Genomic DNA, 114,808 nt, shown 5'->3' with positions numbered 1-114,808 from the left:
AACTGCTTTTTCGATTTTTAATTTCATTAGACTGATGTGGCTGCCAGACGACGACACGTAGTAGCCCTAATAGCTATAACCATCAATGGGTGATTTCATTGACAATTATGCAAACTTAATGTCATCAGGTATAAATTTGAACTGGCTAACTATTGAATTGAAAAGTCTGACGGTGGTTAATGCTAGCTTAATTTGGAGTGCGACGTACAGAACAATTTCTATGACTGAACATTAGAGGTCGCAAGTGAATTATGATCATTATAATTTAGCACAGGTATCCAGGTATGTGGACTTGCCTCCGCTTTAAGGAGCCTGAAATGTGTACACATTTCTATTGCACTTTTCCTAAATTGACGAATCTGCTATCACCACACATCTGTAAGGATACGTAAACACTAAACCATATAACGTAAACCATATAACACTGGGATCGCCGGATGCAAGTCAATATGGGCGTAAATCGAAATAAGGGAGAGGTAATACATTATAAGTACAGTACTCCACAGAAAAGACATGTAAATCACAGCATTTTATAACACAAAACGCGCAAATAAAAATAAGTTATAAAAAAAATAAAGAAAAACGGTTCATAAAAAGCACTTGAATTTCAATATATTTTACTTTGACTATAATTTGCACTCAACTTAAACCAACCACCACCCCCTGCCACACACCAATTTCCTCATTCCTTCAGCCATCAGGGCTATTTTTTTAAACCTTGGCTACGCCCCTGAGTGCAGGTACTGTATCATATACTGTGTCATACACTGTATCAAATCTGCTTACTGTATCTGTCCATTGCGATATCCATATTACTGTATACATATTGTATTACACATGGATAGTTGGTTATTATTCGGCTGGCAGGGCTGCCCATTCGCCTCTACCTGTTTATACAACCTCCGCATTCTGGCGTCTCTCTGTCACTCTGTATTATTTACGATGGACCTCAGATGTAAATGCAATCGAACGTTACTCGAATGAACGTAAGTCAACGGATACCTGTACAGGCAGTCCTCAGTTTAAGAACGTCTGACTTACGGACAACTCATACTTACAAACGGACTGCCATAAAACCTGTTATATTAGACATTCGGGTTAAATATAATGCTTCGTAATAACGAATACACCCATTACTTTGTGACGCTCCTGAAAACATTGCGTCGCTTCACCGGTTTCTCAGCTCGAGGTAAATAAATAAATAAGACCAGAATCCCAGGAATAAATAGAGACTGTGGCAGAAGTATGTGTGTGTGTGTAGCAGTGGAGGTGACACAAGGTTACTGATTATTCATGAGTCTGATTGCAGTTGGGTAGAAACTGTTCCTGAACCTGGAGGTGCGCATCCGAATGGACTTTAGTCGCTTCCCAGATGGTTGGGGTCCCACCTGATACAGTTCACTTTCCTGAGACAGCGTGTAGTGTGGATGTCGCGGATCGCAGGGAGCTGTGTGCCCGTGATCTTCTGTGCTGAGTTCACCACGCGCTGCAGGGCTCTGTTGTCCTGAACTGAGCAGTTGCTGTATCAGGATGTGATGCATCCTGTCAGGATGGATTCCACAGTACACCTGTAGAATCTGCATATGGTTGTGGGGGACATCTGGGCTTTCCTCAGTCTCCTGAGGAAGTAGAGGCGTTGTTGTGCTCTCTTGACTATTGCCACAGTGTTTCTTGACCATTTCAGGTCATCAGTGAGGGTGACTCCAAGGAACCTAAAGCTGCTGACCTGCTCCACAGCCTCACCCCCGATGTAAATGGGGCTGTGCTCTGTTGCCTGTTTGCGGAAATCCACAATCATCTCCTTAGTTTTGTTAATGTTGAGGGGTGAGGCTGTTGTGCTGACACCATTCTGCCAGGAGTCTGACCTCCTCCCTGTAGGCCATCTCATCGTCCTCGCTGATCAGACCTATTACGGTGGTATCGTCAGTAAACTTGAGGATGGTGTTAGAGCTGTACTTAGCTACGCAGTCATGGGTGTATAGAGAGTAAAACAGGGGGCTCAGCACACTGCCCTGTGGGGTGCCAGTGTTGATGGTGATGATGGAGGAGGTTTTTCCACCAATATGCACTTGCTGAGGTCTGTCGGTGAGGAAATCCAGTACCCAGTTGCACAGTGAAGAGCTAAGTCCCAGATCCAGGAGTTTAGTGATGAACTGGGATGGAATGACGGTGTTAAATGCAGAGCTGTAGTCCACAAACAGCAGCCTGGCATAACAGTTCTTGTTTTCCAGATGATAGATGATATAATTAATAGTCTATTATTATTTAATCATTATTATTATTTACTGCATTTATTTTTCCGACATACGTACAAATTCAATTTAAGGATAGTCTTCGGGGATGGATCTCGTTCATAACTTGGGCACTGCTTGTATTTTACTACCTATTGCTGAATTTGTGCTCTTTCTGTAGCTGAGCAGATAATGTGCTTTTTGAAAAATCTCACTTTGCTACATATTAAAGAAGTTACTGTTGAAAGTGCAATGCTTGGAACTTGGAACATATCCCCAAATCGGTTTTTGCAAGTGGTTATTTATCTGGTGGAATGAAGAAAGAATCAAGCAAAAGATTTGAATCAGACAACAAGCCTTGATTAATAGTCTTAATAGTTGAGTCACTGCTGGACAAAGTACAGAATCAACTTGCATTCATTAGGAAAGCCAAGCATGGTATCTAGAAATAAGCACCCAATTTAGCCACTTGTATTCATCTGAAAGCTAAATCAAGAGATTAGGGCTAGGTCTATCTTTACATGGGTCCCAGACAAAGCTTTACAGTATGTAGAAGCCCCCCCCCCCCCACCGAAAAACTAAGCGATGCAGGTAATTCACGGCCCAACTGCCTATTCTGCCTTTAGCTGGAGGAGTTACAATGGAAACTTGCTTACAAGATTTCAAAAACCCAAGGGTTCCAGAGGTCATTTTTAATATATACATGGGGAAGTTAGTTTTTTGACCGTGACAGCACATTCACAAACCACAGTGATAAAATGCATGAGAAACGCCGTAAAAAATAAAATTTAAAGAACCTACTATACAAGTAAGAAATGGAGATATTTCTGGTTTTTCTGTGGAGACTACAGCATAAAACTGAGGTGATGGATTCATACTTTATGGGTCAAAACCTCTCACATAACACTGAAACACTTTTCAACTAAAATTCTTGATTAAATGTTTGGTTTGTTACTTGGAAAAAATACTCTGTGCCTCCGGTTACGACCCGGGCTGAAGCAGTTGTTTTTCAGGGAGTCTAAGAGGAATCTGATCAAACTTTTCCTTCATTGATATGTTCATTCATTCATTATTTCATTGTAGTCAAAAATACCCAACACAGGATGACAAGAAAAGCAGACTTCTTTGCAATGTTTTACATTCATGCGTTTAACAGCATGAGTTGTTTACCTTTCTGACAATGAAATGTTTAATCAATTATTGATTGTTGGCTCAGCACAACAAATCTCACACAGAAAACATTAATAATCATCTTTAAAACAAACTATGCAGAGAGTTTCTGCACAGAGATGTTTATTTTATGATTTCTTGTCAAAACTTAGGCTAAAAATAACTGGCCTATTTTAGGCCTATTTGTTCAAATGCACATGTTCAGTTAAACCAAGGAAGTCATTTAGATCAGTTGATGCTGATCTGAATGCTCATTTGAAATGGTGCTTCAGTGTTTACAAATTAGATAGAGTCAGAAAGTACCATTTACTGATTTATTTGTTGCATTTGCATGTTTAGACTTTTGTGCAGGAATTTTCTGGCTATTTCTATCCTTCTTGCAGTTCAAAAACATGAGGTTAGAGGCTAGAAAGTTTGTGAACCATTTCCAGTTCTCACTATTTCTGCATAAATGATCAGATTTTCTTGTAAGTCCTAAAACTAAAGAGAGCCCAATTAAACAAATATCACAAAACATAATACTTCTTCCTTTATTTATTGAGAAAAATGATCCAGTCTTATATATTTGTGTTTGAAAAAAGTATAGGCTGTATTTGGGCTTGCTTTGCTACCCCTGGACCAGGATGGCTTGACGTAATTGATGTAACTATGAATTCTGATTAGTACCAGCAAACTCTACAGGAAAGTGTCTAGGTAGCCATCGGTGAGCTGAAGAGAACGTGAGTCATGCAATAAGACAATGACGCAAAACCCACAAAATGTTCTATCAATAAATCAATAAAGCAGATGAAACCTTTATGTACTCCATTGTAAGTCAGACTGTTCTACTGGTCTGTTTTTTTCAATTCCCTTGTATAAAGCTTAAAATCAACAAACCAAAACCAGTAGCTGTATAGTCACGGTGGGCTGTTCGTATTGAGACAGTGAATGAATGACTTAAATGCACCAACTAGGACATTCTTAAATCAACATCTGACAACATACAGTATTGTGCAAAAGTTTTATGCAGCCAAAGAAAAAATCTTTATGTTGGTGTAAAACTATGCCATTATGCCTGTCAAAGTGTGTCAGCTTAGTCATTTCAAACCCCATTATTCAAATTACCCCATTATTTCCAGTAACTATACAATACACCCATGAACTTTTTAACTCGACCACTACCACACCTCGTATAGCTAACCAATATCTCATTGACTTTTTCAATTAAGTGAGCTGGTGGTGAAAATTTTATAAATACATGGAATGATAAGGTGACCCTGAGGAGAGGTTTGGGAACTGCCATCCATCTAGATATCAGTAACTTTTTGGAGAACATAAGAAATTGTTACTAGTTTTTATTGTTACTCTTAACTTTAAACTTTATTAAACATAATGAAACAAATTAAGCACTAGGGGTCATACACACACGGCACACACACAGGATCAATGACAGGACTAGGGATCACAGGCTTGGGAAGCACTCTTTTATGAAGGACTGACAAGGGAACTAACAAGAAGCAGCAGGAATTATCCACACAAGCACTGAAACAAGAGGTAAGACAAAACAAGCAACAGGCATGGGTTGTTAAGGCCTTGCTAGTAGGGGGAGAACGAGAGGGGCAGGAAGGCAGGACATGGATTGCATCATCATTTAGAAACTTCTGCGAAAAAATGTGAATTTCCACAAAAATGGTAACTCTCTACAACACAACAAACCCTGGCTTTCAGGAGCAACACTTATAAAGCATGAAAAACACTCCTTTTATCATTGGGGATAAGGATGAATACGAAGCAGTAGAATATAAAATATGCATGGCCAGAAAGGAGGCAAAATCAAACTATGTCCATGAATTGGAACAGCAATGCAAGGAAAAAAACTCCAGAATACAAAAAAACTGCAGCTTCACTTCACAAAGATGACCCAGACCTCCCAAACAAATGTAATGCCTTTCATGCACATTTCAACACCATAAGTTCCTCACTAATGCCTGGGCATTTTAATGTATTGTTTTATCTCACCTCAAGTCCTCTACTTCCACACTACTAGACCCACTGCAATTTCCCTACCATCCCAACGGGTCTATGGAAGACACCATCAGTCAGGCACTCCGCTACATTGTGCAACACCTGGAGATGCCCTGTACGTCTACACATGAGCAGTTCAGTATTGTTAGTCCCCTCACACTCCTCACCAAACTAATGCAGATGGATATAGATGCTGCTCTCTGCTGCTGGCTTCTGGATTTTTTATCCTGGTGGTATCAGTCTGTCAAGGTAAACAGTTTACTGTCCATCCCCCGGACATGAGCACTGGAGTACCACAAGGCTGCAAGCTCTCCCTTCTCTTCTTTCAAGGGATAAAATCATTCAATGTTGCATTCACACTAAGTGATTCCCCTCTTTGCCACCAGAGGTCCTCATCAGTCAAATACTTATACTCATGGTAGCTGTTCACGTTTTCACCTATTCCTTTTTTTCTTTGTGATCCATGTAAATGAGTCACTTCTCTCACCTGTTCTTGTTATTTACCCCAGTGTATACACACCGATTGGTCCCTCATTTCCCTGTGATATCTTGCCCCTGTCGCACAACATTTCGGAGCGGTTGCTGAATTTGACTCTTACTGTGTTTTGACCCTCACCGGTGCACTTTGTGCCTTTTGGTTTTTGTTACTAGTATTAGTAACAAAAGTTTCTAGTAACCTTGTCTTTGCTGTTGCTTTTTTTTTTGGTTTGTTGCTGTTTTGGTTTGTGATCTGCTTATTGTTCATTCGTAGATGAAATTACTCACCTGTTTTCCACCTACTGCCTGAGTCTCCTGCTGTACCAATCAAATATCACTGTCAGACAAATACAGAAGTTCTTTATTTTAGAGTATTATTGCAAACGATGCAGTTTGATTTCAGCTCATTACACAGTGGTAAGATAACAAGCAAACACTAACAAATATACTATTTACATTTCATCTGGAATGGATTTCAGAATGTTTCATTTTATATTTTCTTTATCTTTTTATTAGTAATTTTTGTTAAATAGAGTTTCAAATATTTGCTTTATCTGGAGCTACATTCTCCGACTGCAAGTCATGCAGCCCCGGGCTGATGCAACTCCTCACAGACAACAAAAAAGCCAATTACTGAAATCCACAACACATCTTCTCGGAAGTCAAATTAAACCACGCATGAAAATAACGGAATAATGCTAACTGTTAGAGCCTATCAAAACTTTAATTGCTTTTATTAAATGACCTTATTTCTCGAATGATGGTACTTCAGAGAGGAATAATATAAGCTCTTGCGCAGTGTTCTCCTGCACAGCGTAGAAGGACAGCTGCATCTGAGCTAGTCGAGGGCTGTAAGCCCCAGGTGCCTGGCATGGCTTTGGTCTGTGACACAGCGTGGGTAGACATTCTTTGACAGCATCCGCACGCAATGGGAACTGAAAGATGGCATGGCGTTTCACTGCGGCTTCCGACATTAAAAATGTCAGCCTGTCCATCTGCAGGTCCCGTCAAATGCACTTAAAACTTAGTCCCGGCAGAAAGTGTAGGGGACTGAAAAAAAGCTTTGTGGATCAACGACAAAACAAGTAAATCTTACCTAGGATGCTGCTTGCAGTGCAAAAAAAACTTACAAGAAAATGCGTAGGGACTGAGCATGGAAAATGAATCCATATGTAGCATTAGCATTGTGTACAGCTGACAGGTCACAATATTCCTCAGCGGTCCTAGTGCGGTTGAGGGGTCCTGGGACAGATGTGCTGCCCCACCTCCCTAAAGGTGCCTCATACTTGCGAAGGAGTAAAGGATTACCACTGGGGAGAGGGGGTGTGTTTTTCTTAATGCCAGGCAAGGCTAGGGCCCCTCCACACTGACGGCAGGGACTGTGGCCAAGAAGCAACGCTGAAAGATGCGATCCGACGCGGGGACCTGATTGTCGCAGTCCAGCTTTCGGCTCAGGAAGTGCTTGCGGAATCCCTGTGGTCCACCGGGGGCGCTGCAAAGGCCAGGCTCTTCTGAAGCGCTGGAACCTGGACCAAGTAAAGGCAACATAAATAGCTGCTCCTTCTGGGAGGTGAACAGAGCCACAGCACACAGAGTGTGACAGATCTTATAGTCGTGAGAGTTGGCCGATTGCTCCCAGTTCCTCCTCTTACACGCACCTCTCACACGGCGAATCAGCTGTACTCACTAAATAAAACGAGAAGTGTGGGGGGGAAGGCTGTCCCAAAAGCTCGGCCCTTTCCTGAGACATTCACATACTACTGCTGGGCAGTTTGAAATTAAATATCAAACCTAAATAAATCAATAAACAAGTAAATCACCCAACACCAAAGTGGGAATAGCAGACAAGCTATGAAAGGAAAAAATATAATCTGAATATCCATGTCATGTATGGCTGGCCAATATCCCCATCTCCAGGCCAGTCCACTTCGACAGGGATGCTTAGATCTATGCTTCTACCTTTCACACTAATTGAAGAGGAAATCTCCAAAACTCAATCAGGCCACGGGTTACGTGGAGATAAGATCATAAATAAGTACCATTTCTGTGGACTCAAGTGAGTTTTGGAAATTTAAAGAATGCCAAATGAGTTTGGGTTTCTAAAACTGTAACGTATGTACGAGGAAGCATGATTTTAAGTCCTTGGCGGTCTCATCAGGACAGGGTTCTGGTTAGCCTGGAGTCCAGGGCATTTATTTAGCAGAAACATGGGTCCAAAGCAATGTACAAGTAAGCAGATGACACATCAAGCATTAAGTGTGTACTCACACTAGGCTCGGCTGCCTTTTACTGTGCCCCAGCACATTTGTGCCCTCTCCTCACTCCCTCACTGGTCTGCGTTCACATTGCACTTTATAATCCTTTCCCAAGCACACCTTCATCATCACCGTGCAACTTTTTGTGTTAAAGAAAACATAGGATGAAAAAGCTTTATCACACAGCACAAAGAGTTCATGATTAATGTCCTTATTTTGTGGCTTATTTGGAGTCATTTTGGACATGATGACACACATCTCTCTAACAGATTTTTCACACTCCAGTCTTGTTCTTGTGATTCCTGCGCATGCAGTTCTGTCTTATCCTCAGTTAACCTGATTAGTCCCTGACACCCCTCCTCTTCTCGGTCAACATTTACAAGCCCCAATGCAGTATGCAATGCAGCAATTTAAATTTAATCGTGCTGCACAAATAAGAATGTAGTCTTGTATTTTACCAAATATTTCAGGGTTTTTGTGTGTTGCATCTAGTTCCTGGATACTCTCATCAGCCCAAATTTTCAGCAAAAACTGCACCTCTGCCATAGACCACAGTGATCCCTTTGCTGCAATGTTTGTTAAATATTTGTCACTACCCGATCTGTACAGTCTAACAGATCAGATCCTTCTGTGTCTGATTTATGTATAACACAATCACATTCGTGTGTCAGTTGCATCATGGACATCATGTCTGTGTTCTGTGTTTGGGCATGGTTAACAGTCACATTGGTTGTATACTGGCTGTAGTCCAACTATCCATGCCTAGCCATACTAGTCTCAATAACTGGACTTTGGAGATCAAACATGCTTGGTCATGGTACAGATCGTCAAGTGTGTCAATGAGCCAGCTTAGGTACAAGTGCATAGCTTCCATTGAGCAACGTACAAGTACAGGGGTCAACCTGGACAGTCCTCTAAATCGAACATACTCACACAGTGTGGGCAACCTAGGTAAGTCTAACTGCACGTTTTTGGACAGTGGGAAGGAAATTATGATGAGAACATGCAAATTCCACACAAGGGTGAGGTTTGAATCATGGACAATACTGATCACCCACTGTGCAGTGCAGGACATAAAAACCACGCGCGCGTATGCGCTCGCGAGCAGAAAACCCATGCTCTCTACGCGCTCGCGTTCGCTGGACCCTATCTACGCGCTCGCGTCTGCACAGCACTCGCTCGCTCGACAAGATGAATTTTGACACTTTGGAGGCGGGAACAGTGGCTAATATTTCCGCTCATTTGATTGGTTTTTAATTTTTTTTACTACGATTGGCAATTTGCTTTGGTAGAAGATGAAGATAAATTGTCACTGACCGCGGTTAAGTTAGCCTCATATGGATTTTCATCTTATTTTTGTCTGTAATAGTTATTAATTATTATATTGCATCCACTTAAAGTGCAATGAAGGAACAACTAAGGGGTTAATAGCTCTAAAACAAAATGGGACAGCCATGTCCTATGGAGTATGCTTTCATCAGTGGACTCTGAGTGATAATGCACACCCCTTGGATTTTCAAGATCACTTTAAATGTGACGAAACACGTAATCAAACAACTCAACTGCGGTGCATTTGCTTTGTCCCACGGTGCACTGCCTAAATTACACTTTTACAAATTATTTATGTATTAATTTGTGTTACCAATTAACTGTCAATATGGATGAAATGGAGCAATGGCATGTAACATGCATACAATGTGTTAATAACTGTTAGAGAGAAAGTTATTCTGAAAATTCAAGGGGTGTGCATTGTTTCCTGTAGTCCACTGATCAAAGCACACTCCACTAGATGTGCCTGTCTTGTCTAGTTTTAAAGTTACTAACCCATTCATGTATTGTCCCATTGCACATTATACGGATACATTCGAACATTAAGAAATGAACTAAAATTCGTATGTAAAGTAATATGGGAAACATAGGGGTGTGCAACAGTCGCCATGAGCCCAAAATGCTAAACCAATCGTTGCCTATGTACTGGACATCACGATTCTGTCATTAAAAACGCCCAACCTTCCGTTAAAAGTTATTAAAGCCATAAAACTGAATATCGAATATGAGGCTAACTTAACCGCGGTCAGTGACAAGTTATCTTCATCTTCTACCAAAGCAAATGGCCAATCGTAGTCAAAATTTTAAAAAACCAATCAAAGGAGCGGAGATATTAGCCACTGTTCCCGCCTCCAAAGTGTCAAAATTCATCCTGTCAAGCGAGCGAGTGCTGTGCAGACGCGAGCGCGTAGATAGGGTCCAGCGAACGCGTAGAGCGGATTGGTTTTCAGCTCGCGAGCGCACACGCGCGCGTGGTTTGACTTTTGGCACTAATGTAACGCCGATCGAGCGAGCGAGCGAGTGCTGTGCAAACGCGAGCGCGTAGAGAGGATGGGTTTTCTGCTCGCGAGCGCATACGCGCGCGTGGTTTTTATGCGCGCGAGTTTTGGCACTAATTTAACGCCATAGTAAAGCACCTTCAGTCACAGACTCACCAGCGTAAAGTGCTCCACTGAACACCACAGAAAATCCTTCCTCCCCACTGCAATCGGACTCTATAACTCCTCCATCCGTCACTCATCTTCACAATAATGTGTACAATAGCCTACTGCTATTACAATAATTGTGTAATAACTGATGCTACCCCTACTTGGTTATTAGTTTTAACATAGGCAATATATTTACCTATGACTCTGTGCAGTATTGTTATGATCTGTGATTCTGTGATATCTGGGCAATACAATTAAGATGTGCAATATTATTATCCATGATTCGGTGCGATATACCTCTACTTTTCCCCACAGTTTAGAGTCTAACTTGGTATAACCAACAAGTGCAATATAATTACTTATGATAATGGTGCAATATACTTTTACTTTACTGTGCAATATACTTCTATACCCTTCTACTTTTCCTGTAACTTTAGGACAAAGGTACTTTTAGATTTCTGTACAGCAATTTTTTATTTTATTTTATTAGAATGTTTAACAGAGTGCTCAAATTTGTTAGCTTATACTTCATTCCTATTTTATACTTATACTGTATTGTTCTTGTCTTGGTGTCTATGTGTGATTGTGCAGTCGTAATGTCAGCAATTTCCTCCGGGATTAATAGTCTTCTGATTCAGATTTTGAAAACCCAAACCTGGAGAGTGAGGCGATAGTGCTTCCCAGCCAGTCACCACACACAGCTGATATTTCAATTATGTACACTATTCAAATCTGTCTCATTCAAATGAATAAAACAGAAGACAAGAAACAATCTGTCATGATACTGATCTTGGGACCCTCTGACAGCTATAGACAAATAACTGAAAATGACCATCATTGTCTTCCTGGAGGGATAACATAATGTGTTGTGAACGCTACTGTGGTTAGTATATTTTTATCTGCTACATACAGGGTGGTAAGAACAGAACCAGTTGAATCACAAATGTTTTTCTTTTCTGAACAACTTCATGTGATATCACAGAAAAAAAACTTTTAGATATTTTATATTTCTCTCACTGCTCTATTAATCCATGGTATAAGACGGTTGAAATTATGTCCTAGTTTATCTGGCATTAAGATATTCCATTCAACAGCCTTATAATGTTGACTCAATATGAATTATTTGTCTTTAATACTATAGAGACATAATTGTACCATTTGCTTTTCACATTTATCTGATGGAGGGGTGACTGACTGAGGTCACATCGTTGCTCCACTGAAGACAGAATGATCTGCTGATGGGAAGACAATTACTGCTGAGCTCTTAAACTCAAGATCATTATACAGTGTTACTGGATTGTCCTGCACCTCAGAGCACTGACAATGTCCCTATGCTGCTTAGTTGATTACTCTGAAGTTACATGACGGCCATGAGGGGCCAGAGAGGCGTGGCCATCTCAGGTCATGTGACCGGGATTGTATGTTCTGTCCATGTCTTGCTCTTGTAACTCATGTGCATGCTGTTATTTCTTATCCTAATTCTCGCTTTTGGCTCAGCTCCATGTTACACATCAAGTCACGGCTTGCACTGAAAAATATATTACAAAACCTACACATATTAAACTGAGGGACATGATTTATCAAATTAAACTGTCTGTGAGTTCCAGGACAATGCCCATTGACCAATTGTTCTTGACATATTTTGTCACCAGAACTTTCATTGTCTGATGATTGCTGTAACATCTTTTCATTTCATTTCTACCATCAAAAAACTGACCAGTGATAACAGGTTAGAAGGATGGATGTATGGATGGAAAAGAAATGCCCCCCTCAGAACAAACCAGAATGTTCCAAGAAAGGTATCTGGAGGGAGAAGGCTACAGCGCTAGCCACTTAGCCTCCATGCTATGGACAGTTAATAATTTCCTCCTATGAAAAGTGCTGCTTTGTGTACTTGGTGACTTTTGCGAGTGTAAGAGCTTAATGTCACCTTGCTTGTGCTCCTTACAGCTCTGCTCACTTTTAAAAAAGTTAATATCATTGTGATATTAACTTACGTAACATAGATAAAATTATAAGGCGAAGACTTTTATTTATTATATGCACAATATGACAGACGTATCTGAAGATGGCAAAGCTTGTGGCAAAGCTCAGGTAATGCCTACACAGACATAAACTCCTACTCAAAATACAAATGAAGGGTAAGGGGTAGTGAATAAAATAAATGCAAAATAAGTATGCTTATAATGTGCTATTTGCCTCACTTTGGATAAAAGTATCTGCCAAATATGTAAAATATAAATATGGCAGAAGATAAGGAACAACAAATTTTCCTAATGAGCTTAAAATAATGAAAGAACCATTACTGTCTGTAAATGACTTAGTGCCGTTTTGTCTAGATACTGCAGACTGAAAGTGATTTATGGGAATTATTTATTTAAAGTGCCTTTGTGGCAGTTAGTGCATCCGTATCCTAAACCAAGAGATTTTCTCACTTTCAGTTTTTTGCAATGGGAAACTTGTATTCCATCTTGACTTTCAACTCTATTGTATCATTCTGTCATCGTCTCTGTTAGATCGCTGCCCTATGGTTCGAGGAAGGTAAAATCACACCCTGCTTCTCCATTCAAGGCTTTCATTTTCTATCAATCCTTGATGCACCCTAGTAAAATGTGAGTCCTTTCAAACATTGTTCAATTCGAGCTTGAACCAGGTTCTTGGCCAAAACCTTTCACAAGCACAATGATAAAATGTTTTCATTGAATTACACGCCATCATGTAAGCCCGAGAGACTGACTTTGAAGCTTCCTTTCATAACTGAACTCTCAGGAAAGGTTGCTGCCCCTTATTTCGCTTGCTGGAATCCTTATGAGCTTTTTATAATTAGGTTCTCACACTCCACAGAGTACTGAGGCTGCTTTTCTCAGCTGGGTGGTTAATGATCTTCTGCTTGTTGCTGATTCCGGGGCCCTCAGCATCCAACTCCTTTTTGAGACTGGGGGTGTTGACTGGCTCAGTAGGCTAGTCAAGAGTTGCATGTCTGAGAGCCCGTGAGTAAGGCTTTTAATCCACTGCTCCTATGGTGCTACATGCCGGCTGACCCTGTGCTGTGACCCCCCCCCCTGCCCCCAGAAGCTAATGGGAGAAAGATGGGGTAGGCAAAGTGAAGAATTCCAATGTACCTGTACTCATAACTGTGTAAATAGCAAATAGCAGATGTATCATTATCATGTAACCTCTGTGTTACATCCAGATATCCTCCTTTTAGCTGGTATTACCAGCATGGCTCTCCCCTGGTTTGCCTCTTACCCCACCAACAGGCCATGCCTTGTGTCACTTCAGAAACACAATGTTGCCACCATCTCTCTCTCACAAGGTGTCCCTCAGGGCTCAATTTTAGAGACTCTCTATTTTATAATTTACATGCTCGCTCACAAATCATTCACCATCATGGTCCTAATTTTTAAGGTGTGTTAAGCTGTAGACACACAGGTTTGTGTCAGCACTAGCCCATTACATTCCTGTCCCTCCCCCCATTAACAATCTGTATCCAAGGCATAAAGCAGCTCCAATTTTTACCACTTAACGCTGATAAAATAGAAACTCTTCTTATTGGCTCCAAGACTTATGTTACCAGTCTATCTGACTTAAGGACTGACAATCATGGAGTTTTTGTTAAACCTTCACAATTCGCAGCCTTGTTTTTTTGATCACTCACCTTTCAAACATATATATTACCTCCCTTGTCCAAGCTCAATTTCTTCTGTCCAGACTACAGTGTGTTTAATACTCTGCAGCTCAGGTCCTCACAGACATTAAATGCTCTGTTGGTATCACTGCCATCCTTTATAATCTGTACTGACTGCCAGTTTCATTCTGCACTCCATACAAACTGCTTCTCAGCACCTTCAGTGGTCCAGCCCTCCCTCCCCCCTTTTTTTATGTTTGAGTTAGCTTAATTAGATCTCACTGGTTCGTTGTCTCCAGGTTTAGGCTATCCTCCATAGGTGGCAGGACATCTCTACTAAGATCTCTCTGGCTGCTTCCTTTCCCACTGTTTATTTTGCAGTATATTGCTGTGTTGTGTCCTACATTTTTTATGGTTGATGTCTGTTGCCTTGTGCATTTATTGTTTAGCACAGCTTAGTATAATTTAGTTACAGTGTGCATGAGCCGTATGTTGTGTGAGATTGTCTATTTTTCTCCTGTTCTGACTTTCGTAATGCATCCTTGATTATTCAGAAATTGCTGTATAAATAAAACCGTGGGTGTAACGCCAAGGAAAGTTACATGGCTTAGCTTCATGTAAGCAATACCAATCCTACCATGAATCACACAGTAGCATCATAAATTATATAGAAAACACAATCATGACAAGACATTCACTGTGGCTGTCAAGCTGACCACAGGAGCTCAGATACAAGGTCTCAGAAATTATCTGTTCTCTCAAACAAAACAGCTGCTGAATATAGTCGGCCCTCAAATCTAAGAAATATTAGAAATGCTTCTTTACATACTAATCAAGTTTAAAGCCAAACTCCACATAAAAAGAGTGGTAAAGGCTGGATAAAGTAATATGGTAACAGGCGAGAAAAAATAGTTCGAAAATGATAACTGTATTACCAAGAATTAATTTTCCTTCAGGGTGACTCAGTAGGTGTGTGCCCTGCAATTGACTAGCATCCACACTGCCTGTGATGAACCCTAGGAGCAATCCGATAAGAGGAATAGACAGATAATGTGATTCATTAATAAAACAGTTATTTATAAAATTAGAGTCCTATAAAGTTATAATTTTGCTAAGATAATATTGCTATGAATATGACTAACACTGCATGCCAGTTTTTCAAGTTTTACATTTTGTTTGTCACATACACAAACATACATGGAACATGTGTGTGATAACATGCTATTGCCACCTGGTCCCTAAGCTGTGCTTTAGGTAAAAGCCCAGTCCGGTGAGAGCAGGTAGGACGGCATCTGGGCCTCGCAGCACCATCTCGGTGGATGGTCTCTTTGCACAGACTTGGTTTTACTCTAAATCTGAGCCACTGGGATCTGATCTCTATCTCTGAAACAGAAGCAAGAGGATTCGTACCCGGAGCCTGCAGTTGGAGTCCATTGTCTAGCCGACTGGGTTTGGCAGCAATGAAGAGGTAGCAAAAAACGCAGACTGTGACGATGAAGGCCAGGAGAACGATGGTGGCGATGGACAGGCCTATCAGTGCCCCCACACTGTCGAGGAGAGATAGAGAGAAGACAAGTGCTGATGATAAAGCCATGACCAGATCTGAGTTTACAGTTTCCCTCTAGAGCAGTGCTTCCCAATCCGGTCCTCAGGGACCCTCAGACAGTCGCTGGAGCAAAAATATGGCAGGGAGCTGGGAGGGAGCAAAAACACAGCAGGGAGCTGGGAGGGAGCAAAAAAATGGCAGGGAGCTGGGAGGGAGCAAAAAGATGGCAGGGAGCTGGGAGGGAGCAAAAACATGGACCGTCTGTGGGTCCCCGAGGGCTGGGTTGAGAAACACTGCTCCAGAGTTTCTCTCACATTTACCAACATCCAAAAGACCCTCAAAACTCTCCTAGAGTCTGTGTCTTTCATAATCATTTTTTATCAATTTTATCATAACGAACAGAACCAGAGATTTTCTTTCAGCTAAATAAAGAACCTTAAAGGGAAATTATAAGCTGATTTGGAAGTTTGACTCCTTCTGGCTGAGATCAGATCTTCTCAAAGCAGGAGATGGACCAGAAGGGGCCTTTTTTATTTTTGCTTATAGAAGAACACCTGCAATTTTATTATCATTTTTGCTGTCAGTTTATATGTGGTTACAGGTGAGGTTCACAAAAGAAATGCAATTTTCTAGGCCTTCCATTGCCATATATTCCTATCTGTGTTCTTCCCAAGCCAAGAAATGACAGGCCTCTTTCCCTGGGGGGTTGTCACATCAGAGAGGGACAGTCATGAAATAAACATCAGTGTGCAATGAATACAGCATCTTAAAGATACACAATTCAAAGTGGTACATTTCACGTATGCATTAACTTACGTTTTAGGCTCACAAATGCAGTTCACCAAGGCAACGCTCACAGGGGGTGACAGAAATTATGCAAGAGTTAGGAGCAAGTGCACCACCCCCAAATGCCACTGTAGAGTTTTTATTTCCGAAGCCATTGAAAGCACTGTAGAAAGCTGTGGTTCATCCTAATTATTCTTGTTGTATTTTAAATACAGAGGTAAGGTAAGGAGCATGCACTGATTACAGTGTGTTGCCACACCCACCACACAACAAACTACCTCAGGGATGAGAACCTACCTCAGCACCACATTAGTCCAAATGGACTAGTATGATTTTTTCCCCCCCAGTGGCTAGAGTGCCAATCCTGCCACCAACCCCGAAGTTATTCCCTGTAAGTTGGAAGACCTTCTTATAGGGCTGGATGTAGATTAACGTCATACCTAGGATGAAGCAATTGCAGGTTAGGGGCCATGCTCAAGGGCCCAATGGAGTAGAATCACTCTGGGCATTCACAGGATTTGAACCAGCAACCTTCCACTCGCTGGTATAGATCCCTAGCCTCAGAGCCACCACTCCATTTTAAATGCAATTAAATCTTGGTGTTTGTGTCACCGCCTGAAAAGCACTGTCCACACCTTGGACACCGCACTGAAAAATGTCTGCTAGTGCCCCAGGTCAGGAGCAAGGCCCGTGTATTTTTCACACACATACACTAAAACAAGCCACCCAAAGGGTCTTTTTGAACTGCCTGCCAAATTGCTTTGGACTGTAACCCCTTGGGTGACTTACAGATGTGTTAAGTTAAATGAAAAACCTAATAAAGCAGGAGACTTAAAGCAAACATAAGACACGTAACATCATAAGGTATCACAGTGATACAGCACTCATGCTAGTAATACTTTTTGATGGACAGTGTTCGGATTAGCACTGCCACCCCTCCGCCCCGCTGCCTGCCAGACAGTCCAACCTAAAATCAAATGAGACAACCATGTCCTGCTTTGATCAGTGGGCTCTGGGGGTCAATGCAGACCTTTTTGTATGTAATGGTTATTAATTATTATATTGTATCTGAATAATATGCACTGGAGCAATACTTGAATGGGTTAGCTTTAAAACTAAATAAGCCAGACACATCTAGTAAAATGTGCTTTGAACAGTGGACTGTGGGGGACAATGCACACTTCTTCAGTTTTCAGATTATGAATTTACATAAATAATTATTTATTACTAATTACTCTCTGTCCATTTATTGTGCATTGGAGGACAGTAAATGGATAATGACTCAAACTAAATACGACAGACACATCTAGTAAAGTGTGCTTTAATCAGTGGACAGTGGGGGGACAGGCATACCCCTCGGATTTTCAGGAACTCCTATACAGCAATATTAATATTTTCCCAAAGAGTTCATTCATTGATAATCTTGTTTAGTTTTAAGCTATTAACCTATTTATATATTGCCACTTTGCATATCATATGGATGCAGTATAAGAATTAATAAATACATATAAACATATATAAGCCAAATACCCAGGGAGTATGCATGGTCCCCCGCCATCCACTTATCAAAGCATACATTGCAAGACATGGCTGTCTCATTTGGTGTTAGACTTATTAATTCATTTATGTATGTAGTCCACTGTAAATTTTATGGAACCATTATAATAATTAATAAATATTATACTGTAGACATAGATAACCTGAAAACCCAAGGGGTGTGCATGTCCCCCAAAGTCCACTGATCAAAGCACACTATGCAGGACATGTCTGTCTCATCTGGGTTTAGAGCTATTAACCCTTTTTGTGTATTGCCTCATTGCATATTATATGTATACAATATAATAATGAATAACTGTTACAGGCAAAAATAAGCTGAAAACCCAAGGGGTGTGCATTGTCCTCGAGAGTCCACTGATAAATGCAGAACATATCTGTCTCATTTGGTTTTAGAGCTATTAATCCATTTGTGTACTTCCGTATTGTATATTATATGAATACAATATAATCATTTACAACTATTACAAACATAGATACACCAAAAATCCAAGGAGTGTTGTCTCCCAGAGTCCTCTGATCAAAGCATACTTCACTAAATGTGATATCTTGGTTAGTTTTAAAGTTATTAACCTATTTATGTATTGTCCGGTTGCACATTATATGGATACATGTGAGTATTCAAAAATTAATTAAAATTCACCTGCAAAGAAATCTGGAAAACCAAGGGGCGTGGAACAGTTGCCATGAACTCAAGATGCTAAAGTAATATATCGTTACAGCTGAAAATACCAATTTCCTTATCTATTAACAAGATTTTGCACAAACTGTGAAATAGCTCGTACCGCAAAAAAAAAATTTTTAAAAAATTGGTGTACATCGTTGTCTGTGTACTGGATATCAAAATTCTGTCTTTAAGAACTGCATCTTACATCTGATAGAAATATTCTGAAAAACTGAATATCGAACACGAGGTTAACTTTACCGCCGTAGAAAACCATTCACTTATCTTTAGCGAAATCAAAACCATTTTATGTCCACGGAAAAAGTACTTTACTCAGCTTCTCTAACAGATCAGCGACTGGCATGCACGTAAGCCTTACCTGAGCCACCACATGTAACCATATTCATAGGGAAAAAAACTATTAGGATCGTCACAGCAGTACTTTATGTCGTTGAATCCGCAGCAGAAAATGGCATTGGCGTCGCCCTCCTTTTTGGGACAGGTGAAGCCACTGACGAACAGTTTTTCCGTGCTGTAATAACTCGTACACTCTGCACTCATACTGATCGCAAAATGATTTCAACGAGAGTGAGCAGAAAGCAGAAAATCGGGACAAAAAGACTTTCACTAAGTTCTAAAACCTGCCATTGCAACTATATATTAGTACAGCCGGAATAATAAACATTATATCGCTTCTCTTGAAATAGTCCTAAAACTGGATGTTTCTTTAGCACTAGAGCACCACCAAGGTCTTTGTTTCTAAGGTGCTTTAGAGCTTCGCTCCAGCCCTGCCTCCCTCCTTGCGCTACGTATTTTAGGTGGTGGATGCAGGGAGAGCGATTTTACTTGCTGAATGCTGCCGTGAAACGCAGCAATGTGCAAGCTAACGTGCCGTGCAACTTAGGGGCTCCCTATTCAATAATTTGTCTGCCACAACGGCATTTTAAAATTCTGATCATTTTTCATACGGACGCACTATGCGGGGTCCTACATAACCGGTGGAGATTCAGTAAACAGAAAAGGGGTGCCTATTCGTTACAACCCATTTGATCTTCAGAAAGACTGAACAACGAAATTGTATTTTAAAATATTACATATGTTTAAGTAAACGTGGAGCAAGTCTCACTTGTCATTTTGCAACTCATAAATTACTTTGGTGATCTCGGGTGTCATTCCAAATGACTCATAAGAATTGACTGCATATGGCATATTTCATTCAATTTATATGACAAACTGCCATTATCCCCAGAAGCTGCCACCTAATATGATTTTTATTCATATTATCATCTCTTTGTGAAGATGATCATTTTTATTCTCTCCTGACATGTGCAAAAAGTTCAGCTCTGAAATACTTTGCTCCTCGGAAAGTCATTGAGAAATAACAAGAATACTGGAAGCAACAAAACAGAGCTATAATGAGCTATAATCAGAAAGCGACAGAAAATGGATGCAATTAAATACTGAAAGTGAGGCATATTGTTGATATGTGGTTTGTCCATAGCTCTGATTTGCCACCACCCACTTCTATTCAAATTACTTAGACAATTCTTAATTCTTTATGTATCTCAATCACATAGCAGTCGAGATGCTTATTATAATTATTATATGCTTATTTATGTTGGTTCCTACTGGTGCTCCAGTTCCCTGCCACAGTCCAAATATATGAGGCTAAGTGAAAGGTGTGATTGTGTGTGTCTGGGATAGGCTGCAGGCTCACCACAACTCTGTATTGCAGTGTTTCCCAATCCGGTCCTTGGGGACCCACAGACAGTCCACATTTTTGTTCCCTCCCAGCTCCCTATCTACCTGGAACTGAGAGGGAGCAAAAACATGGACCATCCTACAGGGAGCTCAGAGGTGACAAAAACGTGGACCGGCTGTGGGGCCCTGTGGACCGGATTGGGAAAAATCAAGTTGCTTGTTATCTAAGGCCACAGTGGTTGAAGTAGATTTTTCTCCGTTGGTAGCCACGTAGCTGAGTACCCTCCACCATAGCCTGATGCCTGTAGTTACATTTCTGGGGAGGTGCGTGCTAGGCTATGGTGTAGATTCTACGCATAAGTATAAATCAGCCTTTATCCTGGTAAAGTTCGTTGCAGGGGGGGAGGGGGGCACATCTTGGGGGAAATAGGGCATTACGGTTAATAGGCATTACGGTTAGATGCATTGCGACCTCTCATCCGGCTGCACAAACTGGAACTGCCTCCGTGACGACACACCTTTGCCCTTATTGGCTGAAGAGTTTAGTTACAGGCATGATGTTTGTATCCCAGGCAGTTCCGATGCGTAATCTGCTATTTCTCCCGAATATCACGTAAAGCAGTGAGAACTGGTTTTCGGTTAATTTACCTGGTAAAATAAAGTTTAAATAAATGACATAAATGCTCTAATAGTACACGTAAGTTAGTGGTTTATTTATTAGGTCAGCGTTCACGGTTCGACTTCTGATATTCAGATCGAGTTCTAGGTCAAACTGGTTTGTTCGACTTTCAAGAAATTCGAGTTCTAGTGAGTTCGAGAACCGAGGTACCACTGTACCAGGTTCAAGTATGGTAGGATATTTTTGACAAGACAAGACAAAGACGTGCCAGTTAAGTGCAAATTTGGCAGTGTTGAAAGTCCAGTTTGTAATGTTTGTGTTGTGGGTTTCAACATTCCTTTGGTGGCAGTGCGTTGAGAGCTCTGACTGCTTGAGGAAAGAAGCTCTTGCAGTGTCTGGCAGTTACAGTTCTGATGCTGCTGAACCATCTACCAGACGGAAGGAGAGAGAACTGCATGTGAGGGGTGGGAAGTGTCCTTCACTATGCTGTTCGCATGATGGATGATGTGCTTTTCGTAAAGGTGGGAGACAGCAGGGAGAGGAACCACGATGATACTCTCTGCTGTCCTCACTATCCGCTGCAGGGACGTCTTTTCAGCGGTGGTGCAGTTTCCATACCAGGCAGTGATGTAGCAGCAGAGGACACTCTCGATGGTCCCCTGGTAGAATGATGTGAGGATGGGAGGAGGGAGGCTGGCCTTCTTCAGCTTCCGAAGGAAGTGAAGACGTTGTTGGGCTTTCTTTGTGATGATGGTGGTGTTCAGGTTCCAGGAAAGGTCGTCTGCCATGTGCACACCCAGGAACTTCACACTGCTGACTATTTCGACAGCGGAATCGTTGATGTGCAGTGGGATGTGGGCTGCCGGGCTCTTCCTGAAGTTAACAACCATCTCTTTAGTCTTCTGAATATTAAGAGACAGGTTGTTATTTTCACACCAGTCCACCAGGTGTTTTTCCTCCTCTCTGTACTCAGACTCATCGTTATTTGTGATGAGACCTACTACTGTTGTGTCATCTGCAAACTTTATGATGTGATTTGAACTGTACTGAGCAGCACAGCACAGCACACTGTCATTCCTAGATCTAAGGTGTACCAAGCTAGCAAGCCTCAAAAAAGGTCCAGAAAGGTCAGGAAAAAAGGTGTCTTGAAATACCCCCTTCCATGATTTCAGCTCCATGGTGGATGCAGTAAGAGAAACCTTGTCAGACTTTAACAAAAAAGTTTGTACTGATGAGCAGAGAGAGCGGGGCATTCTGTTTAAATTCTACATGTCATGGTACTGAAACTCGCCCTCTGTGTTTATAAGATCTGCAGTATACGATGGCATGAGGACACCAAGAACTTGGCAATTTGGCTTCTGATGGAGAGAAAATGGGGCCACAGGGCCTAGGTTTGCACTCTCAGAAAAAACGGTATGGCCTTGGTGCAGTTTTGGTCCCTAAAGTACAAACAAGATTACTGTACCCCCAATGGTACCGAAGTGTTCCTCAGCATCCATTTCTGTGCCCTAAATTCGTCTAAAAGGTACATTTACCTACAGGTAAGGGTACAATTGGCAGACTCTTGAGGGTAAGGCCCCAGTGACAAGTAACTGTACTCTCAAAGGTAGGAATTGGTACTGTTTCTCTGATAGTGTGTCTTCTCCTGAGAATCAGAGCAGAAGCTACATTATCAGTGAAAAACCCATGTCAATATACACTCACCTAAAGGATTATTAGGAACACCATACTAATACGGTGTTTGACCCCCTTTCGCCTTCAGAACTGCCTCAATTCTACGTGGCATTGATTCAACAAGGTGCTGAAAGCATTCTTTAGAAATGCTGGCCCATATTGATAGGATAGCATCTTGCAGTTGATGGAGATTTGTGGGATGCACATCCAGGGCACGAAGCTCCCGTTCCACCACATCCCAAAGATGCTCTATTGGGTTGAGATCTGGTGACTGTGGGGGCCATTGTAGTACAGTGAACTCATTGTCATGTTCAAGAAACCAATTTGAAATGATTCAAGCTTTGTGACATGGTGCACTATCCTGCTGGAAGTAGCCATCAGAGGATGGGTACATGGTGGTCATAAAGGGATGGACATGGTCAGAAACAATGCTCAGGTAGGCCGTGGCATTTAAACGATGCCCAATTGGCACTAAGGGGCCTAAAGTGTGCCAAGAAAACATCCCACACACCATTACACCACCACCACCAGCCTGCACAGTGGTAACAAGGCATGATGGATCCATGTTCTCATTCTGTTTACGCCAAATTCTGACTCTACCATTTGAATGTCTCAACAGAAATCGAGACTCATCAGACGAGGCAACACTTTTCCAGTCTTCAACTGTCCAATTTTGGTGAGCTCGTGCAAATTGTAGCCTCTTTTTCCTATTTGTAGTGGAAATGAGTTGTACCTGGTGGGGTCTTCTGCTGTTGTAGCCCATCCGCCTCAAGGTTGTGCATGTTATGGCTTCACAAATGCTTTGCTGCATACCTCGGTTGTAACGAGTGGTTATTTCAGTCAAAGTTGCTCTTCTATCAGCTTGAATCAGTTGGCCCATTCTCCTCTGACCTCTAGCATCAACAAGGCATTTTCGCCCACAGGACTGCCGCATACTGGATGTTTTTCCCTTTGCACACCATTCTTTGTAAACCCTAGAAATGGCTGTGCGTGAAAATCCCAGTAACTGAGCAGATTGTGAAATACTCAGACCGGCCCGTCTGGCACCAACAACCATGCCACGCTCAAAATTGCTTAAATCACCTTTCTTTCCCATTCTGACATTCAGTTTGGAGTTCAGGAGATTGTCTTGACCAGGACCACACCCCTAAATGCATTGAAGCAACTGCCATGTGATTGGTTGATTAGATAATTGCATTAATGAGAAATTGAACAGGTGTTCCTAATAATCCTTTAGGTGAGTGTATATTAATGTTATATCAGGGACCAGCACAGACAATTTTTTATGGGTTTTAAGTTTTATTGTAGCATTGATGTACAACTCCTCTGACAGCCAAAAATGCAGAACAAACTAACCCTCTATGAAATACAAACTGTTTACATTATGTGTGGATAATTTAAAAGGCTTTTATTCATAGTTCGATGCATATGGCTTGAAGGTTTTGTTTGATTCATCCAGGGCACCAGTGTGGTCAAAGGACTCTAGTTTGATGAGAGGTGCAATATTATTTCTTGACAGAAATTTGAAACTGTGGGATTGTTGGGGGGGGGACACTGTAGAAGTGAGAGGAACAAGGGGTCAGGGTCAGCCCTAGAGCAATAGGGGTTAAGGGCATTGCTCATGGGCCTAGCAGTGATACGATTATTCTGCCCACCATGGGTTTTGAACTCATGACCTTCCGAATACAGGCAGAGGTCCCTAACTACACCCTATCCTATGCACCTGCATTTGCATTTTATATGTTTATATTTATATGATTACACAGTATATTTCTTGGTTATGGTAGAAATCTAGTTCATGTCATGAGAGAGTTTGAATTATATAAAAAGGAATAGTTGATGCCAGGTATATGGTCTAAGTGGTAAATTAAGAGACTGTGGTAACTGATTGTGGAAACGGTTTGGCCTGGTTGTTTATGGAGGGCAGGTTATGTCATTCTGAGGCCGGCTGCCTTAGGCTGTGGACTGAACCCTCATGCCGTAACTGAAGTGTGCCAGCCTTGGGTGTTGGTTTGTTTGTAATTCTGCCTGCTCCCTTTTTTCCATCCCACTACTTATCTTTTCATTGAGTTCATTCTGCTTCTTGACAGAAAAATTCCCTTCGGAATTACAGTACTTTTTAACCAGGACGCTAAGGTTTAGGATAGTATTAGGGCTTTCTTATCAGTAGAATTTCTTATTGAAATTTGTATCAATGGAATTACATATGTGGTCCATACACAGTGGGATGTAACCGACTGTTATTGTTTTCTTCCTTCTGCCCAATGATGTGCAGTTTAGCATACTGATGTCTCTAAAACGCACTTGGAGTGTGTGATAGAGTGTGTTAGTGTGCCTTCTCTCTAGGGTGCATGCTTGCCTTGGGCCCTGTGCTGCCCGGAATGAGCTCACCGCTACCCTCTACTGCATAAGCGCTTATGAAATATGGATGGCCTCACGATGTACTACAGCAAATAATATAAATATGAGATCATTTTGTTTCGAACTGTAGGGGCATGTCCTTTAGCTGCGCCATCAAATTAAAACCAGAACCCCCCTGATAATCTTCAATCTTTGCCAAGCATCCTAGTGTACGTGACAATTTACTGGCACTCTGAGTAAATTAACACTCAAAAAAACAAATGCTTCTACCACTGTACTGTTGTGAGATTGGAAAATAAGCTCTGTGTTTGATACTACATGGTTTAGCAGATCAAAAAAGTCCTTTGTATGGTATTTGGCTGTATAATTTCCTCATTTATGTTCTCTGGATCCTCATGACAATTTTTTTCAGTAATTATTTCTACTTTCACACAGTGACTAACAGCATCTGCCTCAAATTTAGGAAACGGCTCCCCATCATTCTATATTTTCTGTAATTGCTTAAATCAGATTCTATTGTTAAATCAGTATCTCTTGTGAAGCTTCTCTTTTTCATTGTTAATTGTGAATCAGTAATTGTTTAATATTCTTTGTATAAAATTGAAGTGTCTTTGAAAATACATCCTGTATCTCACCAAAGATCCAAGAGTAGAGTCAGCCAACATCACTGAAGCAAGTGGGATTAAGGATTAAGGGCCTCATTCTAAGGTCCAACAGTGATATGGCTCCTTTCAGACATACAGAGTGGAGCAGACATCTAGGCTTAATAATTAAATAGCCAGCGTAGCATGTATTTCTTGACTTCCTCCATAATATCTCTCCATTTGTTTGTCTTCTGAGCTGATTAATAATGTTGGCTCTGGTCTTTATGACTTTCTGTTCATCAGCCTTTCACTCCCCAGAGCATGTGTGGACGTCAGTGGCTGGTCTGCACTCTTTGATGTGCAGAGGTACTGCAATTAAAGGAGCAATGGCGGGGGTGACTGTGGCGAACAGCGAGTGAGAAACGGGGGAAACAAAGACGTCGATATGGTGAAATGGTCCAGTTGAGAGAAAAGCACTACAGCTCTGTAGGAGCAGAGACACTGAACACATCCTTGACCAGCAATGGTATGAAAAGACCAGAATCTACCATGTCACAGCCTGACAATTTGTGACACACTATCTGAGCAGAATATTAGGGAGAGGAGGAAATCATTCAGCCTTTCTAGGCTGAATCACCAAGCTTGTCAAGCCAGGAGAAATGAGTGAGACAGGAACTTGTCCCCTTGTCCCCTTGTGAAAAATACTTCAGTTTGACTGCCCCAGTAAAAACGCCCAGCTGAATATATGGGTGCTGGTCTCTGTCCTTCAGCAGAGCGTCTCATAGCGCCTTCTGCTGCCTATGTTTGATATAAGCAATCCTCAGCAGCTCCTAGGTGTTGGTAGAGGTAAAGCAAGAGAAACATCTTGTTCACTGTGATGAAATCTTCGTCTCTGGTGGTCAGCAGGATGCCAACTTATGGGAGTTGGAATAAAAGATCTCATCAAACAGCTTCTGCTTCACCCGCTGTGAGACGTGGAGGAACTTCTTGTTGGGGCTGAGCTCATGTTATTCTATCCCTTCTGCCTGAAATAAGTGAAACATGTTTTAAAAAACAAATATGCAGTGTAGCACTGAGGGAAAAGCCCAGATTTAAAAATGTTATTCATATCTGCAATATAAAACAATTTTATGTTGAAAAAATATATTAGTAAATTTGTGTTGAAAATATCATAGAGAGTAAAAGTTTGCCATTACTGCTGATTCAAATAATATTTAAAAATGATGGCAATGACCAGTACAGTGGTGCCTGCGGTTCATGAACGCTGTGGTCTACGAACAATTTGTTTCACGACCAAAAATTTCCTGAAAAAAATGCATTGGTTCACGTACAAAATTTGGTTGACAAACAGATTCCTCGACCAGATTCCTTTTTTTATACTAGTGTAGCACCGGTGGGGCGCATGTCCCAGCATGCCCCAGCATATCCCAGCATGCCCCGCGTGCGATTGTAAATAGAAGGACCACAACAGGCACCCAACAAGCACAGAACCCAAATACACAGACGGGAAACACAAGGTTGTAAGACGCAAGATGCACACAAGGTGGAAGATTTACACATGCGAAATACATGCGTGGATCGGACTGGGTACACACAAGACACAGGCAAACACACGCGCGACAATAGGGAAATGCAACCATTAACATTAACAACAATACAAGGGTTAAGGACTGTTAAAAAGAGCGTGATTTCTTAGTCAAGCAAGTCTCCATGTTTCTCTCTGCTCCCGCGATGCCTCAGTCAGCTTCAGTCCGCCAGTTTTTATTATGAAAACCAGAAAATTAATTAACAAAAATAATTATTTGGTAGACTTGTGAACAAATTAATCGAATTTCAATGCTTTCTTATGGGAAAAATTGCCCTGCTTCGTGTACAAATTGGTTCATGACCACTTTCCTGGATTGTGTTTGTGAACCGCAGGATATTGTTTGCAGAAGACATCACAGTTGCTCACTAAGTGATTCTGAAGCTTTTGCTACGTTCTTGCTCGGAATTATATCACAGTCTGTTCACTGGTTCCAGTGGAGAGCAGGAAAGTAAGAGTGTGATGAGAAGGGACAGGTGCTTTATTTTGGCTATTGCTAAGGATTCAGTCACAGCATTATCAAGTAACAGACTGAATGAAAGACTGAAGGGAACACTCTTTGTCTTTAAACCACTGGAGTCACTGATTATTCAGAAAGTGGCCTGGTATTAAAACACCTTAATTGCCATTGGATGGATTTATGTATGCCACATGATTCACCCTTTTCTTTTTTCTGTGTGTTTTTCATGCCACTTTTACCTGTCTTAATGGACGATGTGAAACTGACGGCGGAGTTTCAGTGCGAAGGCTGATTTTGAGGATGTGATGTTTCCATGGCGATTGGGCAGGTTTGAGTCTTTCAGGTGAACCGGGGCCAATGAAAATCAATAATGGCGCCGCCAAGCTCAACTTAAGAGCTTTCAGTGTCAATTCAAAGTCTTAACTGACCTGTGGACGTTGCATATTTCCCCATTTCGCACCTTGCTCTGTCATGAGTGCAATGCCTGTTTTGGAGTATGGGGGCCTGACTTTCCTGTTTCTGAGTATGGGGGCCTGGCTTCCCTGTTTCTGAGTATCCTTAGAATTTCAGCATTCCAAGCAACGCTGCACCTTCTGCGCAAGCTTCACCCTGCATGCCCTCCACTGCCCCCTTCGTCTGACTGTGTGGGGAAGCCATTGTGTCACGCTTCACTTGATTATATCTGATATTGATCATTCTACTGTCACAGGCAGTGTGTCTTCAACAGGAACACTGTGAGACTGAAGTTAGCAAATTAGCATATTGATATATGATAAGCATAGTAAAATTATATCTTGAGGAAATAACTGTTGTGCCGCTTAAGTATGTTACAGCAATTATTTGATTTTATTGCAAAATCAATTAAATGGAGCTACAAAACAACAGAACAAAACATAGCCAATTTGCAGATTTTAAAACTGTTGCCCCACATAATTTTACAGCATATTACTGAGCATGTATGAGCCAGCTCCTTGCTCATTTACTGCAAAATAAATTATAATTATAATAAATACAAGGCCTATCTTGACAGCTTATCACCATACACCATGTTCAGGTATGAACATTACTATTTTGAAATCAACATCATTGCTCTTTTAATCAATGTTCACCATGGAAGAACTAGAGACAAAACAAAAAGCCGGTCACATGAGCAGGGCTGATTTTCTTCAGTTCTTGTAAACTTAGCTAAAGAAAAGGTGTATGTGCTGGGAAATATCACACTGTCTTTAAGATAAACAAGCATCTTGTTTAATCTCATTAGTCAGCACAGTCTCTTGCACAGTTATCTTGTGATGGATATACATGTAAACAGAATACGTGCACAGCTTATTGTGTTGGCCCTGAAAGCAGCTTTAGGTGTACACTGTCACGCCATGCCTGTCTGCCCCTCCTGTCTCCTCCCAAGCGTGGTTCTAACGTGCTGCGCCTATAAAGCATTTGCCTTACCTCTCATTCCTGCCCTTGTGTTACCTACTCCAGCTGCCTCTCATTTTCTCCCTCATTAGTGCTTCCCACTGCTGTGTTCCCTAGTCCTGTCATTAATGTCAGTCCATGTGTCTGCCTGAGTCCTTCCCTACAGTAGCCTTCTGGTTTTGATGCCCTGTGATCTGTTTTAGGCTTTCCCTGCACCTGCTTTGATTTAAATAAAACCTCTTTTGTTCTTCTGATGCCTGCTTTCGACTCATTTGGTTGCTGGTCATTACATACACATAGAGAAGTGAGAGTCACTCTGAATCTACTTTACCAGTGCTGAGAGTCACCCTCTAGTCTATCTAGTGCACAATAACACTTTACTTGACGGGATACAAATTATGAAATTATGAAATCATGAACAAACATAGTTGTTACTTGATATAAAATATGTCAGAATTCATTAATGATGAACAAACATGAGGTGTGTTATTCATTACTTGTTCCTTCAGTAGCTCACAAAGGTTTACAGAATTAACAGATATTGTAACAAGTATAGGAAATGCTTGGGATAAAAGTTGCATCATGATTCATTAACGATGAACAAACTTGAATTCAGGATATCATTTGTGTTATTTGTGACTTGGGAACTTTCACAGCTGAAGTTGCTTCAGTAGTTCACAAAGGTTTACAGAATTAACAGACATAGTAACAAATATAGTAACTGCTTGAGATAAAACATGCATCATGATTCACTAATAATAAATTAACATGAGAACAGTATGTAACTAAGACTTAGTTTGTGGCTAATTAATACATAATAATAGCGTAATACTAAATTATTTGTACCCTGTCATGCAAAGTGTTACTGAATCTACTGTACTGATTATATGTATGACGTGTCCTTTCCATAACCGGACATCCCTTCCAGTCTCCTGTGCTATTTTCCCCCAGCTATTCTGTGTTTGTATCCCCTCCACTGCTCTGGTTAAACCATAAGCCTTCCCCTCATGCCCATATCATGTGACCCTGTTTCCACACACCACACCATTATCTCATAGTCTCTGTATAGATAACACTGGTATACAGTGATTTTGGTGCCAACGATGTCTGAGCGGTTTTATATTAAGTTTATGGTGCTGATTAAGAATATGATTTTGGTTTTACCAGATTGGCTCTAGTTTCTGAGATATGTAATAGTTACTTAATTAATTAACGCAACATGTTTGAAAAGCATTCAGAATTGCAAGAATATTTTTATTTCAGTTACAACTAGTAAGTAAACAGACTAACATCATGCAAAAAAGAAATGTAAAATATCTAACAGTGACAGGAAAAAGTTATGTATGATTTGATTAAATAATGCAATATTAATTAGTTATTAATTGTTAGTAATGTCAATGCTTCAAAAAAAAAATACTGTGGTTGGTTGAAAAAGATGACTAATGTCTACGAAGCGTGATGCGACCTTTGTAAAAACAGTCATCAAACTGGTAAGCATTTTGTCAAAAGTCGGACAACAACTGTCCCCATTCAGTTGTTTGCCAGTCCTGCAAGTACAACCTCTACAGATAGGCCTACACCCGCTTTGGCAGTGTCTCCGGATCCCACGGCAAGCAATGACAGTACATTACATTCTCCTCAACCGACACACTGAAAGCAGAAGTACTATGGGCTTTGCAAACGGTTAGCTGACATCACTCCTATACGTCCAATGATGACATTCACACTGAGGTGAGCAATTTTCTGGGACACAGTTAGTAATTGTAGAAAGTTGTGGCCTATATACCCTTCACAACTCATTCAAGACTGGTTTTGAAGTGTGGATGGTGGAGAAAGTGCTCAAAGCACTACATTTTATTTTCCACTCTGCACCAGAGAGAGACGACTTCACAGCTGCAACATCATCCTCAAGATTCCCTCTACCTTTCTGTGGCCATCGGTAGCTCAAAAATTTGCCAGCTGTCGAATGAGCATTGGAAGTCTGGCCCTCTATCGTGAAATATGTGGACTTGGTGAAGTCAGAAAAGGTGACAAACCCTTCTTTTGACTGCATTTGTGAAGCCCACATGGATCCCCTTCTTCTGGCCAAACTACATTTTTTCATGGCCCTATCACAAGCATTTCAACCATTTCTGGCTAAATACCAGACAGGTGTTCCCATGATGCCCTTCCTTTGGAAGAACTTGGCAGATTTGATCTGGGTAAATATTCACCACCACAGTAACACCAGCAATAAATGAACATGCAAACACACACATGTGAACTTCACTCTAATTTTCAGACTCTCCTTCAACGCTTCATCATTCATTTCATTACCTAAGACACTGTTAAAGAGCCAAAGACAGACCATACTGTTTGATTGTGTGTCTGCCCTTCATCCCATTCAGGGTGTTCCCCAGCCTTGTGCCCTGTGATGCCTAAGACCCCCCCTAACCCTGATACAGTTATAGAGGTATAAGATGGACAGACGATCACATAGCTGTGTCTGTCTCTGGGACGTGTGTACAGCAGGAGCTCAGAGCAGGGTGCCTGAATGAGCTGAACATGAGTCCAGGCTGCTTCCCCTGTCACCTGGAGCACCACAAGCTGCATGTCCTGTGATTAGTGGGTATTTATAGTCGAAAGATGAGGGTGTACTGTGGATTATCTTTTAAAAAATGGTCTAAATTGATGCAAAATGCACTGCGTCATGATCATGAGCTGTTCTGAATAATAACACTAGCAAAATTGAGCAAAAAAAAAAAAAAAGTTCCTATAATAATAATGTATAACAATTTCTTGTTTTTCTCTTTTCTACGTCAAAGATATAAACTGCAAAAATAAGACTCTGAGACATGAGGCTTCATTATTCTTTGCAGGTTTGCAGGGACAAAAATGTGTGTTGCCATCAGTCTACAAGAGGCGGTCCCTCACCATGCCACACAGCACTCCTTGTGGAATTCTGTGGGGGTAGGAACAGCACAGGATTCCAGATAACACTGCTTACTGTCATGTGGGATGATGTTGCTTTTCACAATTCAGGGGTCTTCCAAGAATGGTTTCATTCCCACCCACAAATTCAAATGATCTTCCTTCCACCATATTCTCTCTCTTAATCCAAATGAGGAATTTTTCTTCCAGCTGGCGATGAAAGGTGTATGAGCAGAACCCATATAAGATTATGAGTCTCCATGGAGCAGGGCCTGCAGCCTGTAACGATATCATCCCGAGTCTTGTCAAGAATGGATCTGTCATTGTAGACGTTACTTCCCACGCTGTTTAGCCAGGGAGAGCATTCATTGTGATGTAGATGAAAACATGTAGCATAATCCAAATGATAGGCAGGATGATGGCTGAGGTTTCTGTTTACCTCTGTGCTGTTTTCCAGTACACGGTCTACCTTGTATGCTATGCTAGACCACATATGCAAAATGCACTTTTTGTTTGTGGTGTTGATCTTTGCATCGTACTGTGAACACTATTTGCTCTCACAATTCAACTTTATGTCTCATTATTATGTATAAATGAAATATATTTGGATTTATGTTACATAATAAATTGTAACCATTCTTTTTTGGCATTGAATGTAGAATCCTTTATTTCCTGCAGCATATTCAAAGTTGTGGCAATACTATGGCTTTAGTTTTTGTAACACAGTGTCTAATTAGTGCTCGCTGTAACCTACACTTTTGTGGTGTGTGTGATTGTGGACTGTATGGTGTGATTCCTATTTGTCGTCTTGCATCAGGGATAATTATACACATACAGACAGCTGTGTGTTCAATTTATTAATGCAGTGTGAAGAACAAGGATTATCCATGCAATATATTATATGGGGTATGCTCATAATGAGCATGTCAGTGATTCTGATAGGAGTAAACAATCCTCAGGTCAGATTTTGTGAGTTTTCATGCCTGTGGTGCATTTTGCTTTATGATGATTTTCATTACGTGTGTGTATAGTTTTCAGAAACACTATATGTTGAAGCATTTGCTAAGTGGAGTCACCGTTTCCAGATATGTGTGTAAGCACTTGGGAAAAAAGAAATCTTAACGGCATCGTAAAGGACAATAACATCAAGGGGATTCCATATCCATTATGCTGCGGTTGTTGAAAAGGCCCATGAAGCAATTTTTTTTTACAGTTTTTCTTGATTGCTTTGCACATTTCATGAAAGATACTTAACATTCTCAAGACTTCGCAGTTTTTTCTCAACTGCTTTGGAGCATTTCTCCAATGAAAGGAACTCTGATCGTGTGAAAGAAAGGCGATATCAATACGACCAAGTCAGGATATCCCAGTGTGCTTACAGTACTCACTAGGGGTGTAATGATATACTCAGCCCATGAGACAAGACGAGACACGATATCGGATTCACGAGCAATGTGAAGACGTGGAACTGTGCAGCTACAAGACACAAATTGAGTGGCAATTCTTATTGACATTAAGAAGTAAAAAGGAAACATTTTTTTCTTATATATCACAATAAACTAAAGACTAATAATTATGGCTAAATATGATATTTTTTGGCAGAGATTTTCATGACCTTTGTTAATATAATAGGTTTTACTGTAAAAAAGGATTGTATCAGTGCAAGGAACAGGTCCAAAGGTATAAAGTGGAACTGAAAGTGTGGCAGAGGCCTGGCGGACACTCAGCAGAGAGGGTTAGGGAGCCTGTGAGGTACAGGGCTGCGTACAGATTGCGCTGAAGAGACAAAAAGTTTATATATTACATATTTTATTAATTAGCCGTTGTAGCGACTTCACATAACAGTTTAAGGTTCGGTTTATTGAGCATAATTCACCATACTATCAAGTCTATGTTGTTCACGAATGCTTGATACCTAATCTGTAATTGGCTATCTATACCTTAACCCGGGTTGTGATTGACTTATTGGAATTGGTGCTCATCTTCATGTGAGGGGATTGTTCTGGTATGGTAATTCCGTTCTTTGCTTTATGCGCTGTTGGTTGTAAATTAATAAAGGAAAGTGACGTGCGTCACTGCTAGTGAGAAATTGTCCGAGTTTTAATTATATTTAATTATATTTTTATATATAGCTTGGTAAAGGATTTGACACTGTAACAGGGCTGGAAGTCACTGTTAGAATTGTGTTAAGATTCATCCATTTGACACCAGAGAGAGAATATATGGCACTTTGGGCGGAGCTTAGTAAAGGTCCGCTTATTACATCATAGGTGGGAGGGGGTGTGCCCTTCAATCTGATTGGTCCAGGGGTCATGTCCATGTTTGGTATCAGATGTGCTTGCCCGTTAGGGGTCACGTGGTTTGTATATGTTGTTGTGTTGAAAAGGGGAACATGTGGTAGACAGGGGGCTGTTAAATGTTGTTAGAACAAAAAATCATTACATGTATTTATTACTGTGTTATTTTTAATTACGTTTTAAGGAATAAGAAAAAACGTATAGCAGGATGAATGTAAACTAGCGCATACGCATCCAGCGGGTGTCAGGCCGTAGCCACGTGCTGTTAGGAGCAGGCACATGCGTCCCGACTTTATGCATTTTAAAAGAGAAAAGCAATTAAACTCATTAAATTTAACCAACATGTTCAAAATACACAGGACAGGCTGAACATAACAGGCAACAGGTGATTACAATTGGGAATTAACACAAGGTAACGAGGGGGGTGTGGCACACAGGAGGATCGGACGAGCAGGTCATGACAGAACCCCCCCCCCCCCAAAGGCACACACTCCGGACAGAACAGACACACAGAACAAGCACAGGGGCAGAAACCAAGACAGAATCTGACAAAGGACGGGGCACGCGGACAGACACACAAGAAAGGGCGAGACAGAGGGCAGGCGCCCCCCGAGCCCCAGCCAAGGCAAGCGAGGGCGAGCCAGGGGGCAGGTCGGGCGGGAGGAGGGAGCAGGAGGGGACCACAAAGAGGGCAAGGAGACAGGCTGAGGGACAAACGAAGGAGTTGAGGAGGAAGATGGAGGGGGCACCAGGGGAGACGAGGAGGGAGACGGAGGGGGAGCCCAACGCAGGGAAGGAGGGAGGTGGAGCTGTGGCAGGCAATGGCGTAGCCACAGCCGGCGAAGTCGCAGCTGGCTGACACTTTGGAGGAGGGGGAGTCGCAGGCGACCGACGAGGCGTCGGAGGTGGGACTCGCAGGTGACTGCCGAGCTGGAGCCAAAGGACCCGCAGGTGCCCCCTAAGCCCCAGCCAAGGCAAGAGAGGGTGAGCCAGGGGGCAGGGCGGGCGGGACCCTGGCCTTGCGCCTGTGTCCTCTCCCCTTTCGGGACACTGAAAGGCGGGGTTCTGGCCGAGATCGACCTCGGCAGGGCGAGGACAGAGGAGTCAGTAGGGAGGTCCCCTGGGGGTCCCACTCGAGCTCCTCCTCCAAGGAGAAAGGAGCAGTGGTCAAGAGGTCCGGGACCTCCTCGTGAACATGGACTGGGGTCACGGGCACTGGGACAGGAGCCACAGGGACAGGAGTCACAGGCGCGGGCAGAGCCGCATGCGGTGCTGGGATCTCGGACACTGCAATGGGTGGAGCAGCAGCCGGAGGCAGGGCCTTAGCAGGTGCCTCGGGCGCAGCCGGCACAGGAGCCCCGGGTGTAGCTGCAGGTGGAGGCGGGGCTGCAGGTGGCACCGGGACCTCCGGCGGAGTCGCAGCAGGGAGCTCGGGCGGTATGGCAGTAACTGCCGACTCAGGTCCAGCAGGGGCCTCGTCCGGCGTAGCAGCAACTGTAGCAGGCACCTTGGGCGGCGCCGGCTCAGGACCAGCAGGGGGTACTGCAGTCGGAGCCTCGCTGGGCGGCACAGTAGCCACTGGGAAAAGCAGGTTGGGATCCGGCGAGACATGGGCGAATCAGGCGGGACATCACTGGCTTGAACACCGCCGGGTCCAGGATAGGTAGGGGTTCCGGGAGAAGAGAGAGAGAGAGAAACCGCTCCCAGAAAGATCACTGGCGCCTCGTTGGGTTTCTCACCACGTTTTCTGTGGGAGCTGGGAATCATGCGGGTGATCTGTCGGCGGATTGGGAAACCGCTTGCTGCTGAGTGCAACCTGCTGGGTCCTCCGCTCGGTCAGCCCCTCATGCAGCTGCCGGAGATTGCAGCGCACATCCTCCGCACTATGTGCTTCCTCGGCGAGGGACATCTCTTTCAAGATGTCCCGGCTTTGTTTGGCTAAGTTCTGGGCTACCGGGTCATCTTGGACCTCCGAGGTACTTGTCATTGGCTAGGGGGGGATCCTTTCTTGTGATGATCTGTCATTCTGTCAAGATTGCGGTGCATGGGCAGGCAGGAAGCGGGGAAGGACAAGGCAGGCAGACGAGAATGCAGGATATGGGGTTTTCTTATCACAAACAGGGCAGACGGCGACGAACATCAATGACGGATCTCGGGAAAACTAACTCAGACGTGGACTAAATACACAGGTCAGGCCAAAAATAACAGGCAACAGGTGATCACAATCGGGAAGTAACGCAATGTAACAAGGAGGCGTGGCACACAGGAGGATCAGACGAGCCGGGTGTGACAGGTGTAATGCTAGTTAATACCGTAATTGCAAGTATTGTGTACTAAAACACACTTTTCCCAGGTTGTGTTATCATAGCCGGTGCAAGACTTGTCAGACATGATTAACATGTTGCTCATAAGAATCAGAATAAATTAAAATATCATCTATATAGACAATGACAAAGTTGTTTAACATGTCCCTGAACACCTCATACATGAAAGATTGAAAGATAGAAAGGCTGTTAGCCAGCCCATAAGGCATGACCTGGTATTCGTATTGACCAGTGCTGGTTACAAATGACGTCTTCCATTTGTCCCCTTTCCGAATCCTTATGAGGTTATAGGCACTCCCGAGATCCAGTTTGGTGAATATGGAGAAGGATCAAAGGTCTTCTAGGGCAGATGGGATTAGAGGCAAAGGTTTACAGTGCTTGATCGTTATAGCATTCAAAGCTTGATAGTCAATACATGGCCACGGGTGAGGTGGAAGGTCTAATAATCTCCCTCTATAACCCCTCACTTACACATGTGTTCATGGCATCCTCCTCTTCCTGACTAGGGCGAAAGAAGAAACAAGCTAAAGACTGGGGGTTTCTTGTCTCCTGAGAGCAGCTGGCCCGTTTCTGTATTTTGCCACTCTTTGTCCATGTCCTGAGGGTTGTGGGTTCAAATCTCATGCTTGACAGCATAAGCATGTCACTATTGGCCCATTACTAGAATGTGAGGAGATGTGGTTCAAAAGTATATCCACATTAAGTTATACAGACAGCATGGGGGGAGGCTGTCTACACAGTCGGCACCCCAGGCATGGCCCCCCCACCCTGCCCTGCCAGTGCCCCCCATTTCCACTGGCTTTGACTGATGTAAGTTATGGAATGCAGAACATTGTTTTCCAAACCTCCATAACTGTACTACTCTCCTGAACTGCATGAATATGCACAAGTCGCAGCCATAATTATTGTATAATTTGAGAAAATATGATGTTCATTTTGTGCACTTAGAAAAAAGTGGTTGACAAGCTTCATTTTTCCTGTTTTGATGGCTCCCCGGTGCGCCATAACCCACACCCCCCCCCCCCCCAAAAAAGCACATCTTTTTAATATAATCCTCTGTGTTTTGTTTGAAAGCATCTGAATAAGGAATAGAAAGTGTAATTTAATAATCAACACAGCAGTCCAGAAGTTGTCTGGCCCTCCAGGACTGGAATTGGGCTCCCCTGCTCTACAGCAATGCAGAGAATGTACAAATATTTATGAGAATTTAAGTGACTGAGAAAAACTGTATTAGTTTCCTAATATTTTTAATGCACCCCCATATGAATAGTTAACAATTAATATGAGTATTATCCTGAAATAAGAAAGTGCTAGCCTTTCCTCTCCCCGCTGAAACTGAAGTCTGCAAGACAAGATCAGGGCTTCCTGACAGTAAGATTAACCTTGTGTCTTACATCTGTGGGATCTTATTAAATTTTACGCGTAAACAATGGAAATATGCTAAGGGGCGGCACTGTGGTGCAGTGGTTACACACACACACACACACACACACACACACACACACACACACACACACACACACACACAAGCATGTAGAAACTGACAGCAGGTGTGAGTCCACTCTGAAATGCATCTCCACCCCCCCGTTACCTGGGATTAGGATTAGCAGCACCCATCACTGGAGATGATGCACTGGGGCCTGCTGCTCATGGCTCAGCTTTTATTCACCAGTTAAGGTTCTTCTTTGATTGGTCCTTCCAGGTTAACATTGATTTATTTCTATTATAAAAGGCTATAAATGCCTTTTCATTTACATTTTATTGGTGAACCCTTGCCAGGTTATATCTTCTGCTTTGGTGATCATCACACAGTTTTAAGATTTAAATGCTATTCGGTATTTAGTTAGAGAACAATCAGTGTTTAATAATGCAGGCAGAACTTGCCAGAAACCAGAACTTGCATCCCCATAGATAGATAGATAGATAGAAAGAGAGAGAGAGAGAGAGAGAGAGAGTGAGCCAGGGTTAGGGGTAGTCTTGCTTCCCAACATCATGTTAGCTTGTGTTACCGTCTCTTTAAGAATGGCTCACAATCAGGTCTATACCTCTGTTGAACTAATGTCACATAAAGCTGTTTTCCTCTCATCAGATTGCCTGTTTGTTTCTCCCCACTACCTTCTAACAATCCACTAGCCAGTTCAGACATGGTTAATCCAGTTCTGGATTCACTTAATGCAGGGTGTCCTAATATGATTAGCCGCTTTAACCCTGAAGACAGCAGGGCCAGCAGGTGCAAGGGAGAGTGAGGCCGATAGGTGCCTCTGAAAAAACCCTGGATCGAATTCTGAAGAGTGAGACCCCCTGGCTTCTGAGAGGAAAGGGTCTTCCCATGGGCCCCTGACACTGACATTCAGGCTGTCCCATCTGCGAATAGGCTGCTAGCTGCACTCAGCCAGAGGGAACCCCGATGGCTTTGGCTCTAGAGGTAGCATGGGCTCGGCTGAAGAGCGTCTGCAAGCAGAACGGACTGCTCATCCTGTCCGTGCTGGCCGTTGTTGTCGGATGCCTGCTGGGCTTTTTCCTGCGCGCAAAGCACCTCTCTGAGCAGGTCAGTCCGCCCCCTTTTTGCCTCTGAGCCTCCCTGTATCCTGCACCCCCCACCACCAGCCTTTCCGCATTACAGTTTCTTTCGAATGCTTTGGCGCATTTCTCAAATGACTAACAAAGTAACATTTGCAAACCAACAAGTGTAATCCATACACCATAATGTCGCTTCTGCACAGCAGAAAATAGACTATGTAGTTTCCCACTGTAATAATTAGGGGTGTAAATCACAGCTTTCCTCACGATACGATACAGTATCGATTCCTTAAGCCAATGGTTCGATTTTTTTTGATACCCCAGAAATTCCCACGATACGATGCGATACGATACGATTCGATTCAGTTCGATACTGGGGATAGTAGTCGAAATGATGAAATTTCACACAATCTTTTACATTTCAATGGATTAAAAAAGGCAAATATAATTAGCATTTTATCATATTTTATTGGGAACTGTAAACAAAAACTAGTGTAGTCAAGTATGTCCCATAAATCAAGCAAAATAAAGTGCAATAAGGTAAAAATAAAAACTTTGGATGGATGTAGACTAACATGGTGAATAATTTTTATTTTGAATCAAGTCTTCTCCAGATAAATACAAAAGTGTAACAAAAAGTATGTGCATAACTGTCATGAGCTGCTCGTATGAGCCTCTCGTGTGCTAGAGGCTTCTTACTTGGTCCAGCTCCCCCATTCATTTTTATACCCTTTCTTAAGTTTAGTAGAAATAAATTGGAGGCTAACTAGGTGACTCGGTAGCTTGCAGCAGCTGGTGCGGTTGAACGCATCATCCATCCTCTATTTTTTATGCCATACGATCTAAACACACTACCTTTGCGATCGACCAGTAGATCGCGATCGACGTATTGGGCACCCCTGGTGCAGACCATGTATACGTCGGAGTGGATCGTGAAAACAATACTGGAATAGGCCAGAAAATAAAAAAGCATGTATCGATATTTATGCGGTCACATCGATGCATCGGATCATTTGACATTGAATCGATATATTGATACAAATCCATGTATTGTTACACCCCTAGTAATAATTGTACACCCAAAACTATATACGTTTCTGATCTCTGTGTTAGTTACCCCATGCAAAACAGTTAACCAAGCTTTGAAAATGATTTAGAAATATATTCCATAAATTGCAGTGATACGGCATTGTTGTGTTTTGGTTGCCACGTTACATTTTGTTGTTCTCGTATTGTCATTTTGCTGTTTTTGCATTATACAGAGCCATGTGACTTTTTTGTTAGCTATTGTAGTGCGTCTTGAGATCTGAAGAAGTTACACGTGCATGTGAGTGCTTTCTGTTGTCAGTGAACTTTACATACTGAAATGCAGAGCCTTGCAATGTTGAAACCGGTGTCTTTGGCATGAATAAGTATCAGTTTGTTAAAGAAAAATGATCAGTCTGTCACAATGAGAAAGTGGGAAGCGACTATCATTAAGAGCTGTGGAGCTAAGCAGCATACTTACACTGACATTCTGACAAAATAAGAATTTTGACTGTCATAATTAAAAGGATGCTGATTGCACTTTTCATTTTGGTGGCACTGAATAATTCATTGGTGTAATTATTTGCTGTAGAGACATGAGTTAATTGAGGAAAGTTACAGGTTTTTGCAGCTAAAAATAACATGAAAATATTATTGGTTCAGAGAGATAACTAATCAGATTGTAGAGGAGGTGGGTCCAAGCAATTAGAGGAGGCAGGATTAAAACATCTGATTGGTTGTCCCACCTCCTCTAATTCACTCACCTTTCATTCAGATTGGTTATCTCCCTGAACCAATAATTTTTCTTTCTGCTCTCAGAACATTTTTGTGTAAGTGAAACTCCCATTTCTGTAAAACACAGTATGGTTTAGCAGTAAAAGCCTGCAACTTACACAAAACAATTAACTCATGCATCAAAAGCAAATAATTACACCAATGAATTAGTCAATGACACCAAAATGAAAAGTATAGTCAGCATCGTTTTAACCATGAGAGTCAAAATGCTTAGATATCTTGTTTCTGTGAAGCAATGATAAATAAGAACATAAGAAATTTACAAACGAGAGGAGGCCATTCGGCCCATCAAGCTCGTTTGGGGAGAACATAACTAATGGTGTACTGCAGTGCAGAAGTGGCATTATAATGTGGATATTACACTTCTTGTTTTGCAAATGTTAATTGCCATTTAAGACATGTCCCAAAGCAATCAAGAAAAACTGTAATACAATGACAATTTCCTCAGAGTGATTTATAGGAAAATCCTTTAGTAGCATCCATTTATTTCTGAAGTGGTAATCGAGTACAGGCTCATGAGGGGGAGCTTGGAGCCCATCCCAGGAAGCATAAGGAATGAGGGAGGGAACTCCCTGGATGGGATGCCAGTCCCTCGCAGGCCACATCCACATATGCTGCAGGTAATGTTTTGATTACGGGTGGGAACAGCAGTACCAAGAATAAACCCACATGACCTAGGCCAAACATATGATCTTCACACACCTTTGGGGTGTGAATCTACCCAATCAATCCGTATATTACAGTTTTTCTCAGTCGCTTTGGTGCATTTCTCGAATCATCTTTAACATCAGCAAAACAGTGAGTGCATTTCTCAAAACAATTCGTACAAACAGCACCAAATGATGGATTACCTGCAAAAGCCTGTAACTTTCTAAAAATCCTTAGTTTATCCCTTAGCTACACATACTGTACATATACTGTAACACACAAACACAAACATATGTATACATATGTGCACACTATAAATATGCACACATATGTGTGTGTGCTACATCATATGTTCAGTATGTAACTGTATAAAGTAAATTTACTGTATACTATAAAATGCAAGTGGAATACTGTAATATGAAGCATTGGTACGTATACAATATTACAGTACAGTACACATTGTCAGATTACACACCTGTTGTCACTGCAAAACATTTTAATGATTTAGGACACGGTTGTTCTCTCATTCAGCTGTATCCTTTGACCGGCCTCGGCCATTGTAAGGCCATGACTGAGGACGTGGTCTACAATTGTGGCTCTTATTTCATCAGGACTGTGCCTCTGTTCTTGGCCTCTTCTACCTCTTCCTCTGTTTTGCCTCCCTACCCTTCCACCATGCAGCCTTACTCCTCTCCTTCTTATTGCCGATTGACTGGTTGATCACTGGTCAATCTATCACTTGAAACATTCCTCTCTATTAGTGAAAGTCAAGATTCAACTGAGAGCAATTCATCAGTTCAGGACACATTATTATATATATTAAAAAAAACTGTAATAGAGATAGATAGAGAATTTGCTTGACTTATTATGATAACTAGTTCAACCATTTTGCATGTAATGACTTATACAATGAACTACAGTAATGCCTAGATGTTTTGGGGGTAAGACAGAGTACCAGTACCAGTATAACACATTTTGACCAACATGTTATAAACAATCGAAAAAGTAGGAATCAGCAGGTGATTGTACATAATAATTTGCATAACTGTGCCAGAACATTTGCAATTTCACCAAAAGAATGAGACTTTGCATGTATGATGTGCACAAGTGACTCGATGTTGTGGAGGTTGTACAAGTAGTTAGGAAAATTTAATTTCTGATCCGAGAAAAGTACCAAAGAGCTTGAGAAAAAACTGTGAGAAACATTTGTCCTCCCACACACTTTTTGTAAACAACTTTGAGATTATTATACATGAAGGAACTATTTTGAGCTTGACATTTTACCAAAGAGACTCTCACACTCTACACCAGGGGACGCCCGTCTCTCGCATCCGTGCAGGTCTAAGTGGATTTTGTTCCATTTGACCTCTTAATTACACACCTAGATCGCAAATTGGATAACATCACTGTGACTATTGATCACAAATTGGATAACTTCACGGAGAAGCTCATGGCTTTGCAAAGGATTTTGGATGGCGGAGACCAGCGTGGACATTAGAGAAGCTGCGAAATTACAGCTTCTTGCCAGAAAACCCAAACAACCCTATCCTATCTGCTTTTGGCCTCGGACAAGGCCGCTGCTGAATTAACAGCTCCCCGGAAGAACAAGGCAGTGAGACTCTCTTGCATTCCTCTCCCCCAATCGAAAGAACACCTGGATACACACACACATATACGTACATACGTACAGATACGCACTCACCGCACCCTCCCCACATCCCACGCCTTCGCCGCTTCATACCCCCAGCGTGAACGGGCAGGTGAACTTGGCTGCAGGACCGGATGGCTGTTTGTCTATGCTGGGCTACCTCCACCTCCTCATTTCCCTCCCCTGTTGCAAGTTACGACTTTTTATGTTGTAAGGTGTAGTGACTATGTGCTTATGTGCTTATGTTGCTGAGGTGTTTTTTTCTGTTCGTACATTGTACTCCCTACTGGAGTACAGTCTGGGGGCTGTTTTTTTAATTCTCCTCCTCTCTCCTCATGTAATTCTGTTTTCTCTGTTCTTCCTATATCCCCCATCTTCCTGACCTGTCTACCCCCTATAATGTGATGTCTGTATATGTATGGTCGAGTTGATGGCCAGTTTTTCACTGGTACTTGTGACTAGTGACATGGTGTATTGCAACAGCAATAAAGGGTTTCATCATCATCATCATCATCATCATCCTTTTTGTTACTGATCTGGAATAACATGTAATTTGCAGTAGAAAGGAAGTTCTGGGAATCCTGGAGGTCCCATGCAATTGTATGTGTAGAGTTTGTTCTCTAGGGATTTCTTAAATAGACCCTTAAGCTAGTAGGTGTCTCTAAATCAGCCACAGTGTCTAAATGTGTTTGTGTGTCAAAGCCCTCTGATGGACTGGGATCCCATTCAGGTCTTTACCCACCCCAAACTGCCTGGAAACTCCTGACCAGGATAAGTGATGGGAACATCGATCTATTGGCATTTTTCTCTGGCAAAGAGGAACCATGCCATAGCTGAGCCGTACTGCAAAGTGACATTAAAGTGCAGTACCAATTTTCAATTTTCCACTGTAGAAGGGTCGGCTCGTTGCCAGGTTTGGAGAGCGATAATGACATAAAACTGAAGAGATGCTTGTTTACTCTGTGCATCATGATTTACTATTCGCCAATTCCCGCCATATTCTGTTAGAATCATAAGCTAGCAGAATTAGCATTCGCGTGCATGAATTTACATTACAAATCCATTCTGTTCAGCGATGAGTGACACTACAAAAAAATGAATAATACATAGGATATGCCGATTTTTCCTTCAGATAATCCATGCGTATTGACACAGATCACTGGTATCTTCGTGCATTTCAACAAATCAGATGGTGGTGATACAACCTTGGTTTGGTCATGGTTTCAGCTCTGCTAGTAGGCAGGGACATGTCAGCACGGGTACAGCTCAGGCGTGGCTCCCATAATTTACAATGGCAAACCTTCTCTTTGCGGTTTGGTTTGGCTTATCAGGGTGTTCATTTCTTTTGCTCCCACAGGAGGTGAAATATTTTCAGTTCCCAGGAGAGCTACTTATGAGGATGCTGAAGATGCTCATTCTGCCCCTCATCGTGTCCAGGTAATGATAAAACCAGTGGCCACCCACATCCGGAAAGGCTCACAGTTGCATCCATGCATTCTTCTGTTTAGACCAGGGGTCTCCAACTCCGGTCCTGGAGAGCTACTACCAAAGTCGGTTTTCAATACTAACCTGGCTTCTGATGAGCCGCACCTGTTGTCATGTAAATACCAGGGCCAGGTGCGGCTCATCAGAAGCCAAGTAGGATAGAAAACCTACTGGATAGTAGCTCTCCGGGACTGGAGTTGGAGACCCCTGGTTTAGACATTTCCACTTTGGAAGTACGACAGCTGTGTAACTGGTAAAATTGGCCAGTGCCAAAAATACCAGTGTACACTCCTTGCTAAATAAGCTATACAGGCTTAGGAAGAACTCTGGAATGGTGGGGAAGCACACAAAGGCGAAGGTAATGTAAGGGTAATGCTTTACATTAATTGCACCCTCATATTGCTTTCATTATGCATTCATAAAACATTCAGTGCACATTCATAATGCATCTATAATGCAATCATAGAACATTCATAGGCAACATGTAAGTATACCTTAGTCCAACATCTCAACTTCAATATACATTAATGACAAACATTAAACGATTATAAAGTTTGTTATTATATAATGTTCATTATTAATGTATATTAAAACTGTTAAGATGTTGTGGTATATTTACATCCTGCTTATGAGTGTTCCATGAATGCATTATGAAGGTGCAATGAATGTTCTACGAATGCATTATAAAGGCATTTTGAGGGTGCAGTTAATGTAAAGCATTACTGTCATGGTTGCGGGCATCTCGGGCACGGGAACGGGAACGGGGCATGGTGCACAAATAAGGGGCGGACGACCCACTTGCGGCTCCAGGAACAATTGAGGGGTTTATTAAACAAAGACAACAAAAACACAAGAAAACCAAAAAGACCACAAGGGGTCAAAACTAAAACAGGGAGGAATTTACTAGACTAAAACACACAAGGAAAACTAACTAACACGACACTAAGGTAAACTACAATTAAGGGAAAACCAGCGACAAGACTAGACAAGGGCATAGATGACTTGGACAAACCATAGACGAGTGTAGACCTCAGAGACAATAGTCCAGACACGACGCGATGAACCAGCAGGGAACAGAACAAAGGCAGGAACTAATATACTACAGGGGTAATGACTAACACAGGGCAGGTGAGGCTGATTAACAAAGACTAGGGAAACAGGACACAGGTGAAACCAATTAACTCAAAGACACTAACAATCAGGGAAACTAAGAATTAATCAAGGAAACAGAAACCAACACTAGGGAATAAAACAGGTAAAGACACAAGCAGGGGCACAAGGGACAAAACCAAAACCAACTACAAAATCAGACACAAGAACTAAAGAAACTCAAATGAAACACTAGGGAGCAAAATACAAAAACAGAGGAGGCGGGATTCGAACTCACAACAAGAGTGAACTCAGGACCGAGGGGCAAACAGACAGCACATGCTTAATGCATTGAGCCACGAGACCAGACAAGAGACATGGGAGAAACAAGGACTGACGTATGGACGGGATGACCAGCACCACCTGCTGGTCAAACGGGGAAGAGGCACGGAAGGACCACAGCGGGAGGCAGACCCTGACACATTACCAAAATATGTTTATTTTAAACAATTAGCCACGACAACACTCTTGGGCGTATCCACACAACATAACAGAGGCAACCATTTACTAAATAACAAACAAAACTACAACTACAAAACTACAAGAAAACACGCAATTCTGTTACAGTTTTTCTCAATTGCATTTCTAAAACATGATTTATGGCTGCACAACAGTATGTGCATTTCTCAGAACAATATGTACAAACTGCAAAACACAGTGTATTACCTGTAAAAGCAAGTAACTTGCTCAAAATGCTTAGTTTATGCCCCAAAAGCAAGTATTTGTGTCAGTGAAACTGTCAGTGCCATCAGAATGACAAATCCTTGCACCATTGCCTATGAACAAGATGGTCAAAGTGTGTGAACATGTTTGTAGTATAATTGTTTTACCTGTCTTGAAATTTTGATAAGGATATTGTTAATACTGTCTGAAAATCCATAAAGCAACATATTTTCTGTGTGGTATAACAATTTCTATACCACAAAGTTTCAAATTACTGAAATTACTGTTCAGTCACAGCTCTCTGTATCTCCTGTAGTCAAATGGCATTATTTGCAATCACCATGGCACAAATGCCCTCCATTAGTTGAATAGTAAAAAAGTGCCTTTGACCACCCAAGTGAGGTAGTCTTGCAGTCCTATTTGGACAGTATTGTAAATGGAGAAAATACATGCAGTAAATATAGCAGCGTACAATACAGCATCAACAACTATCATCAACTATGGACTCCGGATCGAATCCTAAAAAGTTCGAGTTCTGATCGAATTTTCCCCATAAGAAATAATGGAAAACCAATTAATTGGTTCCCGGCCCCCCAAAATTACACCTGAATATGTTTCTTTTAAGCATTTAAACACAAAATGAACAGTATAAAACAAGAAGAGCATTTTTTTCTTAATGGCTTCCAAAACGATAAAGATCTTATCCCAACATTACCCCTGTCCTGCCCCGATCGTCCGCTCCTTCTGTGTGCCACGCTCCCTCGTTAACCTCGTGGGGGATCCCCATGTGATCAGCTGTTTCTGGTTGCTGTCATTAGTCCTCTGTATTAAGTCCGCGTTTCAGTTTGTTTCCCCAGTCTAGAAGGGTCCTGTAGAGTGGAGCTCCACCGGAAATACGTCACCTCCACAGGAAACACGTGGCCTCAACTCTGTGTCACAGCGAATAAACCCTACCCTTAACCTTAACCCTAACCGGAGCTCCACTTTATGTCCTTAAAGATCACGTGTTTCCTTAGCCGCCCTTGTGCAGTTCATTTCTCTGATCTGACAGCCTCTTGACTTCACACAGCTGCTGGGAAGCATCATCTATTTGCCAACAAGCCAACATGTTTTTGTTTTGCCGTTTGTGCTAAGATCAGAGTGCGTTTCCTGTTTTTGGAAAGGAAAAATAAAAGTATCGAAACTGAACTTGGAGTAAAATATCCAACCATCTAACTGCTGGTGCCGGTTGGAGTTATGAGCCAACAAAGGGCACAAGGCTGGGATATATCCTGGATAGGATGCCAGTCCATCACAGGGCACATACACATACTGTGGGATGAACTCCAGCCCATATGGGGAGAACAAGCACTGGCAGATGTGGGATTTGAACCTCAACCCCTGTGGCATGAGGCAACAGTGTCACCTGCTCATCCACTAAATAAAAACATGTGAGGTATATTTCCTGGCCAGAGGTAGAACACAGAGATGATGTTCAGTTTTCGTTTGCGCAGTCCATGGTTGGGTTCTTGCGGGACCATGAGAACACACTGAAGACCACATCAGACTCAGGGTGACCAACAGAACAGGAATTTCCTGTTGAGCTGTTATGATGATTGATCATCCCTCAAATTAGAAGCACAAAGCGACTGATGCTGGCAATTACCTTGCACCCTCCATCTTCTTTGCCTCTTCAATACAACAATAACTCAAGGATGTCCATGACTGCAGCAGCAAATCTTCTAAAAAGCCCAATTTCACTTCCATATTTAGACATGTGACATTCGGCGATGTTCATTAAATCTGACATTTCCAATGTTACTGAAGAGTTTGTACATCTAAAAAAACCTGAATATCACTAACGTGAAACGTGAAAATAACTGTGACAAAGTTTAGATTGAAGAGAGGAAGTTTTTCCTCTCAGTCATAAAATTCATAAGAGGACATAAAATGCCCTTGGTAGAAATGCAGAAATCTGCTGTATTTTAAAAATATACTGTGTTTCTTTTTTGCACTGTTAATTTGTTCTCTGAGTGTTATTTTGTTTTGCCACTCAGGGTCACTGTAATTTAATGGTGCATAACTCAGACAATGCAGCTTAAGCACTAAACCTCATAGAGGCTTAAACCCAGAGCCTCTGTATCACAAACCCAAGTCTCAGCTCATCTGCTTTTTTAACAGTGTGTGGGGAAAAAAACTATATGTGTGGCCCAGCCAGTAAAATTCATAATCAGAATCAGAAAACTGATCCGATGAGCACAGAGGTCAGTGAATGGCTAGATGAATGCGTGACCATGGGTTATAAGCAGTAAACAGGCTTCATGTTGTGTCATGGCTGGATTAGTATAAGGCTGTTGTTTGCCCTCAGTACACTAATCTGCATGTGTGGCTGGGGGAGGTTAGTGGACATTACAGGCCCTTACGTTCTGCCTCCCCCGTTTCCCCAGCCACAGAGAATGTCCTGCATGTTTGCCTAACAAGCCTCTAACCAATAGTAGCACAAGAATTCATCAAGTAACACTTAGCCCTGAATGTTTTTAGCAAAGCCCTGAATCTTTTTTTAGTTCATTATATGTGTAATGTATAATGTTGTTTTGTTGTCATTAAACACCAAATTCAAAGCCGCAATGGATACAGAACCAGTGCATATTGAACGTAATAGACGGACAGAATTTTGTACTTTTAAATCTTGAACTCCAGCTCAGCAATAGGGTTGTAGGCTAAGCCGCAGATCTCCCCTTACCCCAGAGCCGCCACTCAAAAATGGTGAGTGTCAGATCAGAGGGCATAGAGACACGGCAACAGAGCCACTTTAATCTCACAGTCAAGTTAATCGACTTCAGTGATTCTCTAACATTTCAGCATTTTGTGTGTGATTTAAAGCTTTGGAATTAGACATTGGACATGTATTTCTGCATTGTGTGGTAATACGTCACCCAGATCTTCTAAGGCAGAGATTCTCAACCATTCACCCACTGGGGGGGAGGCAGGTCTCCTTTGTAAATTTTGACAACCAGGGGGGTATCGCACTACATTTTTTTCCAGCTGAACGATCGAGTCCCTGTGGCAGTCTAAATCACGTTTACCAACAGATCCACGGCCCACTACCCTGATTGAGTAAAAATGCACCTGTGCTGCAGCAATTTCAAACTAAGCTCCAGGATATTGCTGCATAATTCCCCTGGGTCCTAAAAACCCTACACAAATTGCCCTTCAAATTTCTCCCATGTGTCAGATTAGATTCTCATTTTGTGTTGTTATTCAGCACTGGTTAAATTTGCTTTCAGGTGACCTATTTTGAGTCAAGAGCATCTGGCTGCAGACTTCTGCCAGGAGGATCTCCACTGTGGGGCCGGAAACTCCACTCCTGGACATGATGCTTCTAAAGAGAACTCAGTAGGCTGGATTATTGAAGTTAGTTCCCAATGTAGGACTAAAGTCATATCCAGCGCTATTATGGAGGGCACGTGATTCCACGCCCCCTAGTGGTGGTATATTCTCTGGTATACTGAAAAATACAATATAATCTAATATAAACTGGAGATAATAATAATGTGCTATCCTATATTATTATAATACATAATGATTTATTATTAGTAATAACAGTACTTATAATGCTATAATTCTGTATATAATTTTTGTAATATTTAATATACACATTATACATATATAAAATTATACTAATTTATAATAATGCTATGACAATTATTAACAATTGTAATATCTCCATTCTATACTTTATGCTTCCATTCCCGAAGTTTGCATAACGTCATGTCTGGCCCAGGAGTGGAGATCATGTGATTTCTGGCCTCACAGTGGATTCCTCCTAGTGGAGCACGCCCAGTGTTCTGCAGCCAAACCCTTCCCTTTTGAGTTGCTGCTAATGAATTATTTGAATTGCAAAGTCACAGACATGTTGTGGGATGTGTGAAGCTAGCCATTATTACAAAAGACGCGTGTTTTAAAAAAGAAAGTGTCTGGTGGTGGAAATAATGCATTATAATGGTCGGTATAAGCATTAAGGATGCTTTGTACTGCATTATAAAAGTATAGTGAATTATAGATGAGAGTAAAGCATTCATAAATTCATAAAGGATTCATTATGCATAATAAACATGGCTATAATGCGCTATGCCTTTTTATAAACATGTATAGCCATGTTTATAATGCTTTAGGAATGCATTATGAATGAGTTTATAGATGACTAAAACATGGCCTTAAGTAAAGTGTCTGAGGCTGCCCTGTTTTTTGATGCCACTATGTGATGCTGCTTAAATTTTGGGGCGATCTGTCTCAGAATTTTATCAGTTGCAGGTTGTTATCCATACAACCCCTCTACGAAGTTTTAAAAACATCCATTAAATACTTTTTCAGACTTTAGAGTTTTAGGCTCTCTCTTCCTCTCTTTCTCTCCTCCAATTTCTTCTTCCACTATTGATTTCACCAGCCCCCTAATCTCTCCACTTCCAAAGATTCCAGTTTGCTCCGCTGCGTCCCCTCCATTTTGCCCTGTGCCTCCAAAAGTGGTGGCCCTACGGCCCACCAGGCATGGGTCCCTGAGCTGGTCTGGGGTGGTGGCCCTCCGGGGCACTGGGGATGGGCCCATGAGATGGTCTGGTGTGGTGGCCCTCTGGCACACTGGGGATGGGTCCCTGAGCTGGTCTGGGATGGTGGCTCCCAGTGCACCGGGGATAGGTCCCTGAGCTGGTGTGGTGGCCCCCGTTGCACCGCAGATTGGTCCCTGAGCTGGTCTGGTGTGGTGGCCCTCCGGGGCACTGGGGATAGGTCCCTGAGCTGGTGTGGTGGCCCCTGGTGCACCAAGGATGGGTCCCTGAGCGGATGTGGTGGCCCCCGTTGCACTGCAGATTGGTCACTGAGATGGTCTGGTGTGGTGGCACACTGGGGATGGGTCCCTGAGCTGGTCTGGTTTGGTGGCCCCCCCAGTGCACTGGGAATGGGTCCCTGAGCTGGTCTGGTGTGGTGGCCCCCCGGTGCACTGGGGATGGGTCCCTGAGCTGGTCTGGTTTGATGGCCCCCCGGTGCACTGGGGATGGGTCCCTGAGCTGGTCTGGTTTGGTGGCCCCTTGGTGCACTGGGGATGGGTCCCTGAGCTGGTCTGGTTTGATGGCCCCCCGGTGCACTGGGGATGGGTCCCTGAGCTGGTCTGGGGTGGTGTGGTGGCCTCCTGGCAGCTGTTTTCCCGCTTACTGATCTCTGCTGCCCCAGACTGGACCAACCTGCATGACCTGCTTCTTTTAATGCACCACAATAGATCAGCGCCTGCTCTCCTACTCATCCAGAAAAAACCCAAAACAAAACAGAACAAGAAGAGTCCCGAACAGTGGTTCATGTTGGGTATGGTTTGCCTGCGGCAGGGTTGTCATTGGTGGGGCATGGCCTTGGGGCTGCACGCCTCTCCCTCTGGCCTGCCCACGGTGCACAGGGAACCCCGTCTATCTTGGTTGGCCTTACGACAACCCTCCTCCCATTCGGTCTCCCTTTTTGTTCCTATCTCTCCTCTCTTCCATCTGTACCTTCTAATGTATTGCTTCTATCTTCCCCAACACAGACAACGCATGCTCATCATCAAGGGGGATGACATCACTTAATGGTTATGTCATTGTATTATTATTATTATTATTATTATTTTGCATGCATTTGAGTTGGTTTTATTATTGTTATTTTTTCCATTTCCTTCTATCCAGTCTCTCCTTTCCACAGTTTGATGACACCTTGTTGTATGCCTTTGACCCTCCAATAAAAAAAAATAAAAAAGACTTCAAACTGAGTAGGAGGCTAACCGCAGTGTTCTGTGGTCTCTCCTGCAGTCTGATGTCTGGCCTTGCAGCCCTGGATGCCAAGTGCTCGAGCAAGCTGGGCATCATGACCGTTTCCTACTACTTGTCGACCACCTTTTTAGCGGTGGTGGTGGGCATTGTCATGGTGTCTGTGATCCACCCGGGGGGCGTGGCTCAGAAGGAAGATGCGGAAAGCAGCAGGAAGCCCATTATGACCTCTGCTGATGCGCTGCTTGACCTCATCCGGTAACAGCAGGGCTCTGTGCTCAGCAGACAGGAAGCTGAAGCTGAATCTTTCTTCATGAGTCATAGATCCATGTATGCCCTGAAATGTGGGCGGCTGCTTTGTTTGCTATGAGGAAGACTAGACTTGTGTGTGTTTATCCTTAGTTTAAAACTGACAGGCGCACTTGTGAACTTTTATAAAAGCAAAACAGCAGCATTCTCAATGACAGAGCAGAAGCAAAAACAACCACACAAAAAATATAATATGAATGACAATTAGGCCCGATCCCAAATCTACCCCTTACCCCTACACTTACCCCTACCCCTCCGTTTGGCGCGTTCACGTGTAGGGGTAGGGGTGTCTCAATTCTCTTTTGATTGGAGGGGTAGGGGTAAGGGGAAGGGCTAGATAGCCCTCGAAACGAAGATTTTTCGGGACCTCACTTCAAACGAAGGGCTAAGAGAAATTTACAACATGGCTGCCCACTCGAGCAAGCAGACCCATAAATGTTAAGTAATTTTTGCCATTAATAAGGATTTTTATGACATTTTTTCATTACATGTATATTACCATCAATCTTGTGTTTGTGTTTACGGTGATGTTCTGTAAAGAAACGTTTGAAAAAAATCGCTAAAGTTTGCTTGCGGATAGCACTGATTGCACAATATTAGGAAATATATTTTTATGTCATATAACGTTACCCGGTAACTGACTGCATGTTGTAACGCGTTGTTTTGTTTTGCTTACGGCCATATGTGTACATGTAAATGAACGGTGCTTACACTATTCGTACTTATTGCAAGATGACAACATTTTTGTAAATTATATTCTGTATAGGGACAGCTGAGGAAACCCGAAGGCTCATACGTTTTCGAGGTGAAAACGAACATCTGTTTTTAAAGTCCAAATACGGCGCAAAAAAACTTCGGGAGTGAGTAATCTTTACATGCTACGATGCTGACGGCAACATCTTGGAGTTTGTGATAAACATCGGAGCATGTCCTCTGACGTAACGTTAGGAGGTAGTGACAATGGATGATGACGTATAACAGTGTAGTAGTGGTGTCCCATTTCTTAGGGGAAATTTTTTAACCCTACCCCTTTCCACTTCATTTCAAGAGGCAAGGGGAAGGGGTGAGGGGTAGGCAAAGGGGTAGAAAATAGAATTGGGATTGGGCCTTAAAGTCACATATAACAGCTCAGGGAACTGAATTATTTTTACTTTTCAGCTGCAAGTAAAGTAAAAAAACATGTTTCCATATGCATCTTTCAAAAGGGGCCACTGAATCCACTGATCACATGTTCATGTGCTTATAGTGATTCTCAGTTCCCTCTAAAAATGCCTATTAAATTCATTTTACCAGCAGCCTAAAAACATACTTGCCCAACAGATTAATATCATTAGGATTTAAGAATTTTTAAACATTTTTACCGAAGGCAAAATAGTATCTTATGAAATGAGCGTACCAGACGTGAGCTCTCCTTTCACTCCCCAGCTTGCGTGTTTAACCATAGGGATATCACACGCCACTGAAAAGTTCAGACTTTTCTCTTTTGTCTCTTTTGTTATAGTAACATGTTTCCAGAAAACTTGGTACAAGCAGCTTTTCAGCAGGTAGGTGACTTCAGGGTAGTTTGCAACAATGACATTTACAAAATGAAATTGAGGAAGTTACATGATTTACATTTATTAGATGCTTTGCTCCAAAGCATTTCAAAAAACATGTTCAGCCAGGCCGTAGAGCAATTGGGGTTAAGGGCCTTGGTCAGAGCCCAACAGTGAAAACATTCTGTTGACCCTGGGATTTTAACCAATGACTTTCAGCTTACAGACACAACATCCTAACCAACAGAGCCTGGCATGATAACCCCACACCCTGATGGTTAAGGGTTAAAACCCCAGCTTGCCTTCAGTCCCGATATATATGCAATTTTGTGAACTAGTGTTGGAAAATTGCCTGAACTGCAATTTCCATGTCCATGTTCAAAGTGATGACAGGACAGCAAGATCAGTCAACATAAAACATTAGGTTAAGGGCCTCACTTCTGGATGTGGGATTTGAACCCACAACCATCCACACAAAGGCAGGCATGGCTGACTTACTCAGCTACACATTGCTCCAATGATGGATTGATATGAGTGTTACAGCCTTATACACATACATTATTCATACAACCCACTGTGTGCCCAACTACATGTTCTGTGTTCTGTGTGCAGAATACCCAGTAAGCCAGTCAGAGTAATGATAATCTGCTTTACAGTATCGCACCCGGATCGTACCCACGCTAAAGACGCCCAGGCCCACTGCCAGCCACAGTCCTGCAGAGCCTGACCCTCAACGGATCTTCGTCTATAACATCCAGGCTGCCAACAGCACCGACGTACAGAGCTTTTCCCTGGACCTAACGCCGGCACCCGACATCATCTTCCGCACATTCCCGGGCACCAGTGAGGGCACCAATGTGCTGGGGCTCGTCATCTTCTCGTCCATTATGGGTACGGACACGGTGCAGCTGGGCAGGCTGTGCAACAGGGTGGCGGGGGAAACCACCGCCCCCTAGTGATGCCTAAAAAACAGGGTCTTTGGAAGATTGACCTCTCCTATAAACAAACTAGTGATTCAAAAATGTGAATGTGGAGTATTGATAAATAATATCAACCTACCCACCGCAGTGGAACAACCAGAGAGGGGCGAAAATACATCAGAATGTATTTTGATACAAAACACGGTAAAATACACTACATAACACAGCCAGCAAGAAAAGTATCAAAATAAACTACAGTATTTTGTATCTGGAAAAAACTAAAACAGATTTTGCATACCTATGTCAGCCTGTTCCTTCACATGCACACTGACTCAAATGGCAAAGCATTACAGCAACATTTTTTCACTGCTTGATAAGACGCAATGCAAATGTGGAAATGTGAACACTCAAGGATTCCACTGAGAAAGCAATAATAACAGATTCATGAAGACTCGTTTTTTTGTAATTAATTTGACAAAACTGCGTCTTTTTTTCGCAGTACAGATGCTAATAAACCAAAAAACGAAATTTAAAATGGAAAATGGCAAACACAATTTAAGAGCTTCGCTCACCAATTTTAAACTCATCTTAAAAAATGAATAGGCCTGAAATGAGCTTGTGAGTCTTTAGCTTCAACAAAGGAGATTAACTTCTACAGCTTCCTTCCTGTTCATGCACACATATTTATCATCGCACACATATATTATGGGGAAAGTATTTCTTCTATTTTCAAAATATAAAAATAATGACAATGGTGAAGATGAAAATGATGAGACAGTTTGGCTTCTCCTAGGCATAATGCTCAGCAGAATGGGCGCCAACGGCAGTGCTTTGGTGAACTTCTGCCAGAGCTTGAATGAAGCTGTCCTGAAGATTGTCGCCATAGTTATCTGGTTCGTATTGCTTCTCAGTCACTAGCTTTCAGATCACCGTGACAATCACTGTAGTGACATGAGGTCAACGAAACACTTATAAATGCTGTCACAGCCAGACAAAGCAGCCGGAAATTAAGGCGGTCATGTTCCTGGTTAGGTACTTCCCCTTTGGCATCGTGTTCCTGGTGGCAGGAAAGATCCTGGAAATGGACGACCCCTCTGCCGTGGGTAAGAAGCTGGGCTTCTATGCCATCACGGTGGTCATGGGACTGGTGCTGCACGGCCTCATCATCCTGCCCTCCCTCTACTTCCTCATCACCAAGAAGAGCCCTGTCGTCTACATCCGTGGCATCCTGCAGGCCTTGCTCATCTCTCTGGCCACATCATCCAGGTAGGTTCACAGACACGCCCTGATCTTCGCGAGGTCAACACACCCCTGGGTCAACAAGGGTGGGGATTGCATTTCACTTCCCTAACCAATCACAGTCCTCATCATATGACATCGTCACATTAATTAAAACCGTTTTTTTCTGTCAAGCAGCAGGGTGCACTCATTTGTAAAGTTCTATGTTTTATTTTGTAGGCTTTTTGTTAAGGGACATGTCATATATACAAAACATAAGAACATGCTTACCTGCAAAGGCTGTACAGAGCGATGTAAGGGTGTGCCTTTATTTCATGATGATCATAATAATAGCATCAACAAGCAGGAGGTTAAATACCTTGCTTCAAGGCCCAGGGATATGTGGTTATTCTACCGAGGATGGACTGAAAACGACAGCTTCTGATCACAGACTCAGAGGCTGAGCCATGCTCAAGTTCAACAGCTGGAAGCCTTGAGTTTGAAAATGAGGAATAAAATGGCCCTGGATGCTGGAGAACGTGGACGTTACAGTGGGGCTCATCCTTCCCCAACAGCTCTGCCACGCTGCCGATCACCTTTAAGTGCCTCCTGGAGAACAACCACATCGACCGGCGGATCATCCGCTTCGTGCTGCCTGTGGGTGCCACCATCAACATGGACGGCACGGCGCTGTACGAGGCCGTGGCTGCCATCTTCATCGCCCAAGTCAACAGCTATGAGCTGGACTTTGGGCAGATCATCACCATAAGGTACATGTGACGCTGTGTGGGAATGTTCAGCAATGTCAAGAACCAGGGGGCTTCTGGAATCTGTCGTTACCTCAAACTAACGTTTATATATGAAAAGTACCTCCCCAAAGCTGTCTGTAGATTTTCCACAAAATTTGTCAGGCTCAGCAAACTTGCTATTTAAAGAATTTATCACAGTTAATCTTTAAATTTGCTTTCAAGCTCAGCATTTCCAAAAGTGTATTTTGATGTTAAAAATGCAAACTTCGTTTAATGCTTTCTCTTAACTGATAGTCATGCATGGTTAAGAAAAGCTTTTCTTTCATAACTGGGAAAGAAAAATCCCAATAATCATCTTCCATTCTTCCTGAAAATTTGATTTAAGCTCCCCGTATGCCCTGCTGTGACCAACCTGCTATTTCCACCACCAGCTATATTGCGTATTGATTTTTTTTGTTGTAAGTAAGGTTGCAAACCAGTACTAGAGAAACATGACCTCGTAATCCGAACTAGAAACAGGACATTTTAAGCAGGTACCATCTAAAAAAACGGCACATGTCAAAAGGGTAATTTTTAAATTGATTTCCCATCTTGAATGCACAGCTAACTGAATTGATGTACTGTAGGTCTGCTTTTCAGAAGTATTGAAATAACCAATTCCTATTGTATACAACTCTATCTGAAGTAGGAGCAACAATCCTAGTGGGATTAAAAAACTTCTGTGGGTTTAAGGTCAAATTTTAGCAAGCCAGTGGTAAAAAAAAAAACCTCATTGTTCACATTCACAAAGGAAGGGTAACATTAAAAATAACAATAAAGAGTTCCCTTCAGTGGTTCACTTTCCTATTGTTTTGATTATAGTCTTCTTATGCTTCACAGCATCACAGCCACCGCAGCTAGCATTGGTGCTGCAGGGATTCCACAAGCTGGACTTGTGACCATGGTGATTGTCCTAACATCTGTAGGACTCCCAACTGATGATATCACTCTCATTGTTGCAGTAGACTGGGCTCTGTAAGTATATAGTCCCATTGGTCATCCTTAGCTATGGTTCTAACGCATTGAATTCCTGGCTTCATCTTTAGAGGCTTCATCTTTGGAGAAGAAGATTAATCATGCTGAGGTAGTGGTACAGTGTGGCCTCACGTTCTGCTCTTCTGGGATTGGCCCGCAGTGGTAGGGAGGTGGGCATAAACTGACATTTGACAGCACAAGTTCCCAATGGCTAAGTGGAGGAGGAGCTCAGCAACCTGGGTTGTGCTGTTAGCAGCGTTGGTGCTAATTTACACTGACGTCCAATGCCTTTGTGCTGCAGGGACAGGTTTCGCACCATGGTTAACGTCATGGGCGACGCTCTGGCCACTGGAATAATGGCGCACGTGTGCAGAAAAGACTTCATCAAAGAAGAAGAAGAGGTATGCTCTTTGATATTGTTTCACCTTATGTGAGACAAGATAGCGTTCCTTTCCATAAGCCATAAGTGAAGGATAGCCAGTAATTAAGCCAGCAGTGTCATCTTGGATGGCACGTTGTCTTACACAGCTCATATACATAATGTTACTCTGTCTGCTTGTTTCCATCTTCGAAATATAAATCGTCTTCGTCCGCCTCTTTCACCAAACTCAACTGCCATACTTGTTCATACTTTGGTCACAACACGTATTGATTATCGTAATTCTCTTCTGTCCGTTTTGCCTTAAAAATCTTTACACAAACTTCAATTGGTTCTGAATTCAGCTGCTCGTATCATTACTAGAACTACTTCTACTAATCATATTACTCCTGTTTTTCAGGAACTTCACTGGCTTCCCATTACGTATCGCATTCATTTTAAAATTCTGCTTTTGACTTTTAAGGCTATTCATAACCTCGCTCCATCATATTTGTCGGAACTTATTCATATCAATATACCATCTTGTAGTTCCATACACTCGTCTGACTACAATGGGAGTTAGAGCTTTTAGTTATTCTTCAGCCTATCTGTGGAACTCTCTCCCATCGGACATCCGCAAGATTGATTCCATTAGCACATTTAAAAACTCATTTGTTTAGGTTGGCATATGCAGTTTAATTTTTTTTTACTTAATACTTTTGTGCATTTTAATTGTGTAATTTTTTTTTAGTTTTGTGTATGTTAAATCTTATTATGTTTCATTATGTATTTTGTATACTGCGGTGTAAAGTGACCTTGGGTGTTTTGAAAGGCGCTGGAAATATGTATTATTATTATTATTATTATTAGAATTATCTGGGTGTCTTAATGACAAAAAGCATTTGACTATGGGAATCCAAAACAAAGACTTTAAAACACTTAACAGAAAACATTTTGGACAGAAAATTGCCAGCTGGCAGCTGGCAATCTCAGCCCCAGAGGGGCAAAGCTACAGTGCCACACCCTGAGCTGCCATGCAAACTGAGGTTTATTTCCATTGCTGGTTATGTAATTGTACAGGACTGAAATGTAAGAAATGTTTAAGCACCTGAGAATAATCAGTACTGAATCACAACAAAAAATTCTTTAAAATATTGGGTAATGTAACTTCATAATGCATTTATCATGCATTCATAGAACATTCATAAGCAGCATGTAAGGATACCTTATAACCCTAAAATACTTTGACAGCTGTAATATACTTTAATAACAAACATTATATGATTATACTATTCTAATGATATTGATGTATATTAAAGCTGGTAAGACGTTGAGGTATACTTACAAGCCACTTATGAATGCTCTATGAGTGCGTGATGAATGCATTATGAAGGTGCACTGAATGTAATATGAGTGCATTATAAAGGCATTATGAAGGTTTAGTTAATGTAAAGCATTACCAAATAATGACCATCTTCACACAGTAATGGAATGCAATAATGCAATGACAACGCAATCCATAAACTGTGCTCAATTATGGACCATCTCTAGTTATGCTGCATGGTCACAGTCACGGCAAGGCAAGATATACAAAGGATATACAGCTAAAGGCAATCAGTCTGAACCAATATTATTATCATTTAGATTTCTTTTAATTTAGTTAAATTAACGGTCTTCTAAAGGCAATATACTGGACTAAGTTTCCTTGAATGATCTTCATCAAGGAGGAAAGGTGTATGAAGTATCACTTTAGTTAAAGAGAATTAAATAAACTGTAACAGGAAGTATTTGTTGTTTGTTTGTATTTTATTTCCGTTTCAGAAGCAATGTTTTCTTACAGTTTTAGTTTTCATTAATAAAAGTAACCCAGGCCTGACAGAGTCCAACCTCTGGCATCAAAACTCTAAGCCAATCATTATCTAACACTCTTCCAGACTCCACTGATCAGTGAGACCAAGCCCATCAACAGCATCCAGAAGAACGGGCACTTACAGACCCCCCTGCTGGGCATATCGAGTCACATCTCCCCAGAGGTGGCACGCCTCATCCAGCTGGAGGAGGGGGTGCGGCCCATGGAAAAGAACAAATCCCCATTGGATGGGAGGGACAACAGGGACTACTGCTGTATCGACATGGATGACTTGGAGACCAATGTGTGAAGCTGTACAACAGGGTGGGGCTGTAGGGTACACAATGCTGCTTAGGAGGATCCCAGCTGGAAAGAAAATCCCAGCAATCGATCCAGGAGAAACAGACAGGCTTTAAGGAGAAAAGCTCCATGAAGGTTTAAGGACCATTCCAGGCAATCCATATGGGACACTGGTCCCATCAAGGTGGGACGTGAAACAGTTGCATGGGGAGCAGAAGCTAACCGATCTGGTCCAATCCCACAGGAGAACTACTGTAGCTGACTATGATAGAACACACACACAGCTCGCTGCATAAGGGGCTGCAGACTGATTACAGTGCCCAGGCAGACCCTTGTCCATTGCTGAAAGTGCCTACAATGAGCGCATGAACGTCAAAACTATACCACTGACCAGTTGAAGAAGGTGACCTGGTCTGATGAGCCACGTTTTCTGTTACATCATGTGAATGGCCAGATGCGTGTGCATTGTTTACCTGGGGATGAGACTATCATCAGTGGAATGCTCTAGACAATGTTCTGCTAGGAAGCCTTGATATATACCACATATACCACCTACCTAAACATTGTTGCAGGCTGTGTACACCCCTTCATGGCAACGGTATTTCCTGATGGCAATGGCCTCTTTCAATAGCCAAACACATGGAAAAATTCTTCTGGAATGGTTTGAAGAACATGAAAAGGCTGTGATGACTTGGTCTCCAAATTCCCTATATCTCAATCCAATTGAGAGCCTCCATAGAGGCCCCACCTTGCAGCTTACAGGACGTACAGGATCTACTGCTAACATCTTGGTTGAAGATGCCTCAGGACACCTTCAGAGGTTTTGTGGAGTCCATGTCTGAACTTGGTACAGCTGTTTTTGTGGCATGAGGGCAACCTACGCAAGCAAGTGGTTTAAATGTCATAGCTGATCAGTGTGTACATATTATATTATATTATATTATATAGAATAGTATGACAGACACATGTTGCCTCTGTTTCTTTTTAGTATACAAATGAACATACAAAATTTTAAGTCTCTAGTTTAACATTCACAGTTCGCTATAGTTTTCATATTTTGTTACTATTGCATTTTTTCTGTGCTGTGGATGATATAAGCAATGAACAGCAGCAGAATATTCTTGTCAATAACATTACAGTTTTTCTTGGTTGATTTGGACAACTTCTCTAAACAGTCCTGAGGTTCTCTCGACTGCTTGTGCATTTCTCAAAACAGTATGTATACTGCAGCACAATAATTTTGATAGCCAGCAAAAATTAATTCATTCAAAACCTGTCATTCATGTTTCAAAATGCACCTTTTTGTCAGCCATTTAGTCAATACCACCAAATTGTGAAATCTCTGTATCATTGCCTAAAGCAGAGGTGATCAATCCTATCCAGAAAGGGCTGCTGTGTATGTGGGTTTTCGCTGCAACTCCCTAATTAGATTACTAATTAGAGGACTGATTGGCTAAAGAGTCCCCACAACTGGGTTTGAACAGCTGACCTAAAGGTTATCTCAACATGAAAATATACTATGAAAGTATTTTAAAAATTAAAATTTAAAATGTACAGCATATTTTGTTAGGTTTTTTTTTGGAAAGGAGGCAGCCAATTCTACATCATGGTTTGTCTTGTCGCTCCTGCAGGTCTGGCCACATTTTCATTTACATCACATCTGATATTCTCTCTTGTAGTACATCAAGAATGTGCTGGGATGTCATCACAGGCAGCATTCATTGCATCGAGTAAAGACATGTGGTTGTATGGCTGATGATAGCTAATTTTGAATTTTATCAATTTTTGTTTTTATTAGTTCCCTTATACCTCACTATTGAAGGAACATTTCTGACAACTGAATTAACATTTTTGCATGTGATGACTTACACCATGCACACGTCTAAATGTTTTGCAGAGTAGACCTAAACAATTGAGAAGCATATATTTCATTTTGGCAGCATGAACAATACAACATATTTTTTTGGCTAATTCAGTGTTAATACGACTAATCCTATAAGAACCAAAACTATAATTTCTGAATAAATGAAAACAATGAGAAATGAATTCTGCGGCAAATAACTGACTTAAGGTGTTCAGGTTTACCTGGTTATGAGAAGTACCATTTTCATTATAGAATTTGTTTAAAGCAGCCGAGAAAACCTATAATATAAACAGCAAAAACACCCACCCAGTAAACTCTGTTATTATTCAATGAAATTGTTATTCATTGAAAGCCTCTTTTGAACAGCATGACATGTTATGGTGATGCTGCCTCTCGACAGTGAAGGTGTACTGTTTCTGTTGCTTGTCCTTCATGAAGGTCGACTTGAACTTCGTCACAAGAGAAATTGCTCTTTCAGCACAGTGACAACCGTCACAGGCCATTTTGAACTGTTTGAAAATGGGATCTTCATCCCATTCCTGAGACATCTTCTGCGAAAGTCGGTTAGCTTGTTCAGCACCATCTGGAAGAAGTGCTCTGAAAATGCTCAAAGTCTTCCCTGTCACAAAGTCTCGCGGCAGCTGCAGTGGAGAGAAGTTCTTGCCTTCAAGTCGTTCCAGAACCTTTTTCTTTGGGGGCTTCTCTAGATTCTGAATCACAGCATTCTTCTCTGTGGAGTCATTCCCTTCATCGAGCAAGGTCAAGCTGATCAACTCCACCGAGACGTACAGAGATCCAACTTCCGAGCTGTAAGAGCTGTCTCAGCGAGGCGCTACTTATTCATAAAGTGCTAATGCCTATGAACTTCTCCGTTCAGAGCGACCTATAAATGTTCTTAGATCCCCCTCAATTTTTTACATCTTACCAAGGAAGTGACTGACAAAAAAGCCACCTTGTGTCTGAATCAATCCAAGCAATCTGAAACTTCAGTATACATTAGGCCACCCTTTTATTTATATGTGTGCATATATGCATAAACACACACACACGAGCCAAAGCATTATGACTTCCTGTTTTTTATATCTCAAAGCTCAAAATCTATCTCATAAAAATGGTGCATGTCAAGATGAGCTGGGCAAAGACCCCACAGACTGCTGACAGGGGGTTGGTAGCGAATACTCAACCGATTATCAAGGGAGCGATGTGTCACAACAACAGTGCATGGACCCCTGCTGTGTACGCAACTACGTAGCTGTGGATCAGACTTATCGATTCAGTGCATCCCACCGATGCTCGACACTTACCCGGCTGTCCACATGATGCAACAAAAATCAAGATTCACAGACCAGGTGACAGTTGTGGTCCATTGTAGGCGCTTTCAATGGTGGACAGGGGTCAGCATGGGCACTCTGACTGGCCTGCACTACACTGCCCCACACGCAACAAGGCTCGATGCGCTCTGTGTTGTGACACATTACTCCCATCTTCATCATCAAAATCACCAGCCATTTGTGCCACATTAGCCCTTCTGTTGGTTTGTACCAGACAGCATTGACTTGGTTCCCATCTAGCATTTAAATAGTCCTGGCTGCCCAACACCCTGTCGGCAGATTGTGGTTTTTACCTCCTCTGACCACTCTCAGTAGGTACTCCCCACAGCAGACTGTGACCACCAAACAAGCCTTGCTAGTATTTTGGCCATAATGATTTGGCTCTTGTAACAGTCACTCAGGTCTTTCCCCCTCCCCATTTTTTCTACATTCAACATGCTGATGATGAGTACAGAATATTAGCTTACCATCTAATATTTCCCAGACCTTAACATGCACCATTTTCACTACAGTCGACAATATTCGCTTCACGTAGGCATGGTCATAATGTTTTGGCTCATCGGTGTATATAAATATTATGTAAATATATTTGTCTGTCCCTTGTTATGGAATGTGGAGGTCATATTCATATTAGGCCAGGCAAATGTGAAATGCAAAGTACACAGCAGGCACGCCACTGCAAGGACACACTGAAATGGGCATGGCCCTTAATAGGCTCCATACCTGGAAACATGGCAGTCTGGGCCAAGCCAATTTCATGTTATTTTGTAATTTCAAAAATGTCTTAACAATGAACTATGCAGCACATGCTGCCCAAACAGTCCTCTCTAGTGCGAATAAGAAGCTAACTTAAGCCACGAAATAAGACGCAATGAGTAAGAAGCTGAATGGATTGGAAATTGCAAATAAGTTGCTAGCTTAAGCCACATGTGACTTTGCCATTAGTTTGGATGACAAGGGCAACCATGTGCAAGGGACAGAATGACAACGAAATCAGCCACTGCACTGTGAGTGAGGCCCTGATCCATAGCTCCGCCCCCTGTCCACTCCAGTTAATTATATTTTCTTTTTCATTTTGGCAGGATCATCGCACATAGAGCTTGAAAACATTTTGCGAAGTGGAGATTGTATTTTTATTGTATTATTATAAATTAAATTAATTATATCTTAAAATATCTCTGCGAGCATGGATAATTAAAATGCAAATGGTGTTATTTCTTGTTATATTTCATTTTGGCAGGATCTTTGTGTATAGACTTTGATAACTAAATAACAAAGTGGAGACTGTATTTTTATTTTATCATTTTTTGGCAGGAAATACCTCCCACATGTATTTTAGATATATGGATGAACCTCTTACAGGAAGTTAGATGATTTAGCTCTAATTTCATTACTTTTACTAAATGCCTTCAAAGACCAGCACAACAGACCAACTGTGCAATTGAAATACTTAGATAATAAAAGATTCATTTGCCTTAAGAATCAGCAACTATTTTTGGGCAAAGAGTTATCCAATGAAGCACTTACAGGTATTCTAGCCTCTATGAAAATGAGATTGTCATTCTAAATTCCCCTGTCACGTCACACACAATCTTATTTGACCCCTTAGTGCAGTCTGAATAATATAAAGTAAACATTTGACAGGATGTCTAATAGGAAATAAGAATCAGATTCATTAAGATTGAATTAAGCCACTGCAGGTTTCTCTGTCCTTTTTTATCCCATGATAAAGTTGCTGTGACTATTCAATGAATGTCAATGAATGTAACAGAATGGTTACCCTGCATCCCACAATCCGCTAAACATTTTGATCAAGCTGAAATTGTAAATTGACCTTTGAGGCATTTCCGGGATGAAAAATAAAATATACACACCAACATAAATTCAATACATAATTTAAATATCACTGCTCATTCAAACGGAGTTAAATTTTGGTTATTGTATTTACCTTTCAATATTAGTACCACATTTTTATGGAAATAATAATAGTGCACTACAATAATAAAATAAAGAGTTTCCAGACATCTGTCACTGAGGTACAACTAAAGGCAATCACTCAAAGGAAGGTGCCATGACAACAAGCAAACCACATTTTGCAGTACAACTGTATCCAACATACCATTATTTCACTTGGAGAACAGTCACAGTCACCTTTTCTGTGTAATATAAGAAATACCAAAATGAAAAATAATAACTGGATTTAAATGGATTGGCTGAATCACCTATCAAATTAAACAATACTCTTAAATAGAAATACAGCTGACAATTGGTACATGATGAGAGGTCCAGCTGTCGGATCAGAGTTCTGCCGGAGAATTTTCTAAGCAGGAACTGAATGAAACAAAGTCAGCGGTAGTTAGTAAACCAGACAGACATCATCCTCCGTGAGAATGTTGGCGTCCGGCTCAGGAGCCCAGAAGAACGTGTGATGTTCCTTAATCTCAGTCATCGGCTGTCATCGGTTTAGCTCACAGGGAGCACACGCGTTTCCTCATCACCACCACACTGCTGGGATGATACTGACCCATTGTATCCACCATTCTCAACCCATAATGCAGTTCACCATGTCCTCCAGCCATCGGGGCGAACGACATTATGACTCGAGGTACCAAGGCTCAGCTATGACCCAGACACCGATGAGATTTAAATCAGCTTGCAGGGAGACTGCAGAAGAAAAGGCACTTCTGACAAGCTAAGATAATGAGGCTTTTCCCAGCAGGGCAGAAACACATTCATACACCCCACTCAGAACTGAGGCCGCTCACTGCTGAACACTTCACACAATTGGCAGAATTACAGAAGAAATGATGTACAGAGAGTTAACATCACAACATTCCAGAAAGTCAACTGGTCGTGCATTTCCTTCAAACTCAAGTGGAATAAAAGTCATTCAAGGCAAGAATTTGTTAATCCTTTTTTATTCTTTATTAAAATCTGAAGACGTTCAGTCAAGTGATTAATATTTTTCTCCCCCCAAAAGAATATGCGACAGAAACAGAGGGTCAAGCAGTAGAAAATATTTCCTGTCTAAAGGACAGCAGCTTCTCTATATGAAAAAACAGCAGAGGCACATTATGCGGTCCTACGAAAGGCAGTGTGAACACCCTCACAAGAGTTATGGTGTTCAGGACTGGGCCTTCGGTGAAAATGGTTGCTTGTGTGAGTGTGAGTGTGTGTGTGTGTGTGTGTTGGGGGGGGGGGGGGGGGGTTCAGTTTACTTAAGATACCACCACGTGGCAGGTTACAAATTATTCAATTAAATCACATGATCAAAACTTAGTAGTACAATGATCAGATGCACTATGATACGTGCAAACCTACACTGCTCTAGTTACTCAGAAAACTGGGGAGGGGGGTATTCTGAAAAGATGCAATTACTGGCAAACATAACTCAATTTCTATTTACCACCCTGCTCCCTCGCCCCACTTAACAGAAAAACAAAAGCAGATGGATGGTCACCTCCTCCACACCCCCATCCACAGCTGTAGTGACAGCACACTTCCCCGGGGAGTTTGGAGGGGCGGCCCAGGGGACGGGGCCTCTCACAGCTTGGCTTTGCCGGGCTGAAGCTGCAGATTCTGAAGCTTCATGGCCATGCCCATGTTTCCGGTGATCTTCAGCTTCCCCTGGAAAAAGGCCTAGAGGGGAAAGGCACAGCACAAACAGGTGAACCATCCCGCATTGAAATTTGCTGTTGTCAAAATAAAATTAACTTAAACGGTTAATTTGATTTTATGGAGAAAAATTTATAGTTTAGATTAATCGAGAAAAATAGTCATTAGTGGCACCTCCAATTTCAGCCACTGCTGGTGTGAGGCAAGAACACCCATTACACCCATTTTGTCGACTGGCCTTTAAACTGCAGACTTTCTCGTTTGGGTCAGCAAACAGAGCATTGATTTAATTCAGCAGTGCTCAATTATGGGAAAAATCATAATCAGGATTATTTTGGGTAATACTAACATCACAACTGTGGATAAGATTTTGAAAATATCATGCATTTATTGAACTTTTAAAAACTTTTAACAGTGGATTTCCTTGAACTCTAAATATATTTTAACTGAGAAATTAAACAGGGCTGGAAAGGGATGTGCTCTATTTATAACACAATTCAAAACGGGAGCATCATTGCGAAACGAAATGCAGAACAATTATTTTCTCTCGATTAATTCATTTTGATGACTGGTGGAAGTAATCGAAATCATGATCGAAATTAAAATTCAATTAATTGCCCAGTTCTAGCTGTCAGAGATTCAATCCAGACACAGAGTGTGTGTGTGTGTGTGTGTGTGTGTGTGTGTGTGTGTGTGTGTGTGTGTGTGTGTGTGTGTGTGTGTGTGGGGGGTCCCCTGAAAGTAATGAATTCCCACACTCTCAGCATACTGGAATTAAACTGTTTTGATTACTGTACCAGGTAATTAATATGAGACTGTTCTCCGGAGAGCCACAGAATCCCCGCCTTCTCCAACAGTGAGTTCTCAGACTCGGTTCTAACAAGGCAACTGACGATTCGGTTCCAGTCCCAAATAGCAGTAGGTGAGGTGAGCATGCAAGGATTTCTGTACAACAAGCCATGCATTATACTTTTAGAAACACACAAATGCACAGCTTGGGGTGAATCAGCCCGCTTATTTGGATTATGTTTGTAACTAAAGACAATATTTCCACATTTAGAAGCCAAAAACATTTATTAGTAGACCTACTTTCTTCCACTACAACATTTCCATTTAGTTTCTGTTCATTGATAAATTGTGTTCTACTTTTGGAATTATTTAGTTAGAAAGATTATAATCGTGCATAGATTTACTATTGTGATTTGCCTGGCTGGCACTGCATGTGCAGTTAAATTAATGAAGACCCTTCTGACCAATGAGATTCAATAATTCAACAGTGCTGTGGTCTAAAACAGAATGAACCACCCCCACTCCCCACAGACAATGTGTATGTGTATGCATGCGTGTGTGTGAGTGAGATCGGAACTCGGCCCGATTGCAGTTCCATGGAGGCACTACTGTGGAGGTGCTCGCAGCGATTAGTAGCTGATTGCTTAACCACAAGCACCATCACTAAGATGGAAGTTACATGGAAATACAGAAAAAGATGCAGATGAAACTATTTTTGTGCCTCAATAAGACTAAATATCTTATATTGCCGGTGCAGGCGGTGAAACGTGCCAGTGCTTAACAGTAGAATAAGAGTACATCGTTTCGTATTCCGTGGAAAGATCGATATGTCGGGCCAGGTGTAATAGTGAAATATAAACATGTCGCGGGTCGTATAGGTCAAATATAAATGTCTCTTTATCATTGCCAAAATTAACCCAGTAACTAACCAAAAACTACCAAAATAACTTGTTCAAGTAAAAGATTTGTGCTGTAATGTTTAATGTATTTTTGTTGTTGTTGAAACTGATTTAAATACGAACTGGTTTTGAAAAATTTGTTGTTTAGGAACTGTTATCAAAATCAATTTATTGTTCTGGTACTGGTATCGAAAAATTCTGAATGATTCCCAGCTCTACACAGGACAGAATCCTGAGAAACATGGGAACTCGTCATGACAAGCCTGGAAGTGGCTGATGGCTCTCCTTTGTTCAAATCCCCTGGAAAAACAACCTGTCCTTCTTACAGATAAAGCTTAAGCACTTCAATAATAAGAATAAGGTGGATATTATTGTCTCAGGCTGGGTGTGGGGGATGCCCCATTTTCGCCCTTAAGGTCACACACACACATCCACATGGGAACGGAGACCAAGATTCCAACTGGAAAATTAAGCTTGGAATTGTATTTTCTGCTGCACAGCCAAATTGTGTGTAATGGCACTGATGCTGTGTAAATGGACTATTGAAATTAAAATCTAAAACACAAACATGATTTTTTTGACTGTCTCTTAAGCTGTCATGCAAATAGGTTACATTACATTGCCAATGTCAAGGATAATTGCTGTTTTTTGACGGTCAGAAATCTAACCGGCAAAAAGGTGTTAAATGAGGTCATGTGTACTGCACTTGACTCTAATAGAGCTCTTTCAGAGGCTGTGGGGGAAAAGTGCTCCTCTGTACAGTCACTGCAGGCTACATAACAGGTGTGGGCACCTGAAACTTGTTTGTCTGGTTTCTGGTCGAGCGTGTAACCGTTTTTTTTAAGTAAATCTGCATTTAGTTTTACTTAGGTATTTGATTCAAGGGCCGGTGTCCAGCTCCCTCTATCGCATACGTTTTCAGGCTCTTCCAGCTTACCGTCTGCGGGTTCATTTTTCCCGTCATCAAGGAAAGCAGGTCAGTGTCGGACATGGCGATCGTGCAATCGGGTTTCTTCGCTGCATGACAAAGGAGGAGATGAGCACAAGGTCACCCACTGTGTACATTTAAAAAGAAACGAACTAATCATAATACATGGTCAGCCTAACATGCTGACCAATCAGAACCATATTACCAAACTACAAACAGGCCACCACAAGTTACAATCCATTTTAACTTGCTTCTTGTTAGCTGCAAGGGACAGGAACCAGGAGAGCAGACAGACAGTTGATGCAAGGGTAGGAGGATGGACTGAGGACTTTATCAGGGTCTGTTACACTCCCGAAAATAGGGTAGAGAAACTATTACAAAGGTCAGCCATTTTGGATTTTACAACAGAAGGGCAACAGGCAGGGAGATAAAACAGGACATAAGGACTGAACATGTGGTCTGGTAGATTTGGGTCTGAAGAAATAGAGATGACTAGCTTTAGGTCGAGGGGCTCATCACCTGACTTTGCCCCACCCTGGGACATCCAGGCCCCTGCCTGTTCTGTCATAATGAGGCTCCCCTACACCGCACCCACCTGTGTCGTTGTCAACGGAGCCCTTTCCGTTCTTCACATCGACCACCCACATGGCCTCCTTGCCACCAGGTCCGTCTTTCACCTTGAAGGCAAACACTCCTCCAATCTTCTTCACATACTGCTCCCCTTCCTGTAAAGTGAGGTTGGGAGGGGGGAGATTAGACAGCAAATCCGGGACAAAGCACACACTCCCAACACCTGGGTACCTCATGCTGCATTATACTGATAACTGATTAACTGACAGAGTAGTTCCCGTTACTCTGAGGCAAAGCCCTGAGCAGTTTGATAATTTGTGCATTACCAAAAAAAATTGCAAAGTCTTCCATATTCCTTGAGTAACCTCTAATTCAGACTACAATAATCTGATCAAATTTCTCTGAAATAAGGTATGTAGTCATGCATGTTAAATCGCCAATCTTCAAGTCTTAGAGAACTTCCATTCCTGCATATTTAAATGTGTCTGCTGTATGAAGCAGATGTCCATCGTTACCTTCTGCAACATCTTCTCTATCTCCTGGAACACAGCATACGCCTTGAAGCCCTCCAGGCCGCTGGCTGCGCTGGTCGGTACTGCCTGGACCCGCTCTGACCTCCTTTAAAATTTTGGTTCAATCAGTGAAATACGTCATTACTTTGTAAGGACTTGTGAATTAAAAAATTTGTCACCTAAAAGTCAATAGTAGTGTAATTAGTAGCGGAATATACTAAGAAACTTCCAACAATTTCCCCAGATTTCAGTTAATTGGATTGGTTAAGAAATTACATGGGAACTTACATGGGAACTAATTAACAGTGTTAATTAGTTCCCAAAACACATTAAGCAATGTCTAATGCCAGTGTCTGCCCCGTTCCTGAACTAGTGAAAATTAAAGCTGGGTTTAAAATCAGGGTTAATCTGCATTTGAGAAGAAAAGATGCTTATTAATCTCTCTCAGAGCCACCTCTATTTTTAAAGCCGATTTGAACAAAATGCTGCAGAAACGTAACGTTAAAAAATGGACGTGTAACCTGAACAAAAATCTTGGAAATAACGACGTCCTGATACGTAATATGTAACACAATCCATAAACGGGGTCAAGCACACACTGCCATTCTCGCAAATACACACTTTGGGTTTTATGGATATGCATTTGGAAAACTCTCTACAGTCCTCCAACCTGCACTGAGAGAAACTTCAGCGCCTAAAGGGGTAAACTTGAGTTTGCTGCAATGGAAATAAATCGTCGGAATGGACGGGGAAGGCCACGGAAAACAAAGTTTAAGGTGCAGCTCTTACACACACAATTATGTGCGATCAGAAGCCAACGACCTACAGACACCAGCATAAATATTAACTTAACCGAAGGAAAATTAACAAGAAATGACAACCGACTTAGCTCGTCGTGTACTCACTAAGAATTGAATTAACATTCAATCAGTATGAGATGAAGGAATTGACGTTTGGTACAGCTTCATCTGGGTATATATATATATATGAACAGTGCATCCCAAGTCATGATACATTTCAGAACGCTATTCATCATATTTCGAGTATGGATGGAAATAGTTCAAAAGCAGCTATGCGTTTAATAGCATAACACCCGGAAAATGGTTCTTATCATTGGAGGTCAATAAGAACATGTTTATTCGAGTCAGTTTTTCCACCATGCGATCCTTTTTATGTGAACAAAAGGCATTACCTTGCATGCTGAGGAAAGCCCATTCTGTAGAGAGTTACGACCACCGCTCCTCCGAGGCCGATGTTGTGCTGCAGGGCCACCTTTGCACCCTGAACCTGCCTGTTCGCAGCTTCCCCTCGGAGTTGCCAGCACAGCTCGGCGCACTGGGCCAGGCCTGGCGAGCCGAACGCAGAGCGATCGAGTGAATGCGCAGACATGCGTATAAAATAGTCAATTAAAATAAACTTATTTCATGTAAAAAAAAAATCTCTTCGAAGCAATTTCTGAAAACAAACTGTATGCTTTCATGTATTCGTGGTAATCTGATGCCTAAACCCAGTATATGGCTAATTACAGATCTTCGTTTAAGCGTAACCTCTGTGCATAATTCAGGGTCCGCTGTAACGTTGACTTTAGTAACTTTATCTTATCGTTTTATCGTTTACATTAAAATAGTGTTACAAGGTGCATTACATTGTTCCGGTTGTTGAACTGCACGCGAATTTGACAAGCGATTTCACAACTCTTCAGTCTCGCCTGCAACTTTAAAAATAACTTAGAGAAATGATCATATGTTGTCCGACATTAGATACATGACGATTAAAACACATCCACCAGCAAAAACAGAATTCTCAGTTCATAGAGTACAGAACTCATACAGCTGTCAGCTGATAAAAGCATAACTTATTGGGATCTTCAGGCAGACAAGAAACAAATGCATGACGTCTCATTATATGTCTGTGGTACACAGGTTAACTGTCTAATTTAGCCTTTCCTGCAACTCATGTTGTTCACTTTGTGCTATGAAACCCTGAGAAAAGGTTGGGGTGCCGAGTATGACTTCCTCCTTGTGAACTAGACATCTACCTGACCCACAGAGACAATCACCACTATTATATCAATCTATGTAACTTCTGACCCCAAATTACTATACATTTTCTGAGGCACACTACCAGTCTGATCCAATCAGACCAAGCTAGATATTTTATTGCATTTCAATAATGGTCAACTACTTTTTAGTTATCCCAATGAGATAAGGGACGTGGAGACAAATGTTTTCTCAGTGATAAGGGCCTGAATATACAGAGCCTGCCTCAGGATTCAAATAAACATCCCAGAACAACACCCACCTGCCTACAAATTCAAAGGACAGCCATAAATGGAATTGTGTATCATTTTGACTGTGGTAATTATGTTTCAACATTAATTTCTTTAATGGTAAATCTAGAAAGCTGTGCTTAATCCGAGGAACTGGTGGGATTTCTCAGCTCCTGTGTTTGATGGTGTTTCCATGTGCCAGTACAGATAAACAGAATGAAGACAATCTGTTTCATGTGATAGCAATAAAGCTGTTAGTTCTATAATTCCATTTTAATATTTAAGTTGTTTTTTGTAATATGTACTCTTTAAAATTAATAATATAGCTATCTTTTGCAAGTTAGTCATTGACTTATCAAATAAATGAAGATATTAGCTGCTGGGAATAACAAAGAAACTGCATGGCTTAAAGTAGCTAATATCTGAAGAGAACAAACAAGTTTAATAAAGTTAGAGCAACATCCATCCATCTTGTAATCATTTATTCCAATGAGGGTTGGGGAGGGAGGGGGGTGTAGCCTGTCCCAGGCAGCATAGGGCACAAGGCTGGGGGAAACCATGGATGAGATGGCAATCACAACACAGACAGTAAATGTACAGATGTATAGATGCTAATTAGCCTAACTGCATTTTTTTTGCACTGTGAGATGAAACCCATGACACAGGAAGATAATTGGTGGAATAGGTAATTTTTAATAAATGCATGTAAATATTAAAATGTGAATGTACCTTAATGCTGTAGACTAGTATTTTCTGACAGTCTAAGTAAAGTTACATATTTAGGAGCTTTAGCCCGATTAAAAAGCCACACACACAGGAAGCAGGAACAAGAGTCACTGCTCTGGTCTGAGTTTGTACAGGACTTCAGAGAGGAGGATGATCAGCAGTGTAGTTTATAGCCCATCTCTACAGCCTGGACAGGTACATTACTTTCCATAATTGGAGTCACCTGTCCCCAGAGAGCCTGCACTCCGTTTCCTCTCCTGCTGTGAGCAATGAGAAAATGTGTCTACAGTATATGATCCACAATCTCTTTGCTTTGTGCTGCTGCCCCCTGCTGGCCCTAATGATCCACGCAGGAACATGGCACACACTAGACATGCCTGCCAGTTTCTTAACACCACAATTTACACTTAGGCCTGTGACAGACTGGGAGGGTCCATCCGTCTGTCTGGCCATCCATCCATCTATCCATCCATTCATCTGCTAATCCTGATCAGAATCACAGGGGGCTTGGAGTCTTGTTGTGTTTTATTTTAATTTGTTAAGAGAGAGTATTACCAACCTCAAACTCAGACCAGTCTCTCATCCCACGACATTAATACTATCACTTATTCACTAATTTCCCACTAATTTGTGTTATATTTTTAAATATTTTGGAATATCTGTATTATGTTGAGCAGTACATTTGAATAGAAAGCAGTTGATTCCACCAGTCAGTGCTTTTCCTGTGTTCTCATTGACATTGATTGTTGTCACATACAGTTCATTAGCCAGTATTAGTGTTTAAGGGCTTTTGTTTTGTACTGTAGACACAGTACACATTTTGTTAAAGTTATAGAAACTGAAAATGCATTCTATTATTGTACTCAGTCTATAAATTATAAGTATCTTCTTTATGGAATTTTAAATATGGCTATCACAGCTGTGTAGCTGTGATGAGGTTAATGTTATCTATATAATAATATTTTTAATAATAATAATGATAATAATAATAAGAAGAAGAAGAAGAAGAAGAAGAGCAGAAGCCAATAAAACAAATGTGAAGTTGTGCCTGAGGGAAAGTTGCCATGGGGTCATATTTACCTGTTGCACCCAGTGGGTGTCCCTTAGAAATGAGTCCTCCGCTCGGGTTGATAACCCATTTTCCCCCATAAGTGTTGTCTCCTCGGTCTATGAGCTCACCTGCTTTACCTGGGGATACCATTGAGTCCAGTTAACAAAAATCAGCAAATCAAAACGACACTCATCACCTAACTTTTAACTTTCAACTACTTACAGATGACATGTTACATAGCCTGATATAGGTAAGATATTGATAACTGGCCTTCTCACATACCAGGTTCACATTAGATCATGGTTCGAGTCTCAGTGACCTCGTCAGCTGTTAGACTGGGTTCTCCTACAACTTGCTCTTAAGGAATTCAAACATAACGGCAACCAGAAAGAAAACTGGTGATGAGAAGCTGCTGTTGGCAAAATGAAGGCAGGAGGCCTGTACTGGGAGGGCCTCACCTTCAGAGCACAGTCCCAGGGCCTCATACGTGATCAGCTCATTTGCTGAGAAGCAGTCGTGAAGTTCGATGACGTCCACGTCCACTGGCTTCAAGCCGGTTGCTTCGAAGCACTTCTTGGCAGCCATCTTAGTCATGTCATAGCCAACCTGTAGGTAACAGTTTGCTGGTTTTCAGCTTACCTTGAGTATCAGAAATCTATCATTTTTAAAGTATGTCTACCAACTCTACCAGTGCTTCCATAATGGAAGATCAACTAAGTTTCTAAACCACGATGGCAATGACTTTCCAGTCAAGAGGCTTCCATGGGCCAGATATCTAGCTAAGCTAGTTTACCATCTTAATGCAGCTGTTTTCTTGGAAGGTGCTGGCTAGGTCTGTCACCATCTCTTGGGACAAGATCTCGACCGCCTTGTGCTGCAGGCCGTGGCGGATGACGAAATCCTCGCTGGCTAACACGGCCGCCCCTGCACCGTCTGATGTTGGGCTGTATTGGGCAGCAGAATTGTCACATAAAACACACTCAGAGTTTTCAGCTACAGATTCTGCCACTTATGAGTTTGCAGGGATGTTTTTTATAGATTCCACCAGTAGGAAATGGCTCCTTTACCAGCACTGCAGCAAGGTAAGGTATTCATAGACCTTTCTTGACTTCAGCACCTGATTCAGAGTGTATTCCTCTTGAAACTGAGAGTACCTGACGCACAAGCACAGAAGACAAATTTTGATGTTGACCTTCAGATGCTGTAGAAAGTTTGCTGAACTGCAGTTAGCATGACAACAAGACCTGCGCAAGAGGATCTATCCAAGTGAAGAAATATGAAATATTAGCACAAAGGTTTACATGGCGTCTATACAGATGCTTACGGGTTGTTGGTGGAATGTTTGTGGTTCTTCCAGGCAATCTTGGCAAAATGCTCAGGTTTGGTACCTGCAAAAAAAAAAAAAGAAAAATCTAAATGCTCATCTGTTCGTTGACAGCACCGGTGATTAAGGAAACCAGCTACAACCAGGTTAAGATTCTCATGTTCTGTTTTCAAGGTCATAATGGGTATAGGAATGACACAGGCTCACCACCAAGGCAAATTCCTTGTATGGAAATATACGTGGGATAATAAAAATGATTCTGATTCTGAATAAATAACCAAAAACATTCTCAGAAAATTACATCCACAACAGAGACAGAAAAGTGTGCTAGGAAAATATTATCGAGTGCATTCATTTCACCATATTTCTCCATGTGCTCTCTGCCTGCATTGCCGAACATCTGGGGAGCAGCTGGAGCCGGTGCCATCCCATAACGGTTCAGCATCACTTCCATGTGCTTGTCCATGGGATTAGTTCTGTCCATGTACTGCAAGGGACAGCCGAAGAAACACCATGCAAGGGCATCCCATGATGCACAACAATGCCCAAACCCTACAAGGGAGGCCTTAATACCTTTGAAGACAGAGAGCCCCTCTCCATCTTCTCAAAACCCAGGGCAAGCACACAGTTGGCCAGACCTAGGCAAATGGGGAACAGGTGGATTAACGCTAGCAGGAATTTTGCTTTGTCACCTAGCGGAAAGGAGAATGTGGGAAGTTAGCTTCTCTGCGCTCGCGCCTCCATACCTCCCTGCACCAGCTGGCGAGCCATGAAGAGGGCGGTGGAGCCCGTGGAGCAGTTGTTGTTGACATTGATGATGGGGATGCCTGACAGGCCCAGACTGTGGTAGATGGCCCTTTGCCCACAGGTCGAATCACCTGGCAAAAGTAAGGTGAGATTAGGCCTCAAAAACCCAACTCCTGTTTACTGCCATAGAATGGTGCGGACCCAGCAAGATTGCTAAATCTTTCTTTCATGGCATGAGGAAGTGATCGACCCAAAATGCACACAGAAAGAACAGGTCAGTCCAGTCAATCTTCAATAAGCCCAGTTTAAAATCACGAAAAACCAGCCAAGAAATTGTGTTTACTCTCCATGACTGGGAGCGATTTTCAACCAGCTGGCCCCCAGCCAATACTGAGGAAGGATAATACACAAAAACATTATTGAGAATTGATTTATGAAAGCCCCAGCTAAACTGACCCAAGTCATTTTCCATAGTTTACTCTACCTTCTAAAACAAATTCTTATACATAAAACAACCATATGCTAACCAATTATGTGATAGGTGACTGAATTATGGGAGTTAGGGTGAATGAGGAAGTCTTGATCTACTGAATTAACTTATGATACAATAGAAAGAATTGTATTTCCCTCATTAGACATAATGCTCTATGACATCACTGGGATGATGTCATGCGTTAACCATGGGCCTCAATATGCTACAGACAACCATAACTTTCATGTATCCCACAGACAAAGGGGACATATTAGCAGTTAGCAGCCTGCGTACAGATTGGCTTGTTAGCTTAGCAAGTAGCTAAGCGGACAGTCTGGCATCATATTTTGCTGTGTATAGGTGACAGTGCAGCGCTATAACAGCGACAGTCTGAGAGACGTGTACTGGAAGCTCACCGTACACATAGCCGACACAGGCCTGCTCTATAGCAGAGTATGGGATGGCAGCATCTGCCAAAGCCTTCTGGCCTGGAACAAAGAAGAAAAAGGACACTGTGAGTAGATAGATTAACTTCAGCTGTTTATTTAATATCTATATTTAATATAGAGAAGGCTGGGCTATATGGCAAAATATTTTATAATGTGAATTTTTTTTCATGTCAAACGATATTGATACTTATCACAAAATAATTCAAGTCATTACATCTTTACTTTGATGCTACATTTTTTCTAAAAATTCCCTTCTGAATTGCCCTTAAATAGATTTAGAAGATGAAAAAGGCGAAAAAAAAATTTGAACGGACTGCAAACTAAATTTTAATTTGAATAAATAAATCATACAAAAATAAACTTTTCGGTTAACAGCCTAATGGTAGAAAAGTACATTTTGTTGCTGGGTATTTACTCTGAATGCCCTTGCTGCTCGTTCCAGGGAACAGATTTGACTATGGCTGGGCAACATTCCCTAAACATGGTATTACAATGATTTCAACAAGATTTTAATAATATTGATATTTTTCACAATATTTTAAAATTCATATGTAGAAAACAATAAAATATTTTTCTGATTAGGATCAAATTGTCTGACTAATAGTTATGGAGTATGTGACAGGCATAATGATAAGATATGGGAACAACAGACTCCTACCTTGACTCCTAACTGTGAATTATGCAAAGAAAACAAGTGTTTTGGCTATATCACTATACTCAAATTGATGACAATATGAATGTTCATAATCACAGTACGAAATTTTATCGATATTTTGCCCGGCCCTAAATTTATACTGGAAAAGCTGGAATATCTATTGGTGTGTCTACCATAACTGCACAGTGCATGATATATAATGGCAGTGACCCTAGGGTCTATCCCAGGAAGCACAGGGACTGAGGCAGGGGACTCCCCAGATGAGGGCCCCATCCATCTCAGGGTCTCGCTCACACAGAATCATGCACCAGGCAATTCAGAGACATCAGTCCGGCTAGATGTCCGTGGGAGGAAAACAGAAAGCAAGGCGGAAACGCGTGCAAACTCCACACACTCGGAGTCAAACTCACAACCCAAGTGGTGTGCGAGCACTGTGGTACCTGCTGAACCACCACGCCGCCCGAAACGTCACAAAATAACTGGGGCATTATTACACACCAATGTTTTATGAATGTTCCGTGACACGCTGACTGAAAAGCACTGATGGATGTTGGATTGCATTAATCATCAGCTACTAAGTTCACATAATTCAGTCTGGGTGGTTGTCTGGTTAATGTTTACCTGCTTCTTTGGCCATGTCTGGGTAGTCAAACTCATCTCTTACTCCTGGCTTTTCAAACTGAGAAGGCAAACAACACAAACTTTCTCTAAAAATGGGTAGCGGTTAATTGTTTACACCATCACAACAATAAATTTAAAAGAACCCTAATCAACAAATTATTAGCAATGTTGACCCATATTAGTGTAAATGACTTAATTAATTTACTTAAGAATTACATCAGAATTCAACACGGTTTTACATAATATTGCAATGACCCTGAAACCTTGAACTTTGCGTTACGATAAAGAACTTCAACTGTACAATAAAACAGAACAAGGTTACGGTCATGGGTCCAATTAATGTGTCCAGGTGAGTCTCAAATTAAGGACCATTAACCAGTATTGCAGAAAATCTACGATGAGCGAAGATGACTGTTCTCAGATAAAATATAAAAAGGTGCATAGCTTTCACCAGTCATGATTGCGTAAACTAGAAAAGAATAATCCTGATTTCTGTAAATTACATTGAAACAGATTAATCTTACCAGGCCAAAATAACTGATATTTAAGTGAGGTTTCAAAGGCGTTCATATCTCCTTTGGCAATCAGTATCAGATCGATTAAATCCCGAAATAGCGCAGCATCGATGTAACATTAAAGCAAATATAGAGAGCTGAGAATAAATGTTTATTCACTGTGCAATATTTTATTTCGATTACACTTCCAACATACAATGAGTGATAGTACAAGATTTTATACGAAAACAATGTGTTGCCACACTGGCAAATTAACTTCTGTGAGATACGCTGGTAACGTTACTAGCTGATTCTCTGATCTATCCAGCTAGTTAACTAGTTAGACTTCTGTTAGTTAAATGTGTCGACTAGAGCTGTCGGATGTACCTTCGTCATCCCTACGCCGATCACAAACACCCTGTTATTTGCGGGAGCCATGGCTGCGTGTTGCAGGACTGCGGAGCACCTTTGATCGAAGGTTCAGTGACAGCGGAGCCGGTCCCTGACACCACTAGTGACACGTGATATCCCATAATGCATTGCGCCCCTTAAGAATGGCCCTTTACAACACTGCCGCATACGTAGATGACAAAGAGTTATCCAATCGTCTCCGTTTAGCAGTAAGGGAAATATCTCTGCGGTAACAAAAACGCGATTTTAATAGCATAAAAGAAAAAACGTACAATTTCGATTTTATACTTTCAAATTAGGTTTATTTGGTTCCCGTCCCTGGAACACGTCGGTCATAGAATGACTCTGATTGGCCACAGAGTCACGTGGAAAAATATAGCCCAATAAGACCGAAGCGCGAATATAACAAGAAATGAAAAAGTATACTTGACAGTTAAAATAGTATTAGTGTCTGTTATCGAATTAACCGCAAAACTTGTCGTCATGGTGTTTTTAATAGTTAGTTGTTTTGAGATAAATATAGGCTGCTGTTCTCTACAAGATAAAGCCATGACCTTATATTGTACTGCACTGACCATATAAAGAGAGGACAGGAGAGATGGGATGTTATATTAGTTCGACCCCCCTGTCTGCTGGTACGTAATGCGCATGCTCTTGGCAGGCCAAAGTGACCCAGAACTGCTGTCGGGCCGAGGGGATATGGAAAGGTGCCCCAGTAACCTGTCCCAGGCTGGCAGACTAATATTTACAGGGTAGACGGAGGGAATGATACTCGGGTTTTCGTGATTTATTTTTCGGAAGTGTACTTTCACAATGGCATATTTGTATTCTGGGCACCTGAGTTGCACTTTTAGAAAAAGTCCCAGATTCTTCCATCATGGTGCCGCTTTGCTGCCGAAGGGGAGGGCTTACAGTAAGGATGTCGACTTATCTGAGTACCTGCACAAAAGCATCGTGCCTACCATGCATTATCAGAAGAGTTTACCCAGGTGAGTGCAAAACATTCAAAATAGAATGAAAAGATGGGGAAAAAAAACCTTCCACGACGTTAACGTATTGCCTATATTTAAAGCCTATGTTGTTAAATGTCAGCAGGGGCAGCTGGTCAATATAGGGCGATAGGGCGCCGCCCTCTCTGGTTTAAAGGGATTTTTGATTTTTAATTGTAAAATATGTATTTATAAATAAACAAGACTTATTAAGTCCGTATGTGTTTAATTGTGTATTTGTTTGTATAATTATGCATAATAACTTGTAATCGTATTGTTTGGGGTAAAATCAGCTTCATATTAGTCCCTCTCTCACTCATTCAAAACATCCCATCTTTGGCGCTAGTACAGCGTAGTCAACTGATACAAGAAATGCACATACCAAGATAAAATTAACCATTCGACGCCCTCAAACCTGATGTCTAAACGGCGTTTAATTTACAGCCCCAAACAGAGTCGTTAGTGGTGGAGTACAGACATCAAACATTTATGATGATGATGATCCGAACCTTGTATTTCATCTGCCCCCAAATTCAATAAGATCTCTTATTCAAAATACTTTTGAGAGAAGAACTATGGTGGATAAACATTAAAGAGCTTGACCCAGATCAGCCTGACATCAAAATTACACAATTTTGGATGCTGTCGTGTAAATGCCGTTTTTTTGCTTCCTGTGCATACTTTTTAAAACAGCGGGGACAGATAAAACATAGTTTGTTACGGGAAAATCCTAATACCTTGTCTTAATTGGGTGCGTGCTAATATTTTAAATCCATGAACCAGACTTCTTTATTCTTGTTCCATACTTTAAATTATGTATGAGCACATTCGGACTGTAACAAATGATACATTTAATTTTCTGTTAATCCATTGTTTGTTATGTCAATCACTTTTACATTGTACTGATATCCCACAGTTTTGTTAAACTGTATTGGGCTGAATAGTGTCATGGTTACCACAGCAGACAGCCCCACCTAGAATATTTCTCACCAGCCGTCAGTGAATGTCAGTACTATTACTGCTACATACTATACTGTACAAAAGAAATCAATTATCAAAGAGTAAATAAACACGAGGGGAAAACCTCTGGAATTTCTGTTTTATTAGGTCCTTGGTTTGTGGCTAAAATACCTCACTGTACTGCTGGCTCAAGCTTCATTCATTCTGGTCCTGATTGAAGATGCAGCCTAGATATCTTATGACTCATCCTATATATTTTGTCTCTGTTATACAGATTGCCTATTCCTAAACTGGAAGACACAATAAGAAGATATTTAGCTGCTCAGAAGCCTCTCTTAAATGATGAACAATACAGGTAAACAATGCTCTTAGGACAATGCATAGAGGAGGTGACTCATCTGTGAGATGTAGCTGATCATTGTGTCACTGCAGTAAAACAGAGAAGCTGGCTCGTGACTTCCAGAGTGGTGTGGGGAAGGAGCTGCACGAGGAGCTGCTGGATCAGGATAAGAGGAACAGGCACACCAGCTATATCTCAGGTGGGTCTCCTGCAGCTACGCAGTTTTACCTCATTTGCCTCAACGGCTGTAGACTCTGAGAATCTCCTGCTTTACGTAGGGCCGTGGTTTGACATGTACCTCTCTGCGAGGGAGCCTGTCGTCCTCAACTTCAACCCATTCATCTCCTTCAACCCCGACCCCAAGCCAGAACAGAATGAGCAGCTTCTGCGCGCCTCCAACTTGGTGTGCTCGGCCATTCGCTTTATGAAGACCTTGCGGGCTGGCTACCTAGAACCGGAGGTTTTCCACCTCAATCCTGCCAAGAGTGACACCGAGGGCTTCAAGAAGCTCATCCGCTGGCTGCCCCCGTCTCTGTCCTGGTACGGTGCGTATGCGGTCAATGCCTACCCCCTCGACATGTCTCAGTACTTCCGGCTCTTCAATTCCACTCGCGTTCCCCGGCGTGGCCGCGATGAGCTCTTCACTGATGAGAACGGGCGCCACCTGCTGGTGATGAGGAAGGGCAACATGTATGTTTTCGACGTGCTGGACCGCAACGGCAACATGGTGAAGCCAGCAGAAGTGCAGGCGCACCTGCGGCATATCCTGTCCAACAGCACACCGGCTCCAGCCTTCCCGCTGGGCTTCCTGACCAGTGAGAACCGTGATGTCTGGGCAGGCCTGAGGGAGAGGCTGCTGAAGGCCGGTAATGGAGAGGTCCTCCACCTGGTGGATAGTGCCCTCTTCTGCCTATGCCTGGATGACGAGTCCATGAGGGACCACGTGCACACGTCCCACAACATGCTGCATGGTGACGGCTGCAACCGCTGGTTTGACAAGTCATTCAGTATCATCGTGGCAAAGCACGGTCTGGCCGGCATCAACTTCGAGCACTCTTGGGGAGACGGTGTGGCCGTGCTCCGTTTCTTCAATGAGGTCTTCAAAGACACAACTCAGAGTCCCCTACTGTTGCCCAGAGATGGCCCCGCCCCCGTGGACTCAGTCTCCGCCGTGCGTCGGATTGAGTTCAAATTGGACGGGCCACTCCAGAACGCCATCCAGGAAGCCCGGGAGAAATTTGAAGCCACCATCTCTCAGCTGGCCATCGGCGCCATGGAGTTCAGAGGGGGCGGCAAGGAGGCACTGAAGAGGAGCAAGCTGAGCCCCGACGCGGTGGCCCAGCTCGCCTTCCAGATGGCCTACCTGCGGCAGTACGGGCAGACAGTGGCCACCTATGAGTCATGTAGCACCGCAGCCTTCCGGCACGGCCGCACCGAAACAGTGCGGCCTGCCAGCATGCACACCCAGAAGTGTGCTCGCGCCTTCGTGCAAGAGCCAGGCCGGCATTCGGCTGAGGCGCTCCGGGCCATGCTCAGCGAATGCTCGCGGTACCACGGTCAGCTGACCCGGGAGGCAGCCATGGGTGCGTAGGTAATTTCGAAACAATAACAGGCACCATCCGAGAGCGTGAGATTAAATGTTAGTTTGTATTTAGTAGTCACTCATTTTTAGGAGAGGTGATGCCTAGACAGGGGAGGAGTTACGTGGTGGCCTGGGGGGGCCCTTGGACTGCACATGACTGCAGACAATTGAGAAAAAATAAACACACTGAGAGTTTTGCCACACAGTGATTGGCCTGTGTGTGATAGTGCATGGCTCTGATAGGCTACTGTTCCGATGCGGATGGAGCACACAGGGCAGTGGGAGACTTTGAAGTTGATGATAATTTAAGCATTGATGCTATTTTAGGTGATTTCCAAATGTAATTTAAGGTAGAATTTGTCATGGCAAGTGAACTAAGTTGGGCTGTTTTCAGCTAGCAGCATAAAGTAATGCTAACTAGCATAAAGGATAACATATTTAGATAACTATCCAAGCTTACATTTACGGTGTTTAGCAAATGTTCATATTGGGAGGGACTTTTATTGCCCAAATTCAGGGACAGTCTGTATCACTAGCTAATTTTTTTTCGAACTGGTTGGTTCGAAATTTGAGTTCTAATGAGTTTGAGAACTGAGCTACCACTGTAATTATAATAATAATAATGACGATGATGATGGTGATGATGATGATGAATTTTCCCCTGGGAACAATGAAGTATATCTTTATCTTACCTTACTTACTTTTAAAAACCCACAAGGAATAAACAGCATATAGGCTATTATAAAACAATAATCTAATAATAATATCATTATAATCATCTTAACTATTGATTTCTGATTATTGAGTATTGCTGGTGATGTTAGTATACTGTATGACCATACAATTACTACAGTCAACAGTACAGATGCTGAGCTGCTGGATGTGTGTGTTCTTGTTGCCAGGTCAGGGCTTTGACCGGCATCTCTTTGCACTGCGGTACCTGGCCAGCACTAAAGGGCTGCCCCTGCCCACCCTGTACCTGGACCCAGCCTATGCCACCATTAACCACAACATCCTGTCCACCAGCACCCTCACCAGTCCCGCCGTGAACCTGGGGGGCTTCGCCCCCGTAGTGCCGGATGGGTTCGGTGTCGGCTACGGAGTCCATGATGAGTGGATCGGTTGCAACGTCTCCAGCTACCCGGCGCGTGATGTGCACGAGTTCCTGCAGTGTATCCACAAGTCCCTGGAGGACATCTTCAGCACCCTGGAGGGTTAGGGTTAGGGTCAGTTAGGGCCCTTCATGGGTGATGCCATTACAGCGAGGGGAAGCAAGTGCCGAATAAAGATCTAGGCCTTCTTTTTGAAAGTTCCAGAAATCCCTCTCCAGGGCATCCCAGCTATGATCAATCCTGTTGATCAACCCTGAGTGAATTTTTGGTGTCTCAAAAGTTCAGCCTCTGAGGTTCTGCTAGATGGTGATCTTTCAGCTGTTTTCAAAGGATCAAAAGCTTCATCACACTCTCCCCTACCACGGGTGATTTATCTACAGTTTTTATGTGCAGAGAGCACGATTCAACACTCATTTCTGTCATTTCTCTATGATTATAACATTACGATTATTATTTGTGTGCCTGCACAAACAGAAATAAGGCCATTGTGTCTGTGAAGAAAAGTGCCTTTTATTAAAGATCACAATGAACAGATTACATATTGAAAAAGCATTTTGAGAATCTATAGCAATGAGCAAAAGTCTGAGTCACATTTGCAGAATAAAATAAGTTCTGTTATATAAACTCTGTGAATGTTTGTAGACTTGGCATAAGGTATTAATATGAAGACAAACTGCTGTTGTCCAAAGTAACCTATATATTGGGATATCCAGGGACAAGACAGCAGGGTTCCTGTGCAATTTTTCCCCAATACAAGTACTTTTAAAGTATATTTTACTGCTGTAATGTAAAGTTTAACTCACTTGCTAGTATCAAGTAAAATTTGTTTACCACTAGACTTAACATTTGTGTAGATATAAAGTAAATGTTAATTATATTTAAATTTAAGTTAAATTTAGTTAAACGAATCAAGTAAAGTCAACTTAATTTTTTCATGAACAGAAACATCGCCGTCATCAAAATCTTAAGTTTATCTTACTGTTTATTATGTTTTTTTTCTCATTTCACATTTCCAATTACTTTGATTACTTTGGTTATATGAAGTTAAATTACTCACCATAATTGTATAAATGTTAATTTACTTTTAATAAATGTTACCAAATAAATATAATCATTTTCTCTATGCATTTAATAAACTTTTAGCATAAATCACACAACTAAAATACAATTAAACCATTTATCTTTATATTCATTTTATTAAACGCCAAACAATGTTCACATGAACAAGTGAAATGTCAGCAGCCATAAATGTAGCGGGTGTGACTGGCATTCATAAAAACATGCCCCCACTGTTATAGAATGGTAAGTTTTAGTCAATTATAAAAATAAAGTATTATTGAATGCTCATTGAAGTGTCTGCTGTCCTGTAAAATAATTCAATCTATATTCACCATAATAATATCACTGGTAATTATTTTATCTTACAATATACACTGCATTTTAAATGTTCTTTTTGACTCTAGGAGGCATAAAATATAGAAGGGTATAACACATGACAAAAACAACAAGAGATGAGGTTGACAGAGCTAGGTAGTATTGAAATAATGAAATTCTCCATAGTAATATTTTTACAATAAGCAACATTAAAAACCAATGCCACTGCTTGCTCAAATCCATATCAGTACCTCACACACCCACTCTTGTCACCAAGTATTATACTGTATCAAAGTAAAAACTCATTGATTTGTCAGTAAATATTGCAAAGATTTCCTTGTGTCAATGTTACCTTGCTCCTAAAGAATGATCTACTAAAATTAACCTTATACCATCTTACAAAGAGCAAAATACTTTTCAAAGTCAAGAAGTCTTGCCCATATTTCACCACATGCAACACAGTCAAAACCGAAGTACACAGCCAGTCTGTGTGTCTGGGTCTGGACAGCGGAAGGTCCATAAAAAGACAAGCTCCTGTATATGAGTGGAGGGTTCAATGTAGCTGACAGTGTCTTTGCATGATGTCGATACAGATACGTAAGACGGAAAAGTGAGCTGGGATGTATCAGCAGCCTGGATTGAACATACTTACCATGGCGGTAGCATTTAAGATAGCAACTTCAATTTTAAAGGGGCAGCTCACCCCAAAAATGAAAAAGATATGTTTCAGAGGGGCTTTAGAGCAACCGACCATCATAATTTGTTCCCCTGAGAGTTGCCTAGCTTTGGAGATATCAGTCATAGTGTCAGGTTTCTCACGAATGTAATGGAAGTGAATGGCATTCTTTCAGTAGTGATTAAAGTGCCAAAAAATACATTTGAAAAAATTCAACAGCAATGTCTCTTACCAGAAATCATGACCCAGTTATTGAAGATAATCCTCAGACTTTGTAGTGAGCAGATTAATATACAAACTATTTTCTTTTACCAAACTCCACACATCAGTCGTATCATGGTGGATAAGATTCAAGGATGAGCATCCCGGTGAAATCTTCTGCACACTGATATGATTGGTGTGTGGAGTTGTGACATTGAGTTTTTTGAGATGGCACAGGAAGAGCAGTCTCTGCTGAGCTTTCTTTGTGATGGAAGTGACATGCTTATCCCACTTCAGTGTGTTGGAGATGGTGGACCCTAGAAATTGAAATGACCGAACCAGTGATAGGGGCTGGCCTTAATCTCCAGGGGAGTGAGTGTGTGGGGCTGACAGTAGAAGTCGATCATCTCCACAGTCATGGCAGCATTGAGCTCCAACACTAGCATTGAATGTGATTTAGGTGTAGAACACAAGCTTACTGTTCCAACTGGACAGATTGCGTTCAGATGCTAGTATCTTTACATATAATATAATATCCCCCTTTAAAAATGAACTCCAAAGCATTTTTACCCTTTAATTTTATTGAGGGATTTAAACAGCTGTGATTCTCCAGCCACAAGATGGCGCCATCCCCATCAGATAGTGTCTGCTTACTCTGTCACCCACAAGTTCTGTTAAAGATGGACCGAAGCTGGACAGGATCACCCTGCATTGAACCAAATCATATAGGTCTGGTGGCTCATCCTGTCACCAAAGGACAAAGGGGGGGAGGGGGGTCAGTTGCAGACAGCTGGGTCTTGAATGATCCAGCTGCAAATACAGAATCAGCACTTGACAAACTTATGGGTGACTTCATAGATGCCCACAGACTCGCTGATCTTCTCATCGTAGTCATTCCAGTCCTGAAATATAAGAATAACGAAGTATGAATATGTCTGTAACACCCATCCATCCTCCCTGATGACTTATCACAGAGTCACAGTGACCCTAGAGCCTATCCCAGGAAGCACAAGCAGGGGGACTCCCTGGATGTGGTGCCAGTCCATCACAGGGCACACAAGCAAAACCACAGGAGCCCATGGAGAACATGCAACCTCCTACAACAAGGCGAGGCTGGGATTTAGACCCCCGACTGTGTGAAGACAGTGCAATCCACTGAGCTACTTATATAACACAGACAAAAAATGGGTCTGCGGTAAAGATGATGACGTTTCCACGACCTTCCTGGGACCAAGTGAAATCCAACCATGTTCGTACGACAGTCAGTAATTAATAAGAAATGTCAATCCAGGAAAGGGGCTGATGTGAAGACTCACTCGTTCCAGCAGGTTGATTTCAGGGAACGGAGTCCCAGACTCTGCACCTTGTGCACTAAACCCAGCCTGCAATGGAAAGTCAGGGCAGACAGATACTGAATGACCGAGCTAAAATGGTTTATAAAGACAGAGATAAAGATACAGCGACACAGCACCTACAGTTTGTTCTGTTAAGTGCACTGAGAGTGATTGGGCTCTGAGGCATTCCATATTCTACTGCCAATCCGTGAACAACGGAAGGGAAGGACATGCTGTCACCTGAGGCTGAAAATCGACCGGTTCCAGACCTCGACATTCAAACTGCACCATGGTCTTAAACCTGTCACTGTCTTCTGCCTTTGGGACCAAGAGAATGAAAATACTGTAACACATACCACTGTAGGGCTTTGTCAAATCCATGTCAGTATCTTACAAAAGCTTGAAAACCATCATTGTTGAAAATCCTGTTTAAAATGTCACTAATTACTAAGAAGAATTCTATTTTTTAAACAGGTCTTCACTCACATTATATGAAGTGATGGTATCTTTCAGGATATCTGTTGGAAAATCAGATCCATATTTGTAATATTTTGGGTGGACAAGCTCAACCAGTTGTTTCCAACACATGTCTCAATTATCATTAATGATCTTAAATATAGAGTAGCATATCTCTTCCAGAACTAGAGTAACATTTACCATGAGTCTGGGTATTTTTAATCACAGTAGAGGTGGTTTGATTCAGCAGAGGGCATTGTGAGATAGCAAAGTGTCCCATACCAATAGAGTTATCCCGGGAACACAGTTTACACTTCTGCACCATACTGGCACTCCCTCTTCCTCCCTTCAGCGGCATGCTGTCCTGGACAACAACAAAAATGGATAAAACCATTATATTTATGATTTTTTTGTTTCTTACAAAAAAATAAATAAGGTACTAGGGTAATGTAGTCTTACAAAAAAAATAAATAATCACAACCTCTTACCATTAATGTGATATACTGCCATTTGTCTGAAATTTCTCCGCAATTTCCACATTTAAGCTACATGAAAAGGAAATAGTGAAAATAGATGGTTTGATACAAACAACAACGAAAAGATTTAAATGCTCAAAATTACTTCGGGCACTTGGGAGAGGGCTGTACAAATTTGGTAACTATTTACGTTGTCGCTGAAACAAATGCTTCTGTATCGCTTTGTAAATAACATACACATGATTTGTATTTTAATAATTCTGCTACACGCATACTACCGTTGAGGAGCAAGAAGTTATGATCGAAAATTTTGACCACTTTAGTTCCCTACAGCTAAATACTATACTACACTTCCTAAAATGCAACAAATATACACCAGTTACAACGACAAAACAGAGAGCCATTTTATTGTCATGACAACGTGTACGAATATTGTCAATATGCCATATACAGTTTAAATTGACACATGTTTTAATCTTTTTCATTAAATAAAAGCATCAAGACGGGTGCCGAATAGCAATCATATTATTTTTATATAGTTATGCAGTTTACCTTTAAATACCAGCGGAAGTCCTCCCCTTCTGGTCGGACGTTGGTGATGTTTTCCAGCGTCGCCTTAAACTGAAGTCCAAATTTCTAAGGACGGAGAAATTAAATGGAGTTAGCGGCCGCTTGCATTGCTGCGATGGGCCTGGTAACCCGATGCACGCATATATGGCGTGGAGCAGCTTACCACCATCTTTCTCCGAACCCTGGGAGATCCGTCACAGGCGCGGATCGGCGTGCGGCTGAACGGCGCCCTCTGTCGGCGTGCGATCGTACTACAGACCCCCTTTTACAAACATTTACCCAGGGCATTTATCTAGTCCGGGGTTGCATTGAGCCTGGAACCCACGTACGTTTTTGAAACGCTGTAAATTCAACCCTCGTTGACGGTATGAGTATGAAATAAGTTTGCAAAAACGTATACAGTATGGCAATATGAATGCACAAATAGCTCAAATGTTAATTTAAACCATCTCCCTGCAGGTTCTGGTTTGAAACAGTAGCATGGAAAATCTATGATTAAGAGTGTTATATATTTATATATCTTTGAGGGGCAGCTTACATATTCCATGTTGGTTTTCTTCAGAGAGCTGGATAATTTGAAACAGACCATTTGCAATTTTAAGTAGAAATAACAAAATTGAAATCGGATTTGATTTAGGATGGCCTGCTTTTATGTATTTTAAGCAGAAAAAACCCAAACACTGATATACATATAATTTCACTTAAATTGGGGGGGGGGTCCCAATATCAGCAGACCCCCCCCCCCTTATGAAACTGCACCCAAAACTGTCATTTTTAATTATGAGATCTTAATTAAAATCCTTCTGACAATTGCTCCTTTCATGATATGACTATTGTATGTGTGCCCAATGCAATGTCACAATATACAACCCCTTCCACCACTGTCAGGGCAAATTCATGCCCCCCCCAACGTTAAACTCCTTGCGACACCACTGCTCATAGTAGCAGATCATTATTGACAAACAATTGCATATAAAGCCCCATTGAGGCAGAAGGGGGCTTTCCATACTTTCCCCAAAGAGTATAATTGTCTAAGAAATTGTCTAAGTCTGATTCTGTCCTATTTTCCCATCCCTTCTATTCCTTTATGTTCTATGGCATAAATCCAGTTACAATAAAGTGACAAAGGTTTAATTTCAGTATTTTATTGAAAACCAAAAAAATATACAAATGTTGAAAAGCGATCAAATGAAAAATTAAACTTGCACCTTATAACAATACTTCAACCTAAATGGGCTTGATCTTGAAGTGTAAACCAATGAGACTGAACACCAGGCATTTCAGGTCTTGAACCAGGTAGTAAAAAACACGGAGGCCTTCTGGATCCCTAAAAATAAAACAGGACAGTTAGCAGATTAGCAAACCAGTGTGGTAACAACACAAGGTGAATTTTCATCCACCTCTAAATCCATTTATATAGGAGCACGTTTCTGCTACACTCGTGGCAAAGTGGAATATTCAGATTGGAAAATCCCAGCCAATAAATCATCACCCTAACTGAATGAGCTCAACCCCCAGTAGCTTCAACCGATAAAAGCCGATCAAGACTGCAGCCATTCTGAACTGTATCCAAACATTACGACATTGTTCTGTCTTCCCTGTACCCAGCAGAACAGCATAGAGCCTTACTTACTTCGACTGGTTAACATCAATCAGCGACCCAATCTTTGATGTTGTGAATGAGATGTGTTCGTCTCCAATGACGATCTCCAGCTCCTAACACACAATGATGTGTATTTATGAGTTTATATATAGAGACAAACAAAGTTAACTTCTTCTAAGCACACATAAGGCTAACCGTTAGCCGCTAACATTAGGTGCCTTTCATGCCACACATCACACGGCCAAAAATCAAGGACACCATCACAAGCAAATGGGAAAAAAGGCATATTTCAATCTGCAATGTTTGATATTTTGTTGTATGTCTACCACTTGTCCAAAGCAACATACAGTCCTTACACACTCAAACAGATAATGTATAAACTCAGGATGGTACCTTGCTCAAGGATACAACAGAAAATACTAGCAATAGGCTTTACAAGCACATCTTTCAGCATTATGCCCACTGTAGCTCTTATCAGTAAACAAAGGCTTGTACAGCTGACCTGTCTTCCCACTCTGTCTGGTGATGGCCAGAGAGCATCATCTTCCTTTGTTACTTCACTGTCGTCAATAATCCTCTTCAACTCCTCCATCACGCTTTTGTGCACGTATGCCTGTAATTAAAATGATGCAAAGCATGAAATGAAAATTGTCATTCGTTTTTGTACTTAGATCAAGAAAGATTTACCCCGTTTTAGGAGTGCACCAGATACGCTCTCAGGTACCTCTTTTCTGATCATCACGTCATTCTTGTAGTTACTGTTGTTGGCGTATCTCAGCTTCCCTGCAATATTATAAGGAACATTTGAAGGGTACATATTGTATTTAAATTAAACGGTCGCTAAAGTTTTTGTTATTTTATTAATTCCAACCGATTATGCCTACCCAGACAAAAAAACTGCTCATTATAAACTATGGGATAACCTTAACAGTATCCAAATTACAGTTAATGAAACTTAAAACCAAGTAGTGGTTTACTACACACATCCGTATTACCCGCCGTTCCCAAACGCACCCCCCACACTAGCCCCACTCAAAATTTAGCTACAATTCTGGACTGGAAACATAATTTTCTAAGAACAAAACAGCTCACCATCCGGTCGGAACTCAAACTCCAGAAATTCGTGACCGAACTTTCCTTTATGTCCGACATAATAGCGTAAGTAAAAGTCACTACCCATTGCTACGAGCCGGGTGATTTCGTCTTGCCCGGGACTGTACACACGCCGCGACCCTCGTACGCATGTGCAGACGCATTTATATGACATCACAGACTAGGTGTTCCCCAATGTACGCAAATTACCCGGAAGTACGTTCAACTATCTAAACACGTTTAACAAAATATGTTCATTTTTTGTTGCGAGAACTACCTTAATAGCTACTTTCGACATATTTTAAAATGCAGGACAGTAAATACTGATATACAATTGCCGCGGCGAATACGACTGCCACATATTACTCTGCCGCTAGGTGTCAGTATGACTCACCGTGCACACAGGCAAGCGCATTTGCAGATTTCCATTGTTAGCCCTGACCCATGTGGCTGTAGGTAGTGACGCTTAACGGTCATGTGTAAAAACAAAATATAGGAGCGTGTTTAGTATTGCGTCAGGCTTTAAGTACTCTCTACCGGACACCAAAATCTTTAACACAAATAAAGTACATTTTCAAACAGAGCTCATGGATTTTTTTGTATCCTGCCTTCTGCACATTTTCCTGTCTTCTGAGCAGTTGCAACATAAGCAGTTTCCTCCGGGATTAATAAAGTTTTCTGATTCTGATTTTATTTCTTATTTTATTGCAAAATATATGAACCTCCATTATAACCCACGATCTTCCATAATTGCTTATCCAGTACAGTTTAGAACAGGGATGGGCAATCTTGCCCACAACAGGCCGGTGTGTATGAAGGGTTTTGGGATAACCTTCAGGTCAGCTGTACAAACCTAGGTGTGAGGATTCTTCATCCAATCAGTCCACTAATTACTAATCTAATTAGGGAGTTGCAGTGAAACCCAACACACACAGCAACCCTTTTTGGATAAGATTGCCCACCCCTGGTTTAGAATAATATTGTATGATAAAATATCACAGAATTGTCTGAAAAAAGGCATCAGCTGCTTCATATATTACACCATGAAGTGAGATTTAAGGTGGACAGAATTATACTGTAACCTCATTGGCCAGATGTAGCGCAACCTCAGCCTCATTTAGACTGTTTGCACCCACTCTTTAAGCTACACAAAGTTAGGGACAGTGACAAGCCACCAGCGCTGTCTAGTCACACGCACTATGAAGCTGCTCATTTGCCACAAAACTAAATTCACTTCTCTATGAGTATAATGCTGTGATATACAGGCTGGACCCATCTACTTGTCAGTCTCGGACTCAATCTGCCGTATCGCAGCCACAACTGTAAATTATTGTGTAAATATCCGTATAATTGTTTTACATAAGAACATAAGAAATTTACAAACGAGAGGAGGCCATTCGGCCCATCAAGCTCGTTTGGGGAGAACTTAACTAATAGCTCAGAGTTGTTAAAATCTTATCTAGCTCTGATTTAAAGGAACCCAGGGTTTTAGCTTCCACTACACTAGCAGGAAGACTATTCCATACTCTGACTACACGCTGTGTAAAGAAGTGCTTCCTCAAATTTGTTTTAAAATGTTCTCCCGCTAATTTCCACTTATGGCCACGAGTTCTAGCATTAAGACTAATATTGAAATAGTCATTTGAAGACATAGGTTTCTAAAAATGCATAATCACAATTGGAATTGTTTTTGGTTAATGTGCATAACTGGCACTGTGTTATATTATGGTCAAGTAAAGACTTCCGAATGCTATTTTGGATCAGTCATGTTCATTGATTTCTCACAACATTCTATTCTTCAGGATATTTTGTGTGCTATGTGCTAAAAACTGTTTGCAGAAACATTTACACTATGTGTACTATGTGCCTTGTCCGTTTGGCACTATACATATGTTTGTCTGTGCACTATGTTCTTGTTGCTCTCCCAACAGGATCAGTAGTCAATCTTAATTTTAATCATGTGGATTATCTTCAGTTAGCAGCCACTTCTAGCTTTACCAAATTTGAACCTGATTTATTTATTTTGAACTACAGCTTATGTATAGATGAAAGCAATTATTGAAATGACATAAATAACTCAGCAGTGTGTGGCCTGGCAGGTTACGGATCTGTATGATCAGAAGGTTGGCAGATTGCTGTCATAATCGGGCCCTTGAACAAGGGTCTTAATTGAACTTACTCCAGGGACATTGGCTAAGCAGACTCAGTTGTTCATTGCAAAAAGCATATTAAAAAATTATAATGTAGATATTTCACAGTATTGTTTGACAAGTGAAGGAAAATGAACATGAACTCAAGCTATTAGACATATTGCTTTATTGAAAAATCCAGATAACACCAAGAGAAAAAAATGCCAGTACCCTGTTTCCCAATGCAGGCCCACGTTCATGACACCTGCTTCCTTTAAGGAAGCCCCCCCTTTGCCCTACAAACCACTGCACCTTTTGCATAATTCCTCCAGTCTCCCAATGCACAGGGAACCACTCACAGCAATTCACACAGTGAAGGCACCCTTCGCTACAATATATTAACACATAACATACGGCTGTATAAAATAGCACCTCACAATACCTGCAGAATATTTGAAGACAGTACATCATCATTGCAGACCGTTAGTGACATATGATGCATGCCCGAATCCTGGTGCAAAGGGATACTTCAAGTTCTGATAAAGCCTTTTTCTGGCGTGCAATTAACTACAGGAAGCTTGTGCCCATTAAATCTCCTGTCACTCTATCGATCAATCTTTAACAGCATGAGAGTTATAAAATGCTTAATTTCCAACGGTAACATAATGGAATTGCGAATAAATTACTGCATGTAAGTCAGGAATTTAAGATGCTTACATTTTCCCATAAATCCTTAATAGTTCTGTGCTCACATTGTATGAACCAGATTCACATTTTGAAAGAAAATGACAAAAATACACAACTCTGAAGTGCACATTTTAGGTATTTCCAGTTGATGGTTCCAGTCATTTCATGTACAGGATCTCAGGGTTTCCCAATCAGCCAACACCATGTGCTTTACTCCTTCACAAAGGTGGGAGGTAAGTAAACTGACAGATTTACAATGAGGACAAAATGGACAACAGTTCAGCCAGGATATCAGAGTATAATGCACAAAACCTGGTTAATTCTGTAAGGCATAATGCATCGTCTCTGGTGTTACAGTCTATTTCTGGATTGTCCACATATTTGTACAAGGAGTGGAGGGAACAAAACATTTGGGTGGATTTTTACAATTAGTCACATGTCGTATGCATCTCGATTCACCCCAGAGCATCACAACAGCATAAATCCCCTTCCATGTGTGCTCCATATCACACACGCATAGTGCACAGACCCAGAATCAATACACACGTAGCGGGGAAAAAATAAAAACATTGCACATCAGCAATCCAGCTAGGCGTTGCATGACACTCAAATACTTCGCCTTTACCCTTGTTTGCACAGCAGTTGAAAGAACATTTCCCCATGGATGTCATCTGACAGCGATTATTTCTGACTGAACAGGGATATAAGATAATAGACTGTCACATTATTTGGTTGGCAGGCACATTCCTTAAGCATCAGTTGTGCCAGTTTGGTAACTTACTAGAATTAAGGACAGTTAAATGAGGACAGGAAAGCAGGGCTACCTGCTCACCATGATAGTGAAAAGCCCAGCTCAAGAGCACCACAATCTGCCAGCCTGTGTGGGACGGCTGCACAGGGCAGACCACGCCCCACACACGCAAAGCCAAACTGGGTGTAGTAAACATGAAACATGAAACAGCTTTCTTTGTCGGGGTACAGAAGAACATAATATTTCTCAGAGGTAACAGGGTGGGAGGGACCTCCACACCTTTAATGAGTCATATGACCATTAGAAGGATGAGAAACAAACAGTAAAACACGTCACGTGTGAGGCAAACTGGCAAGCTATTTAATTAGGAATACTCCATCATGAGCAGATTTTTAAAATTTTTACATTAATACTGTTCAGCTGTGGACAAAAGGACACAAAGCAATTTAGACACTGGGTCACAAAAAGGCTGAATTTTCATGGTCTCTATAATTAGATTCACTTTATTGAACACTGACCCCCATCAGTTACTCCAGACCGTATCCATACAACTTTTAGGTTGCATTTTTTCCCCCCCCCCATCTTACAGCAAGAGTACTGTGCACATCACTTCATATAAATACAGCCATAGTAATGACAAAGCCGGCTGCTTCACTTTTTAAATAAGCTACCCTGTTTCTTAGCAGCAGAGAAAAGGTGTGAAGGCAAACTTCCATCACCAAAGGGAAAATATTTTGCTTGAAATATCGATCTGCAAAGAGACAGCGGATATTTGAAGTTTTGGCATAAAAGCATGTTTATTTTCATTTTCTTTTTAAATTTTCTAGGGGTAGCTCCAGATGGTGGTCTGCAGGAGGTGCTCTCCGAACCAAAGAACACTTTAAAGGTGCTGCGGAGTAAATTCTAAGTTACTGGAGCTCAGGGAGATTGCGAGGCTGTAAGCCGGCCTGGTCCCAGAACAGCATCTTCAGGTTCACCCATCTATGCAAAAAAAAAAAACTGACAGTAGAGCAAACAGTGGAACCTGCTGGATATGACAGGCTTTGTCCGAGACAGGCGCCCCAAGTCCCACACTGCAAATATAAGCATTCTGAAATCATCATTACTCAAAGCGTGCGTTGGAACTGACCATCCCAGTGCAGTGCACCACTTCAAATACCTCACCATGTTTTTGTTAAGCTGAAGCCAGGAGGATCTTCCGCAGTCTCAACACACAACACTGCACAGGAGCAGGTCCCCCAGTGGTCGCCAGGCATGGCAGCACCGGGGCCAGGCATGGCAGCACCGGGGCCAGGCATGGCAGCACCGGGGCCAGGCATGGCAGCACCGGGGCCAGGCATGGCAGCACCGGGGCCAGGCATGGCAGCACCGGGGCCAGGCATGGCAGCACCGGGGCCAGGCATGGCAGCACCGGGGCCAGGCATGGCAGCACCGGGGCTGGCCATGGCACCAGCAGACTTGCCGCCCCCCAGCCACAACCAATCATTTTCAATTCCCGCCCCTCCCTTCCCATATCCATATAGAAGCAGAAACACAGCATTTTGGGTGAAGTGCGGGGGAATGTTCACCAAGGCCCAGTCAGACACATCAATGCTAGTGAAAATGGCACAGAGGGAGAGGGATGTGGATTGCATTAGTATTTGTGCATAAGACGTTTTTAAATATTCTCTGGTGTCCTGAGTTCTGGCTAAAGCTTCATGTCATTAACATTGTCCGCTCACCCCAGCCTCTAACAATGAGGATCTGAGTTTTTTTTTCTCCAACAGCAAACCTAACAAAGAAAAAACAAAAGATGAAAAAAAGAGGAGTGAGGAGAGGAAGTAAAAACGAAAAACATGAACCAGCCACTTGGAGTGGCCCAAGCTCCGCCCTGAATTGACTAGCTTTCTTCCTCCTTTATTTTATTCACTTCAGGGAGTGTAAAGACAGGGTTGGGGCTATTAAAAAAAAGGGGGAAAAAATAATTTAAATAAAGGAGTGACTAACCTGCAATACTACACCCCCCCAAATATGTAATTCAACTTAAATTTTAAAAATGGGAAAAGTTAAAGGCTCTTTTAGTTTTTGCATCTTCTCACTTTAAATACAGTGTGGCTGACTGGCAGTATGTACAGCTAAGCGGCCCCCACCCCCGTCTCTCTCTCTCTCTCTCTCTCTCGCTGGGTCGCTGCGGAGAGGCCAGCTGGGGTCAGTGAGGCCTGCTGCTGGACTCGGAGGCCTGCCGCTTGCGGGGCGTGCTGAAGCCGTTCATGCAGCCATTCTGCCGCTTCGTCAGCCCGCCGTTGAGGATGTCCTGGATGTGCTGCACAATCAGGTTTATAGCGACTGCAGGGAGAGAACGGGCAGGGGAAGAGTCAGCAGATTCAACAAGATGATCCACATGTTTTCTTCATCGTTTCAGATCAGGAATGTCTCACACACACCATAAATCTAGATAAGGAAAGACAACACTATCCTTGGAGGACTCAGTCACTCCATCCCCCCCCCATCTAATCCCTACCAACCTCCACAAACTCTGACACCCCAGCTCTTCAAAAAATATCTTTATTAAAAGCCCAACCTTGTATGACTTGTCTCAATGTAATCAAGTTCCATAAGATGTGTGTCTGTGGCTGTCCTTCCACATGCCACCGCTAAGTGACACTGCTTCAACTTCAGTGAGGTTTCTCTCAAAACAGGTTCAGATCTTCACCATACAATGTGTCTGCAGATCTGACAAATACTTTTTGAGGTATCACGCTAACAAGAGTGTCTGTGGCAGAGTATGGGTAACAAAATCAGATGTATTTCCCATCCAGGGAACACAAAAGGCCAAAGAGCCTCAGGGAACATACAGTGCGTGACTAAGAGGGGAAAGCACTCCTTTTAAAGAAACCAGAGCAACGTAACGGAATGAACCTCATTAATTCCTACAGGATTGGAGAAACATTGCACTGATTAAGCCCGACTTTAGGCCTCACTGAACGTTCTGAACAGTAGGAGGAAAATGATAATGGCCTTTAGGACTCAAAACAAGCTGGTAGCTGTCTGGTGTCTGAACAGAGCTGTTTCCGGGCGCATGACAGTGTGATGGTGTTTTCTTTTGGGTCAGAGAAAGCGAGCCCTCACCAAGGTTATCAGCTCCTCGAGGAATGATAACATCGGCATACTTCTTCGTCTGCAGGGGAAGAAAAACAAAAAGGCAAATTCTACAGACTGAACAAGGTAATGAATAAAACACTAATTCAGAAGTCTTTTACACACACATATACTTTCTACCATTATCTAGATTTCACTTGATTGAAATTCAAATTTCACAGCCAAATAAATTTAGCTCAATGGGAAATATGCTTTACTGTTCTCAGGTCAGAGATTCTACCAAGGTGCTCTACACGCAAAAGTAGTGTCAAACTGACACCTGCTATATTCACAGTTGTTAAAACGACAGCTTTGTTTTATCCAATGTAATGTTGTGATAACGCGCTATACAAAAATAAATTTGTTTGTTTGTTTGTTTGTCCTGCGGTAAGCAAACCAGGAGAGATCGAAGGATGAAGACCAAAATGTGGGCTTAATTAGAAGTGTCCCAATGATGCGAAACCAGACAACAGGCAACGGGTCTTGGCGAGACAAGCAGCAAATGCACAGCCCTCTCCGAAGGCCGCCCTCCACGCGCAGGGAAGCTCATGGTACTCACAGGCAGGCAGAACTCCTCGAAGGCCGGCTTGACGAACGTGATGTACTGTGCGAGGACCTGCTCCAGGTCACGGCCACGCTCGCTGATGTCCCTCAGCACTAGAGCAAGCCCACAGGATGGACCGAGGGTTATGGCAGCTCGCAGTTACACAATGAACAAAGGCTAACAGCATTTATCTCACTGCACCTAGCCGGTCAGCCCATTAGGCAACATTAGGCGGAGCTGCATAGGGCACCGACTTAACAAGTACATTTCAATTTGTCTCAGACAGGGGGCACCGGTGGTGAAGCTTGCCTAGGGTTCCACTCTGGGCAGTGGTGGCCTAATGGTTAGGGAAACGCACTTGTGATTGAAAGATTGTTGGTTCGAATCCCTGACCAGCAAGACACCACTGAGGTACCCTGAACAAAGTACTGCCCCCCAGGCACAAAATTAGCTGCCCTCTGCTATGTCACGATGTCACATATGGGTTAAATACAGGAGGACACATTTCGTTGTTGTGCACTGTATGTTGTGGTGTGTCAACAATGATCACTGATCACCAAATAAATAAATAACAATAACACTCTCGCTCCAACTGGCAGTGCAGGAATATTCCATTACAATCTTGAGGAATTGAGTCTAGGAACCTTTGGTTCCAGGCAGACACAGAACAACATGAATAGTCCATCTATGAATCCATTTAACAACCTCTTTTTGAAGTTACTTCTGTAAAAAGAACATGCAACGCCTAACTTGACTTTCCAGGACTTTTTCAAGTCCTCCAGCAGGCATAGCTTTCTCATACCTCTGCGGGACAGCCGTGTGTCTGCATCCGTGTCCACAAACAACTTCATCTGAAACACGTCTCTGATCTCCTGTGAGTAGAACATTAGGATGCCCTCAAAGAGTACCACATCGGCCGGGTAAACCGTCACACTCTCCTCCTTCCTGCAGGCGAGACGACAGAACAGAGAACCTGTCCCCACAGCATCCCTGGTGAAGCATTTCTGAACAGCTCCTACCAACTGGTACTCAGTGTCAATCTGTAGCAATCTGGCTCATGCCCAAGCCAAGAACCAAACTGAACTTGCCTGGTTGGCAAAGCATACTGTAGCAATTCTAAAAATCGCCAGAGTACTTTCTTTGTAAAAGTAGCTTTAACTACAAAACAGTTAAGATGATCTTGGGGAAAAGGCAGATGAACCGGACAAGGGCAGCTACATAAGCATCTTGTAGGATATTCCTGAGTGTTACACAGAGGTATTTTCTTGGTTTTTCCTGAAGTGTAGATATAGGAGTGGCCATCATGGTGTAGAATGGGGGGTGGGGGGTTGGGGCCGCTTACCTGGAATGAGTGACAAAGTCATACACTGGAATCTGGACGGTCTTCCCCTCCATTATGTCCCACAGGGTCTTGATGATTAGCTCATTGTCAAAAGCATCTGAGGGACCAGGAGAGGTTTACTGTACACTTTAGTAGCCACCCCACACTGCCACACTGTGACAACCACCCCACCATGGGGGGGAAGCCCCCCCAGCCTCCAGGAAGAACAGACCAGGCAATCCTGCAGCAACTGTGAAAAGGCCAGACACCTGCTGACTACTGGAGATTTCAACATGCTGAGGCAGGCATATTATGTCAGGGGTTTGGCTAGGTGGCGGCGGGGGAGGGGGATGAGGGAGGGGAGGGGTGGGTCAGATGTGTTCTATAGATTCAAGGAGCTTTTGAGATTTAAAAATCATCTCAGAACTCATTGTTTTGTGCTGATGTAAAACACCTATGCTAAGAAGTGAGATACCTAAAACCTTTACCTGGCCAAATATGGTTTTGCAAAAAAAAAAAAACAAAAAAAATATTTCTCCAAAGAAAATTCTTAGTTTTAAACAGACCCCTGCCAAGTTATAATCAGAAGTGCTAAGATTAAGGAAAAAAACACTAAGATAGGCTGAATGAAGTGTCACAAATCTGCAAAAAATTGTGTAAAAATGCAATATCTTCTTGGATCAATGGCATATTAATGAATATTAGAAGCAGGAACACCTTCCACAGCTTGACTCCCTGTGCGATGCCTGCTTAGTGCTCCATCCCCATGGAGTGCCCCGATTCAGCCCCCGTACCTGGATGGTCAAAGTTGAATTGGCCCTTTAGCGCCTTGGACTTCTGCTCTGGAGTCAGCACCCGGTAGAAGCTGTCCTGGCTGAGGATGACCACCTGGCGATTGTGATGGTCAATCTCATTCTGTCCCAGCAGCTCCATGATCTTCCCACAGACAGAAGACTGGTCCAAATACAACAAAACTGGGGGGTGTTATTACCACTGGTAAGATGGCTCACCTCAGAAGACAGACTTCACTTCAGAAGAAATCACCTGCTCTGTCCATCATAGATGACACAATGGTGTTAAAAGCCAAAGGCCAGCAAGCTGTAACAGCCCCAGAAGTACAATAAAGTGCCATTATTTAAGGAACTGTGGACAGACCTCTTTCATGACACTTGGTACAAGAGGCTGCACTATATCACAACTGCCATATGTGAAATTTCCACAATTAATACTAAAATATTCATAAAACAAACAAAGAAGGAGATGAAGTTACCTGAAATAAACTATTGCCAAAAAGAACTCGCCATCTACCAAAAAAGTGTGTCAAATAAGCTGGTGGTTGTGTCGCGAGTAGCGTCAAGAGACACAAAGCTGTACTGACAAATGCAACGTGATTATTGTGCAAGCGCACATCGCAATGACTGTGCTGAAACGACGTTTGGTGCAGCCCTGCAGTCCAGTCCATCCCCTTGTCATTAGGGCACAGTGTTAGTGCACAGTGACTGCATCAATAAACCAAACCACGTCACCATTTACCACGGAGATTCCCCCCAGAGACAATATGCCATCCCATCACCCTACATTTTTGTTCCGACTTATGCCCCACCACTAGGGGGTGCCTCCTCACATTGCTCTACTGACCAGGTAACACACAAAAAAAGCAATAGAATACCTGCCACCCCCTGCTTGGTTGGAAAAAATGTAGTACGTAGACAAAAATACCCAATTCATAACAGTAAATAAAATCTTAAAAATTCTCCTGCACAAAAATGACAATAATTCAGGACCGAACTTTAGACCGTACTTCAGGTATTAAAGGTTTTTTTTAGTCCTGTGGTGACATTAAGAGAAGGACACTTCTTTATATGGAAATTAAGTGAACGAGATTTTAACACCCTAAACTAATGAGCATCATCAGAACACTTGCTGGATAACTGTGATTGCTGTGAGAGCTACTGAGGATATGTTGCTGGAAAGCATTGTGAAAGGGACATTTGTCTTCAATGAACTACACAGAATACATTCATCTAAAGCTGCTGCAATGCACTCTACAACAATTTGCTGTAGATTTCAATCTGTCAGGTAAACTATATCTCTAACAACATTTATACATGAAATCCCAAAAATGCAAAGATGGGGGGGGGGGGGGGGGAAGATGTTCCTGGGGCCTGTCATGTGGTCGAAGTTCTTGCTTTGCCATATAACTACTTGGATTTAAGGTAGTCTGGGCTAAATGTAAGTGAACAAAGATAAAAGCCATTTAAATTCAGGTACCTTAAATCTGACAAGTTACGAAAACCTGCTCTGCCATACAAGCCCCACAACAACCAAGGTGGCCAACAGACACAAAGCGCATTTTTCAGGGATTTTCCCCTGAGTGACGGGGGCAGAGCTCAATCAGCCCCTGGAATTATGGCAGATCACATGACCAGCCAAGGGCAGCCCTCTGCCACGCAGCACGTCTGTGTCCCCTAGCTACCGCGCTAATTAGGTAATCAGCAGTCCACACTGGCAACCATCAGACCTGCATGGCTCCGCAACACGCTCGACTCATGCAGGTCACAAACCACGATCTGCGGGGATAAAGCAGTTATGACCATGACCAAGCATCAAACAGACAACCTGCCGTCACACTGCAGGAGAATGATGGGTGTGACGCAGCCCTTAGGCAGACAAGGCTAAAATAAGAATACCAGCAAACCGCAGCAAAAAATAAAAAGCTCAAGTCTTTTCTGATAGGAATACGGCACAGTATCCAAATGCTGCTGTCATTTACAGCACGCAGCACATTTCCCTACACAGGGTTCGCTTTCGCTAAGGAGACAAATCGCAGCTGAGTCATCACGCCCTCGCCCAGCCGAGTCATGGTGGAGCCACGGAGCGTCGGGGGTGACCATGCAGCGTTTAAGGAGCTTTGCGTCATGCCCGGCTTTCAGAGATTAGCTCACCACAACAGCCTGTTCATTCCACTCCCTCTAGAAACCCTAGAACAGCATTTCTCAAACTGCTAAGGGTCCGTGAGGGAACAAAAATATGTGGACCATCTGGAGGCCCCCAAGAACCGGGTTGAGAAACACTGCTCTCAGGACAGAGGAGATAAATCACATAGAAATTATCAACGTGTGAGAAAGTAGCTAAGGAATGTGAACCGCCAAGGCCTTAGGTGGGGTAAAGACCCTGCCCCAGAAAGTCACACAGAAAGCCAGCAAGTCACCACCGTTTCAGTAGGTCAGCGCTTACAAAAATGTACATGAGCTAAGCTAATGCTAAATGGTACCATGGGCTGACAGTTTGAGGGAGACTGGGGGTGCCGGCAAGGGCCAAATGCCTAGAGTGAACCTGACTGCTCAAACGCAAAGGAGCTTCCTGTGAAAGGAACACCAGTTGCTCTCCATTCCCTTCTGCTTAAGAAAAAAAAGACAATTATTTATTTATAAAATTATAATACCTATCAGCAGTCAAACAGCTACTTCAGCAATCCTTGGCTAAGTGCTTTGTTAGACAGGGGTCAGATTCTACTGTGGTCTCCCTGAAGAAAAGACCATTTCTCCCCATATCTCACACAGAAAATTACATGCCAGCATGTCTGCACATTATTGTCGGTCACACATCCCGAAGAAGCTTTGTGGTAGGGACGTGCACGAGTACTCGATTAATCGATTACTCGAACCCATCAGCGACGATCGAGCATGAAAATGACGATCGATTGGCTCTAAAAATGCATTTTTTAAAATTAAACCACCTTCATTCTTTGATAGGTTATGCTGGTATTTGGGCGGTAGTCTGATATTTGATTGGTTACGGCTGTGAGAAGTTGCGGTGTAGAGACAAGACCGGAGCACAGAGCGAAAATGGCTTCTAAAGCGCACAGCGATGTCTGGAAACACTTTGAAAAACTTGACGAGAAAACAGTCAAGTGTAAGATGTGCAGCGCCACACTCGTCTACAACTCCACAACGAGTTCGATGCGTTATCATCTTGCACATAAACACAAAAAAGCAGATGATGCCGATGCCACTACCAGCAGTCAGACGAGCATAAGAGATTTCACCATCAGACAGAAATGCGACAAAGGCAGGGCAGAGAAGATGGCGCAGTTAATAGCAGAAATGACAGCAGAAGACTTGCTGCCTATTAGTTTTGTTGAAGGTGAAGGTTTTAAATGTTTAATGAATTGCGTTGAGCCCCACTATACTGTCCCATCGCGCAAAACGGTCACTGCAAGGATTGACGTTCTATACGAAAAATGCGCTTGTTCACTAAAAGACAGTCAGTCGAAGCCAGCGCGGGTGGCAATAACTACGGACTCGTCGACTTCGCTAACCACAGTATTAGAGACGCGAGGTTTCGAGGAAAGACACACAGCTGTGAACATTGGCAACTACCTGAAAGATGCAACAGAAAAGTGGCTGTTAAGCTCTGAAAAAGTAATGGCATGTGTGCACGACAACGCTGCCAACATGCTTCTGGCAAATCAAAGTCTTTGGGAATCAGTGCCCTGTTTCGCACACACCCCGCAACTTGCAATCAATGAGGGCTTCAATGTTGCAACTCTAAAAAATGTAATAGCTGCAAGTAGCCGCTTGGTATCACATTTTCACCACAGCACAGTAGCTACAGCCGCGCTAAGGCAGAAACAACAAGAACAAAATATACCCGACCATAAGCTTATTCAGCATTGTCGCACGCGGTGGAATTCGGTGTGTGACACGTTCGAACGCGTTTTGGAACAGAGGTGGGCTGTGTGTGCTGTTCTGTCCGATCGCAATGTTACAAAACTTGCAGATACGAGGACACTTGACCTAAAAGATGAGCACTGGGAGACTGTGGAAGAACTGACACCTGTGTGCCACAACTACAATGTGTAGTGAGACCCATGTTTCCAGTTCAATGGTCTATCCGATCACACACAGTCTCATCACTAGACATTTAAACAGGCAGAGGAGTGAGTCTCCAAGAATGTCTGAATTTTAAAATGCGGTAGCCGAATCTCTGAAACGGCGCATAGTCGAAGTTGCTGAGGATGCTGAGAAAGTGTATCTGCCTCTGATTGCAGCGGCTTTGGATCCAAGACACAAACATCTCAAGTTTCTTGACACAAAGCTTCGGGAGAGAGTAAATGAGAATCTGAAGCGACTTTGCGAGACAATCCCAAATCCTGTCAGACCCATACAAAGTAAGGCCGACTCAGCAACGGCGCTCGGCACTCTTTTCGGCGAGGACTACGGCATGAGTGATGTTTCTCCGCATGACACCGAAATCGAAAGCTACTTCAGGGAGCCATGCATCTCTGTAAACCAGGATCCTTTATTGTGGTGGAAAGTAAATGAGTCTCGATTTGCAAAGCTAAGCACCCTTGCCCAGTGGTACCTGGCTGTTCCTGCAACTTCTGTGCCTGCTGAGCGCGTTTTTTCCACCGCTGGTCTAATTGTAAATGGACTCCGCACTCGGCTTTCATCTGAGCACGTAGACCGACTGATCTTTTTGAATAAAAATGTCGTCCTTATGTTAATTTTTCTTAGCCATGCATGGTAAAATATTCAGGCTGTTTTTGTTTAAGCAGCATAGTTAAATTATGCCGGCTTTAAATTTACCTTTAGAAAAAGAAAAAGGTAACTAATCAGAGAGAGTGGGTCTGGTGGGGGGTTCAGTTTCTTCAGTTGCCGTTGTTTTAAAGTAACGGGAGAAGCGCATCCACTACTTTATGATTGACACGTAGTTCAAGCTCACATGCATTTTGTGTAGATAAATACAATTTGTAATATAACATTTACATATTTATGTGTCTAGGCTATGTGATTAATTTTATATACAATGCGTCATGTAGAAAAAGCGCTTCAGCTTCACCTCATGCTGTTATTTCTTTTAAATGTTTACTGTATACTGTGACGCAAACGTCCCGCCCCTTGCTTAAACTCCACCCCCGATTAATCGAGTACTCGTTTCTCAAACCTGTGGATTACTCGAAATGAAATATGACCAAAAATGCCCATCCCTACTTTGTGGCATTTAAAAGGACTCCCTGCTCCCACCTGAGGGGTGGTGTGGGGCTCAGTGGTGTGGGACGGTGTGCTTGCAGTCTGAAGGTCATCATTTCAAATCCCAGAGTTGATATCACCATTAGGCCCTTGAGCCCTAACCCCAATTGCTTGAAGGACAGACCCTGCTTTCAACTGCATGTCATTGACACCTCCAGCCGAGTTACACTTAAGTTATTTACCAGATGCTTTTTTTAAATCAAATCAGGGTTAGCCAAATGCACGACCACCATGTGTCAGCACAACTACATGGTCACCGCCCATCAGTGGGTAATCATGTGGGAGGGGCTCGCTGCCAAGCTGAGTGAATATATTATTATTATTATTATTATTATTATTATTATTTTAAGCTTGAGGACACTTTGCTGGGTCAGGAATCTAACGTGGTGGGGACGCTACGTGGTGGGGACGCTACGTAGTGGCGTAACAGTTCGGAAACCAAGATCGTAACCGTGATTCAAATATTCACATTCACATGTTGCTGTTCTGGAAGTGGGAGCCACAATATCGACCCCTTCTGCCACAGGGGCGGCCTGTTGAGCTCTCATTAAGTTACTAATATTACAAAACTCATTTTGCATTGCCCAATTACCACTAATACACATGCAAATCATGAAATGTATTTTTCTAAGTGAAGTTAGGGCAAGCAGTATGTTTTGTAAATTGCACTCCATACCTAGGGCTATTTTATCGTTTTTCGGTCCAATCACTACTGAGTGATCACGCTAACTAGCTAGGCTAGTTTGATTACCTCAAGATGGATAACATCCCTGAGACTGCAGAACACCCAGGCACCTTTAAGTAAGAGGCGTGGGAACAATCTGGTTACATAAGTTTTGTAAATTTTATCTAACATGTTTCTTAGTGTTCGAGGAAAAAGAAAAAAAGCAAAAGAATAAAAATAAACCAGGTATCAAATCGAACCTTGGCTCTAAAATCGAAGTATTAACCGAACCATGGATTTGGAGAATCATTACATCATTACATAATACAAAGTACATGTGAGGATTGAGGTAGAAGCTTCTAAATGGCACGTTCACTTCGTGACCGTCTGGATTCATTGAAGATCATACAACCTTGATTTTGATCAGCTTTTAGCTACTGCAATGAAAATGATCATCCACCTGTTTTCTGTATTCAAAAAAGCATCAGAAAATACACTGATTTAGTGAGGATAAAGAGCCTTGGCTACAATGTTGAGTTTACTTGTGCCAAAAGTACTGCCAAAAGAATGTTACACAGTTATTTGGATGTGATGCACTTAAAGCCCTTAGCGCAACAGCAGTCAAAGCAAAATCACCAAGTTATCACCACTAAGCTTGTCCTATATTACCTAGAGGGAGATAATGGAATTATTAGGAAGCACAGGACCACAAGATAAACAACCACAATCTTAATCTGTCTTCAGAGCCTGAAAGAAGATAAGCAGCTTGGGGATCATAACACCTTAGGCATTTTAGTGTTTATGCATGGCAGATGAGTAAAACATAATAGAAAATTTCTTTTAAATCACATTATATTGTAAGAAAAATTCCTCACCAACTGTGAAATTATATAGTTGTATAATTCAATTGGCATGGAAAATTAGTTTTTTTTTTTTTGTTTTTTTTTTTTTAAGCCAAATCCACTTCCTGACAAACCAGCTTCTTCTTCCTTTCAAAAATACAGGTTCAGCCCCGAGAGCCAGGTGCACAGTCAGTCAACGGACGAACGACGAGTGAATTAATCAGAGCCTCGGATGGCTGCCCAAACAACGTGACGTCTGCTAAATGATGACCAAAAGCAGTGGGTGGGTGGGGCACACCAGGCACTTTCACGCCAGACAACAGGACTGCTGGACTCTGAGGGAAGGAGGACAAGGCCCGACTAGGAACCGAGGTGAAAAGGCAGAAGCACAGCATTCACACGCTGATGCTATTACACGACGTAGTGGGCTGCCCAGGAAAATTCTTCCACAAGATATTGTCTGCTTTCTTGTCACTCCCTACGCCAAAGTAATGGAATCATACAAGCTAAAAACAAGCTGTCTGAGAATGGTTAACCCAAGGCTAAATAACTGGCTCAGATAAAGACAGAGAGAGAGAGAAATGCATAAGCAATCTACAGCAAAAGTCAATACAGGGCTCGCAGATTGTGAATATTTGGGACTCCATTCGCTTTTAAGAACTTGTATTTTAAGTGGGCACACATCTATATTATCCATCAATTAAGTACATGGTTGTGTGGAGGAGGGGTTGGCTTAGGTCCATTCCAGGTAGCACAGTACATAAAAGCAGGAGTCCCATAGCCATGTTACTTTTAGACAATTTCCTCTGTCAAAAAGATAACACTAAACTAGCTTACGGAACTCAAAATGATGCAATCGTCTCAGACTCATCAGGGAGATAGATTGATATGAAAAACTAATACCTATATCACACAGCCCCAGTATCACATAGTACTGGGACCTGGGACTCTCCAGAACACAAGCGACACCCATTTATTCAGGTAGACACACGCCGTCCAGCAGGGTGATACTCTTAGCCGTTTTGTTAGCTTAATAACCTACAATAATAGTACATCTCTCAATGGTTTATCTTCGGTTGGGCTTCGATGACGTAGGTCAAAACAAAGCCTTTTATAATGAACGCAACAGAAACTGTTTACTAACACTGGCCCAAGGCCACCATACTTTACTGAGACAGGAAAGATAGCATTTGTCCAACCAGTGTACATTACAGACTCTCCACAGTCTACACCTTCCGTTCAACGCCTCTGGTAGACGACACAGAAGAGCATTCGGCCAAAATAATCTAAACAACATTACGCACAGCTGTTCTCTAACTGGAGCCCGTTTCCTGTTTTGAATTCAGGGAAATTCTATCAAAACACAAAACTTGTGATGAATGCATAGCAATGTGAAAGAGCATTCACCCAGACAGAAAACAGGATTCACCAGTGTACACCTGTGACCTGCCAGGCTTGTCATAATCCCCACTGAAACAGTTAACGTCCAATCTATATTCACCCCTCGGAATGAAAGAAATTCTAGGGACATAAAAAGTAGTCGCTTTTCTGAAAATCGTTTCAGCATTCTCTCACCACTCGACACAAATTGTTTTGAAATGGCCCATTTAAATCTAGTCTGACACAGCTGGGGGAACAGGTGGTACACTGGTGGTTAAAAAACGTTATCCATCTGGTAACACATGAAGAACCCAAGTACATAATGAACTACCACCTACTATTTTAAAACTCGTTTTATGAATGTGTTTCTTTTTAAAAAAATATTTCTCACTGCAAAAAACATCTCGGTTTTGAATGTTATTGTAATAACCTACAACTAATGTAAAATTACACAAAAAGCAAGGTCATAGTTAAAGATTAATGGATAGGGGGACAGAGCCTTTACGGGCGGACCTAACAAAAACAAACCGAATTTACCAAACAAACAAAAAGAGTGTTTGTAAAACTCTCCGGATATGGCAATATATGTATTAGTATACGTATTAGTGGTGAGGTAACAACCGGGGACCAAAGATTCCTGAACTGTTTAGTGACAAATGACATTGAGATACCGGCATCATCGGTTTTCCAGGTGAGGTCGGGTTCAGTCATCAGCCGCCACCATCATAATCACCGTCATCAGTAAATAAAAACCATGCTGAAGGCCTGAGGTCAAGTACATGTTCAGGTCATGTAACCATGTGGACCCGGCCGTCTTAAAAACGCCGCGGAGAGCACAGTGGGAATTAAGACGGACCATGGCCGCTCGACATCCGAGTTCGGGTTTACTCAATTCCGCCGGGAGCTTGCGAGTGTGGCTCCGGCCGACGGAGGCCAACCGGCGCTGGGATTAAAATAAAACACGCTGAATGGGGGTTGAGACAGGGCAAACAAAAGAAGGACTTTCGGGTGTTTATTTTCACTTCAGCGGGCTCCTCACGGGTCGTCCGCAAAAGCACAGCCCACGCTCTCAGTACACTCACGCATGCAGTGGCGAGAGGCCGCTTGTAAACGGTGGGTAAATTAGATTGGTGCATTAAGCCGGTTAACAGTCAATGCTGCCCGCTTTGTCTGAGCAGACACGCGCTTCTTCTGGGTTCCAGGCTGGGCATAAATTGAAACAACGTGCAATGGGAACGAAGTGTCCATGTACACATATTTTATCATTTAAATATAGTTAGTTGTAAATTAAACTAATAATAACGCTATAGGTAATAAAAATGCCGGTACGACGTGATCTGGCCAGTGTGTGAAGCAGCGGTGTCATATTGCTCTCCATGACATGAGCCATGCGGTCGGATAGCGTCTGCGTGTCGGGACGGCAGCCAGGCTCCATCCAGCCGACCATTTTGATTCATTTAATAAAAAATAAAAAAAAAACGGGACGAACGGACAGGACGAGGTCGCCAACCTTGCCGCTGGCAGTGCCGCCGGCCACGCCGATGAGGAAAGGCTGCCGGATCCCGTTCCTGTTTTTGCCCTGCTCCTCCAGGCGCGTCTCGCTGTCGCCGGCCATGCTTGCAGCTCGCTGAGTGAGCTGAAGGCAGGCAGTTGTGCTCGACCAGCCCTCCTCCTCCTCCTCCTCCTCCCTTCCTCCTCCTCTTCTCCTGACTGTCTTGCTTCCTCTGGACTTGTACGTCTGCGCTCCGGCTGCCGGCTGCGCTCCTTCCCAACGCTGGATCTCCGGCCAGTATTGGACAGGGTTCAAGTCCACTCCCGTTAGAGATCAACGCGTCCGGGTCGCTGGCGAGCGGATCCAAAAGCTCAATTCCACGAGGAATCGGGCCGTTGTGTCAGGTGGACTGAATTAATCCAACTAATACAGAACTGATAGTCATCGACTGAGACACAGATACATCATCTCAGCATCGGAAACGTGTTTTTGTATGTGCAAACTGTGATCCGGACGTCTGCGTACACCATACTTAATTGTGTTCAGCCAGCGAAGATAATTTGACCTCATGTTGCGGCCATTTACGCTGCAGTGCAAATGCATCTTCCCATCGCGCCTTTATTTTTTAATGCCAAAGTTGTCCCCAAAGTAAAGTGGTGTAAAGAACTATTTTCACAGGGGCAACATGATGATAATTTCTGTCACACGTCGCAGATAAATAAAACGCACTATGTAAATAGTGATACGAGCCAATGTGTTTAGCGTGAAACAATAGACAGATTACTTAAATGTTTCGTGTTTGTTATTAAACTTCAGGATCTTTCTCCGTAATAGTTTACTTTAGCCTCTTTAGGATAACAGTGACCGGTTTTGATTTAATTCCATTGCTACATGTAGTAAATAGCCTACTTAATTTAGTAAGGAAATACGGAGCACAACTTTTGACGGGAGAAAACCGCATTACCATATTCACACACGTAACTTGTGTAGCCACGTTTTTTAATCCGGTTAGTGCTTAGCAATACAATCTTATACGTACCACTTTCCCAAAAACAGCGCTTGTCATCTGTATCGAGACTGCAGCACGTGCTTAGGCACGTCTGCGCAACGCTTGAAAACCCATCAGCAAAGCATCTCACAGACATCGCTAGCATATATTGCTTCGACATTCCCCGATTAAGCAATATATAACCCACAATATGATTATGTTTTTATTGACTACAGGGTAGATTTATTCTGTTTAAACCGCATGCACGCATACTGTTTAAAACCATATACCATACAAAATTTAACTGTGTAACTTATAGTGCTCTTCAATGAACTTTAAACGACAGGATGCGAATAAAAACATTCTTGTTCAGAGTATTGGCAAATAAAGTATATATTTTATGTTTAAAGTATATGTTTTAGTAATTGTCTAATTAAGCAAAGTAATTTTTGTTTAATAAATCACATTACTTGATGTGCCACTTAAAAAAAGTGGGTAGCCCTTTTGCTTCAACTTGCTGGGCTGGAGGTTTGAATCCCTTGGAATTTCTTGTATTCACTTCACCTCAGCTTTTAACTGTTTTATTTGGTTAACTATTTGGATAGTGAGTCAACTTACTTCGTGCTTGGGGTGTAAAAATGGTAGGTCTTGGGAATATTTGTGTACTCACATCTTGTTTCCTGATTTAGAACAGTTAAGAGATCCAATAAGCAAGGCAAAGTGGCTTCTTGTTAAATACATATTAGGGTGTCACTTAGGTACTATGAGAAAAAATAAAAATAAAATTCTTTACTCTCACCCTACAAATTTGTTCCATGTGGTCAAAAGTTAATGTGTGCCAAATTATTTCATAATTGTGTAATGTTTACAGGTCGCCCATCTACATTTTAGTTTATATCACAAAATGGATGATGTTATACACAGCATATTTACCATTTAGACAATTTGTATATGCTCAAGAACATAGATAAAACATGTAATAATGTTTTATTTGCAATAAATTGTAGTGTACTGCACTAACACTTATAGTTAGATGTGATTCTTATAGTCAACCTACAAACTCTGTTTTAATACACAGTTCTGTGGTGTCACAGTTGCTAAAGTTTGGTCTTCCTTGTAGTAGGATGTAGCTGACGATGATCAGAAACAACCTGCAAGAGAAACTGCAGGTCATCTTTACCCATAGTGAATGTCTTCTTGTATTCCTGGATCAGTGCCACTCCCCTCTCTGCAGTATCATTGACAATTTTGAGTGTCAATAGGCGACGTTTTGCACCAATGGATCCTTCCTGTGATGCCCAGGTATCTGGATCAGTGGTCAGGAAGTCAGTTGGCAAGTTAAGGCAATGAAACAGATTCATGGAGTTGCTGGTTACCAACTGATTCAGAGTGAAGAACTGGAAATCCTACAGATCAATTTTTGCTCGCTTTGGTGATTTGTCTGTGTCTTTCTTCTGCATTCCTGCAACGACAAGTCTCTTTGTTGCTGAGAAGACTCAAGTCATCAAATAGAGACAAACCCACAAGTTCTTGTGATAGATACCACAAATAAGTTACCAATAAGTAAGAGATTGGTGTGGTTACCGAGTTAGCGAGATAGGTACCTGTGAAAGCATGGTCATCATGAGGCGTAATTAAGCTTATAATGCTAATATTCAGAGGCCTTGGGCTACCTGTAAATGTTAATATTTTTAA

The 114,808-nt window shown here is 42.2% G+C and overlaps 7 protein-coding genes across 13 annotated transcripts; 2 read left to right on the top strand and 5 right to left on the bottom strand.

Moving 5' to 3' along the window:
• Positions 1-6,224: 6,224 nt before the first annotated feature.
• LOC111847661 (protein shisa-like-2A) lies at positions 6,225-19,777 on the bottom strand. Its single transcript, XM_023819057.2, has 3 exons — positions 19,172-19,777; positions 15,653-15,789; positions 6,225-7,408 (listed from the first exon to the last, which is right to left on the bottom strand). The coding sequence occupies exons 1-3, from the start codon at positions 19,351-19,353 to the stop codon at positions 7,233-7,235; spliced, it is 495 nt and encodes a 164-aa protein (XP_023674825.1). The 5' UTR covers positions 19,354-19,777; the 3' UTR covers positions 6,225-7,232.
• Positions 19,778-39,127: 19,350 nt separating this feature from the next.
• slc1a7a (solute carrier family 1 member 7a) lies at positions 39,128-60,681 on the top strand. Its single transcript, XM_023818753.2, has 11 exons — positions 39,128-39,268; positions 44,715-44,794; positions 52,462-52,677; positions 54,230-54,272; positions 54,920-55,154; positions 55,977-56,076; positions 56,216-56,449; positions 56,977-57,171; positions 58,030-58,164; positions 58,466-58,565; positions 60,457-60,681. Exons 1-11 carry the CDS (start codon positions 39,128-39,130, stop codon positions 60,679-60,681), a joined length of 1,704 nt encoding a protein of 567 aa, XP_023674521.1.
• A 6,087-nt stretch (positions 60,682-66,768) lies between these two features.
• Positions 66,769-80,538, bottom strand: scp2a (sterol carrier protein 2a). 3 transcript variants are annotated; one of them, XM_023818810.2, is made up of 16 exons: positions 80,375-80,530; positions 79,494-79,551; positions 78,185-78,256; positions 77,296-77,427; positions 77,123-77,187; positions 76,910-77,036; positions 76,550-76,613; positions 76,293-76,379; positions 76,019-76,169; positions 75,684-75,831; positions 75,255-75,362; positions 72,372-72,525; positions 71,183-71,285; positions 70,693-70,822; positions 70,107-70,186; positions 66,769-67,505 (listed from the first exon to the last, which is right to left on the bottom strand). In XM_023818810.2, the coding sequence occupies exons 1-16, from the start codon at positions 80,423-80,425 to the stop codon at positions 67,410-67,412; spliced, it is 1,626 nt and encodes a 541-aa protein (XP_023674578.1). In that variant the 5' UTR covers positions 80,426-80,530; the 3' UTR covers positions 66,769-67,409. The 3 variants fall into 3 exon arrangements, with proteins under 3 accessions (XP_023674578.1, XP_072560621.1, XP_023674579.1); XM_072704520.1 differs by lacking the exons at positions 66,769-67,505; positions 70,107-70,186; positions 70,693-70,822; positions 71,183-71,285; positions 72,372-72,525 and adding an exon at positions 73,861-74,434 and having other exon boundaries at positions 80,375-80,538; XM_023818811.2 differs by lacking the exons at positions 66,769-67,505; positions 70,107-70,186; positions 70,693-70,822; positions 71,183-71,285; positions 72,372-72,525 and adding an exon at positions 73,861-74,431 and having other exon boundaries at positions 80,375-80,538.
• A 76-nt stretch (positions 80,539-80,614) lies between these two features.
• Positions 80,615-86,728, top strand: LOC111847544 (carnitine O-palmitoyltransferase 2, mitochondrial). Of its 2 annotated transcripts, none has more exons than XM_072704519.1 (5): positions 80,615-81,387; positions 82,622-82,702; positions 82,780-82,886; positions 82,966-84,278; positions 85,172-85,306. In XM_072704519.1, the coding sequence occupies exons 1-4, from the start codon at positions 81,212-81,214 to the stop codon at positions 84,276-84,278; spliced, it is 1,677 nt and encodes a 558-aa protein (XP_072560620.1). In that variant the 5' UTR covers positions 80,615-81,211; the 3' UTR covers positions 85,172-85,306. The 2 variants fall into 2 exon arrangements, with proteins under 2 accessions (XP_072560620.1, XP_023674577.1); XM_023818809.2 differs by having other exon boundaries at positions 80,622-81,387; positions 82,966-84,270; positions 85,172-86,728.
• Positions 86,729-88,193: 1,465 nt separating this feature from the next.
• Positions 88,194-90,718, bottom strand: czib (CXXC motif containing zinc binding protein). Of its 4 annotated transcripts, none has more exons than XM_023818812.2 (8): positions 90,632-90,718; positions 90,451-90,534; positions 89,911-89,967; positions 89,624-89,786; positions 89,453-89,484; positions 89,207-89,284; positions 88,949-89,014; positions 88,194-88,534 (listed from the first exon to the last, which is right to left on the bottom strand). In XM_023818812.2, exons 1-8 carry the CDS (start codon positions 90,635-90,637, stop codon positions 88,457-88,459), a joined length of 564 nt encoding a protein of 187 aa, XP_023674580.1. In that variant the 5' UTR covers positions 90,638-90,718; the 3' UTR covers positions 88,194-88,456. The 4 variants fall into 4 exon arrangements, with proteins under 4 accessions (XP_023674580.1, XP_023674581.1, XP_023674582.1 ...); XM_023818813.2 differs by having other exon boundaries at positions 89,705-89,786; XM_023818814.2 differs by lacking the exon at positions 90,632-90,718 and having other exon boundaries at positions 89,624-89,781; positions 90,451-90,625.
• An 879-nt stretch (positions 90,719-91,597) lies between these two features.
• On the bottom strand, positions 91,598-93,325 carry LOC111847654 (mago homolog, exon junction complex subunit). The gene is made up of 5 exons (XM_023819044.2): positions 93,164-93,325; positions 92,796-92,854; positions 92,574-92,684; positions 92,102-92,184; positions 91,598-91,795 (listed from the first exon to the last, which is right to left on the bottom strand). The coding sequence occupies exons 1-5, from the start codon at positions 93,249-93,251 to the stop codon at positions 91,696-91,698; spliced, it is 441 nt and encodes a 146-aa protein (XP_023674812.1). The 5' UTR covers positions 93,252-93,325; the 3' UTR covers positions 91,598-91,695.
• Positions 93,326-98,156: 4,831 nt separating this feature from the next.
• On the bottom strand, positions 98,157-112,844 carry uck2b (uridine-cytidine kinase 2b). The gene is made up of 7 exons (XM_023818838.2): positions 112,144-112,844; positions 102,507-102,666; positions 101,734-101,830; positions 101,194-101,336; positions 100,407-100,504; positions 99,839-99,887; positions 98,157-99,055 (listed from the first exon to the last, which is right to left on the bottom strand). Exons 1-7 carry the CDS (start codon positions 112,246-112,248, stop codon positions 98,919-98,921), a joined length of 789 nt encoding a protein of 262 aa, XP_023674606.1. The 5' UTR covers positions 112,249-112,844; the 3' UTR covers positions 98,157-98,918.
• Positions 112,845-114,808: the final 1,964 nt, after the last annotated feature.

This window comes from Paramormyrops kingsleyae, chromosome 21, assembly GCF_048594095.1.
Source record: "Paramormyrops kingsleyae isolate MSU_618 chromosome 21, PKINGS_0.4, whole genome shotgun sequence".
Lineage (NCBI taxonomy): Eukaryota > Metazoa > Chordata > Actinopteri > Osteoglossiformes > Mormyridae > Paramormyrops > Paramormyrops kingsleyae.
Note: the sequence above shows the minus strand (reverse complement) of the source record. Positions and strands in the feature narration are given on the sequence as shown.

What these genes read in the sequence shown, in the direction of transcription:
- LOC111847661 (XM_023819057.2), bottom strand. Translation starts at nt 19,353, where the DNA reads ATGAGTGCAGAGTGTACGAGTTATTACAGCACGGAAAAACTGTTCGTC. An exon ending in GGTTACATGTGGTGGCTCAG is followed by an intron (nt 15,790 to 19,171) that starts GTAAGGCTTACG and finishes TCTCCTCGACAG; the next exon opens with TGTGGGGGCACTGATAGGCC. An exon ending in ACTCCAACTGCAGGCTCCGG is followed by an intron (nt 7,409 to 15,652) that starts GTACGAATCCTC and finishes TACTTGGTCCAG; the next exon opens with GTTCCAGCGCTTCAGAAGAG.
- slc1a7a (XM_023818753.2), top strand. Translation starts at nt 39,128, where the DNA reads ATGGCTTTGGCTCTAGAGGTAGCATGGGCTCGGCTGAAGAGCGTCTGC. An exon ending in CAAAGCACCTCTCTGAGCAG is followed by an intron (nt 39,269 to 44,714) that starts GTCAGTCCGCCC and finishes TTGCTCCCACAG; the next exon opens with GAGGTGAAATATTTTCAGTT. An exon ending in CTGCCCCTCATCGTGTCCAG is followed by an intron (nt 44,795 to 52,461) that starts GTAATGATAAAA and finishes TCTCTCCTGCAG; the next exon opens with TCTGATGTCTGGCCTTGCAG.
- scp2a (XM_023818810.2), bottom strand. Translation starts at nt 80,425, where the DNA reads ATGGCTCCCGCAAATAACAGGGTGTTTGTGATCGGCGTAGGGATGACG. An exon ending in AGAGCACATGGAGAAATATG is followed by an intron (nt 76,614 to 76,909) that starts GTGAAATGAATG and finishes TTTTTTTTGCAG; the next exon opens with GTACCAAACCTGAGCATTTT. An exon ending in CCTGGGACTGTGCTCTGAAG is followed by an intron (nt 75,363 to 75,683) that starts GTGAGGCCCTCC and finishes TGGTATCCCCAG; the next exon opens with GTAAAGCAGGTGAGCTCATA.
- LOC111847544 (XM_023818809.2), top strand. Translation starts at nt 81,212, where the DNA reads ATGGCATATTTGTATTCTGGGCACCTGAGTTGCACTTTTAGAAAAAGT. An exon ending in TATCAGAAGAGTTTACCCAG is followed by an intron (nt 81,388 to 82,621) that starts GTGAGTGCAAAA and finishes TCTGTTATACAG; the next exon opens with ATTGCCTATTCCTAAACTGG. An exon ending in GACCCGGGAGGCAGCCATGG is followed by an intron (nt 84,271 to 85,171) that starts GTGCGTAGGTAA and finishes TCTTGTTGCCAG; the next exon opens with GTCAGGGCTTTGACCGGCAT.
- czib (XM_023818812.2), bottom strand. An exon ending in ATACCATCACTTCATATAAT is followed by an intron (nt 89,285 to 89,452) that starts GTGAGTGAAGAC and finishes TTGGTCCCAAAG; the next exon opens with GCAGAAGACAGTGACAGGTT. An exon ending in AAATCAACCTGCTGGAACGA is followed by an intron (nt 88,535 to 88,948) that starts GTGAGTCTTCAC and finishes CTTATATTTCAG; the next exon opens with GACTGGAATGACTACGATGA.
- LOC111847654 (XM_023819044.2), bottom strand. Translation starts at nt 93,251, where the DNA reads ATGGGTAGTGACTTTTACTTACGCTATTATGTCGGACATAAAGGAAAG. An exon ending in GTTTGAGTTCCGACCGGATG is followed by an intron (nt 92,855 to 93,163) that starts GTGAGCTGTTTT and finishes ATAATATTGCAG; the next exon opens with GGAAGCTGAGATACGCCAAC. An exon ending in ACGTGATGATCAGAAAAGAG is followed by an intron (nt 92,685 to 92,795) that starts GTACCTGAGAGC and finishes TTTTAATTACAG; the next exon opens with GCATACGTGCACAAAAGCGT.
- uck2b (XM_023818838.2), bottom strand. Translation starts at nt 112,248, where the DNA reads ATGGCCGGCGACAGCGAGACGCGCCTGGAGGAGCAGGGCAAAAACAGG. An exon ending in GCGGCACTGCCAGCGGCAAG is followed by an intron (nt 102,667 to 112,143) that starts GTTGGCGACCTC and finishes TATTTGGACCAG; the next exon opens with TCTTCTGTCTGTGGGAAGAT. An exon ending in ATTCAACTTTGACCATCCAG is followed by an intron (nt 101,831 to 102,506) that starts GTACGGGGGCTG and finishes CTGGTCCCTCAG; the next exon opens with ATGCTTTTGACAATGAGCTA.